Here is a 144,179-nt window from a genome sequence, read left to right as displayed (position 1 = left end):
TGAAGGAGAAGAAGCAGTAACATCCAAGCCCACTTTCCCATGAGACTGTTCACAGCACATTTCCTGTTTACACACCTAACCTCCTATGCTACCCAGACACTCTTGGACTCTAGAGGACCTTTTGTTTGTCCACAAAGCAGAGTTATGACGGACCAGAGTGCACGGACATGACTCAACCACGTTTCTCCCACAAGCCACTCCTAGCCAATGTATAGCCATACACAGCCTGAGCTAATCAGGCGTTTCTTGATTTGAAGATCAGTTTATTGACCACTGATGCCTCATTCATATTCACCACCCATTCGGTTACAGTGGCAAGAAAGTAAGGCAAAGAGCTTCTGATGAGAGGAATTAGGCTCATGTTAACAATCCCTCTCTAGCGTAATCAATCCTCTTAAAATCTGAAGGTCAGGGTAGGTAAATCCTCCAGGGCCAAGTGGTTCTCTTCTGGTCCCTTGTTCTCAGGGCTGTAGCGTGGACTTGGGTTCAAGTCAGCATTTAGGAACCATCTATGCTCTTTAAATGTTGGAACTGAACTGTTTACAGGATAAAATGTGCATATAACATACCTTTTTATTGTATTTCTAAGTGAGTTGTACAGGGTCTTCAGGTGGCCACATAGTCTGGAGCATGGGGGCTGTACTCATTTAATGCACCTATTTATGCTCAGCAAATACGCAGTAGGCTCACAGTTTAAACGCACGACTACTACTGCTGCCATTCAGTCACATGACTTTGTTTTGCCTTTTACATAGTTACTCCATGGACGGTTTCTTCAATCTTTAAGAGGTATTATACTGTATTTACCAGCTGCAGCTGTCTGTTTCCATCACTGTTTCAGTACTGCTTATTGGTAAAGACCACTATCTGTTATTGCTAACGATTAACGATTTATTCCTGTACACATTTTAGCTTGTTCAAGAGAGAAAATAATGTACTACTGATGTGTGTGCAAGAATAGGCTCTTTAGAGATTTCCATGCTTTTAAAACTGACCAACTGTCTGTGAATGCTTAGAGCATTTTTGGATATATTTTTTATTATCATTTATTTATTTATTTGTCCGGCATGTATTGCATGTTTAACTAGTTACTGCTATTTTATGAGCAAATCAAAAGATATATTAACAAAACATTATCTATCTTATACTACAACAATCATAGTTTAGGAACAACATGTATTTGATGGTCTTGCCTGTTACAACAGTTCTCCACAATGTTCTTTGTGCAACAGCTCTAAAAGTGAAATCCTGCATTACAGGTGCAGTTTTCATTTCCCCTGTTGTATCTTTGTCGTGTTGTCACTGCACATTGCCAAGGCTTTGGGGAATGGTGAGAAAAGCATGAGCTTACCTCTTTCTTAAAGCCATCCAAGGCTGTCTTTGGCTCAGCCTAATACATGGCCTGGTTTCAGGGATGGAACACTGAGCCAATGGCTCGAGCTCTGGTGGGGTGGGGTGGAATTGCAACTGACCCCAGGAGAGATGGAGCCAAAAGGCTACGTTTCATCTGCTTAAAGGGATCAGTCCACTCCAATCAAACTGGCTGGGTCATTAGCCTGAAGGGAGACACACTTGACAAACGTGCACACACGAGGTGCTACTTAGAGCCCGAAGAGTGTGGGATCCTGTTGATGTGATGGGAAATAAAATGTAGTTTAAAATAAATCTCTTTTTTTAATTTATTTTAGACACTGTAGTCATTTCCTGGGCATACTGAACATAAACATGACGATTCCATAAACATGTCGTATTAATGGGGACCATTAACTTGAGAGCAGATAAAACAACAATTACAATATCATATAAAAGGGATTTAGTTACACACAAGGACATTCAACTTAACAACTTCTCATTATACACAGAATGCACATCATTGACGTGAAGTATAAGCACAATTTATGCCACGTGTAATTCGGGAAACGAGACGGCCGTTACATGCGAAACTGCAGACAGGTTAACCAGCTACACCCAATGTTAAGCAAGAGAGGGATGGTCGTTAGTAGAAAATAACCTTAGTAAAAATAAGTTCAGTGTACTACCTGAAAATGATTTTTTATTTGTGTTCCTTATGTGAGGCGATTTTAATGTATATCATCCTCATACAATCCCATTATGCCTAGAATCCCTGCATGATTTTATAGCTCTACAACAAGAGAGTAACGCACACCACCAATAAATGCACTCCAAAGTAGCAGCTTGCCTACCCACTGGAGATTTGTGCCTGTTTTTTGTTTGGTTTTGTTTAGTTTATTACAGTGTCGACTACAATACTGTGCAAAAGCCAGAAACCCCACTCGTCATTTATATGTATTTAACCCCTTTAAAATACCAGGCTTATTACATACTAAGGCTAATTATCCAGTAACTACAGGATCTTCAGTGTAAACTGGTTGAGCTATTCTTGGGTTAGAGAAATGTATAATAAAACTAGGGCTCACCAGTGGGCCCTAGCCATTTAAGGGGTTCATTTCTAGTCAAAACATCCATTAAGTATTTATTAAATATAAGATTAAATATAAGATAATCAGCTTGCAGAGAGGATAAGGAAAGTCAAAGGGAAATCAATTAAAAAGAAGGACTTCCCAAAACTGGAGTTCAAAAACTGTTTAAGATATAAGGAAATGGGACTCCTAACCACCATGCAAGACCTGGTAGACCAACAAAACTGTCACCATCAGACGAACAGTAGAGTTTTCGTCTCAGTCAAGCTCTACTCTTGCTTTAGATCTGAAAGAAATCCACAGGTGTTTCTGTCCATCTTTTCACTGAGAGAAGACAACTCAAGCTATAAGTCTGAAAGGATGTGCAGAGCCCAGAGCTCAACACCACTGAATGTGTACGTAATTACTTAGACAGTGGAAAGCAGAAAATGCAACCAACTTCTAAGACTGAACTTTGCAGGCATGGAAAAATATCCCTGCAGATGTCTTTGAAAAACTGAAAGCATAATTTTCTGTTAAACAGACTAAAAAGAGAATAAAAATTTTGACTGGAAGTTAAATTAATGAAAGGATGGGCTCTAACTTTTGCACAGTACTGTGTGTTGGATTATAGTCTATATCATTCACCTTTTTAAACAGGTCCTCCTCACCTGAACACATCTGGTGTAAGGTGTAGTTGTAAAAAAGTAAAAAACATTTTTAGAAATAGAATTTTTTTTTTCTGAAACAAGTTGGAACAGCTTTTCTGTGCTTTGAATTGCCATGTGCTTCATATCCAATCTGTAGTCCTCATTATTATTAGCATGTAAACATCGAGAAAAGTAATATTAAATTAAGTTTATCAATTTGATCCAAATTACTTATCCTGTGTTCAGCTGCCTTCTGTAACCTGATCTGAAGGTAAAAATGTTTAAGTAAGCTCTCAATCTGTAAACACGCATTAGAATTTCAGTACAAACTGAAAGACACAAGGAGACAAGCACTTGGTGGAATGTGCTTATGATGACATTTGCAGACTCAAAAAAAAAAACCAAAAAAAAACACATATTTACAACTATATACAAACACTAAACAGAATATATAATGGACATTCCAAGGCAATTTACCTTTAGGCACTAAAAGGTGTACATCAATACAAATGATCATAAAGTCACATCTGATCCACCTCAGATTTACGCTAAGACTAGAGCTCAGCCATATAATTTCACCTTTGATACATGCTCTGATAACTCCTACAATTGAACTTGGAATGGAAGCGGGATGAGATTGGGATGCTGCACAGGGCTGATTATGTTCTGCATAAAGAGGTTTCTTGGCTTCGCTTGAGGAGAAATCATACGATCGGGCTTATGAGTGCAGTATTTTGTTGAGACAGACTCTATGAACATAGTCAATGGACTGAATGCCAGTGTCAAGGCAGTTTTCATGTTTTTTATATTACACAAATATCTTTTCATAGACGAAATAGAACTATTCATCACTGAGATTCTGCATTTTTGAGAACCGCATGCTTCTCTGCAAAAACAAATCTGCAAAAATATGAAAATATATCATATCCATACTTAGATAATGCATTTTGCTGAGGATTTTCATTTGTCAGGAAGGCTGAAATTTTTACCAAGAGTTCGTGTTCTAGCTGTACGTTGATTGTGAATGTAGTAAAAACTTTGTTGCATTCCTCATTGCAATAAAATCTTTTTTGACTACAATACAGATTTAACAATCTAACTATATAATGACGCTATAGAATAGAATATTAGTAGAATATTTTTTTCCACAAACTTTACAAATGTTGAGGGATCATGCTGGTTATTTAGATCAAGACTGCTGTTTTTCTCAAAGTGCAGCTAGTCTTCATGTTGAGAGCAGTTTTGAACATCAAGATGGGTGACTTATAAGTTACTTTTAAGTTCTACAGAAATAATTATGTATGCTTCCATTTTCAAGACTATGCAAATATATGCGTCTGTGAAGTGTTTATGTGTGTATAATTAAAATGACGGTTATGTGCCTGACTGAACTTAACTGAAACAAACTCAATTTTCAACAAACTCACTGTACTGTGCTTGTTCTAAGCACAAGCAGTTATACCTACACTATTATCAGATATAAACTGTTACTGAAATACAGAGATCATTACGTGTTGATCAGTACTAGTGGCTTCATATTCAGGCAACAAAGTACATGGTGCTGTGTAGAGGATGTTAATGCACTCCGCCACTGATCTGTCCTATATATGTCCATAGAAACCTATGGGGCAATTCAAATGGTGGTTCAAGAGATAGATCTGTATGGCTTTGGCCGAGAACTTGGAGTACTGTGGTAGACAGATAGACAGACAGGTAGACTTGGATAGTTTGGGTGTAGTGTGTGTGTGTGTGTTTCTGCTGTTCTGAGGTCTGTGTCCTTTAGATGTCCATGTCCACAGGTCTCATATCTCCTGTCTTGTGCTCCCGCACCCACAGCTCTCTGTCTTTGGCTGGGTCCACACTCTGGAGGAGCTGGTCCACTGGCTCCAGTGTCTACAACACACCATTTAGACTTTGGTACAGTGGAAAACTGTATTAACCACATCAACTACCTAAAATAGAGATATTCAACTCTAGAGCTTGAATCCCATTTCCAGTCCTGGTTTCTGTAATCACTGGTCCCATTTCCTACATTTGTTCTTGAGAACTCGTTTAAGAACCACTGCATTACAATTAAATGAGCTGTTACTGCACCTTTAAGTCTGAACACCTCCAGTGAAATTATACATATGTTAACCCATTCTGTACAGGGAACAAACGTAAGTATGACATTTTTCTGCTAATTGTAGTGCACAATATATTTGCAGAGTTTAACACGTTGAAAATAATTAAAATGTTTGACATACTGGGAAAAAATAATACGTAAGTTTGAAATATGCTATAACTTTGCACAGCCCATTTTTCCCCAATATGTTAAACATATTAAATTCAGCAAATAAACTGTAATTGTGCATTAAAATATGCAGAAGTGTGGTCTCTGTAGATGATGTGTTAACTTATTTGACCAGGGATGCCCAAACCTTTGCATATGACTATACGTACATGTAAATGACCTCTGTTCTGGTGCCTTGCCTTGTATTCTGCCTCATTCAATATTCATATTTAAAGTGTATAGACTGGGGAGTAAGCGACATGTTTTAAAACTTTACCAACATTAACACATCAAACTCTAATTTCAAAAAAGTGAAGAAAATGTGTTTTTTGTGATGTTAGCCCATTAAATTGCATCACAGAATCATGTTTCTCAACTGCAACCCTGAGGACTCACTGAGGCTTCGCACTTGGCTGATGAGCTGGATCAGTTATATCAACGATTCAATGAACCACCTGCCATTACAAAACCCAGGGTCAGTAATAGGATTCTAGCTGAAGTTGAATAGCCCTGTTAGCCTCTAAAAGCATGTACAGATTAGCAATATTTTCAGGTCCGATCCAAATTTTCATTCTTAAGTCAAGATTCGATGACATTTTTGCTATGTGTTAAAATGCATTGGCAAACAGTATTAAGTAATACAAAAGCCTTAACTGCCTCACATAAAGCCTTACATTGTTTGTCTCCATTTTAAACTCCCCAAAATTGACATACCAACATGATACAAAAGCACAATTAATATATGTGTGAGTCTGACACTAAGCATTAACTATAACTAAGTTTTGATTATAATTAATATGCTGGTTGTATGAGTAGACTATGAGGAATTGTGAATTCTGTGACCCTCCAATGGATCCTTAGAATTCTACGGGTTAAAACATTTTTCCTGATCTGGCAATTGACTTGACCATGTGCTGGAAAGAGTGCTCATTCAGCCTGTCGTCTTGTTTTGAGAGAGCATGCCAATGCGTAATTGCAGCAGGCTTCTGCGCTAGTGTTTGTTACGGCACACAGCTCTTGGAGTTGGCTGCCAGCCGCTGGTTAAATCTGCAGCTTTCACTCGTACACACCCACAGCCCTGTGGCAGGTGTTCACTCTCCCCCTGCTCAGCCGCCCTAGTGACCAGGCACAGTCAAAATGCTAAGCAGCAGGATTTGCTAACGCATTTAGCCCAAGGTAAAAGATTTAGTGCTTGTAGTTTCAGTAACAGGATCAGTCACAGGATCGTGACTAATGCCTTGCTCGATTGGTGGGCTGCTTGGTTTTGCACAGGCTAAGAAATGCTGGATCTGCCAGTAGGTCAGGACCTGATACTGGAAGCTTCAGGCATCAGCAGGATGATGGAACTCTAGGGAGAGTTACTTATGATTAGTTATGCAGTCTCTGTGTCACAATTATACATGCAAACTGTTAGGAGACGTGTCCAAACGGAGTGGCTGCCAGAGAGAGAGGTAATTAAATGTAACATCTGTTATAGTAGTGATCTTGCATCATACAGATGAAGGCTGCCCAACTTGGTGGTAGTGTGGATAACACTGGGAAAAAAATCTTCTTGCAAATCTTTTTCCAATATTACATGAGAGCCTGTAACTATGAGGTGTAATTTCTGGACTGATATGATAACCAATAATTATGTCAATGTTTTCTATCACTTTATGTACATATTTTAGATTATTTAGCAGACAAAGAATCAAACCTTGGAGTCCCATATTTGAGGCTGTGTCATTATCCACTACTCTATCTATTCGTGTAAGTTTAAGAGATCACTAGTGTGTATATGTGTATTGGTGCGTGCACAAGCTAAAAATAGGACACTAAATGATTGTTTGTAATAATCATCTGTAATTCCAGTATCAGATCAGCAAATAACACACACCGTGCACCATTACCATAAAGAACAGCATATGGCTAAATGCTGCAAACGATAAGTGCCATTACTCAAGACTTCAATGACCTAAATCAGGATTTTACTGGAAGTCACTTAAACCCATTCTGTATAAGACCACTGCATTATTACCTTAAGCTGAATGCTGATCATCATTATCAGCTATTAATGAATGTGCTGCGGGAGATCTTTCATGTGTTTGGGGTTCTCTAAAGCTCTCTAAAAAGAGATACCATATTTGAGTATATAATTTCTCACACCTCCGTGACTTTGTTGAAGGAAGCTGAGTAGCAGATTGTGACGAAGAAGTTAAAGACTCGACAACTTAACGTGGAGGCTGGTGTGCGCTGTGCAGGAGGATGATGGACAAAAGGTATATCCTTCCTGCTGCTTCGCTACTAAGCTTTTTAGTTTTTTAGGGCATTTTCACACTTAAGTTTGGGTCCATTTGCCGTGAAAGTTTGGACAAATTGTGCACACACAGGCAACATATGACTGTATGAAAACAAACCTGTGATAATGAGCGCCCCCCCCCCTCCTCCAAACAAGCCAAAACATTTTAAAAATGTGTACAAAAGTCTCTTTCATTCTAAGGGTTCTTACTACTATCAGTGTTAAACTGAGAGTTGAATGTGTGAATTTGTGATTTATATAATGTAATGTATATAACTTGGGATTATATATGTTGTATATGATGTTTATGTTGTGATGTTATGTATTATGTCATGTCTTTTTAATTATGCTGCAAGCAAATTGTCCTAGGAAGGGACAGTACTACTACTACTACTCACACTTTGGTTGAACATGTCTGTCTCACGGCGCAGAGTAGTGTACTGACGGAGGTGCTGCTGAATCATCTCCACCCTCTCCACCTCAAGCCTCTCCAACTCCTGCAGAGAACAAGAAGAAATGGCTGATATGCAGATAACTGGGAATTAACTGTAAGACTCTTAAACCTATAATTAGACTCTTAAACTTCTTAAAAAATAAAGGAACCGAATGCCATAAAAAGGGGTTCTTTCAATGCCATAGAACAGGGTTGTTCAACCCTGGTCCTGGAGATCTACCATCCTGGAGATTTTAGGTCCAACACACCTAGCTCTAATGTTCAGACACCTCTGAAGACCTTCATTAAATAGATCGGGTGCGTTAGATTAGGGTTGGAGCTAAACTCAGCAGGATGGTAGATCTCTAGGAACAGGATTGAGCACCACTGCCATAGAACTATTTTTAGTTCCCTAAAGAAACTTTTAATGTATTATTCTTTAATGAACTTTTGTAAATAAGATGTATGAGGATAAAGAAGCTTTCTGTATAAAATCTGTATAAAAACTGACCATGACTCTAAAAAATGAAGGTTACTACATGGTTCCCAAACAGTTCTTTAAAAAGCTCATGTGATGTAAAGATTTTTTTAAGATTAAAGATTTTTCTGTCCTAATTAAAGATTTTTTTAGGCTTATACAGGATTATTGATACAATTAGAAATTTAAGACATCTCTGTAAATATGAAAGGGGATAAAGATTTGAAAAAAAACATGTGACGACGACTAAAACTGTGTAGCAGTGTCAGAATATTTTTATTACCAAACTTGTCGTAACCATCTCCTCAAACCACTTGGACTGGGCCTGATTGTAGAGGTCCACACAGCGCATAAGGTCATCACCTATTGCAGGCAAAAGCAGAGGCAAGAGCAGATGTTTCAGATATCTATAGCAGGAAGAACACAAACCTGTGCAGTGGAGGTGGATTACAGAACTGGAGATGAGAAATGCTAGTATAACACCTACAGTGCACAAAGTCACAGGTACAGAGCTTCTTTAACCAGTAGGGGGCAGTCCCAGCCCATAAATCAGTTTTGTCAGAGCATTCCACATTTTCAAAGTAAAAAAAAACATTTTTTAGTGTGGAAGCCTGGCAGCACGGCTCTCGCTGAGCGGAATTATCAGCAAGGATTTATATTTGGCTTTACAAGTAATGCAAAATGAAAAGCGATATGACGCAAAAGACAAAATATTGAACCCTAGAAATAAAGTGACATCTCAATCTATATGGAAATGAGGCCGTGGTTTTAATGACATTTTCCTCAGTAATTGGGGCAAAAGTGATAAGTGACAGAGGGTAGGCAACACATAACTATATCTGATGTTTCCCACTGATTTAAAGCGAATTGTGTGTAGGTGTGACTCGTGAGAGAGGCAGAGAGAGAGAGAGAGAGCAGGAAAACAAAAAAAGGTGGATGGAACCTCAGCGCAATGAAATATGCAACCTAGTGTGTTGTTCTGAAGGAGAGCTGGTATTCAACAAGATTTGGTATGTATTATTTTAACAGTACTCTAGTTAAAACCACCTGTATTACATATAGCTATAGCTAAATAACACTGGGCAATATTTCTATTGTTTGTTATTCAAAGCGTAAACAGGATAGAGTGCTCAGTTATTGGTAGTAACAAACACTCATAATACCACTTGGTAGATACAGTTAAATGCAAGTGAACTACAGTTACTGCAGACATATTGCACTATGCATTAAGGCTGTAACGATTTCAATGCAGTAAAGCAAATAAATAAAACATTAACATTCAAAATACTATCTTGAAAATTAAAACCAATAGGCCACTCAGTCTCTTCTGAGGGTCTCTTGTTTGCCATGTTTTATGGAAACCACTGCCAGTGACTAAAACCAGGCACCTGGGTGCATCCCATGTCTTTCTGTTTTGTTTACTGCTCGGATCACTAATTTGCAAAAGGACATGCTACTTAGCAATCTTATGTTTTGAAACCAATGTGTATTTATCTGAGCCACACTAATTCAGTGTTCAGTGTGATGCTTGCTCTACCATTTAAGAATCATCTTTGTGCAAAGATGCTTTTGGGAAACTTAGCCCTGTGTAGTATTTAATTAGAGCTTTTAAACAAGTGGTGTCATAGTAAACTCATTAATAACATGTTAAATGATTAATACCACAATTTTTTTTAATGACACTAACACATTTTCCCTGTCTGACCCTTTGTAGCCATCCGTATTTCTACCCTAAAGCCCAGCTGCTTGTATGCTGTATGTTGCTATGATAGAATCTGCGACTGTAGCCCTGTCCCTCAGATAGAGCTTTTAAATAGCTCCATTGATGCACTGCTTCTTAAACAATAATAAAAAAAACTTTCTTTATGTCAACTTTGAGCAAATAATAAAATAAAGGTTGTTCTCTGTATTTTTCCTGACTTTTACTTGAAATTCCCTCCACAGACTATGTGGCTGTGCAAGAACCTGATTCACACATTTGGTGTGCTGCATAAGGCATGTCACCCTATGAGGCAGAGAACCAAGCACCAGCATGGTACTCTTCAATGCCTGTACGTCAGTCCGGCTAGTGGACTCTATGTCCTCTGCCTGGACGCGGACTCTGGGAAAATACTCTCCCACAATGCGTCACGCAGTTTAGAGCTTTGTGAACCGCATCCTGTGGGTTGTTGAGTTCCTCTCACGTTAAGGATGAGTGAGTGGCCAGTGCAGGACAAATCCAGCATTGATACCACTCGCACGGTGAGGCCAGAAGCTTAGCGTGCTGGACTGTCTTTAATAGCCCACTGGGGCTATTATCCCACCATAAAAACACAGATCACCACACTGGACCTCCAATTTCCATTGCTGTCTAGATCCAACGGGAACTGGCTCCTTTTTTAAGCGCGGGATCCTGGGGCTCGGCCAAGGCACTTTCTGCCCCCACGCAGGGGCTTTCGCTCGGCCTGCCCGTCACGCCTCTCACCCCTTCTCCAAACAGCGGCTGAAACTCTTCCCCAACCTAACTGCATAACAATGGCAGGCAATTTGTGCTCCACGCTAGAGCAGCCTGCGGAAAAAGCTGCTTATGCAATGCTAAAGAAGGAGCATAGGGTGATGCTGGGCTTATTTCAGAGGCAAAGCTGTCCTGATAGAGCGTGGATGATAGTATGAGAGGAGGAGAGGGAAGTGAGGGTAGAATGAAGTCTCCAGCACAATAAATGCAAAACTGAAAAAAACGTAGACATTAATTGCAACTGCATTCAGTGCTGTGCAATATATTGCCTATACTGATTTATACTGATAGACAACATTCACAGACAACACACAAAGTGTTACATTATTCTGTTCCATTAAATAGTGGCATCTCTGTTGAAAAGCAGTTTGATTTTAGTTTTTTAACTTCTATTTAGTGCACTTTGCACATGGCATGCAGGACCCACGATACATGTCATTTGCTGGCTGCTTTAGATTTGAAAGAAAAGTTCAAAATACATAAAAACTACATTTCTTTGTGGAAATGTGGTTTCTCTTCGGTTAATGTTTACAATACTGCATAATTCCTTTTGGTGTTATTTTTAAGAGATAAGAGAACAAAACAGTCCAATCATAACATACTGTTTCTGGTTTGTTAGATGTTTACTCATACTCAGGATGCATGGGTTTATTACTTTATTATTGCAAATCACTTTTCACTCGTACATTATTATTGCAAACTTTTTTTTTCTCTCTAATTTAGTCATTGCCAGTTTGGAGACCGCAGAGGTCTCTCCATTACACAATGCTACTGTGGTAGCTTTACAAGCAAAGGCAAAATGTTCTTTACTTTTATTGCAAGTGAATGTAAAAAGACTCATTTCCTTCAAGTCATATGAGCAGCACCACATCTTCTTTGAACTGCCACTAATGCAACAATACTGGACAGCTTGACATACTTGAAGGAGCTAACATCTGCTAACAGATGCCTGTGTTGGCTAGCATCGTGCTAAGTGATAAGAGGAGAGTGAGAGTCATGCTTCCCACCCAGAGTGAGACCAATTGTGCTTTCTTGGACTCCCAGTCTCGGACACATGTGGCACCACTAGGGATGAACTCTTGATGACAGGGCAACCGCTTAGTTATAGTGATATACAGTGGCAAAAAAAGTACGTGGACCCTTTGGAATGACCTGCATTTATGTAAAAAATGTCTTAAAATATGTTCTTCAACTAAGTTACAATAAAGAACAAACACAATTTGTTTAAAGTAATAACACAAAAATAATGTGCTGTTGTTGTCCATATTGAATACATCACTCAAACAGCCACAGTGTAGGGTGGAAACAAAGCAGGCTAATGACTTCGACAAAAACTAACTGGAGTCAGAAGTTGGCAAACCTGGAATCCAATTAAAGAAATGAGATTGGAGGTGTGGGTTAGAAGTACTTTGACTACTGATAACTACTCATGTTTGATCTTTACTAGAAGCATATGCTGATGTGAAACTTGCCTCGCAAAAAAAGAGATCTCAGAAGACCTACGATCAATAACTTTTGGTTTGCATAAAGCTAGAAACGGTTACCAAGTAATCCCAAATAGTATAGGTATTCATCAGTTAGTGTTGTTTCTACTCTCCCTAGAAGTGGGTGCCCAGCAAAGATCACTCCAAAGGCACAACAGAGAATGCTCGGTGATGTAAAAAAAGAACCCCAGGGTAAGAGTTAAAGGCTTGAAGGAATTGGTTAACATTTCTGTTTTATGAGTCTGCTCTCCAAAAAAAATCTGCTGCACGCCTGAACTTTGATGAAGCTACTGGGAAAATGTTTTGTGGACTGATGAAAGTTCAGGAAGAACACACAGCACTACATATGGTGTAAAAAGAGCACTGCCTACCACCATGAAAACAACATCTCAACAGTGAAGTATGGTGGAGGGTACATCATGATTTGGGGCTGCTTTGCTGCCTCTGGGCCTGGACCAATTGCCATCAACAAGTGATAATCAAATGAATTCCCATTTTTATCACAGTATATTACAAGATTATATCAGGATGGCTGTCCACCAGCTGAAGCTCAGTAGAAGCTGGGTGATGCAGCAGCACAATGACCCTAAACACTGAAGTAAATCTACTACAGAACAGCTTCAAAAAATAAAATCTGCCTCTTGGAGTGGCTCAGTCAGAGCCCAAACCTTAGCCCATTAGAGATGCTGTGGAATGACCTAAAGAGAGCCGTTCACTAACTTTTTCTCACTAACTCAACTACTAACTCAATGACTGAACTTTATACAAAGGAAATTGTGTAGCATATTTAAATTAAGCTCACAATGAGCTTAACTCAAGAAGCTCTAAGTGTTTTGTGGTTGTCGAAGAACGAACTTGGCTGAACAGTGAAGTGGAGGACAGCATGCTGGAGTCCTTATTACACTGCAGTCTGCTGGACTGTTTCTGACAGCTGGTGCAGGAGTACTAGACCAGCCTGAGATTTTAATGATCACAGAAGGAAGGTCCTAGCAGACACGGCCACTCATCAGTGCTGGTTCAATACTGGTTGAAAGTGAGAAGAACTGACAGAAATTCACAACACCTTAATGCTTGAGGATGCCTGCAGCTCACTGTATGAATGCAAACACAGCATCTCATTTGTGTTTTTCCAGAAAGCTCATAAATAAATTCTTAAACCTTAGGAGTGGCCAACAGAAACAAAAACAGCAAGCTGGGTTATGAGCTATTGCTTAATGATTATGATCACATTGAAAGCGACATTGCTTGCTTGGGGACAGAAGAATGTGCGAGAGCACTAAGGCCCCTGACCTGCTTGTGTGGATTTCCGCCGGGCCTTCTTGATGTCCTCCTCTGTCTTGTTGCTCAGCTTGATCTCCAGCTGCTGCGTCTTCACCTCCAAGTCCTTCTGTCTGTCCGCAAGAGCCTTACGGGCCTACAGACACACAACCAACAAGCCGAAGACAACAAGGCATTAATATAAAACCTACAACTACCCTCATATAAGCTTTGTTTACAGTAAAATGCAAACGTTTGGGCGCCCTGGTCAAATGACGTTTTCTTAATGTTCTAAGTGAAAATAAGTGAACACATCCTCTACATTGAACATATTTCTGCACATTTGAATTTACAATTATTGTTTATATGTTGGGAGAAAAAAAAATATTAAATATGGCATTTGCAAAAGTTAAAACTTTTGCATACAGCAGTAGTCTATCATTATTACTAAGGATTTTCACCCAGCATCTCATTTTTCCATAACTGTCCAAAGTTACCTAGATTTGTTTTTGAATGAAAGCCTAAAAGGATTATCCTTAAATGCCTAGGACTTGCTAGCAGATCCTAGCTTCCATTCCTTAATCTTTCAACTTAGAGTTACAGTTTACAACTGATTGTGCATTGTTTTCCATGTAGTCAATAAATAATAAGCCTTAGGATTTATTAGGCCTTGGAATTTAAGAGGCTAAAAGAAATTTTTCAACAGAACTATCCAATAGGAGGTGGTCAGTCATCCCGCTTGTTTAATTCCCTGCAAAGAGTAAAAGATGAATTTGGTTGGTTTTGCTGTCTGAGCTGAACACTGCTGAATATTAATGCAACACGTGAGGTGGCACTCTGATGAGTTCAGGAGAGCACTTTACCAAACCATCTGCTGAGGATGAGTGAGTCTGGGCACAGATACAGTACGACAAGGTAGCTGTGATGCATACAGCACAATCTGTTAAGCTAACAGTTGCTCATTTCAATTTGCGAAAAGGTACTAATATAAATAAAGGAAAATGTGTACCCAAAACATGACTTTCCATCACTGTACAAGTTCATCAAAAGCTGCAAAATGTAAATTTATGCTGTAACAGATTGTAATTTTAATTTTAACCCCTTAAATGTGCTGTCAGTATCAGATAAATGGTTGTCATAATTTTATAGCTTATATTTATATTCTTTATACAGCATTATATGACTGTCAGTTTTTACCTGTAATGCCCTTATACAAAAGATTAGGTTCCTGAGCATTTTATGGTTTGTTATGTTTATGGTCTTTTGTGCTACAGATACAGATTGCAATTAAACATTTGTGTGCTCACATTTAATATGCATCTAGTTTTATTGTGTTTTGATGGAAAGCTAGTTTAAATTACATTACCCTTCTATTTGACTGGAAAGAAGACAGTTACAACTCTCATATGACACCCACCTTTTGAATGTAGCTTATGAAATTAGAAAGTTATGAAGAATATGACGAAGTGCGTTTTGGAACCACTGGTGGTCCCAAGCAGTTATCTCAGGTGCCTAATGAGTATTGCACATTTGGGTGAATCTGGGTGAGCATATATCCACAAACAGTGGACAATTGTGGAGATTAAAAAAAAAAAGATACATCTGGAGTCATACCTTCTCTACGGCCGCATAGCGACTGACCAGTTGTTTTCTCAGGTCGGCGATGTGGTGGTCATATTTCTTCATGTCCTTCTTAAAGTTGTCTCCTCTGAATGTGAGCAGTGGCTTCTCCACCTCACTCTGGAGCTGCAAGGCAGAGATGTGGCGGTCAGTGCATACAGATGGATTCCACACATTACTCTGCCCACCGGCCCAGCGCCTCAGCAGCTTTCAGCTACTGCCCACTCAACTGTCCCTCAGTGCTGTTAGCCACAGACCTGACAGATTGTGAGGATGTGTGTTTTGGTGTGTGTAGGTGTACATGTCAGTGGATCTGCTGAATCCATGCATGTTTATGAATATGTGTGTAAATACGTGCACTGAATCCAAGCAGTACCTTCAGTGTTCGGCATTCCAGGGTTTTTTTGTGTGTTCTTTCTCAATTTGTAAGTGCCTGCAAGAGCAGTGCTACAGACGTAATGATTTGAGGTGTGTACTGTTGTCTAGGGCTGCTAGGCTGTGCTTTATTTTTGGGGGTATGTGTTTGGACTACAGTTTCCGCCTCAGCAATAATTATGATGTGGCCTGATAAAGCACATTTTTTTTCCTTGGGTTTCCAGAGAAAAGAAAGTGCTCTGAAACAGGTCCATTTTTTCATTTTCTTCAGGTAAAATAAAAAAAAAAACATGGACCAGTACCACACCAGTGAATTAATCTCTATTTCCCTAAAAGAAAAAATATGGTCAAAAATCTAATTTACACAATGTTCCCCTTAGCCCAAATGTAGTCAATAAGCCAAGACATGCCTGTTGTCCAAACTTTGCTACTTTGGGTTTTTATTGGAGTTACTTGAGTTATTGTTCCACTGTTGCTCTTAGCAGTTGCAGTTAAACAATGCTGAAATCTCTAGACAAGTGTATGACACGTAGGACTAGGACAATAAGCAATTTGGAAAAATCAGTGAATCAGGACAAATTTACTGATAAATGTCGATATTTTCATTATTTAAGATCGCTGGTATTCTACAGCTCCATTCAGAATATCTAGGGCAATTTCCATTTGTGCCAGAGTGGGGTGCCCAAGCCTTAAAGCCTTCTCACACAAAAAACTAGGTAGAACCACAAAAAAATCAACTTCAAAACAAAAGGCAAGTTCTGAAAATGTACACATTAACACTAATGCCATTTTTCATATCATTGTTGCTTGTGGTTTGTTCGCTCCTTCGAAGGCTCAGAGCTTCGAGCTGAAGCACAGCCTAGAACTCTATCACATACACAGCGCCGGCTTTTGAGTTTTAGCTTTTAATTGTTGTTGAGTTTATTTTAGCAGAATTGGTTGGGTCACGCTGCACTGACTGAATGAAAATGATAACTTTGTTGCTACTTGATGAATCCACTTTTTTTTCTTCATCTGCTTTTTTATACATAAAAAACATTGTTGACAACTAAACTTTAACCTCTTATTGACCAGAGTATATTTTAGTTTTTCCATCTGAATTTACATGACCAAATCGTAAGGCAAATAAACGTAAATTTTTATTTTTATATTTTTTTTAAAAGCTCCCCTCAAATTAACAGAAAATGTGTTTTATCACAGACGTATTATTTTATAAAAATAATTTTTACAGAGCAGATCACTGAAGAGATACCATCTGTTAGCCCAGATTTGTGGAAAAATTGGTCGACTTTCAGTAGACAAAAAAAATTGTGACTTCAGCTTCTTCTATTACAAGGGTTTAAAATTACATAACCCATCTATTTGCATTTTGGAACTAAGTGCATTTTGGAATCACTGGTGGTCTCAAGGAGTTAAAAAGGTTAACTAATATTATGAATGAAAAATGTCGCTTCCGATAGCATCTCTCTGTTTATTTTCTCACAGGAGTGAAGCAAAACCAGAACTGGAGTTTCAGATAACAAATCGGAGCGCAAAACTCTCACAAAATGGAGAGAAAAAACAGTAAATTCTGTTTACATTGAATGCCTTGTATCAATATCTATCAATAAATTGATAAGGTGTCCCAGCCCTAGTGAGAATTTAGGCATACAGTTGGCAGGATGCTAATTTAGGGAGGTATAAGCTTCCATTACTTGGTATCTACATTAGCCTCAAAGCCCCAGTGCACGAAACTAAATTAAATTAACAATAGAATTGATCTTCGGACACCAAACAGGACCTGGCTGATCAACCACATTTGGAGTGAGTGGAAAATTTTGTAAATCTTTTGCAAAACTACTCCTCTAACCCATACAATTCTGGGATATTTACTGAATATCATACAGTGCATAACTAAAAAAGTGTGTTATGCTATGTTTCAGTGTCTGCTACCTTTGAGGAGAATTTAAGATGAACCTCTGCTTCATCAGCAAGACTCTTCTTCAACTGAGCCCAAGCCTCTCCAAGAGTCCTAAACCGTATCAGAACAGCACCACGGTCAAATAAAGCCATAGTACATCCAGATCTCTGTACAGTAATCTTCTACAGAGTGTGCTACTGGCTACGGATACTAGGGGTGTAACATTACACATATTTTAAGTATCATTTTTAATTCTGAGGTCAAGATTCAAGCCTCATTTATAAAACATTTATATGCACACATCTGATCATAAAATGATTTTAAAGTGATTTTAAAAAATGCAATATAAATTGCAATTATTTACTGAGTTTAACATCTTGGAAAAAAAATAGCATAAAATAGAAAAAGTGCTGTACCTTCTGCACAGGCCACATTTTATGTTTTTTTCCCCCAATATGTTAAATTCAACAGATAAAGTAACTATGCATTAAAATGTGCATCTTAAGCATGAATTTAGAAATGAAATTCATGTATGTTTTATAAATAAGGCCTGTGATTATTCACAGCAGTTTACAGGAAAGGTGGTAAATGAGAGACTCTCAGAAGAGACCAGGGGGAGTGTCTATGATACAGCTGTAAATGTGGACACACTGTTTTACACTCATTCATGTTTTCAGACTTTAGTTCTTTATTAAAATCATTCCATCCTTAAGGCATTTATATCTCTACACAGCGCCTCTCTGCAGAGCATGTTAGAGGCTACGGATACGCACGTCTGCAACTCTTTGGCTCTACATACCCTTCCTCTTGCGCTGCCAGTGGGATCTGGGAGAGCTTGGAGAGGTTCTTGGCGTACTCTTCTTCAATCTTTATTCTAGTGCATAGAGGGGAGAGAATGCAGGGAAGAAAAAGGTCAGACTCGGCAGCGTGATGTCACAGAGAATTTCCTGCTTGTAGACAAAAAAAAAAGGTATCCAAAAGCGGAAAAGCCTTAAAGGGTTAAGGATTATTCTAAGCTATATAATAGTATAAAAGTAGGATTAAGTGTTGCGTTTATGCAGTCAAAGATGAATTAATTACACTGGGAAGCTGCAGCGAGTGAGAGCCTGTTTTTTTTGAGGTATATTTGTTTTTATGAGGTTATGTTGCACTTTTATTTCCTTTTAGTATTTTATGTCTTGTTTGGCAGTTGGAGTTTGGAGGTTGGATGAGATATCAGTACTGTGTACTCTCATAGCTTCATTCACAGCTTTATGATAATAAGGAAGGATTCTTTGAGCTGTATGTCACATAACAGTGCAGATATGTATACAGACATATATTTTGTTACACCCACAGTGGCTGTTGCTTTATATTTATTTGGATTATCTGTTTACCACTGTATTCTGTATTGTCAATTTATCTAATGTACCATTTCCAACATGACAAATAAGCCAGTAAAGTGGTTATGATTTACATCCGATGACAAACAGAAGGCAATACAAGATTGCTAAGTAGGGCTGTACATCTCTGACCCCACAACAATTCGATTCAATCATGACTCTTGAGGAAATCTGACTGGATGAACTACTTACACAGTAATGGAATATACACAATAAAAGTAATACACCAAGCTGTTACCCAATTTTCCCCTAATTTAGTCTTTGACAATTTCTACCTACCTATCTAGGGTTTCTTCTATCAAATGACATCTACCAATCTAGGAGCATGAGTGCCAACATATCCTTCCTCTGAAACTCACGAAACCAGCCACCACTTGCATTTTTATGCCCCTATTGCTGCTGATACTGATAAAATTCATGTCACAAATATTTCTAAGTAAACCACTGTATCACGGTATAATATTTAAGTCAGCATTAGTAAAGTTCATGGGTCCATGCTTCCTCAACAATGGTGCTCTACGCTTACAAAAAACATCTTACAAACCTGACATAGCCGTTTTATTATCTTAAGATTGCAACAAAGGGAACCTTACATAGTGTATGTCTACCAGTGTGGAAACAAGGACACCTCCATTTTATGGAGCAGAATATTGTAATGCATTAAATGCTTGTTATTTTTCAGTACACCAGTGCAGATACATACATACATATTTGATAGCAAGTCAGCAGTCCTACTTTAATACTTCTACTTTATTTGTGAAGAAAGTATCCTGCTTAGACTGGCCTTACATGGGGAAAGTTTCATGACAGTAGTGGCATGTGGCATTTTGTACTCCTGTTGCTGGGTACCATAAACATTCCCATGAATAGCATGCACTTAAAAAAAAGGCACAGACAGGGGTTCCACATTTCCTGCGACAATACAGGATGAGAGTAAGCAGTAGGCAGAGTTGTGTAACAGGCAACCCCTGTTCTGAGGTGAGCAAAGAGCGGCTGACTCATTCCCCAACAGAGCGAGAGCTCGGAGAAAGAAAACCACGCAAGTGAGGTGGGTTCAAACATTAACACTGAAACTGACTGCTTCATTTGACTAAGTGGTCAGCTGCAGCAGAGACACCTTTTAGCTTGTCTTGAATCACTGACATGCCTGTGGTCGCCTGCTTTCACTTATCAAATCAAATCAAATCAAATTTATTTGTATAGCGCTTTTTACAACTGATGTTGTCACAAAGCAGCTTCACAGAAATCCGTTTAGAACAAAGTTTCAACATGAAATGTAAATCCTCCAGGTGAGCAAGCCAGGGGCGACAGTGGCAAGGAAAAACTCCCTCAGTTGAGGAAGAAACCTTGGGAGGAACCAAGGCTCACATGGGGGGACCCATCCTCCTCTGGTCAAACTACGTACAAAATTATTATTCTACTAATATTAATAGTAATAGTAGTAATAGTTAGGAGACTTCAGTGTAGAGTGGGCAGCCAGTCCAAGGCAGGTGGCGGTGACTGGGTTGTGGGTAACTGGTCTGAAGCGGGTAGCCGGAGAGCTCTACAAACAATCATCCAGCAGTGTCCGGCCGGACAGGTGAGCAGTCGTTTTCTCGGAAGAAAAGTAGGGAAATGGAGTTAGTTTAGTTCTGTATGGGTGTATGTATAGTAGTATGTAAAACATTTCCAGAGTGTGGCTAATGACTCCGGCAGATCTGACTATAACAGCTTAACTAAAAGGAGAGAACCAAAAGGGCACACAGACACGGGAGCACCCTGAAACAATCTGGCATTCCTCCGCTCCACCGTCCACAAACCTCAGTGATCGCGTGTGAGCGGCGGGACGACAGCACCAGTCTCAGTTTACTATAATTCCCTGCGTCCATGGACCCCTGGATCTGCTGCCTTTATCCAAGGGGAAACATTAGCTACCAAAAGCTAAACTAAACAAATGAGTTTTCAGCCTAGATTTGAATATTGCGACTGAGTCTGAGTCCCGAACATTTTCTGGAAGATCATTCCAGAGTTTGGGGGCTTTATAAGAAAAGGCTCTTCCCCCAGATGAAACCTTCTGAATTCTGGGAACTATTAAAAAGCCAGCACTCTGTGATCTGAGTAATCGTGGTGGCTCGTAATGGGAAATAAGGTCTTGCAGGTACTCAGGAGCGAGCCCATGTAGGGCTTTATACGTCAATAAAAGAATTTTGTAATCTATACGGAATTTAACAGGCAGCCAATGGAGTGATGATAGAACTGGACTGATATGATCAAATTTTCTAGTTTTAGTGAGAACCCTGGCTGCAGCATTTTGAACTAGTTGAAGTTTACTTAAATTCCTGCTGGTGCATCCTGATAATAGTACGTTACAATAGTCTAGCCTTGAGGTAATAAAGGCATGTACTAATGTTTCTGCATCGTGCAGCGATAAGGCATTTCTTATTCTGGCGATATTGCGAAGATGCCCAGGTAACAATAAAAAGTGTGTGCCCACTAATGTCTTTGTTGAAGCTGTTGTGAGGTTGGACAAGCTTCACAAAGAGCTTCCCATTGATTCTAGTAAGAAACTGAGGCACACAAAATTTTGGTCAAGACTTTTTTAGAGAGCATTATTCATTTCAAATGTTATTTAATGAAAAAACAGGTCACACTGTTATAGATCAGGTGTAGTCGTGTGAGCTGACCTTGGCATAGTGTCAAATTCATCCGGCCTAGGTTCTATGTGCTAAAACAGCATAATCCAGCTCGGTCGTGAATCATTTTACACTCAAAACTAAATGTCATGTAGCGGCTCTAAACTTATTCTCTAAAGTTATTAGGTTAAATGGGATTTTTGCCAGTGTTCTGTATAGCGTGTCTGATCTTGCAATAGAATGCATTTGTGACCAGAGCCTGGCTAGATCAACTGACAGAGAAGGTTGTGTCAAAACTATTGGTCGCTCATAACCTGTGGGTGTTTCTGAACTCGAGCGGACTGTTGGTTGCCATAGTTTCACTGACGCCAAGCACAAATCAGGAATATTCCTGCTAAAAATAAAAATTCTGGAGAGAAATCGCTTGTCTATAAATTCATTCCCTGTGTATATCTTTCTGTGCAGTGAGTGTGTGAAGAAAACTGTGTCGCCATCTATTTGTAGCAGAAGCACAGCCACTATTCCACCATCTCTAGTAGGAACAAATATCTAGAAACCGGAAATGGGACACACCGTTTCACCGCGCTGAAGATTAAGCGTGTACGACATAGCTCCCATTAGTAATTGCCACATTGCTTCGCTCCTAATTTGCATGAAGTTAAACTTGGCTCAACTTTGTCATGTCGTCAGTGTTCGTGCTGCCTCCTGTTGCCGGAAATTGCCAGCTCTCAGTGAAAATGAATGAATTCTGACCGCTTTGTAGAGTGGTGTTGCTGCAGGTGTGAACACAGAGTAAGCCATCCATAGTTAGAAATCAGCCCTGTTCTCTGGTTTAGTTCTTCTCTCAGGCAGCCAAATATGGACTGTTATAGATTTTATCTGAAGACATTCAGATGCCTATGGCGTTGGGTGAGCACCTGCTCAAAAAGATGTGGTGACACGTTATGGACAAAGTACTCTGCCTGGATGACAGCTATTGTGTGATATGGCACATCTAAGCCCAGTCTGAGCTGGATTAGTTTTACATGTGCTGAAAACCGTGCTCTGTCATTTACATGATTATTGACTATGCCCTTAGTTTTACTCAAACAAGTCTGTATTCTTTTAAAAGAATAACAGACATAGCAATGTGCGGTGTTGTTATTGTTTTTGGTTGTGGTGTCTGTAACAAAACACTGATGTGTATATCCGGGCTATGGCTTTTCAATCTGTGCTAACACTAGGAATTTGAAGAAATTCAAATCATACAAGTCTTCCAGTCAAATTACAGTATAGAACCTGCCTTGGTAAAACAAATCCAGCTCCGGTAGTGCTCTAGATAGCAGGTAGAATTTGGCAATTGCTAAAAAATCCTGAAAAAAAACATGGAAAACTATTGTAACAATTTAACTGTATGATTGTATTTCATGAAAATTACTGTCAAGGGTCAAAACTAGGGATCTGGGTGGATTGTATCAGAGTGGAGGGGAGGGGGAGGGGCTTAACACTCAAACGTTTTTTTTCTGAGGTCACTTTTAAAGCTGCATATTTTGAGGCTTATTTTGATATTGATGTGTAATGTTACACCCCTCAAAATTATATGGTTTAAGTCAGTAACTAAAAAAAGGAGGAGAACATGAGAGAACGTAAGTGGTGTAGCAGTTTATGGTTATGGAAGTGTTCCTGCAGTGCGAGAGAACTGGCCCCACAGGGCTAAAACTGGCCTACCTTTCTCTGATGAACTCAGCCATCTCTTTCTGCATCTGCTTGCCCTTCAGCTGCTTCTGCAACAGAACCTCGAAGCCTGACACTGTGGTGGTCCCTTGAGGGTCCTTCTTATCAGCCTAAAGAGCACAGACAGAGAACGGTAAACAAACACACATACACACACACACACACACACACACACACACACACAAATAAATATCACCTGCACCATGGTTTAAACAACATGAGGATGTGAGTCTCTATGTGTGTGCGTGTTAGTCAGTGAGTGAGGGGATGGGCTTGCATGAATCAGAGGGGGCTGTGTGTGGGTGTGAGGCCGTGTGTGGATGTGCATGATTCATGTAGAAGAGGGAACGTGTAGCTCATCATATGAGTAATTTTGAGTGTGTGAGTGTGTGTGTGTGTGTGTGTGTGAGTGTGTGTGTGTGTGTGTGTGTGTAAGGGCGGCACAGTATATTTTTCGTTTAATATTATTGTGATGGCTTTTGTATTAATAATACTGCAAGTTGCAATGTGCAAATGAGCCCTAATGTGATCCCTTGCTACATTTTTTAATATATTCATATGTATTTTTCCCACCTATCCACTATTATTGAGGTTCATAAACCAAAAACAGTCAAAAATCATTTTTGTATTCCTTAGTATTAAACTGTCTAGTGACTGTGCATTTAGACTAATATAAATGACATCTGTTCTGACAGTTTGCCCTGTATTGTGCCTCATTCTGTGCTGCACCACTATGACATGTAATGTAGGTAATAAATGCATCAGTTTTCATGGCATCACAACAACAGTGAATTCAAAATGGTTTTGCACCTTAGTTTCCATACACAGACTGTAAGAACTGGCAAGTGAATTGAATCACTGCTTCATTTAATCATAGTGATAAAAAAAATCATTCACAGTGTTTTGATGTGAAATGGTGCATTATAGAGAAACATACTTTGATTTCACTACAGTGGTGGTGACAGAAAACACTCATTATCAACACTATTCATTATCCACCATAACCATTTGACCTACATGTTTTATATGTGATGTCTATTACAGTAAACAGTGATAAATCTAAACGTGGGTACTATTTTGACTTATAACATCCTGTTTGCCAAGATATGAGCCCTAATGAATGTGTGTGTGTGTGTGTGTGTGTGTGTATGCATGTGGAGGTGTAAACTGCATGAGAATGGTTGCCCACGTATAATACAATGCTTACGCATGAGGACATCCAAATATGTTTACCTTTGACTGTGAGCATCTCTTTGAGCATCTCTCTGAGCATCTGTGTCTTTGTGTGTGTTTTTGTGTGTGTGTGCGCGTCTGGGAGCATCTGAGCAGCTGCCTTGGTGACAGCCACTCACGTGCTTCATCACACACAGCAGAGGCGTCACATCGTCTTCACACACTTGGCTTGAGAGGAGCAACGCTCATCCAGCACAAAAACGCCATCAGCCTGTCAGCATAGTGGCTACACACACCTTCACAGCTTCTCCAAAACCTGACTGCAGCAGCCACACACAGTAGTGAATCCTTAACAACACACTGGCTGATTTAATATTTCAAGTTAAGCTAGTTTCTTTAGGAAACACAGAAGAAGAAAGCAGGCTGTAAGAGGAATCCTGATTAAGTAGTGACAGCATCTTCAGTCATTAATCAAAAAAGTGAAGAGCGACACATGGATAATTCTATGCTGTGTCATTAATTTGAATATTTCTACAAAGAAGCTTTGTTCACTTTCCTAGGTTCCCCATGGTGTATGAGACTTGAAAGCTTACATTTTTTTTTATCATTACATTACATTTTATCATTTTTTATCAAGTGGAGAAATAGTCCTCTGAAATGAAGACGTGCATCGTTCTGTAGGCAACGTCATGTCCATATTAGGAACTAAGGGTGTCTTCTCCAGGCGAAAAATATGTTGCGGATTCAAAAATCTCTGCTGTCGTCCACTGTAGTAAACAAAAAAGTCAAAAAAGATGGTGCTGTCCTGTGTACATTTTCCACCCCAACTGTCACTGGATCCCCTTCCAGAGGTTTAGCATTTGAAATATGAACAATGCTGCATTCATGCCACAAGCAAACTAACACTCCTGTGCATTAAAAGTAACTTTATTGTTAAACTTCAACACTATGATGTAACAACACTAGCCACTCAAACTCAGAGCCGTGTAGAGAGAGAGTCGCGTCATCTCCGTTCACTCCAATGGACCATTTTTTTCCAGGCGGATCATGGAGCCTCTCAATAGTTCCCGGAATTTAGCAGCAAATACTAGCAGCGCAGCCGAGTTGCAGCAGAATAGACCGGTTGTGGTGCACTTTTAAAGGGTAAGACATTTAAAGAATAAGTTTGTATATAATAAGCACATCTGAATCAAATTAACATGTATGTTAAAGTATGTCAGTGGATTATCCCTGATTAAATTAGTAGATTTAGGGAACATTAACAGATAACAGATTAGGCTAGGATACTGAGTAAAGTTTAACACATAAAGTTAACTATAAACAGCCTAGTAATTGTAAATTCCCTGCTCTCAATGTCATTTCATCCACTGTTGTTGAATTTTAGAAAAAGTCTTCTAAACGTGATTTTTTGCGGGGTGGGTGGGAGTTAAATATTAGTTAAATATAAGATTGGGGCACGAGCTTGTAGAGTGGTGGTGGAGGAGGTAAAATGAGGATATCGTTATCCATTTTGGATTTCGAGCTAATGTAAGTTATACAGTAAAAAGAAAGAGCTATTTTCATGATACGTCACTATTGATGTGGATTTAGAGCGCATATTGGAGACTTTTTAAAGAGTAAACAAATATAAGACTTATGGATTGAGTGTTTGCAGGCTTTGTGATCCTGTAGACTGTTATCTGTACATTATGTTGCAGTTTAGTTGATTTTGGATTAATGGCAAGAACCACGGGGGGATTCAACTCAGCCTAAAGACTCCCTACAATAAGGCAGCACCCCCACCCTGCACCCTGAGTCTCAGCTCCCTGGGTTTTGCAATTCTTTACCTGTTCCTTATTTTTAATAAACAAAACATTAAGCTTCCCAGTGGTGTGGCTTTTGTTTGTGAAACGTATGCAATGTCACGTTTTTGTTGTAATCTTTAGTGATGGTAAGTAATTTAGTAATTGAGCCAGCAGTTTTTTCTTCTGTCCGTGTCAGTGGAGAAACCAAACATTTTTACTCCTTTCTCCGAGCGATTGAAGCATCTCCATGCAGCAGAGCAAACCATGGTGGGGACTATATGCAAGGACAACATGGAGAAAAGGACACAGACAAACTGCCTGCCATGCTATTCATGGTTGAGTTCATTATAGCTTCATTTAATCAATCCATTGCAGTAAATATGTGCATAGTAAAAATATAAGATACATAAAACATGTTTATATGTGTACAAACAAATATAAATAGATGTTTTTATTATGTCCTGTCCTGTCTGGATGTGATGTGTTTTAATGTACCCTTTTTAATAGCAGATTTTTGCATACGCAACCCAAACAAATTCCTTTGGCTCCTTCTCCTGTCCTTTCAGAAAGTCACAGAGTTTACAGTAGTTATTAAGTCATTAAGATTATCCAGGCATTGGGATTACTGAAACAACCATTAATTAAAGATGTGTTAATGTTAGAAAATTAATCTGATCTCAATTTTGAAACACTCCTTCCCTTCCCCTCCCTGTATATCAATAAACATTAGGATATGACTGATCTTAACTACCTTACAAGTTTAAGAACATAATATCTATAATACTAAAAACTCAAAGCAATAAACAACGACAACACACTTTGAAACCATGTTGATGTAAACCCAACATGTCAACAAGACAAGTAACGACAGCTGTTTAATCCTCAAATAGTGGCGATTTTTACTTTAAAATATATCATATTGTTGAAACTACATACAAATGTTGGTTTTCTATATAAATATTGTGAATCAATGCATTTATTGACTGTACCAAAAGACGCAGTTCTGTCACTCTGTGTTTATGGGTTTAAATTGCCCGCAAAGAACTTCCTGGAACTATCTGAAGCGTGCGTAAATCCCATGACCATCAAGCATTTTGAACTTCCGTTGACGCGACTCTCTCTCTACATGGCTCTGCTCAAACTATTGGCAAAGCAATATAAGCATGATACTTAACAAAGCTTGCTGGTTTGTGTGGAGCATATCAGCAAGGTTGTCCTAAAATGTCACTCTGTGTTTCCTTTTGGATTTTTCCATGTGCATTTGCATCAAAACTGGTCTGCAGAGGAGAAGATTATAATCTGAACTTGTAAAGACAGCGGTGGGACTGGCGTCCAGCTTATACGTCCCAGACGTCTTCCTTTCACCCTTCTTTAATAAGTGCATGTTAGGTACGTTTCCTGAGTCTGCTATAATTTTTAAGTAATTAAAAAAACTGCTGCTCGTCTCACTCTGACTGGACTCATGTGATTCTCATTGTCATGGTAACGTCTACACTAAGTGGTACTCTACACATGCACATAAATTTGGACCAGATTACTTGTAGTGAGCATGTAAACGGAGATTTCCATCAGATTGTTGAGTAGAGTGAGCATATAAACACCTCAGTCTTGTATGTAGCAATAATTGGCTCCTTAATGGCCTTATAATTCAGAGGATCCAGTTACATTTGGGGGAAAAATGAAAACCAGCAAAACGTATTGGTTTAGAACACATTTGTGATACTGGCAACTTTTTGTACACTCCATTCATTTTTCTTACAGAGAAAAAAAACAGCTTAGACCTGGAGTTCCTAATATTGGCATGGCGCTGACTACAGAATGACAGCATGATTACAGAGGCCTATTATGTCGAAAGTGTGAATTTTAAACTTTCATTCACAATGTCACATTAGCGTTAATAAGTAGGAGTTATTTTAGTCTGATCTGAATTTGGCAAAATGTTACTGTACAGTCTTGTTTATATTTTTGTTAATGTGTCATTTTGTGACACTAATCAAATGTAAAAATGTAAGTGCAGACTTGAATATCAAAATTACATAGTTGATTACTATGTAATTAATCTAGGTGTAATTGTTATATAATTATGTAAAAACCCAAAATTCATTATGCAAATTCAAGGTATAAGGCAACATCAGCAACTTCATAAGGGCTTTGGCTCAAAGCCCAACTGAAATCGTACACCTAGGACAGCTTTTTCTCATTCAGTCCTTGGTAAAGGCTATGATGTGTAATGCATGGATGCATTGAGTATGGATAAAGGTAAGATGGATGAAGCTTCTTTCTCTTGCCCCTTTCACCTTCCATACATTATTTTCCCTTACACGTTATCTTTCTGTCACAACCTCCCCACATCTCTCACCCAGAAATAGTCGCAGTAGCTCCACTCATTGGGTTTGAGGAGTTGCTGCTCAGGCGTGGAATGGGGCAGTGGGAAAGTGACGAAGTTGATCTGCAGAGAGAGGAGAGAAGAAAGACAAAAGTTAAAGGCAAGGACAATAAAAAAAAAAACGAGTACTAGGCATACGTACATGAGATGCAAACTGTGCACAAGCCCTCCTTCTAAATGCACTTCGCAAGGTGCAGGGTTTAAAGAGCACAGTGATACGCTGGAGCCGCCAGCATGCTCAGGCATTCAGTGCTGAAGAGACAGTGGTGTTAATAAGTGGTATAATAATGTGGTGTAAATAAAAAGTTCTTTCGTGTTCTCTACAGGGGTGTAATTCTTCTCTTGTTCAAAAACAGTTGGAAAGCAGAATATGAGCGTATTTTGTGGCCACATCAAGGTACATTTTGCACTACATCCTCTCATATTTGTACATCTGGCCTAGAGTTTTAATAGTGTTATTCTGTGAGTAAATATTCTTTCAGCATGTGTTCAAAGCCTGGCCTCAATTTATGACTGCTGTCATTGTTACAGAAAGTCGCCCAGCAGCACACTTCTAAGACATTACTGCTAATTTACAGCAGGTTCTAAGACAGAAAATTTCATGCAAAACTGGCAATGCCAACTGCCCAAATTTTGATAAAATTGAACAGGATATGTAATCAGGTGCACACCCAAAACATCCACCCATTTTCCACATTGTTCACCACCCCCCCGTAATGCAAGTGTTGGACTCCAGTCCTTGCGGGTCACAGCACTGCAGAGTTTAACAATCTGTCTCACTGAACACACCTGATTTAACTCATCAGCAAATTAGTAAGGCCTTCAGGTACTGAATTCAAGTGTTAGATAAAAAAAAACAGCAATCTGTGCAGACACGTGGCCAGGAAAGACTCCAGTTTGACACCACTGCTGTAATCCATATGCATGAGGAAGTGAAATGCATTTTATGTGTGTATACATAGTGCATATAAGCTCATACAGTTTTGTGCATAATACGCAGGCAGAATCCATCCTATTTGCGTCTGAAACCGCTGAAAAAGACCCAGAGAGTCATAGTGCTTAAGAGAAAGGAACTGCTACATGATCTAAAACTCTAATCACAAGACTCACTGAATCCTATTTGCACTGAGCCTTTTATAGTTAATTATATTGGTGGCCCTGTTGATGCCATTCTAGTGACGATAAACAGGAGCAGTAAGTCTGAGACTACAGTTGAAGACAGATTTAGTTCAAGTGAGTGTGTGATATATGGAGTTGAACAAGACAGAACTGGCTTGTATACAGCTCGAAGGATGCAATGTGCAAAGGTCAGAGATTAGAGTGAGCCGGGAGGCGTGGACTGGTCATCTGGGCAGTGACCTAACAGTGCCAGAGAAAGCAAAGAAAGAGAAGACAAAGAAAAAGGGAGGAGGAGAAAGAGTGAGAGAATGACTTGGTCATACCTCAACCTAGCGTGGGAGGTATACTGCTGTAACAGTGAATGCAATATGATGATGTTTCATGGTATGGATTTTGCCATACTGTGGATATCGCAATAAGCTCAAAAACAGCCACAAACAGCCCCGCCTCCAAGACAAACTAAACAAGAGCATGAACAGCTTTAATAATTCTTAAAAACTCAACAAGAGAACACTTTTTCAGCCTGAAGCCGCCACTGCAGCACTAAGTGCCACTTGCAGTCACGCTCCTCGCAGCGCAGTAGTGTGTGTGTGTGCATGCAGCAAGTCTATGTGCAGCATGACACTAGAAAGATGTGGTGTAAAAGCAAAAGTGTTATGACAACATCTGCTTTGCATGTGCCATACATTTACAGATAGTTTGAAATTAATTTTTCCCCTCTTTTGCTGGACAATCAGATACAATCTTAACTGTTAAGAAAGACAAAGAAGGAAGAAGCTCAAAAAAACCAGCCGGAGTAGAGCAGCAAACTTAGCAAACCTGGCTGAAAGGCCTTTATTAGCTACAGTGAATATGCATGTTAGCATTTACACAAAGAACGTTTTTTTTTTTGTTGCAAACTGTCATGGTGTTTTTATAAGGTTAAGAAGAAACCTTGTATTATTTATTTAAAGGGCTGATACAAATTGCTATAATAATAGTTACTATTTTTTGTTGTTATTATGGTTTTAATTCTTTACTTGCTTGGACAATGTAACACCATACCATCATCTTCCAAATATCAGAAGATATTGTGATATAAAGTTGAGCACAAAGGTGCAAACAGTTTTATGCTTTAAGAACAAGTCTTGTATCTGACGTAGACTTCTTCTTAGGACCTTTCTCAAGAACAAATTTAAGAAAAAAAACTTCGGTGAAACTTTTTGGTAAGATATTGGTGAATGAGGCCCACTGTTATCAGCCATTCTAATGCCTCAACCTGTCTGTACTTTTGTCCATTTCGATGGAACAAAAAGGACTCCGGACACCAAACGTTTTGACTGATTGTTCACCTTTTTATGGCAAAATTGACAAAATTTGATCTTTCGCAAAATAATTCATTTAAAATAGTCAAGAATTCTTTTCTAATAATGATCTTGCATTCTGTTGTACAAGGCTACAGAAATAGCCAAGACAGGCTCAAACCACGCCATGCTATTGCTGCTCATTGCTGAGCAAGGAGACAATATGATCAAATGTACACACGGACAAAGCATGCACTCTGTTTGAGTACACACTCTTGGGTCCACAGCGTCTCCAATTAGCCTGTAAGGGCTGCAATTATGTAATGTTCACCATCTGCACTGCCTCCCTGCAACTGCCAAACAGGATGTTCCTTCTACCCAACACACACACATAGCGCTGTAAACAAATGGACCTCAATTCCCAACGAAAAAAGATATTTTGCAAAGATTTGTTAATGATTAAGACATGCTGTTGGCTTTGATTTGCAACCATTAATTAGCATGTTAATGCAATTCCCTGTATATTAATGACCCATGGCAAAGATCTGAATGGATTTTTGCAGAGGGACAAGTGCAAAACGTGGAGGCCGAGTGAGTCATCATTTCAGATTAAGAGTGCATGGCCAAATACGGAAGACTGCATCGCAAAGCAGCGACAGTTACTGTAAATGGGCCAGTGATAGTTACCGTTTGTAAGGAAATCCCTCATGGATTTCCTTTAATCATTAACCCATTAAACTGCACGTACCCGCATGTGGACCCAATCTCCAATTCCTCACTCCTTTAAGTACATAACTAATATTAGTTTTGTGGTAGTTATTAGTCTTAAAGGGCCCATATCATGAAAAATAAAAGAAATAAAAAGATGCAAGATGAGATAAAAGAGGACCCGGTATGTGAATACGTAAATACAATAAGTTTCAAAATGTACTAATCTCTTTGCAGTTTATACAGTCCATATATGGTAATGCACATTTTTTTTTAATATTTTAAATGAATTGTTCTTGTGATGTCACAAACATCAAAACATTTACTTACATCCACCTATACAGCCTACAGCAGTTTAGCCCCGCCCATACATATTGAAGTTATAAGGAGTGTTTTAGCCCAGACTGCTTTTTGAACAGCCAATCAGAACAGAGATCATTTACATACCAGTCTTAAAGAGGCACTCTGGCCAAATTTAGAAATTAAACCATTGCTACATCTTTTGTAGACATGTCTATTTGCCCCCTACAGTTGTGCCACAATAGTCCTAAGAAAGAGATTTTCCAGTTTAAAGACTAAGAACACCCCCTTATGATGATGTATCTCGAAGGTGGGAAGAACTTTTGACAAACCACAAGTACTTTGGAGTGAATGCATGAGGATAAGCTGTTTGAATTTTTTTCTCCTGCTAGCAGGTTAACGCAGAGGGGCCACTGTAAAGCCAAATATCACATCTGCATTTATTAGCCTGTATATCAGCACATTTCTTTATCGCTGTGGGAGGGATTCCCAAGGATTGTCTGACATATTTGGATAATGCATGTTGGGTATTTTTGTGAGAAAAGATCAATGGATGAAAATGCAAAAAGGTTACAAAGTTGTGAATTCTGCTACGTACATGAGTCTGAGGTACACAATGATGCACTGCAGAAAACCACATAACATTATAAATAACATATTAAATGCTAGCTTTAGGCCAGAATGCCCCATAAAGTTACAGTAAAAAAAAACAGCCTGTTTAATTGTCAGGTTGGAAAATGCTCATGTCATAATGTATAATGAGTATTTGTGGTACACAAAACCATACAAACGTCTTAAATGGACCACAGGAAAAAAAAATACAACAAAAACAAGATATGAGCCCTTTAAATTTATAACTGAATATTAAGTCTCTTGTTCAGGGAGTTGAAGCATTCCTAGTCAATATTTTATTGTCCTCTAGTCTATGCTTTTCTCAGTCTGCATACAAAAGCTCAGGCACCCCAAGTGAAATGATGTTTGTTTTTTATTTTTATTTTATTTTCACTTTAAAAAAATCAACAAAACATCATTTGACCAGGGATATTTAACGTATTGCATACGACGGTATCCACAATATTACGGTCAGTGACATTAGTACTATAACTTCTGCTCTCTGGACATTGGCCGTGACATGATCCTACACAGACCAGACTCTCATTTGCTTGCACAGTAACAGAACATGAGACAGATGTGCACACATACACACCCTACACACACGCTTGCAGCGCTGACCTCAGACTCTTGCACACTCGTCGCACTCTAATCGAAAGGCACATGGCTTGATTTACTCGCTCGTGTCCAGTCCCTTCGCTCATTTTCTGCCTGGGAGATCATGCTGATTATCATGGCCACTGGATTTTCCATTACAGCGCCTCTCCATCTATCATTCCTGTTGTTTAACTCAGCCTCTAATCCTGCCCAAAATGAGCTCATTTATCAGGGTCTGTCCCACCGCACTCCTGCACCTCTACACTGTCCCAGTCCGCCTTCAGCACTCCCCTGTCCACCACTGGGCAAGGAACCCCCTCTCTCAACTCTGGAACACAGTTCTTTGGGGAAAGCAAGGTCATATCTGTCTCTACCAGCTCTAGCATCGGCTCCCCGTGCCTGGATCCTGACTATGGCTGCATGATGTGGAAATAAAATAAGATGACTTGAAAAAAAAAATACCTTGGAAATGAGGAGTTTGCTTGGCTGTGTAATTAAAAATATAATGAATTTACATTGCATTTTCGAAGTAGTACGTAAACGTTATATGTACTTAAAAACATAACATTAACTCGCTAGTCCATACAGTCTATATGGAAACTACGTTGCAAAAACAGCCTGTTTTAAAATGACTGTTTTTGTGACGTCACAAAATTGACAGATATCCACCTATTCAGATTACTGCCGGTTTACTGCCACCCATTCACCTTGAACTCACAAAGTGTGTTTCCAATCAGACCATTTTCTGAATGAGGCATAATACAGTGCATGCAATCAGAACAGAGCTCATTTACATATATCTATTTTAAACATACAGTCACAAAAACAGTCATCAATCACGACACATACATAATACAATAATATTATGAGTGGACCGCAGAAAATCACTCTGCAGATCCAATATGTGTTTCTCCTGCAGTTCCTGCAGTTCACTGTAAACTTACCTTTAAGCAAATAGCATAAATTATAAAATCAGTTCTGTGAAAAATGCACAATAAAAAGAAATTTATTCCATTTACCAAAGTAATGAAATACATATAGCTACTTACAGCACAACATCAGTCACAATGTGTGTGCACTATAAACGAACATTCAGCATTCCCTGAACAGCTTTCTTCTATACAGGCTTACAAAATTTAAATCTAATTTCAGTTGTCCTATTATGGCAGCCCTTAGCGATGTATTTATCACATTAATATATTTACTTTGACATTAACTATTTGGAATGGACAGACTGATCTCAGGTCAGTCAGCCTGGTAGACGAGTGCTGTTTGTAATGCAGGTTGTTCTGACTTACCAGAGCTGAAAGCAGTACTTTGAAATTATTTTTATACAGCCATAAAATCTTCTTGTATAAAGCACGAGTGTCTATACATTTATGGACTATAAATTAAACACTCCACATCCCAAGTGTAATATTTATTATGAATTATGAATGGAAATTATAGAGAAAAAATGAATGCAGGCCTGTGGCAGGATGAATTACGCAAGCAGGTAGAAAAAATTAACCCACTGAACGACTACCAAAATAGCCTGATCTACTGTTATAATTCATGTGGCAGATAAGGATGTAACAATGCAATATTAAAAAACAGAACACAAAAACGACATATCAAAATGTAAAACTGCATTGCTGATAGGCCACTCCGTCTCTTCTGATGGGTCTCTTGGAAACCACTGTCAGTGATCGAAACTAGATATCTGGTGCATACTATCAGAGTAAAGGGAGTGGGGTTTAGGCTATGCACTCAAATGATGGGGCTTCTTTTTGCTTTTAAATTCTAGGATAGTCTGTGTAGTATATAATTAGAACTACCTGTAGAACCATTACATTTTAACACATAAAATAGCGCAAATCAAACCAGTACTCAGTACCTCAGTACTGAAATCATGCTGAATCTCAGAATGTGTTTTGTTACAACTCTAGTGATCTCCAGTTTGTCTTCAAGAATCAAAATGTCTGCACCGCAATAGCGACTTGCTCCATCATAATCTATTAACCAAAATATAAAGTGATGAACAGACCAAAATGAATAATGTAGCCGTCACTACATCTGATGCAGTAGTGTCTAGAGTGAGGTTATCAGTTTAAAGAACTCTCTTCTGATGATGAAATATTGAAGGTAGGCTGAACTTTTGAGACCTACAACCACTTTGGGGTGGATTTTAGGGGGCTGTTTGGATTTTTTTCATTAGTTGTTGAAGGCAGAAGTTAGTCAGATATTATTACTATTGTTACTGCTTGTATAACCATGATAACAGTCTTTAAATCATCACTACAATGGAAAGAATGGATGATTTAAACAACAAATGAAGAGGACTAAAAGCTATAAGCTAAAGTTAGCAAGGTAGCTATGTGGCCTTACCTCAGTTTGGCTCCTTTTCTCTGGTAAAATCTTGTCTCTGTCAGCCATTTTGTGCTGAATAAAGATAGAATCACTGCTTTCTATATGATTTTGTTTGCTGACCAAGGTAAGAGTTACACTAATGCCTGTTTGGTTGTATTTATTAGCCTACAGATTAGTCGCTAGGCTAGCAGTCAGGATTGGCTGACTGGGATTCCAGAGGGATTCTCAATGCAATGCAATTGTACTATACTATAATTTTAGGCTGGCATGCCCCCTGTAAAGTATTTTTACAACATGTAAAAATATGGAGGAAGATCTGTGGTTTTGGCCAGATGCATTTAAACCTGAACACAGGAACTCATAGCTGTTTGACAGACTCTTTAGACATTACTGACTGAAAGATTTAAACAGACAGGAAATCTGCATCATTCTGAGAAGGTTACCATGCAGGATAAAATAGGAGCACAAAGCTAAGAGCACAGAATATTCCAACTGAGGGGGTATTATCAGAACGTTTGACTGAGGTGGGCAGGAGACCAACTGTTGATGAGCCATCACTCAACCGCGGCTGGGGCACATCAGTCACGAAGGGCTGCACTCACAATAGGGGTTCAGACACAAACAACAACACTGACAACACTGCAGACACACAGTGAGCGGACAGAGGTATGTGAAGAATGGACAACGTTCTATGTTTGAGTAAGCAGATTGGTTGTGTGCGGTGCGGGTCTGGCGCGAGCTCATGAACCCACTGGCCTTTTCTTTAGGTGCACTGACTGTGCGCGTTTGGAGCCGTTTTTCGCTGAACAGCAAATACCACTGACATAATGATAGCATGTAGCATGCTCTGGGGACACAAAACCGCAGAGCAAGCCGGCGAACAAACCTGGAGCCCCTATTCAGCCAGCGTTTCTCTCAGTACAGCACACGCAGGCAGGCAAACATATACTCAGACGCAAATGTACACATCCACACTCCATCGAACACTGCAGATCTCAGCCATTGCTCAGGCTGTAGACCGCTCGGCCTCTGTTGCTAAGCGACAAATTGCTTTCGCTGTGCAGGCAGACACTTCTTTCCCTTCTCACAAAAAAGCACAGCAGTTCTCCCTCACGTTCTACGGCATCACCATTTCTCTTCGCGCTCAGCTGCCTTAAACGTCAGCCGTTAGCTATTACACACAGTGCCCATCAAAATAAAATCCTGATACTGTCTGCAAGCTGTCTCGTACCTTGAGTGTTTCCCAGACTAATGTGAATATGCTATATCTGCGGTGTGCAGTTGATTAAATTTACCTGTTGCTTCAGCAGCATTGACTTCTATTGTAAATGCATTTTAAGTCAAAGCATTTTAAGTTCTTTTACTAAGTAAACATGTTGAAATTATTGTACGTGCGAATCTATGTCGCACTGCCGATGCAGAAGATAAAGATTAGGTTATAAGGTTAGAAAAATGCTGGAGTACACCTTTAACCTCTGTTCAACATGTTTGCAACTGAGCAACAATTGGATTGAAGGGAATTAAGCCTAATACAGTCTAAATCTCTTGGGCTGTTTAAAATGCCTTTAGTTTTTACATTCACAGATCACACATGCCACTAAGTCTGCCTCACCGGGCCATGCAAGGTGAGGAGAAGGGGACAGGCCTGGCTTCAGCCCTTGGGGCCAGTCCCTCTCTAACCAGCCCTTTGCCACTGTACTGATCGAGAGCGGTTTTGATTCGGAGGTTGTCAAGGAGAATGGCTTGCCGAGCCAAGCTAAAAATACCTCACAATGTTTGGCAATGGAGGCACGCAATGCACGTAATCAGGACCACTACAGAATAAGACACTTTTTGATAAGATGTCTTTACTTTTTAATGCAAAACATTGCCACTTTTTAATCCCTTAGCATTCCAGGTTTATGTCATACTAAGTCTTATTTTTCACTAACTCCAGGGACTTGCAAACTATTGAAGCTATTCTTAGGTTACAGAAGTATATAAAAAAAACTTTGGGCCTGTCGGCGAGGACCCTTTGGGACCCTTTGGGACCCTTAACGGCTCATGGCTTGTCATTAAGCGGTTAATGTAAAACACTACCTCCCTTCAAACTTTAGACCTCTTTAGTGACATTTACTGATATTTGCAGTCATGTTATTGTAGCATTTACTTTTATGCTTATAATACGTTATTTAGATTATGGAAAAAACATGCTTATTCGCTCACTAACACTAACACACTGACATAATTGACTACTTGGGTCTCAAAAATTAATATCAAATGACACCAAATTTTATGACATTTGATAATATCAAAGCAGTTAGATCAATAATAACTCGATATAGAATATCAATGTCAATGTTCAATTTCTATGCAATTTCTGTGCGTGGAACACTGCTTTCCAAGACTGTGCTCTGCAGGATTTTCTTCAGAGCAGATATGAAGCGGTGTTTCACTACCCCTTCATCATCTGTCAACACCTGCATATTCAAAGAAGCCAGAAAGTAACACTGAACTGTATGTGTTTCTCTGTTGGAAAAAAAAACTGAATGACTCTCTCTCTCTGTCTCTCCCCATCTATATTTCTCTCACCATCCTTCTTTGTGTGTGCGTTTCATTTCAACAGCCATTAATCACTTCTATTGCCTTTGTCACCATGGAAACTGGACTAGCCAAGTCTTCCCCAGTTTCCCTGGGCTGCTGCTCCCTCTCCCAGGGGGCGGATATACGGCTTTGATGGACAGCTCGACTGCCCTATGAGCTTTACAGAATTCCCCTCTTCCAAAACTATACCCCCGAAGTCCTGTCCGGCCCTTCTACCAAACGGCATCCCTCATAACCCCTCCTTTCTATTTCGCTCTCCTTTTCGCAGTCTTGCTCTCTTTCTCTCTTAGTCAGTATCACAGCATAGGTTACATAATAGCAGCCTGAATTATAGCCTACACATAAGCATTCAGAAGAATGTAATTACAGTGCTGAAGAGATCCACACGAGCGTTAATTAGTCATCTGTGCCTTTTTATGAAGACGTCTCCCCACTATAGATAATCAGAGCAACGCAGGTGCTGTAACCCACACAAAAAAACGTTACTTTAAATATGTGCATTCATTTTACATTAATAGAATATGTTACACAATGATAACTCAATGGTATCTTTCAGTTTGCTAACTTTTTGTGGTAACTGTGCTGATGTTAAGGATGCTGTGATCCAGCATTTCCTCTTCCGATATCCGAACTCAGGGTATCGGTCCATACAGCGCACAGATCTGATACCAGGGCTTAGTTAAGGCACTTAAGCGGATAAATCTGATGGTTGTAAGCGTGTTGAAAGAGCATTCAAAGTAATCTCAGTCAAAACTTGGTAAGGTCTTCTGAGGATGTAAGTGAATCTTATACCTACTATTTTCATCATATCTTCATTAGTATAACGTTGAATTTGCATTTGAACCATATGTTCTTTTTCGACCCGACACCTTTTAAATTACTATTACTGGCTTTACAGACTGAGTCGCATCAGCACACACATGCCATATTTTAGCATTTTTTTCCTCCTTTTTTTCCTTTCCTGCTACTTCTTTGAACTTAAATGAAAAAAATTTGCATAGTGCAGCTTTAAAGTAAAGATATTTTATTCCAAAGGATTTGTAGCATTTCCATTGGTCCATTCATCACAAAAATTTCACACAGTATGAAACACGCTGCTGTTGAAAGATTTAAAAAAGGGAGATATATGTAGTTTTTGTGCAGCGATGATATTTTATTCATTTGGAAATGCATTTGAATCAAATAAACTCAATGCATGATTATTTTTTAATTGTGAAAAGCAGGCAGTTTCGCCTCAAATTCAGAGGAAAACGGCAGCTGGAGATGAAAGAGCACTGTGAGAGAAACAGGAAAGGGCTGTGCAGAGAAGGCCCAATGTAAATATATGTGTATGATGAAGGCAGTTGGATGACCTGCGGCACCTGAGGGGGCAGCATTATTCGACCTTCTGCAGAGCGCTTTATTAAGTGTATGCGTGGATGCGGGCACATTACCTCACAGCCTACGCCAGAGCCGCAGCCACACATCACACACGATCTGCCTCACGGCTGCTTTCGCAGCACGCTCGACTGCAACACGGCTACTATATGAGCCCCTATTGTGTGTTTTTGGTATATCTCACTTTGCAGATCCAACAGAACTGCTAACATCAAAGTAAGAATTAAATATATACAAAAAGCTATGCTGAAAACCAGAAGTGTCATGGCAGTGAGCCATGTGTGTGCATGTGTCAGAAGAAATGAAGCTCCCACTGTCAGCATCAGCCATGTCAGATAACAGAGCTTTTCAGAAGCTGCCCAGCTTGTGTTGCCATTCAGAACACTCTGCGCTCACCAACGCTGTCACAGCGTCTAGCGGTAGCTTTGTTCTGCATCAGAGTCTGGAATAGCAAGTGCTCTCAAGAGAAGCAACCTGTACATAAAAGAAGTAAAAACAGCCATACGCTAAGACTATTTAGAAATCAACTGATTCAATGTCATTACTTAACAGAACCAGCTAAATATATGAAAAACCCACATTTATATATACAGCTGCAGAAACAGTAGTGATGTAATGGCCAGCACTATTGTTGCTGTGTCTTCACACTTTTTACAGCAGTTTCGCATGGACATGCACACACTCCCACTCTTAAGCACAGTGGTACAGAAGAGTGAACAGATGTTTCCCATCTGCTGGAGACTTCAGGGAGGCTGATTTAAAACCCCACTGACCATCATGAAAACTGTAACAACCTGACACTTAGCCTTTTCATTGACTCAGTGATTGAAGATAATCAATCAAGTTATGAAGCTGTAGATACAGCCAAAGAACGGCAATAAATCTACTTGATATGCACACGTATCTCAGGATGGGCTACTCGGTTTACAAATACTGACGTGCATGTGTGAGTGCATGGGTACTCACAGTGGTTTTAGTCTCCTTGATTTCCCTCTCCTTGTTCTGTCTCCTGGCCGGGGAGAGCGAGCCGGGGCTCTGTGGGGACAGACAAGACGCATCGTCAAAACTGCCCTCTGTGTCGAAGCTTTCCTCTGTCTCCATGTCTCAGTTCCTCCCTTCTTTCTCTCCTTCCTTCTTTCCTTCCTTCCCTCTCTCTGCCTCTTTCACTCTCTCTCAGTCTCTGTTCTCCTGCCACACTGCTCAACTCCCGCGCGCAGTCTGCCTGCCTACCTCCGTTGCCGTGGCGAGCAGCGCATGGAGGGGGTGGGTGGTTAGAGGGGGGCGTGTCAGCGAGAGGGGTGGGTGGTGATGTTGTGCATCGAGGAGAGCAAGAGAGAGAGTTAGAGAGAGAAACACTGAGTGAGTGAATGAGTGTGTGGAGGAGTGACACAAACCTACAGAAACTGGAAAAAGGAGACAGAGAGAGAGAGAGAGAGAGAGAGAGAGAGAGAGAGAGAGAGAGAGGCAGAGGGCAATCTGATAGAAAACAAAGGGTCTGATAAGATGATAACAGCAAGAGGCATATTACAGAGAAAGAGGGAAAGTGAATGAGTGAGTGGAACACAAAGAGAAAGAGAGAAATTGGGATAAAAGGAAGAAAGAGATAAGAGTGTGGGACTGAGTCAGAGTGAGGGAGAGTGAGAGAAAGAGAAAGAGAGGGAGAAAGAGAGACTAAGTAAGTGAATGAGCAAGTGGAGGCACAGTTAAGAATACTTAATACAAATAGACATTGGAAGAATGAGAGAAATTAAGTAAGTGAATGAGTGAGAAAAACAGTGAGAGGAAGAGAGATGTAAAGAGAAAGAGAGTGAAAGAGAGAAAGAGGAGACAGGTGACTAAGTGAATGAGTGAGTGAAAGTACAATTAATAACGCTGAGGACAAACACACTGGGAAGGAAAGAGAGGAAAGTAGAACAAGACAGGGAGAAGAGAGAAAAATTGAGTAAGCGAACAAGTTAGTAAGAGAGTGAGAGAGTGAGAGAGATTTTAATAGAACACTGAAGGTCTGACAGGATGAATATACAGCGAATCGCTGCTGTCAGAAAACAAAACCTCATATCTCCAAAATGGTAACAGGAGAAGGAAAAAACATACTTGACTTTTAATGGAAGTCAATGGAAGCAGACATTTTCCTAATTTTGGGCTCTATCTTTTGGTCCATTTATCATCAAATTTACACACAATGTAAAGAGCACTTTCAAATTATGTCAAAAACTGAAAAACGACAGCTATAGTACAGCTATACAGAGAAAATGGGGAGAAACAGAAACAGAAGCATTGACTCTGTTAGAAAGCATAAGTAAGAGTGCAAAGAGAAAAAAAAAACAGATTTTATTTACACAAACTGCACCACACCCCCTCCCCGCTGCATGTGTGTGTGCGTGTGTTTGAGGGAGAGGGGAGGAGGGAAGAAATAGCCGTGTGATAAGCGTTCAGAGGCTAATTAGGATTGGAGACAAGATACGCCATCACACAAGAGTGAACCACATGATCAGCAAGGAAAAGGCAGTGAGAGAGATTCACCTGCTTGTGAAGCTGTACGATGGTTCAAGGAATCTGTATTCATAGCACGCATCTGTCTGTGCTCCTGTGTTCCAGTGTGTTACGTGAAGGGGTAGAACTGAGTGAGGGCAGGTGCTATATTTACACATGAACTGAGCAGCAGACCCCTGTTCTCAAGCGCGTGGATGTGTGCGGGTGTGTGTTCATGTTTTTCTCAGTGTTCGAGCTTCCATCTATGACGCATATCTCCGAGCAAAACAAACCCAGCTCCCCACCCCCTCCTAATGACCATGTGTAGTAGATGCACAGCTTATGGCAAAAACAACACAACCACTCCTGCACAAGATCAAAATCACAGCATGTACACATGGAACAACAGCAAATGCCAGTACAACCACAAACACCTTTTTTCTCTCACCTTTCTCCAGAACATGGCGGCGCTGGCCCAGCACCTACTGGTCTGTCCTGTCCCGTCCTGCCCTATAGTATCAGGCTGTCCCCTGTTGTTACTAGGTCTGTGCCCCAGCCCTCCGTCCTCCGCTCCTGTCCCGTGCCTCTCGCCCCACTACAATCCACCCTTCCCCAGCCTGGCCCTGGCTCAGCCCCTGACCATGCTCCAGCGTCTGCAAGTGGGCTGCCCATATGGCCTGCTCTCCTTCTGGCCGCGCCTGTCTGCTTGCTGGCATGGCTGCGCCTCCGTCCAACCACTCGGCAGGTCACATGGCCTGCCATGGATTTTACTTGGCCCAGCTTCAGCTACTGCTTTACCTGTTACCGTCACCAGACACACGCAAGTGGCTCCAGAGCCAGCAGCTCAGACTACAGCTTTAAGCCTTTAAACCACACTTCAGTTCATATTTGCATATTACTTTCATAATAGTTACACCAAATTATTCATAGCAGTCGCTAAATATTCACTGAAGTCTTAAGACCATTAATAGAACAATAAATCTTACTTAGGCCTTAATATTTTAACCACCTTGAATGTAGCCCAATAATATCCTGCCTGAATCTGACTCAACCTACCTCCCAGTGCTAGTTTTAAATCCAAACTTGACTCAATTCTGTCCAAACCCGACTACAGCTGGACAAAATTCTGTCCAAACCCGACTGTAGCCTGACAATATTCTGTCCAAACCTGACAGCAGCCTGACAATATTCTGTCCAAACCCGACTGTAGCCTGACAGAATTCTGTCCAAACCTGACTACAGCCAGACAGAATTCTGTCCAAACCCGATTGTAGCCCGGCAAAATTCTGTCTAAACCTGACTAAAGCCCGACAAAATTCTGTCCAAACCCAACAAAATTCTGTCCAAACCCAACTGTAGCCTGACAGAATTCTGACCAAACCCGACTACAGCCTGACAGAATTCTGGCCAAAGCAGACAACAGCCTGACAGAATTACGTCCAAACTCGATTGTAGCCCGACAAAATTCTGTCCAAACCCGACTACAGCCCGACAAAATTCTGTCCAAACCCAACTACAGTCTGACAGAATTCTGGCCAAACCCGACTACAGCCTGATAAAATTCTGTCTGAGGCTGACCCAAACCCAACCACCTGCAACTAGAGACCAAAAAAAAATGATAGCACCTTTAAAATGACCTTGTAGTAAAAATAACAGCTATCCTCCTATCATAGACTCATTTAAAAGCCAAATCATCAGCTATCCTAAATTACATTTAAATTACACTTTAACTAAAGCTGGGGTAAAGCAGGTCAACATCATTAAAGGTAGGAGACTTTAAGAAACCTGAGGTGAAATCTAAACCTGACTTAAGCCCAACAATTATTTGTTGAATGATGCCTGAAATTGACCAATCCCAACTTGAATAGCCAGGTCCATTCGGGTTCAGACAATTTTTTCAAACTATAGCCCAGACGTACCGTCTGAGACTGGCGAGTATAGAGAAGTCAATACTAAGTGATCTGACATTTGATGTGTGCCCAGTAGGGACCAAAATAAAGATGCGGATGACACTACAGGAGTACAAATGGGTAAAAGCTTGCCATGAAGTGCCAAATCGATGCAAATGCTAAAATTCATTCACACAATGGATGTGATCCAATTGTCATTTCTCAATAGCATGACATAGCTGTACCGTGCTGAATAACAGATAAGACAACCCAGTAGGAGATTAAGGTACACATGTGTTCTACAGGCTTTAAGCAGCAGCAGCGGACAGACTTACACATCAATCCTCTTAAAGCTCTCGGATGTGACCTGCCTCAGCAAGACAGTACCTGGCCGTTCATGCCGGCTTTCCGCTGTGCCACGTCTGCCTTCTCCAGCTGCTGGACAGGAGCTCTGAGAGGCTGGCATCCTTTCACTGAAAGTACAAGAGAGGACAAGAACTTACACCAACCCGCTGCTTCACGTTGCAATGCCCTCATCATCCATGCAATGTGAAAGGGCTTTAGACTTGATCCGCTGAACTGTAAACAGAATGGGTGAACTGAGTAATTTATTTATGATTATATGTGAATTAATTTTATATGGATTCCATAATGATTGAGGTTCGCAAAAAAAAAATCACACAAGTCCAAAGTTTTTATTGTATCAGAGTTACTACTGTAACAGATTTGAGTCTGCATGTTTGCCGTTGTAAATATGTATGACACCAAATATGTAAGGCAAGATAAGTTTGTATGCCCAACAATAACATTCAAATTATGATAAAATATCTCCTTTTCTAAGTACAAACATAAACGTGACATTGATTGAAAGTTTAGAATCCACATTTTTGAAAGAACTTCTCTGCTTGTTCCGACAAGTGAGAAATAATTAAGATAAAATTATATATGCTTTTGTTAGAACCTGTGATAATTGCAGTTTGGAAGAGCAGGAATTTCTATGGGTAGGTAGGTAGACAGGTTGGTAGGTGGGGAGGTGAGTAGGTGGGTTGGTAAGTAGCCAGGGAGGTAAGTGAACAGGTGGGTAGTTATGTAGGTAGGAAGAACATAGAGATAGGTAGGTAAGTAGGTGGGTGAGTGCCTAGGTGGGTAGGTAGGTGTATAGGAAGACAGGTAGGTAGCTGACTAGGTGGGTAGGTAGGCCGGTGAGTAAGTGGGTGGGTTGGTGGGTAGGTAGACAGGTGGGTAGGAAGATATGTAGACAGGTAGGTAGGAACGTAGGTGTGTAGGCAGACGGATGTGACAGTAGACAGGTGGGTGGGTACCCAGGTAGGTAGATAGGTGGGTAGGTACGGACTGATAGGTAGCTACGTAGGTAAGTACTGAGCAGGTAGGTGAGTAGGCAGGTGCAATAAGCTTAAAGAAAAGGGGTATACTGAAGCACCAAAATGTAGATTTTCTTTCATTTGCATGTTTCAACTAGACTTGTGGAATGCCAAAACTGTGGAAGGCAAAATTCATTCAAAGATAAACACACACATCACTTTAAAGTCAGGAGTGTGCACCATTATTTGTCAAAAAACAAACATTAATTGTTATGTATTAACACAAACACTTAGGGTGCTTTCACACCTACTGTGTTTCGTCCGGACCTTCAGACTTTTCAGTTTGGTCCAAACCAAAGTAGCAGGTGTGAAAGGTGCCTCAAACCACGGTTCGCACCAAAGGACCAAAATTTGGTCTGATCAAAAGAGGTGGTCTTGGTCCGGATTAAAATTAACCATGTTTCAAAACTTTTTTGGATGGTTCGGACTTCCGGACCAATTACAGGAATTTGAGGCTACCATCACCCATTAAACAAGGGAAGAGGAAAAAGTCAAACACAAACGTTAAAAGTCAACTTGAAACAATACATAGAAAATGCCAAAACCACAGATGATGGTTCTTCAAGGGTTCTTTAGTAAAGAAAATGGTTCTATATAGAGCCATGAACACATTCTTCAGAATGTGCTGTAGATGGATCTATGTAGAACCTTTTTGAAAAGGCTTTGGACTATACTTATTCACATTATGAACAAGAAATGTCATTGTTTAGGAGTAACAGCTTAACAAATGCGTTCACATTAGAGCTGGGCGATATGGCCAAAAATGTTATCACGATAAACAAAATTTCTATTGTTCGATATCGATACATATCGCGATAAATGTCAAATCATTATTTCTTTCAAGTTTGAAGGCTGATTTTTGCTCCTGGGTGGTTAATTGCTGTTTTAAACTATTCTTTATGGTCGCAACACGACAAACACTCGCCAAACAGTGGAACTTTTCACAAATCTGTCATGGGAGAGTGGGAGAGAGTGTCTGGTGAGCTGTTTTTACCAGCTGGAAAAACATGGCTATTTTGTAATGTTCATAATTTAAGAAAGAAAACAGATCATTTTTAGCTGGTGTCGAGCGCTCGGCTACCCCGCTACAAATGACGTCACAGTATTCAGACACCAGCTAGCGACGACTGGATATTCAATTGTAGTAGTTTAAGGGGTGAACCGCAAAATATCAACACCAGACAAACAGAGTCCTCCTTTTAGGTACGTTTAAACTGAAAGCGGTGCTTTTGTGTCGTGTTTGATCTACAGTATCATTAATTCGCCGTGTCGTACAGTGATGAAGCGCTGCTTTAAGTTAGCCAGCTGCTAAAAACAGCTAGCCTGGAAAGCTAGCGCTCTCCCGCTTTCCAATGCCTCACAGCTTCCTCAGTTTACTTTTGTTTACATCAGGGCCGTAACTGCATGAACCCACTTCTTTCTTTCACTTTCGTTGCTTGGGAATGCACTCATACTTAAATATGACTATCCGAGCGCTGTAACAGCGCTGTAGTTGTGAGGATTGTGATTTAACGCTGCTAAAGCTGGTTAGGATGTACAGAAAGAGGTGAGTTCACTGTAGGACAGTACAGTTACACCACTGACCTCGTCACTCACACTCGGTCACAGGAGAACAGATCGCCGGTCGCTCCACTCAAACAGGGAATGTATAACTCCGCGTTTCAGCCGTTGCTAAAGACTCCTCTTACTCGTGGCCCCCTCCCTCTCTAATCATGTAGAAAAACTCGGAAGTGCGCCGTCTCCTGGCGACAGCAGAGTAGTGTCGCTTTCCTTGCAGTAGAAAACGCCACCAAGGCTTTCGCTGATCGTGGAAGTGTGAGAATGGTGTATTATATCGAACATTTATCGAACATGTCGTATCGCTCTATCGAAAAGTTATATCGCGATAATTATCGTTATCGTTTTATCGCCCAGCCCTAGTTCACATTCACATGATGAATGTGCAAACAAATCGCAAAACCAACAGCAGTCTGACAGATACTGTACAGCAAAATGACAAATGTAGGAGATAATGTAAGTACTGAGTGGCTAAGGTTCAGGCAAGGCCCGCTCAGGCCTGAGCCAGCCCACGCAGTCTGAAACTCAAATGCTGCCTGTGTGCGGTGGGCTGGCGGCTCTGGCTAAGAGCCGGGAGCCATTCCTGTCGCCCCCTCAGGGCTGTCCATTAATTCAGGACATCATCATCCATATCCAGTTCTGGCTCCTGGCTATGCTACATTCAAAAGTTTAAAATGACTGTTTTCAATAATAAAATGATAGATAATGAATAATAATAAATAATATACTGCAATTAACTATTTACAGCAGCTCTCTGATAACTTATCTGCCTGAAATTTGATTACCATGTCTCTAATATGAGGTATTCTGGATGTTAATTCTATTAGAACTTCACTCTTGATGTTATACAGCTTCCTCAATCATTATGAAATCATCTACAGCTCTGTTCACTGAAACTTTCTGTATTTTTACACCTTCCTACAAATTAGGTGGAATCTGTGAAGTTCTAGAGTAGTAAAATTATTTTATAAATGTATCTGCAACATTTTTTTTTACTTTAGTGAAAACATTGATTCCAAACTTTAGACCTGTGATTACACAAAATGCTTGTGTAATTTTCAGGAAGCTGTAAAAAATGAGAAAATGTCAGATGTGTCCATAATAATGAACAGAGCTATAGATGATCCCAAAAATAACTGAGAATGAAGATACATATAGAAAAGATGATTTCTGACAGCATTATGTGGCTATCATAGTAATATAATAGTAATAGATAAAATGCAGCACTTTCTAAGGAAAAACATGAGTACCCTGTGATCTCCTATAATGCATGATACAGCGACATGACACAAAAGTAAACAGAATTACACAAAATGTTTATTAAGCACTTAACCAACATTAAAATGCAATTTTGCAACACCCTGTGTACTCTGTTCTGTTGTTCTGTGGTGAGCAGAGCTGTTACAATGCTAACCAGCAAGAAAACTTAACTATAAATAAATAAACTTAGTAACTATAGCATACTATTTTCATTTAATAACTTATTGTTATTCCCAAAATGTAAATTTTAAAATACCTATGGTGCCTAGTTTGTAATACTTAGTAGTTTATGTAAGTTATTACTGAATAAAATAATAACAATATATACTAGTGATCCCAAACTTTTGAATGGTAGTGTATATCTGCTCCCCTCTCCTCCACAAGCTTGCAGAGGCTTCCTCTTTCTCCCCACTGCTATCCCTGAGCCTCTGATTCACCATCCATCCTCTCGCTGCAGTGTCAGTCCAATGAGTGTGGGGATAGTACACGTGAGCCATTGGCAGCGACTCCTCGGGCTGCATGGAGAAAGCGCTTAACGGACACCAGATAACAAACCCTGCCTTCGGCAGAGGAATAGCAATGAGACAGGGAGGTGCGGGCGCAGGAGGAGAAGGAATCAGAACACATTTCTTTACATTATAACACAAGCTCTAGTGCCTGCACATCAGGGTGGATCTTCCAAATGTGGCCTCAACTGCTGTTGTGGCCTTCTTCCTCTTAGATGGTTTGCCAAGATTCAAATGTACACTGGCATCCCCTAAATATAGGCAGTCAGCCAAGACACGTTTAGATCTGAAAATTGCTTCTTTAGTTTTGCATCGGAGCTATAATGCTGATGTTGCTAATATGAAGCCTACAGCAACCAGGTAGTATTTTGCAAACTGCATGTTTAGATCATCACACAATTGCCTCAAACCAGACAGGTTGTTTGATAATCTGAAATACGCTGAGTAAATGCTAGTGTGTTTTTTGACCCTTTATGGCATATAAAAATAGATTAAAATCAAGATTAGTATAAGGTAGCTGTTATTATTGCTTTAGCTAGGTGACATATTTTTGTCCATTTTTATAGATAACAATGTCATACAGTTTCGGAAACTACTTGAGCAAATCTATTTGAGATTACGTAACAACTGGACACGGTTTAAGACAAGTGTGATGATTTAGGCATGCAGTTTGCACAATGCTAACTGGTAGCTAGAAACTTCCATTACTCTAGCTTCTAGCTACAATAACTTCCATGCACAACAATAGAAATAAACTTCAGACACCAATTACGTCTTGGATGACTGGCTATACTTGGGGTAGGGGAGCACTGTTTACATTTATTTTCCAACCAATCCATCACTTTAAATCATCACCCTAAGGACCATTCTACCATAAATAAATAAATACATGCATACATACATACATACATATAAACCCAAGGCTTTTTAATTAACCAATATAGTAACAAGCTAAATATATACAAAATCATCTTTTATAGGGTACTTTCAACTGGGAGGTGGCTGCCCCAAACCCTAACTTCTAAAATTCTTGTGAAAACTTGTGAAAATAATCTTTTAAAGTGAAGTTGAAATATTTAGATTTATCTTGAGTTTAATTTTTAAAAAAAAATGCTGTCCCATATTTTTATATCACTACTGAAACACAAAGAGCTTTCGCTCTTAGGCAGAGCCTTATTTTAGCCACGCCCCTGCATTTTACAGGAGGAGGGAAGACTGCATCCCTGTCCCTCCCAGCCACATGGTGAACAGTTAGATCCCGTTTTGAAATAAATGTGTCCCAAAATCTGAAAATAAGTGTGCAACATCAGTGTGTGACTGTCTTGCATTTTAATAAAAAAATTATGATTTTGATATTATGATTTATGTGTGTACAGCTGTTCAAAGCTGCATTTGCTAGTCGTGTAGTGGCTAGTGTTTCTGAGTTATGCTCAGAATTAACAAACAGTCACTTCAAAACATTTGGCAAAGTTTCTAAGGTGCTATTACTGTACTTTTATAGACAAAAAAGGACTGTACAACCATTTATTTTAATAAAATAAACATAATTACGGTACAGAGTCCAACAAAGCAAAAGGATAAGTGTAAAGTTCAAATCAGTTAAAAGTCCAAACTGTGTTTTCAACCAATTTGGTAGAATGATCCATGTAAGATGACCTGATAGGTGACTGCCCTAATTCACGCCTTCTGCTCCTCTTCATTTAATGTCCTAATAATATCAGAGATAAGTATTTACGTATTTCATCTTAGATGAGTATTTCATCTGAGTTTGTCCTGCTCTATAATTATAATATAGACAGTTTTCATTTCGTCTTTGTTGGTGAGGATTCATCCTCAAGGTTTTTATGTTTATATGTTTTTGTATTTAAATGGAGTGCTCAGTCAGTTAGATAACAGATAACAGGTTGTGCAGAATCTGTAGATATGTAATACTTCTACAAAACACAAAGCAGAAAGGCCTTAATGTAGGTCTGAAAGGGTTAAGATGCAAGCCACATAAAGATCGCTGGACCCTACTATATGCCTCCCTTGGGAAAGACATATAGGCTTTTCCACAGCTGTGGCAGTGTTCAGAGAGTGTGAGCAGCCATCATTAGGACAACCAGGCCTGACGTCCACTGTGGCATGACATGACATCTCAAGCCCAGAGATGTGTGGGGGAAAAACAGGCCTGACTAGAACAGGACTGAGTGGAGAACCATGGGGCTAATGCAGTTTTAGAAGCATGGGGTTACCTGAGATCTTGTGTGTCCGAACAGGCTTTGGGGCAGCAGCTGGTGTACATGGTCGTTCCCACGTTGTCTCTGAAATACATATAGAGTAGAAGACATTTTATGATAAATCAGATTCAAATCTACAGCGGTTCAATAGCAGGGACCTTCTCACTGCACTGTCACAAGAGTTTGTAAAGGATACAGTTCCCTTTCCTCAGGACATATTTGATCAACATGAATCCATTTGCATGTGACATTCATCCTCCCACTGCAGTTAAAAGCCTCATCTGAATGCTTCAAAGATTTGAATGGATCCTCCAAACCTTCTAATTTTTGTCATTTCTAGAGAACTTTATCACTACCAACTCTTTACCAGTTTCTCAATGTTCTAAACAGAACATCAAGAATAGGTTAGCAAAGGTTTTGTTCCGACAGCAGCGATATGCCTTTTTGGAAAGCGACGCTGTGTAGCAAATGTCTTTTTAAAGGTTACTCAACTGGGTTTTAAAGGTTACCTAATGTATTTACCACAGTTTAATTTTATCTGCTGTTAGTGAGTCTATAACAAATAACAGTTTGCTAAATTTGCTCCAAAACACAGATCAAGGACATCAATCAGATAAAGATGTGCTGTTTGACTCACATTCTGTGAAATTCAGATTATTACATTTTTTCTGCCAAATATTGCTATGGTATATATTAGACTGTGAACTGTTGGTATATGTAGTTTTAATGACATTGACCCAGAAGTAGGCATAAAAAGATTGCTTTCAATAATTGTTGCTACAAAAGGTCTCTGAGGGTCTCTTTTTACCATCACAGAGGTTTATTACTGCAGCAACCTTTAAACGACTAGAGGACACAGGCAGCTCACCTCACCTCACCCCTGCAACTTAAAAATATTAGGCTTGCTTTGCTTTCCATGTAGTTACTAAATAACAAGCCTTACGATAGAATTTTAAAAGATTTTAAGAGTGAACTGACTCAAGCCTTGTACTAAACCCACCTTATTTTCATACAGCACTTCTTATCTATCAGGCACTCATATCTAACATCCTGTATATGTGCAACACAATTAGGGTTACACAATCAAGACAACTACGGGTGTTAATCTCTCACCTCACAATCTTTCAATTCGATTCCTTACAGATCTGAAAGAAATTTAGGCTGAAGACAGTGGGGGGTTAAGGAAGCTTATTTGAATATATGGACATCCAAACTCATCACAGTATTTGTTTACTTATTCAGGCATTCAAAAAAACAATCAAATAAGTGAATGTTAAAGTTCTCATATTTTTGGTGTTAAATGTGAAGATTCATGATTATTTCAAGATACATGATTAATTCCATGATTTTTTAGGCTGTGGAAATGACCGCAAGGAAAAAGAGTGATGCTTTGCATCAATGACACTGTGTGTCCTGGTTTATTCGTAGCAGTTTCTATTTATATATATTTTCTTTTTGGAATTTGTTAAGATGGGACAAAACGAGTAGAGAAAATATATATGAGTGGCCATCAATATACTTGGTGGGGGGGAAGTGTAGTCGAAGTTTGGGAGACACCGAAAGAAATTTGAAGCTTTCTCTACTGCCATAAATACATACACAGCCAGTCACTGTCTTTACTAACACACTCCCTGCAACAGAGAATAACCAACCAAGGGCAATTGTTCTTTGTCCCAGCTGGGTCTGAAATTGTTTTTGCCACTTTTTTTGTTTTTTTTGCTTGGATGCCACTAACAGTGTTTCCAGAAAAAGGTTTCTCTCTTCTTGCACTTGCAAAGTGTATCGTTCTTTCCTGGCAGCATGTGAAGGGTCAATTTCCCCAAACAGAAAAAAAAGACTTGTGTAAGCGTTATTTGGTAATCAGCCTCGGCTAGCAGTCTCAGCGATACAGAGTGACTATTTTGGCAGCCATCCCCATAAATGTTATTTTAGAATTAGATGTCTGGAAGGTACATGCCAGTGTTACTCTAAGTAAGCTGAGGAAAAAATCATGGCTTGGCTGTAGCTGTCAGCTGGCCAGACAGTAGTAGAACTCTTATTTTCATGAAAGTGTCATTGGCAATAAGAGATCACATTTACTATAAAAATCAAATCTCCATTTACCGGCTACTTTATCAGTCTGGTAAGCCACATGTATCTGATTTCTCATTCAGGAGGAAAATGGCAATTATTCATTTTGAAAGGCAAGAGAAGGCAGCTATATAAACCAAAAACAACACAGGCTGCCTACTAGGAGCTGCCAATAATGACTGATGTGCAATCTATAAGTGAGAAATATCAGAAAAAGAAAAAAAGCAAAGAAAAAGAAATCATACCGAAACTGTTTACAAAGCAAAAGTGGCTGCACGTGGCCAAGCCATGCACAAAAATAGCCCACGGACAGTTCGGCCAGTATTCACTGGAGACCCATGGTGCCGAGCCAATGCCAGAAATGTGGCGGGTGTGCCAGCTCGGAGCGGGAGCACAATCCAGAACATGTTCTCACAAAAGAGATATTAGATCAGCAGTGCTGATTCTGGAGCTGTTTTGCTCTTCAAAGCACAACAATCTAAATTAGCTTTGCAAAAGAGAATTCTGATCCAGGATCAGCAGTTAAGGATGGGCAGACTGACACTTGATACAAGTAAAGTTCACTGTAAAAAAATTATACAACTTTTTAAACACAAAAAGGTTAGTAGCCTGGTTGAGTTCACTGAACTTCAAATAATAGTTAACAAAAATATAAAACAGATCAGACTCAAAATCAGGTCACTTACTTTTTTTAAGTTGAAAAGTTGCATCATTTTTAAAGTCTGGATATTCAGTTCTCTATTTAGAATTCATTTTAATAATTGGTGGGAACCAATTATTAAAATGAAAGTGTTTTTGTTCTGTCTGGCAGACGCTTCAAATATTATCCGTTTTAAGGGTTATTCTGAGAACATGTATTCAAGCACTTGTTCAAAAGTATCAAAGGGTATTCGAAACCTGTAAAATGCTGTTTGGGCCAGCCTTACAGCCTTTGTGAAGTTAAAACATTGAATCACACTCCTGAGTGGCACAACCGTCTAAGCAAGGCCATACACAGTGCTGTGAAAAAGTATTTGCTTTTTCCCAATTTCTTCTATTTTTGCATATTTGTCACACTTAAATGTTTCAGATCATCAAACTACTCTTAATATTAGACAAAGATAACCCAAGTAAACACAAAATGTTCTTTTTAAATTAAGATTTCATTTATTAATTAAATCTTGTTCAACCTTACTCGGCTCTATATGAAAAATTTGCCCCCTTAGCTAGTAAATTAACCAGTTAACCAAATTTAATTGATTATTGGGTTCAATTTCACTAGCCACACCCAGGCCTGATTACGAAACAAAGTCATTGAAATCTACCAGTCTGGAAAGGGTTACAAAGCCATTGTTAATTCTCTGTGACTTGAGTGAACCACTGTGAGAGCCATTATCCACCAACGAAAAAACAAAGTATCAGTGGTGAACCTTCCCAGGAGTGGCAGGCCTACCAACATTTTACCTAAAGTGCGTCGACAACTCATCCAGGAGGCCTTAACTGCTTCAGGTAAGGTCAATGTACATGATTCCACAATAAGAAAGACACAGGGCAAAATGGCATCCATGGGAGAGTTGCAAGGCGCAGACCACTGCTGACCAAAAAAAAACAAAAAGGCTCATCTCGCATTTGGCAAAAAAATCTGACATCTTGATGGCTCCCAAGACTTTTGGGGTAATATTCTGATAAGTCAAAAGAGGATCTTTTTGAAAGATATTGGTCTTGCTACATCTGGTGTATGTTACACTGCATTTCACCATAAGAACATCATACCAACACATGGTGGTCCGGGGCTGCTTTGCTTCTGCAGGACCTGGACAACTTGTCATAACTGGTGGAACCATGAATTCTGCTCTCCATCCGAAAAATCCTGAAGGAGAATGTCTGCCCGTCAGTTTGTGACCTAAAGCTCAAGTACCATTAGCTTATGCAGTAGGACAATGATCTGAAGCACACAAGCAAGTCCACCTCTGAATCGCTCAAAAGAAACAAAATGAAGGTTTTGGAATGGCCAAATCAAAGCCTGACTTGAATCCCATTGAGATGCTGCGGCAGAACCTTAAACAGGCAGTTCATGCTTGAAAACCCTCCAATGTAGCCGAATTAAAACAATTCTGCAAAGAAGAGTGGGCCATAATTCCTCCACAGCGATGTAGAAGACTTATCACAAGTTGTCGCAAATATTTGACAGCAGCTGTTACTGTCAAGGGTGGCAAGACCAGTTGTTATGTTTAGGGGGCATTTACTTTATCACATGGGTGATATAGGTTTTGAAAAAATCTTTATCTTCGGTAAATGGAATGAATCATTTAAGCTGCATTTTGGATAAACATAAATAAAAAACACATGTTTTTACAGTGAAATCAAATGTGTACTTGATGCCAAAAAAGTGGGGGAAAAATGGAGCACAAAATAGTCAATAGGAACTACTTTTTTTTTCGGTCTCTCCCTTTGCTTCTGTTGATGGCAGAAAAAAGGCCAATCATTCTTTTGAGTTATTTTGTACATTATTATAAATACAGTAGAATGAATCCTAAAACTATTAATAGTAATAAGCCTGCAATTTGTTTTTAGGGCTGATGATCAATTGCCATATAAAAAATTTGTGATTAATTTAGTTGTTTTTCTTTGTTCATTGTATGCCACTATTAAAGTACATGCCTAAACCGGCCAAATTGACAGATTAGCTGTTCATACTTAGTATCTCCTAAATGACGACAGACGGCCACCCTCTAAAGGTGTTACAGCACCAGTCAGAAGTTAGGGCTTTTGCAATTTTCTTAAAACCCACGATGTGTCTCATTAAACGTGTTTTCTGCTTTAATTTATTTACAACCATTTACCTCAACCCAGCTCGTGAATATGCACCCGATAATATTCTGCTTGTTGCAATCATTGTGGAAGCTAACAATTGTGGAAAATAATTGCAGTTAGCTTAAATAATTGCAGTCATGTGATTATGTAATAACTGTGACAGGCCTATTTGTTTTGATGCCTGATTTCAGAATTTCCTGTAGAAATCACAAATTCCCCCTCTTTATGTGCATAAAAGTACACAAAAGTATCAGTGCCAGTATCAGGATACAAGTCTTGATATTACCTGGTAATGGTTCGAAACAAAAATCAGTTATTGCCCATCCCTATCAGCAACTGTGCTGTAAATAAACAGCCTCTCTCTCTTTCATTTGCTCTCTCTCTCTCTCTGGCCTCCATCCCAAACACTGTAAACACAGGCTGCCCCATGGGAGCGCTGCCTGGGCTGCACTCCCTAACTACTGATAATGATCACTATTAAACAGGCCTGCCTCCAACATGCACTTCTATTAGCTTTCGCAGGAAAACAAATGCTTGTTGCAGTTTTATGCAGGCCAGGCAGAGTGCTGCAGTTCATCAGAAAAATGAGAAAATGAAAAGGTGATAAAAGTCAGCGCATGTGTTGTATAGAGAGGATGGCTAATATGTGTGTGTAAATCAGATTAATCCATTCCAGATCAGCTCCCTCTTCAGATGATTGGTTTGTGAAGATGATGGAGAATGCTAATGATGCTTCCCAGCCTGTGGCTCTTCACCAGGCCGAGATGGCTTCTATGGTTACACAACAAAATACAAGAAAAAGATTGCACTCTTATCAAAAATTTGCATTCTTTATCAGGCGCTGTACGCCTGCTGAGAGCAGCTTTGGGCCATATTCATAAGAAATAAGGCTGATAAGAGATAAGCTACTTGCGTTGGTGGTGAGGAGAATCAATGAAAAAGTACACTCGTTTTTAAAAGGTCAGAAGAGTCAATGAAGCTTAATCTTCATGGCTGCTGGAAGCAGTAGTACCTCAATGCATGTCCATTCTTGCAAGCTTCTGCACTGAGGTCAGAGCATTTACTACATTTTAAGTTGTTAGCATGCTGAGCTTTATAATTTATGTTCAATATCAATTTACATTTATTACGTTTTTTTCTTTTCTTGGAGGTTCACACCACAGCCAGTTTAAGGGGAGTCTGGCCACTTCCTATTTCTCCTATTATATCCAAAACATGACTGCAACGAGCTAGAGGGCGTGCATGAGCAAGTCCTCAATGAATAGGAGTGAAAGGAGCTAAACCGCTGAAAATGAAATATATTGGAGCATTCACTGCTGTTAAAGAGGCACAGTTTACTGCACAAATTGTTGTGCTTTTTAAAGGCTGAAGCTGTAAGCCACGCCATACAAAGACAGTTTTCGTCTAACAATTCGCTCTAAACCTAGCTAGGCCTTCTTGGCCATTAGTGATAAACTGACTAGGACTTCCTATTCTAAGAGAACACTGCCTTCAGAATAAGAGTCCTTGCAGGAATAACCAAGTAAATAAATGCCTAAGAATTAACCCTCTAAAATGAACCTGCTTAACTTCATGAACATGCTACAACATGTTGCTAACCATTTATGCAGGACCTTACTTTTATATTGGTAAGTAGAAGGATGTATTCCATTTATAAAAAAATCGAAGACAAGTTACCTGTATATGTTTTTCTACAGCAAGTAGGTTTTGGGCAGCAGGATTTTAGGATTACTGCCACTGAGTGCTGATTGGTTGGTGAGCACATGGGCTCATAGGCTAAGTAAATTGGTTTGCACTCACTGACATCATGAATGTGCTTGAGACACTGGGTACACTCCAGTATTCACCTTGTGCATGTGCCAGAGTGGGTGTAGCTTCGACTCAGTAGGCAAAGTTGTGTCATATGATAACAAACAAACATAAAGTGTGAAGAGCAGGCCTACCTTTACTGCTAGTGTTGACATAGTATTTGCGTCCCTCGGCTGACATGTAGCACTTCCAGCCCACAGGGAGAGGAACATTATCTGCCTCCTCTTCGACAGTAGAATACTCCTGACACATACAACACAAAACAGTGAAGAAACAGGCTGTCATAAAAACTGCATTTATTCTAAAAAGCTTCTGCCATAGCTGTGATTTCAGGAACACCTTTAATGTTTAGACTACTGGGACAAGTACATGTAAAATCTGTCAGCTATTTAATTATAAAAGATGATGATTAATGCATTCCAGTTTGTGACATGCTAAATGCATTTCTTTCCACAAACAGCGTTAGTAACCGAATGACTCTTCTAATGAATCATATTACCATGAGATGTGAGCACAGTGACCGATATCAGATGTCCTGGCAGAATGTTCAGAACAAGGTCTGACAAATCACGTGTTTCACTAACACAATATCTACTCATCACAATAAATAACAGCAATCACATTATTGCTCAAATCACGATTAGGAGTTAAAAACATATTACACAGCACAAGATCTATATTTACACTGTGAATATCATATCTGGAAGAAACCACAATGTATTGTGTACAAGGACTACACTCGTAAAAATAAAGGCTTTTAAATAGTTCTTGGCTCGGACGTACAATTCCGAAAGGTCAATCACCTTCACCAAAAGATTCTTTAAGGAAACAAAAGTGGCACTGCTCCAAAGAACCCTTTATGGCATGTTTATTTTTAAAATTGTATGCACCCCAAGCTCTCAGTGTGAGATCAAGAAACCTGGATTCAAACATGCAGCTAGCATTAAGTTCCTTGTAACGTATCATGAAAAGTAAATATATGTAGCTAGTGCCACAGAAATGCGTTACTCCTCTTAAATTGATGGAGCAGGGTACACAGCATGACCACACCAATAATTCAGCAATTTAATTGTATATGACCTGTCAAAAACAAAACTAACGGCTTCTTGCTCCTTATCTACGGCGTCCAGCAGTGTCTCAGACCGAGACAGAAGACAAACAGAGAGAGAAAGGGGTAGCAGGGTAGGCTGTGGAGGGAGGAACAACAAAAAGACCAGAGAAACAGAAAGCAAAACAGATGGACTGCAGAGATGGGCAAAAGGTGAAATGAGAAATAAAGGTAGAGCTGAAATCAGCTAGAAGGAGAGTCAGCTAGCAAGCTGCAACGTCTGCAGACACAGATCAAGCTGAACTGCTGTCTTCAAGCATTGGCCATCCATAGAAGCTCAGCAGGAGAATGGGACAAAAGAACAGAAGGGATGAAGTGCACAAGAGGCTATTAACCCCTCAAACTGCAGACTTATTATTCAACTTGCTAATCTTAAGGCAAAACACTACATGTGATCCACTTTTTTAAAATAATATATAAGAAAGAATCTTTGTCATCGTTGATTACTAACATTCTTACAAGTATTTTTGTATTTTACATTTGTCCAAAAATTACATTCAGATATGCAAATGAAATGTTATCTGATCAAATATGCATTAATTTGCATTCAAGTCTTGCCTCTGAATGTTAGAATTAAACCCTTTATTTCATTATAAAAGAAAACGCCAGAGAAAGGATTTTACAGAACACATAGCTGGAATCTCACTGTTTTATTGTTCAATCTAGAAATCACTACGCACCGTTATTGTACAGTGTTTTTAGATCATTTTGTAGAATGCTGTAGCATAAATCCAGCTATTAGCAATACATTAGGAATTTATTCAGTAATATCCTTCAGAATGTGATTAGGAATGAACAAGTACATTTTTATGAATGCAGGTATTCTAGAAGGTGATATTTCTGGATCTGAATGTAAAGAAAAGCTGATTTTAAGAAAAACTATTTTAAGAATCAGCTTCACAACTGCATTGCCAAGTGAGATGACAGAAAATATGCACCATTTGTGTAAATGTTGACATTAGCACAAAGGAAATAGACATATTTGCAGTGTTGTAGTGAAGACCATTAGAGCAGAGTCCGAGTCAATACCAAAACCTAGACACACTGGGGCCGTTTCAAGACGAAGACTTTGTAGTAGTTGAGTCCAAGTCAAGCCCAAGACCAGAAATGGTGAGAAAAAGATCCGTTTCCAGTTACCTTAGACAGAGTCACTGCCATCAGCTAGTCTTGAGTTCACCTTACCCCAAGACCAAGTCCAGGTTTAGCCATCATTAAAATGGGTAACTTTTGGAAAATATAGTTAAACACATGTTGACATTAATCGAATAAACATGCTGAAATAAAATATCTCTGTTGAGTTTTAACATTATGTTTACAGTTTAAGAGGACATGATATAGATGTAATTTATCCAAAAATCTGAAAATGCTTTAACTAAAATCATCATTTTGGCCTGTAGTGTCTTGCCTTAAGACATTCAGCAAGCACTATAATTTAGCTGGAAACTGCTATAATCCCCTTAAAATCCCAGGGTTACTACATACTAAGGCTTGTTATTCAGTATCTACAGGGAATTCAGTGCAAACTGGTTGAACTTTTCTTAGGTTATCAAAGTGTGTAATAAAACTTTGGGCCCATCGGTGGGCCCTAGCCATTGTAAGCTTTGAACTAATGCATAAGTTATGCAGAACTTAACTGTGGATGCACATCCAGTTCCTTAGCAAACATCAGTGACACATTCCAGAGTCATTATAAAGGAGGAGACAGGTCATTAGTTGGACAATGAATGGGAAAGTTCATAATGCTCAACATGGTGTCTGTTTACAGGGAAGGTCCCAAAGAGACAATCAGATTACTGTTAAAGTTGCAAGCAGGAAAGCCCCCCTCGCTGTCGAGATCTGTGCAAGCTAAGCCACCAGAAAAACGGTGATGAAACGGTTGTTCGGCCTTTAGTTTTGAGCTGATTTTGCTTCAGTATGAAAGGGTTAAGGGGTTAAAGGAATGCGAAAAAGCAGACTGTGCATTCTACAGCATCGGGCTGCCACAACCACTGCGGTGTGGGCGGACCACCTCTTTTGAAGTGTGACATAAAAGAGATTCTGCACTCCTTCACTCCCCTCCTTCTCTCTCTCTCCTTCTGCCCATCCCTCACACTCTCCCTTGATTCTGTTTCTCTGTTTCAAGGTTTAGTCAAGGACCGTGTGCATGCTGTGAGGGGGGGCACAATGGCGAGCTCTTGTACACACGAGGGGGCCATTCTGAACTGTACTGCTCTTTCATTCAGCCGCTTCAGCAGAAAGACAGCAGGTCATTTAGGTGCACCGCTGGTATGAGCGTCTTTCTTGTCAGCTTGCTCAAAGCAGCAAAGACAGAATTCTTCTGTTAGAACTATGCTGCCTTTTTCATACCTTCATGATTTAAAGGAATACTTCAATCAAAAAAATCTAATTTACACAATTTCCTCTACCTCAAATATAGTCCACCAGTCTAAAGTTGGTGTCCAAAGTTGCTTCTTTAGGTTTGCACCAGGGTTCTGTTGGTTAACTAAAACTATTATTAAAACAAAAGCTAGTGAAAAAATCTTAACTCTAATAAACATTAAAAAACGGAAAAAACAAAAGCAAAAAACTAGAGGAAAAAACACTTCTTTGTTTTTTTAGTGTCTTTGAGAGCTTAGAAGTGGAACTCCTATGTTTGGCCTTCTTTAAAGACAGCTGGAGCCAAGCCTAGCTCAGTAATAGAAGCTTGCACCGATCAGGCCTAACATTATGACCACCTCCTTGTTTCTACACTTATTGTCCATTTTATCAGCTCCACTTACTATATAGGTGCACTTTGTAGGTCTACAATTACAAACTGTAGTCCATTTGTTTCTCTGCATTCTTCATTAGCCCCTTTTACCCTATTCTTCAGTGGTCAGGACCCCCATGGACCCTCACAGAGCAGGTACTATTTGGGTGGTGGATCATTCTCAGCACTGCAGTAACACTGACGTGGTGGTGGTGTGTTAGTGTGTGTTGTGCTGGTATGAGTGGATAAGACACAGCAGTGCTGCTGGAGTTTTTAAACACTTCGTCCACTCACAGTCCACTCTATTAGACACTCCTACCTTGTCAGTCCACCTTGTAGATGTAAAGTCAGAGATGATAGCTCATCTGCTGCTGCACAGTTTGTGTTGGTCATCCTGTAGTCCTTCATCAGTGGTCACAGGACGCTGCCCACAGGATGCTGTTGGCTGGATATTTTTTGTTGGTGGACTATTCTCAGTCCAGCAGTGACACTGTGGTGTTTAAAAACTCCAGCAGCACTGCTGTGCCTGATCCACTCAACATAGCACCTCCACCAATGCATGGAATATTTTAGTTAGTTCATGAAACCTAACGCAAACAGCAATATTTCATGTAGAAATATTTGCTTTATAAGTAGCCTAGTAGCTAATGCTAAGTTAGTAGAGAACTTTCATTTTCCACACTAGACTTAATATTACTTACAGCCTAAACACTGAAATTTGAAGCTTCTAAGACATGTATGTAACTGATTCTTTACTTTGTATGTTGCAGCTCTCAGTGAATCCCTAAATACTTGACTTAAAGCCTAATATTACTGAAGTAGTGTTAGCCTATAGCTGCCTGTCAAGCTAATTGCAAAACCTGCATGCAGTAAGTGACTGCATATGTGCATTTGTGCATTCTTTGCAAGGTCACTTAGTGTTTTTGCCCATTTCTTTTTTCAACACAAGCCCTAAACTGGCTCAGACTACACTCAATGAGATCACAAACACCCTGGAAAACAAAAATTGTTTTGAGCTAAGAATCAAGGGAAAGTTTAAAGTTCAGGAAGGTGCATACAAATGAACAAAATTAAGGCACATAGTTAAAAATAACCATAGCAGCCATCTTGAAGAAGGAATCTTGCCCATGTATTTGTCTATTTTTGGAGAAAACAGTACGACAAGGTCAGAAACATTGTTAGCTACATAAACCATGTAGCTCTAGTGCAAAGAAGCTAACTTTAGACAGCAAAGACCAGTCGCAGCTGGTCAACTACATTCTGGGGTCAGGGCCAAACTGTGTAAACTAGATTTTTCACCAAATCATTTATTTAAAGGGATTCAGTGTAAGGACAGTAATGGCCTGAATGTTCCAGCACTGAAGCCATTTCCTCAATAGAAAAAGACTGACTGTTCTTTTTGTCCCTAATCAGCGCCCTCGATTCTGAAACATCTCTGATCTTTTATCTCGGATTGGCTTAATGTGTGAAATCAGTTAATCTGCATGGGTCTGAAACTGCCAGCTCCACAGCTACTAACCTCCAGCCTCTAAAACATATCCAGCTAGCTATATTCATGAGCCTGGAATAAGGAATCACTTATTTTCCTCCAACAGTATCACAGCTCAATTATGAATTACACTTTATTTTTTTAACTTTGTTAGAAACTATGTGATTGCACTGATTCTAATGGAAAGAAAGTGACCCGAGACTCCATAAGATTGGACAGAAAGCTAGAATTTTGCAAGAAGACAAGAGAAGAAAGAAGGGTAGAATGCAAGAAATTTTTACTGGGTGGAAGATAAATACATCCGATCCCAGGCCCCTGAGTTCACATTGTCTCTGCTGCAGAGATGGGGGATTAACCGGAGCTGCAGCCAAGTTCTCACATTGTGAATCCTTGGATTTTCCCAGTCAAATCCTGTCTGAGGTTGAGCTCTGGAATGCTGGATGTTAGATACATGTTCCTACCCACAGTGATCTGGGATCAGCCATGCATTTTCTCTCATAATGCTTAGTATATGATCCCTGAAGGAGAAGGAAGTCCCACATCAGTACGAAAGAACAGTTTTCCCTAGAACCTAAAGAAAAGATCTGAAGAAAAGGACTCTCTTTAGAAGCTTTGTGGTAGCACTTGAGCTGACTGCATTTAAATGTTTACTTTGGGTGAACCAGAGGTCTCCACAGATGTTAATAAATAATAACAGTAAATTTAGTTTTTTGCATTTCAGATATTTGATATAGAGTGACAGAGCCTAAGTACAATGTAGACTTTTCTAACAAAGTGGATCATCACTATGAAAAACTCCCTTTTGTCTTGGCTTACCAGCCTTCAAACATTACAGATTACTTTCTACTCAAGGGCCATGTGGCCTGACCTCCTAGCTTGCGATCCAGAGACTGAATGAGTAACCAATTTTATATTGCAAGAGCTGCAATTTTAATTATTAAACAAGTTTTAGGCACAGATGAGTTTTAATTTTCATATATTTGAATAGTCATGAAAGTGTAGTCGCATAGTAATATTAAGAAGCTGAGTGGTGTCACTGTCTCTGGTCACTGTCTCCTAAGACATCTGACATGTGGAAGTCTATAGGCTTGAGGTTCCTATCCTTTTTATAAGTGGGGAAATTAACTTAATAACGCAGAGCTTGTGAACTGTCAGCCTGGCACACTACATTTGGTGTTCAAGCCTCAAGCCCAAAAAAATGGATGCGCTGGTCTTCTTGGGGAAAAAAGTTCTGGAGCTTATTTTATATAAAATAATCACATTTAAATCACAACACTTATCAGAAACAAAATTTAAAAATTCAATATCTTCCCCAGACCGCTGAGTCTTAGTGTTTGTCAATATATCCTCAATACTTGTATATAGTGAAAAACACATTTATATTTCCCTTAATCATCATTTTATTGCATTTTATTTTATTTATCCATTTTTCCCCCAATTTCGTCATGGTCAATTCCCACCTACTAGTTAGGTCTGCCTCTATCACAAGCTGCTACCAAGATGGGAGAGCTATGCCTTAATGCTGTGATCAATACCATCCATCAAAACTACAACCCAAAACTATCTGTACCCCTGCAGCTGCAGTTAAGGACCTTATCAATTATGTAATGTATCTATGAAATGTGAACAAATGTAGTTAGCTCCAAAAAATGATTCATTCTCCCTATATAATGTAGCATATGGCCTGACCAGAGTAATAATTTAGCATTCTAATATTATATTACCCATCAAAAATGATATCTGTGAAAAAACACCTCCAACACTTGCCACTGTTCTAAGCATAGAAGACTCATGGTTCACTAAAGTAGCCTGAAAGTTTGAGCTCAAGCATGACCCTTTCTGTACTCTTCAGAGGAGTGTGGGACCATATGGAAGGAATGATTAAATAGGCAAAATTCAGTACACTCAAATGAGTTAAAAAAGAGAAAAAGGACAAGAGAAAAATGTAGGGGCAATATTTTTTACAAGCTAATAAACATGGCTATAAACAAACCAGATTTCATTGGACATGTGTTTTTCCCTGTTTTTGAGGTAAGGAGGGGAGTTATAAGAGGCAACAGAACAGGGTCTGGAGCTGAGCCATGAAAGCAGAAACACTGCCAGCAAAACAATACTCAGATCTGATATAGTGCATGGTAATGAAATCTAAGGAGTTTTGGCTTGCTAGGCAGGACTGAACTCACTACCTGTGTACACATAAAAACTATCAGTGTGATCTCAGTTTCAGAACAGTGTCAGTCTAGTAAGGAATTTTAGTAGGAAATAGTAGGGAAAATGTATGATTTTATTGTTTGGCTCATGCAGAACATCAACTAATCATAAACTTAGATCTGGACCAACATGTACCAAGCACCTCAAAGCAAGAGTGTGTGTAGATTAACTACTCTCCACTAGGCATGGGTAATATGACAATATGAATTAAATGTCCAGTCATAACAGCCATCAAGTACAAGTTCCTGATTTTTTGGAGATATTTCTGAGGAAATTATTTAAGGTAATCTCCTTGCAAAAGGGTGGTTAAAGACAAATAAAAGTAAGTAAAAAAACTTTTTCCAAAACTGATTAAAAATGAATAGTAGTCAAAAAGGGACTCCTAACAACCATGAAAGACCTGGGAGACCACCAAAACTGTCACCATCGTATAAACCGTGCTTAAGGCTTTCATCTTTGAAGGATAGGAGAAAAAATCATGGAAAAAGTGGTACTGTGTATCCCTACACATGATTCTGTCAACCCTAATCTCCAACCAGAAGGCTATAGAAGAAGCATGTAGCAGGTTGTGGACCAATGGTTAAGCAGGGACAAAGAGGCATATCTAGCTACACTGGGCTTACATGACCAATTCTTAGTGACTAAAATACTATAATACTACAAACACTACAAATCAACTTGGAGGACATTATAAAGTCACTTAAAGTTATTGTCAAACTAGAGATACAAAGCTCTTACCATGTGCTCCAGTTCTTCAGATGAGCTTTTACGACAGAAACGTCAGAAGGGAGAATTCAGGATGGCAAGCATGAGAGTTCTGTGAGCATCTAGCATCTAGCTCTAGAGAAAAAACACTGTACAGAAACTCCCCTCAGCACAAAATGACACAAATCCCAGGGTCAAAATCCAAGGATGTGGAAAGAATGAACAGACATGAACCATAACCCCTCTTTTTTCCCACAATTTCCCAAAGCAAAAAAAAAAAAAAGTATAGATGACGTTTCCAGACTTGAGAACTTTCTAAAAGGCTTTGTCTGGGAGTTCCAAATGCAAGCGGGTTAAGAGGCTGTTCATGAACTGACAGGGCTTTTAGAGACGATGGGCAGCACAATGCCTGACACTGTGCAGATGGAGAAAATGGAGAAATGACACTCTTTCTCAGTCAACAAGGCCAGTTTTGTGCTGCCTAACTCAAACAGACCTTGGGCAGTGCTCCTCCCTGCTCTGGATCTCCCCCTGTCTCCACATGTAACAGCAGTGTCTCAGACAGAGACAACTGCTCAACTATTCTCACTACTTCCCAGAACAGAGAGCTAAGAAAGAGTGATGAGCAAGAGAACAAAGTACTGTCTTGAGAATGCAGAGTAAATGAGGCGGCATGAAGCTTCCACAGCAGAAAGCTCCCTCTGCACACAGTCCATCTCCTGGCAAGAGCTATGACACAGCCTTGGATATATATAAAAAGACTTATCTTTTTATTTTAAAGCAGTACAGCAAAAACTCTAAATTTTCCCTTACCCCAAATGTACTTGATCAGCCAAGACATATTTGATGTCCGAAGTTTGTTTCTTGTAAGTTTGCTTCTTCAGTGTAGCTACCGTCATGGAACCTTGTAGTCCGCCAAAACCTATTTTGCAAACTGCAGGTCTCAAACTTCATCAAGTTGTCAAGTAATATCAAAGACTTGCTTTCTGAGATTACTGACCCTATATGACATATTCCTATCCATGTAAATGGACAAAAGTACAGACAAAAGCTTAAAAATGTTATTTAGCTTCGTGATTGTCCATATAACAGTAGGGTTGTGGTAATTTTGAACAATCAGGACAAATATTTTGTCGTTATTTGAAACCATGGGTACAGTTACATATTCAGTATATTTAGGACTGTGTCTGTTAGCAACAGCGGGGATGACACACAGGTCCTTTCCATACAGAGTTTGAGTTTTACAGAAAAAAAAATTGCACATCAAATTTTGAAAATGTACACATTAACACAAATGCCATCTTACACTGCTCACGGCTGCTTGTTTAGTTTGTTAGCTCCTTTGACCTTATTTAGCAGAATGAGCTGTTAACCAGTGTCTGCGTCTATGAGTCACACTGGCTTCTTCTTCCCTCATTCTGAGTGTTTTAAAAAAAGCACACTGAACTTGATGTGAAGGTTTCAGTGCATTGAATCCGTAAAACCTACAACGACCGAATATTAAACTGTAATTAACTATGACAATTATTGTTTTTTGAAGGTGTTTCCTGTGTGTGCTAGCATGCCACTGTGACATTCACTCATGCCTTTTTGCCAAACAGGGCGACTCACTGCTCTACGTGTGTATGAAAATAAAACCAGGACTGGAGTATCCGGGAATGGATCGGAGTGCACTATAGACTACATATTAATTTCGTGGTCATTACTGATAATTACTGATAAATCAGTAAGTGGTCCCAGTCTTACACAGAGGTGAGCAATATGGTAAAAATATTTCACAATACTTGAAGACATTCTCACAATACATGATATGTGTGACGATATTTAGTTTTACTGAGGTCTGATAAGTTGGCACAGACAGAAAAGAGCCTATCAAAAAAAAGACTACAATGAAAAAAAGCAGTTGTTTAGTTTTCTTTAAATACTGACAATATCCATGATATGCTCAGAAAAGCACATTGTGACATAATTTATCATGATAATAACAAAATACTATCATGTTGCCTACTCCTACATGTAAGCTTCCATTACTTGTTAACCCTAGCCTTGTAGCCCCAATGCAAAACTAAAGAAGACAACTTAAGACAGCAAACATATTTTGTTTGACGGACTACATTTGGGTAAGAAGGTAACTGTGTAAATCTGAGGATGTTCTTCCAGGATGTGTTTCCACATACACTATATGGCCAAAAGTATGTGGATACGTGACCATCACAGCTATATGAGCTTGCTGGACATGGATTCCAAAACCATGAGCATTATTATGGACCTAGCCCCCACTCTGCAGCTGTAACGACCCCTGCTTGTCTGGAAAGGCTTTGCGCAAGATTTTGGAGTGTGTCTGGGGAAATTTGTGGCAATTTAGTCAAAAGAGAGTTTGTGGGGTCAGACACAGTTGCTGGACGAGAAAGCCTGGCTCGCAATCAACAATCAAATTCATCCCAGAGGTGTTCAGTGGGGTTGAGGTCACGGCTCTGTGCAGGCCACTGGAACTCCTCCACACCAAACTTGTCAAACCATGCCTTTATGGAGTTCTCTCTGTGCACTGGGCACAGTCATGCTGGAACAGAAAAGGGCCTTCCTCAAAGTGTTCCCACAAAGTTGGAAGCAAAGAATTGTCAAAAAAAATGACTTTGTATGCTGTAGCATTAAAATTAGTCTTCGTTGGAACTAAGGTGCTGAGCCCAAACCCAGAAAACCTCCCCTTATCATTATCCCTCCTCCACCAAAGCTTTACTGTTGGCACAATGCATACAGGTAGGTGGTGTTTTTATGACATCTGCAAATCTGGATTCGCCCGTCAGACTGCTAAATAGTGAAGTGTGATTTATCATCCCAGAGAATACGTTTCCATTGCTCTAGACTCCAGTAGCAGACTGCTTTACACCACCTCAGCCAAGGCTTGGCATTGCAACCAATTTCCTGAAGTTCCGGACACACAGTTCTTGTGTTGATGCTGCTTCCCAATGTAGTCTGGCACTCTGTAGTGAATGATGAAAGGATGAGAGGATTTTTGCGCTTCCACACTCGGCTGTCCCATTCTGTGAGTTTGGACGGTCTACTGATTTGTGGCTGAGCTGTTGTTGCTCTTAGACACTTCAATTTTACAATGATAGCACTTACAGTTGGCTGGGGCAGATCTAGCAGGGTGGAAATGGCTATGTGCTTGATTTTATACACCTGTTATCAAAGGGTGTCGCTGCAACAACAATAACTAGGAAGGGGTGTCCACATACTTTTGGTCATATAGTGTATAAAGCAAATGAGCTGCTAACATATTGCAATCAATGCGTTTATTCACCAACAATGTTTCTGTTACACTGTTCAAAAATCTTTTTATATCCTTCTTGAATACATTTCATAGACATCTGACTGAAAAAAGTACACCCACATGAATTAATGAATTGAATTCACTCCTGCAGTGTAACATAAAACAGCAATTTGACAGAAATGCATCTTGACATTTTCCATGATTGTGCTGGGTAATTTGTTAAATAGGTCAGCCTACGCTGTCGCGCAGTGTGTGCTGTCAAATTAAACAGCCTAGTAAATAAATTAAGCACTAGTCTTCTTTTGAGCAGACAATATCATTATGTCATAGTTCCTGCATGCGTCTATATATGACACAGCAATGCAGTTATTTTACTATTAGCCACATGTACTGAGATTGCCGTAAAACTTTTTACTCCCTGTAGGCCTCTACTAGTCTTTTAAAAAAAAAAAAAAACACTGTCAAAGAAACACTGCCAGACATCTACTGCGACATCTCCCACCAGAGCAACACCTACAAGAGCAACAGTAAATGGGCATCACAACGTTATTATAGGACACAGAGTTCTCTGCAAACCCTGCAAAAACACGTCTAAATTGCGCGCGTTTCCAGGGTAAATGATAAGTCCTCCCTTAAGACAAGCACAGAGACGCAGTGCTCCCAGCAGCAGATGTGCTTCATCAGGATAAAGTTGTTTGTGCTGCACATCACTTCCATCAGTACTGATCCAGGGAGATTTTAGTACCTAATTAACTAAAGATTTGAGTGATTATATCTACTACTTAAAAAGTGGTACGCATTATGTGTGCATACTTAAAAAAGCAACATGCATACTTCAAAAATTAGTAGCATACCATTTAAAAAAGGATAATGTATACTTAAAACGTAGCAGGCATACTGTGTGCACACTTAAAAAGTAATATGTCTACTGTGTAGATTTTAGGTCTGCATTTAAAACTTAGAATGCATACTGAACAATGTGTATGTATACTGTGTGCATGCTTAAATTAGTATGCATAACTGAAAAAGTATTATAGATACTTAAAAAAATAGCATGCATACTTGAAAAGAGTAGTGTGCATGCCTTAAAAAAACACCACACATACAAAAGTAGTTTGCATATTGTGTGCATAGCATACTTATAAAATTAGTATGCATACTGTGTGCTAATTTCAAGACATACATGCTTAAAAGCAATGTGTGTTGTTGCAGGCAAGTCAAGATAGGCCACACATAAAAGGTGTCTCCCTCAAACTTTGTGCCTCCAAGCAGCCAGATCATTTACACTGGGCAAAAAAGCTAGTCTTATAAGCTTTATTTTTGTATTTGCTCAGTAAAATGACTCATACCCAAGCAAACTAACTTAGCTTCTAAAAGAAAAAAATACACCCCTCCAATCCTTTATGGCTTCCAGCCTAGTAGACTGCTTGATGAACAACTGTACAGTACACAATAATAGCTAGGTATAATATTACAACAGTCAACAATTTTTTGTAGGTGTACATATAGTATGCATACTCCTTTTTCAGTACACATACAAATTTTTATGTATGCATACTACTTTTATGTAAAGTACACACTTAAAACTACTTAAGTAGTATGCACATATAAAAATTGGTATGTGTACTGAAAAAGGAGAATGCATACTATACACACACCTACAAAAATGTTGTACATATACTAGAAGAATTGGTACTGATACTTAAAAAAGGGATGCTTTCTTAATTAAGCACTATGCATAATATGCATATCTAAAAAAGTGTGTTTGTACATACGTGTAAATATGAATACTTAAATAAGTAGTATACAAACAGTGAGTCTAATTAAAAAAGTACCTTAAATACTAACAAATACTGATTGTACTGTGCGCGTACTTAAAAATTAAAATTAGTATGCATTCTGTGTGCATACTTAAAAAGGTATTCATAAAGGGCTGCCAGAACCACGGTGGTGAGCACTTTTCAAAGTCCTGTGGCAACACCCCACTACTTTTTGAGTTTAGGACGTGAGCATAAAAACCTCTGCTTGCCCTAAACTGCATGACCAGCATGAACAGACAGAGTAATATTGAGCGCCAGAGCCAATCAGAATCTCCATTTCAGCTGGGAGACATTTTCAGACCTTTTGTGGATGATGCGGACCTGTCCGGTTTTGACATGAGACCAAACAACTGAACCGCGCTAACTCACGGGGGAATTCAACACGTTTTTTCCAGTGAACATTTTAGCTATACTGTCTGCACAACCTGCTGCTTTAACATTTCACTCTTTACAGGCAATCATATTGTTCCTGTACTGCGAGCTGCTGTAAATAACAAAGGACGAGCAATAAAATAATAATATGCATTTGATTATGGATTGTGGAGCAAATTATCGGCCAAGCATCAGCGACCTGATCAGTTAAATTTAAATTAGTATTCACAAAGATGATAAGCGTCCTATTTTCTGTTTTTCTGTTTTCATGGCGAATGTGAGAGTAACAGAGCACTTGCATCCCTGCAAAACTTCTGATCAATAAACAAACACCCACATGGGTAATTCAGTCCACTTTAGCCATTACAGTCCACCATCCAAACCAAAGGAAAGAGATAAAATATCACAAAAAAACAAAACATACTGTGGTGCGTCTTCAGAAAATAAATTGGGTATGAAAACAGCCTGATGTTCTTGAGAGATGATTACTAACAAACACTGCTATCTGAGGCTGCAGCTACTGAAGCAGCATCAAAACAAACACTGACACACTGTTCATGATCAGGTTCAGAGGTGGGTGGAGGAGCCTAAATCAATACCCAAGTAAAGGTATTGATACTGGTATTAAATAATTGAGTAAAAGTAAAAGCAATTTTCCCAAAAAATTGAGCAGAAATACAAAAGTAGCAGGTCAATAATCTACTTAAGCATTGCGTACTGCAGTGGAAGTTCTTACTACATCCAGCATTTATCAGCACAGGAACTGAAAATTATGCAGCTCTGTTCTTTTCTTCTGGGGATTTTTTTGGTCTAAAATACAGACGCTCCAAAGTCAGAGATGTACCCAGATGTATCAATATACACTGAAATTAAACACAAATAATGGATCTAAATTCAAATCCAAACATGAATGGCTAAAATGTAACTGAGCAAATAGAGTCCTTTACTCACTTTAGTAAAAGTAAAAGTAATATGATTTGAAAATACTCAGGAGAGTAAAAACCAATATTTTACTGAAGTACACGTACTTGGGTAAATGTTACTAGTTACTACCCAGCTCTGAATAGGTTTATAAAGACACATTAGCATGAAATGAAAGGCAATTTTAGTCAGTGGCTAACTGCATTTCTTCACTGAGCCAGACGTTTTTATTTTTGTTTTTGTTTTTTTAAACCATATGTTTTGCCCCACCACTTTTGGAGGTGTGGTGCCACCCCTGTACTGATACTCAAAAACTAGTATGTGTATTGTGAAAAAAGCAGCTTACTTAAAAATACTTAAAATAGCACAATGCATACTTAAACAAGTAGTATGCATATTGTGTGCCAGCTTAAAAAATAATAATCAGACTGTATGAAAACTAAAAAATTAGCATGAGTACTGTTTGCATATTTAAAATGTAGTATGCATAGATACTTTAAAATCGATGTGGATACTTTAAAACGTATGTGTGCGAACATCAGCACAGTTTGCAGCTGTTTTTAGAATAACCAAAAAAAAAAAAAACCTGACAAGTCAGATAAACCAGAGTGAATGAGGATATTCTGCAAACACCTAATGTCTCTATGTGGTTGTTCACTTCTTACTTTAACCCCTTTTCTTATTATTTTGTTTTTGGTAGCTTATATCTACTGTCTAATTTCATAAACAACAAGACCTCTAGAGAATGGTGGAAATGTAAGTTTACCTATATTAACGCCATGTCGTGCCCCAGTTGGCGGGAAACATCCTCTTGGCCATCGCCACAGCTTGCAGATGCTCCATAATCTCCTCAGTTTCCTACTCGGTCAGAGTCCACTGAAAGCAAATTAAGCTTAAACTTGCTGTAATGCCGTGTTTTTCACATCCCATACATCCATATACTCACTGTTTCTGTCTTTTTTCTTTAAGAGTCTGTGTTTCGTGACGAGGGCCGAAGGAAGAAATGGCGTGAAAGACTCGGGTGTTTTAAGACTTGCTGCTACAGGTTTGGGAGGACATAAAAGTTTATTTTCACGGCTGTTAATGACCACCTTGCCCGCAGTGTGTCATTTTGACCACAGTCTGCACTTCGTTCTCCGCCACTTGGCTGTGACAGAACCTGAGATTCTGACTGAACGCGAGTTAAGTACATTTTGATGCTCCTGAAAGGAATAAAATATACTAAATCCATTGTCATCCAAATAGATAAGGCGCTAAATCAATTTCAAATATATCACAAAGACTTACATCAAAATTATTTTTTTTAAAAAGAAAATCTTTCGTTGTCTATTTGACCTCTACAGTACGATGTAAACAAGTGGTCAGAAATAAGGCGCCCTCTAGCGTCTGTGGGGGAATTACACGTCATGCGCGAGGGCTGCGAGAAAACTCACTCAAGGATTTCATTGTAGATCGGTGTAAATTTAAAAGTAAGCCCATGTTCTCTCTATTATTCTCTATTATTTAATCAATAAATCATGGATTTATCCCTATGGAAAAGCGCTGTAGCAGCACTATTATACACACAGGATGCCATAACAATCTGACAGAAAAACTGAGACGGTTATTATAGTCTACTATAGGATACTGCAGAACTATTATTGATTACTGTAAGACAGTACTGTAAGAATTAGGGATGCACCAGTTTTTCATGTATGTATCTGCTGATGCTGATGGCGATACATAAACTTTTAAAAAATGTAGACATTAGGACCACTTGGGTTATCATTACAGAGAGATATAACATTTATTACTATAGGGGTAAAATTAATAAAACATTTATGAACATTTGGCTCTTCCAGCATACAACAAATACGTAATCAAATACTGTGTATCCTAACAGGGATATTATATGGAGTGAAAATATTATGTATTATTACACAAGCAAGCAGAGTTGGTCAACACAGTTTTCACTCTCCGCTGTCTATTTCAGACACACCATACATTAGGATTACCCAACTAGCAGAAAAGAAAAGCTGAATATCTTACCAAAAAAATAAGGCACTGGAATTAGTGTATGCATGACATGCATGGTTAGCTTTTAATTTAAACCAAACCTCAAATATAAACATACAGTGAATCAATTTTGAATCAATTGAAGTATGCATCATGTACTAAAGAACAATAATTACAAAATTCCTTTTTCTTTTATATTTGCATATATTAAAACATCACAATTCATTATAAAGTCTTTTTTCTATTTAAAACAAAATATATCTTGAAATAAAAGTTAATTATTTTCAAATAAAAATATATATATTTATGACAAAGTTTTTTTTTTCATTTTGGGTTAGACTCTTTTTATCAAATAGCCTAAAGCTTGGAGGTTTTTAAACAAATTTATTATAATCAGTGGTATACTGTATTACAGTAGCGCACTTTAGTTGGGTTAGTATTCTGTTTACTATGTGTGCTGCATATAATACAAAATAGTGTATGTTTATGGGAGCCCTACACTTGGGCAAAAATACACATGTGCCAACCAACAATTCCCTAAATCACTGAGCCAGCCAAACCCACCCACATGAGGACATTACTCTGTATTTGCTTCATGTAAGCTAGCTAGTGTTGTCATATGTCATATTTTAAAATATAGCTGACCACCATTTCTATTGAACTAAAATTAATAAAAAAAATAATTTTCAGTATCTCCTTTTAAAACACCTCTATAATGTATTTTTTCAGGGGAGACAAACACAAGCAACCCCACGTTAACAGATTGTAACGTTAGGAGCTCTTGACTAAAAATGGATGCATGTTGGCCAAGGGGGCAGTCATGTTTATTACATTTTTCTGAGAGCTCCTCTGCTGACCCAAAGGTTAACAATGTGCCTACCAACCACATCCTGCTCCATTACACTGCACACGTACACTGAAATGTAATAGTTTCTTACTGTATTATTTCAGCTTCTTAAAGGGAAACTCCACCATTTTTTCAAAATCTCTATATAATTAAATGGTTAACATGGAAACAAAGTCATTCAGAGTGGTTTGATGTGCAAAGCTCTGTTATAGAGAAGCTTGCCAAATCAGAACTGTTCACAGTGGTGGTGACATAGTTTTAAAAGCTTTGCAATAGTTTTGAGAAGTTTTTGGCCTAAATTGTATTTTTGAAAAACATTCATGGTGAAGAGTTATATGCAGTATGTTGTAAGGCAAAATTTTCCCAAAAGAATACATACTTTTTCATATTTACCACTATTGAACCATTATGAACATATCGTTGTTGTCCAAAGAAAAATAAGTATCTTCAAAATAGTAACTTTACAGGAGAGAGCAAAAACACTCTTAACTTTTACTGTACGTTAATGTAAAGAGGTTTTATTCCATTTTAGAGCATATCTATTGGTCCATTCATCCATGAAAGGACAGCTGGTGTGTTGAAATGGTGTAGAAAACTAAAAATCAACAAAAATAAAGAAAAAATGTTTTTTTTGGACAGCAACGATATACAAACTCAGATAACACCTTTTGGTACACAGGTGGTTTTTGAATAGTAAATAAAGTGGCTATAGTTTTGTTGCAGACATGGCAACCTCCTATCCCTTCCACCAAGGTTCTCTATAACGTACCATTTCACAACAACTGAATTGTGGAGAAATTTTGAGAAATCGGTAGAACTTCCCTTCTGAAGCAATCGTATATATATATACACACACACACACACAGTATAGTGAAATAATATACTACTATGAAAATAAGTGAATTAATATCCTGCCATGAGATGTCTTAACTAGGCAGAAACAGAGACCTTGTGTATGCGTTTCCTTTTGGCAAAGCCATGCGTAACAGTGAGAAGTAAGCCCCCCTTGTTATGAGCTCACCTTGCTGTGACATTGTTTCGTGCTGCAAACTGGAGAACTGTTTTAATTAACACGATTGTAATTGAAGGTGAGAACAGCCGTGCCAGTGATTGTTGCTCTTTTGTGCTGAGCACGTATCTAAATTAGACATGGCAAAATGACGAGGGCATGATCCCAGACGGCAGTCCTGGCACCAGACTCATCGGGCCTTGGTTCATCCGAGTCATTTCAGTGCGGCACGGATTCAACAGCTGCATGTGAGCGGGGTCTTTTGATGGCTTGGGAGCATTTCCGCACCTTCTGATCCTCATCATAACTTAAAACAAATGAAAACAAACCTTGGTCGATCCCTCTTTCGGAGTCGTTCGTGTCTGGATAATCTGCCACATTCACAAAAATAGTATGTGCATAAAGCACAGCAATTAAATCTGTTGCTGATATAGGCCTACTGTAGTCATAGACCTAATAAAGCACCTGATAAGTGAGACAAATATATGAAAAGAATAACCTTAGAAAATCTGTTATGAAACTAAGCACATATGGAGAATGTTCCCTACACATTTACTCTCCTCTGTTTCTGCAAACAGTATGTCAACATTTTGACTTAGTATCTCAAAATAATCACTTATTTTCTTCCAAATATTGACTTAGTATCTCTATATAATATCATTTCTTAACATATTGACATACATATGTCAAGATTTTGACTTATTTTCTCAAAATAGTAACTCATTGTGTTAAAGTAATCTCGAAATATTGACTTACTCTCTCGAAATAGTGATATATTATCATGAAATAATTTTTTACTTTCTCAAAATATAATATCTCATTATTTTGACATAATGTGTTGGAACTTTGTCTTAATAAATGAGTCCTGAGAAAATAAGTCATTATTTTGAAATACTAATTCAGGGATGTCCAATCTTTTCCGCAAAGGGCCGGTGTGGCTGCAGTTTTTCATTCTAAACAAGCTGGAGGACACCTGATTCTACCAGTTTAATCAGTTGGTCTCAGTCCTGCAGCCACACTGGCCCTTTGCAGATACGATAAGGTGCCACTGAAGTCAAAACTTTGACAAAATAAATAATTACTTTGAGAAAAAAAGTAAATATTTCAAGAAAACAAGTCATTATTTCAAGATCATTAGTCAAAATGTTGACATACTGCTGCCAGAAACAGAGAAAGTATGGGTGATTTTGCTGCTCTACTTGGCTGGAATGGGTTTCCATAGAAACTAGTCCCTGAACAGGAGTTAAATTTACAATGTGCATGAAATGAGAGAATGTGATCACACCGAAAAAGTACTTTTGGCAATAATTTTGTTGATGTAGCATATTCCTGTACAATAAATGAAAACAAAGTCAGTGCATTACTATTTCAGTGTATAGTATGCATACATGAAGTTTCAGTCCTTTAAACTCATTTATTACTCTATTTTTTGCACCAGTGTGCTATATAGATGCAGCTAAGCTGCAGTAGAACCTTTACATTATGTAGACATACTATAAACCTTAAAAAACTGTCTTTACATTCACACAGATCATTTAAAAAATGTTTCTTTACAGAAATACCCAATGATCTTTATACCAGGGACCAACTGTTTTTGTAAGAGGAAATATTATGCACAATTGACACATTTTATCACTGTATGTGTTTATCTTTCATTATTGTTCAATTAAAAAACATTCTTTAATTGTAACATAATGTAGGAAGTTTTATTACAAGTTATTTTGTGCCATTTGTGTTGGTCTATTCTTCATAAAACTACACACAATGTAAAAGACAGCTGGCATTTTCAATGGTGTAAAAATAATAAAGGAAAACAATGCAGTTATGAGATTTAGATCTGACAGTTATAATATACTTTATTGCTCCTACTCTTTGAGGCTGTTTGAGAGTTTGAAAAGTAACCCATCAGCAGTGTCACAATGCTAGTTGGTGTTTACACCCTGTTCACCACAGAACATCTCCTTTGTGCGTGACATTGCACTGTGGAGACATTGATATTGATGTGGATTAGGCTATTTTATAGTGTGCTGAGCTAAATATAACTGCTCCTTGTGCATCTTGGAAGTTGTCTGTGAACAGGTTGGTGCTGCCCAAACAACACATGTCCATGTATAGGATTGAGGGTGCTTACCAAGGACAATGGCTCTGTATAAAAGGAGTAACAGAGGGAGCCTATGATCCATCCTGGAAACCAGATAGGTAAGTCTGTCATCTCTTTTCTTATATGAAGAGGTTTAATTCTAGCTAGAAAGACTTTAATTGAATTTGTCAGTATACTGCTGTGGTAATTCCATACGAAAATGTGTTTAATTAGTGCACTGTATTGTAGAAATGCACAGATGTGGACTTCTGCTATTATGCCTTCTGTCCTCTGAAAAGATCTCATTTTAGTCAGAAAAAGAGTGACCTCCAATAATTTCAGTATAGTATTATATTTGCAATTCTGCAACTATAGTGGAAGGGGATCTCCACTGATTTAAAAAATATATATTATTCAATCATGAGACATTCAGAGTGTTTTGTTGTGAATTTCAGAGAAATTCATCAACTTCAATATCCTTACAGTGGAAGTGATGGGAACTAGGGGTTCACCATGTCTACAGTGCAAATATAGCCATTTTATTTATCATCCAAAACAACCAGTGAAGCTACACGTGTTCTGAATTTTTTAATGTAATGTTGATTGTGGAAAAATCAAAATAAATTAGTTTTATGTACTACCTATGTCTTAGAACACCCTGCATGTACCTCTGTGCCATGAATGGATTTAAAAAAAACATGTTTCAGGCCAAAACCTTTTAAGGCATCAGGCAACGTTTTTGTAACTATTTCATATTTTTTCATATTTCTTCATATTTCATAGTTTTCTGTGAGCTTTTAGAGCCATTAAATGCTTCAGACGTCTTGTTCCTATCACCACCACTGTGAACAAGTCAGGTTTCAAAACAAAGCGTTCAGAAAAGCGTGCTTTGTTTACATCTTAATAAATTAATTATGCAGCATTTCTGAAAAACAATTGGAATTCCCCTTTAAATGTTGCATTGATGTTTTGTATAGCTAAATAATATGGACTTGTGCTATAATGCGTCCTCATCTGTTCTGCTTCTAAAAAGATTCTATACGATACTACTGAGCTACTGTTTATCTTCATGTGTCAACTTGTGTGATTTTGCTTTCTATCAAAAAGGTGATCTCTACAAACGTCTTCTAAAAGGCTAAAGGTAAGTCTTGCAGTACACAAAGTCCATGGCAGTACAACCAAATCCCACTTCTTTGATATTTCAGTTCTTTCCACTCTTGTCGCTGATCCGCAGCTCTGGTAAAGAGGCTTAGGATGAGCACTGATGCTGAGATGGCTATCTTCGGGGAGGCCGCCCCGTACTTGCGCAAAACCGAGAAGGAGAGGGTTGAGGAGCAGAGCCGACCCTTTGACAGCAAAACAGCCTGTTACGCATACGATGACAAGGAGCTGTACGTGAAGGGGACCCTTCAGAGCAAAGAGGGCGGCAAAGCCGTGGTCGACACTGAGGATGGCAGGGTACATCTGCAGCACATCATCTGTGAAAAATATTAGAAAGACAGCATACAACTTTAGCTCTGCATTACATAATATTTTTGTTAAAAATGAAAGAAGCATCATAAATACACTAATACAGTAGACACAAATATTGTTTGACATCATCTTGTAAAGCTCAAATGATTCATTTACAAGTCAGTAGTACTACTTTTAAAACATAACATGGTTTTGTTGGTACTTAGCATTTGTATTATGCAAATTAAGTTATATGTCATCTTGCTGATTTTCCAGAAAGTTTTATAACTTACACTCAAATAAATAAACATAATAGAGGGGTATAAGTGTCAAAAAGTGCAAAATGAATTTCCATGGCACTCTTCTATGTTCAACAAGTCACTTCAATGTTTTGCGGCATCAAGGAAGCTCAAACCAGTAAATTTCATATAGGTGTTATTAATACCAACATCTGATCAGTCACAAGATTTAGTCTGAGCTTAGTAATGACATTCTCCCACATAACATATTAACATATAGGAAAAAAACAAATAGGACATGCCATGAATTTTGCACAGGCCACATTATATGTTGGGTTTTTTTCCCAGTATGTTCAATTCAGCAAATAAACAGCATGTGTGTATATATATATATATATATATATATATATATATATATATATATATATATATTTATTCATATATATGTACAAATTTTAGTGCACAATTTCTGTGTATTTGCTGAGTTTATTTATTTACTTGCTTGCTTATTTATTTATTTATTTATTTATTTATTTATATGCCAGACTGTGACTGTCAAGGAGGACCAAGTCTTCCCAATGAATCCTCCAAAGTTTGATAAGATTGAGGACATGGCCATGATGACTCACCTCAATGAACCGTGTGTGCTGTTTAACCTCAAAGAGCGCTACGCAGCATGGATGATCTATGTGAGTCCTCACTATACAGTGATGCATGCTTTGTTTGAGTAATGCCATAGTCCTCATGAAGATTTTACATGTGTACTCTCATGTAATATCTCATTAAGCTGCTTTAACTGTGACAACGTTTAAAAAGGTGCTGTTGAAGATATTCTAGGTGTTTCTAATTTTGTTTGACAGACCTACTCTGGACTTTTCTGTGTGACTGTGAACCCCTATAAGTGGCTTCCAGTCTACAACCCAGAGGTGGTGACTGCGTACAGGGGAAAGAAGCGGATGGAGGTTCCTCCTCATATTTTTGCCCTGTCTGATAATGCCTATCAGTTTATGCTTACTGGTATGACAAATCAGGTGATATTTCTCCAAACTGTTTTTGAAATAGATGTCTGTCAAAACGACTATGTTGTTATGTATGCATGTTATATTGTGGTGTTTTATTTTATGTCTGGCAGATAGGGAGAACCAGTCTATTCTCATCACGTAAGAATGTTTTCATTTATTCGTGACTCCTTGAACTGTAGACCTATTATTTGGTAACTATGAATTACTTAACTACTATGACACCAATATGTAAGTTATGTAGTTAAGTGTGAAGTGTGAGTCCACATACAGGCTGTTAGGATTAAAAATACCTAGGCATTATTATTATCATTATTATTATTATTATAGAGATAAAAAAAAGATATTATGTTTTATATGTCAACAGTCTGCTACTAATTGAATGGGATTTGTCTTTCCCAGTGGAGAATCCGGTGCAGGGAAGACTGTCAACACTAAACGCGTCATTCAATACTTTGCGACAATCGCAGTGTCTGCAGACAAGAAGAAAGAGTCCATCAGCAAAATGAAGGTGAGCACTGGACAAGTTGGTGCTGTTATTGCTTTGACTTGTGGTCTTTTTTACTGAGATAAATGTTGTCTTTCAGGGCACCCTGGAAGATCAAATCATCCAGGCCAATCCTCTCCTGGAGGCTTTTGGGAATGCCAAGACTGTGAGGAACGATAACTCCTCTCGCTTTGTGAGTCGAGACAAAAATTTGCAAGCTTTCAAATGTGTAGTACATCTTAAAATAGACTTCTAATGCAGCAGCACATGTTTTTCTCCAGGGTAAATTTATCAGGATCCACTTTGGAACAACCGGGAAACTGGCATCAGCAGATATTGAAACTTGTGAGTGTCTTGTTTTTTTAATCCCTGCATTTTAAACTGTGCATTGTACTAATAGTGAGTTGGCAGTTTATTACAGTACTGTGCAAAAGAGACCACCTTTCATTTATTTAATTTTTAAATAAAATTAATGGCCATTAAGTACAAATTATTCATTTTTCACAATTCACTTGCATAAGGAGGGGAACGTCAAAGTAAAAAAAAAAAAGCTAAATCAAAAACAAAAAACAGAAGTTTCCAAAACGAGTTCAAAAAGTTTTTAAAAGATACAGATTAGATAAACAGTAGAAAGAGGAGAAAATCAAGCTCCATTCTTCCTTCAGAGACGAAAAAAACCCTCAGGTGTTTCTGTCTATCCTTCCACTCAACACTATGAGCCTGAAAAGACTTGTAGCGGTCAAAAAGCCACTACTGAGAAAAGGAAATAGGCAAAAAGAAGAACATTTGCAAATTAAACAAAGAAGCTGCTGGTGTTCTCAAAACAATGGACTGACCATGGTGTAATAAAGGCAAAGTGGACAATACTTTTTAAATTACATAAAATACATGAAATTTTAATGTTATATTTATTTGTTGTCTGTTCTTTGCAATTTTCTATTGAATATGTTTTCTGCATTTTTCTGTGACTTTGATGGCCATTTTGACTGGAAATTAAATAAATTTAGTATGTAAAATTTGTTAGTTTACAGTGGGCAGGGACCACCACAGGACCACCACCACCACCTGATATTCTTTTGGTACTGGACCAGGTCAGCGGTGGTCATTGATGGATGGGCTGGAGGCTAGCTAACAAATTGTACAGCAACATATGGGCTATAATCAGTAACTGTAGTGCACTTTATATGGAATGTAAATCTGATGAAATTGTCAATGAGTCTAGGTACACAGTAGGGTTATATAATCTGACAACTCACATTAGTGCTATGTGCCATAACTTGGTTTTCATTTTCTTTTTTCTGTTTATTTTGAAATACAGACCTGCTTGAAAAGTCCAGGGTGACATTTCAGTTGGCTGCTGAAAGAAGTTACCATATATTCTATCAACTGACTTGCAACAAGAAACCAGAGCTCATAGGTAGTAGTCTCATAAACATACACACAAATGCATACACCCACTCAGATAGACATAATTACCTTTACATGTGTCCTTTTCTTATCTTTCAGATATGCTCCTTATTACCACCAATCCATACGACTTTGCCTTCATCAGCCAAGGAGAGATTAGCGTGAGGAGCATAGACGATGCAGAGGAGCTGGTGGCTACTGATGTCAGTCAAGATAAGTGGACTGAATAATTAGATGGTGCTCATTTAAACATGTACATTGATCCACATTCTTTGTTTTTAAGGAAGCCATTGACATCCTTGGCTTTACTTCCGAAGAGAAAGTTGGTATCTACAAGATGACTGGAGCGGTGATGCATTATGGGAACATGAAGTTTAAGCAGAAGCAGCGTGAGGAGCAGGCTGAACCTGACGGCACTGAGGGTACATACCACATCCATACATTCAACCTTCTTACATGTGTACAACACTAAGCAAAAGTCAGAGACCACCTTCCATTTATTTAATTTCTTGTCAAAAAGGCCATTAGCTGCAAGTTATTCATTTTTCCAATATTTCTGAGGAGATATAAGATAAGCCATTTTCATAAGGAAAGAGAAAGCCAAAGGAAGATAAGTCAAAACAGTTTTAAAAAGAAGTTCAAAAAGTTATTGAAGATACAGAGAAAATGGGACTCCAAACAACTGTGCAAGACCCGGTAGACCACCAAAACTGTACCTCAATCTTTCATCTCTGAGAGAGAGAGGAGAAAATCAAGCTTCACTCTTGTTTCAGATCTTAAAGAAATCTGCAGGTGTTTCTGTCCATCCTGCCACTGTGAGAAGACAACTCAACGCTATTAGTCTGAAAGGATGTGTAGCTGTTGTGTTCGTTTTGTATTACTGAGTAACAGAAAGAGACAAAATTAGAAGAAAACTTGCAAATTAAACAAAGAAGCTGCTGGTGTTCTCTGAAGAATGGACCGGTGTCTAGATTTCAACATCATTGAATGGGTGGGATTATCTGGATTGTGAGAAGCAGGAAATGCTACAACCTTCTAAGACTTTGGAGGTCTGGAAAATGCAGATTTCCTTGAAAAGAAAGTCTCCCAAACAGAATGGAAGGTGTAATAAAGGCAAAGGATGGACACACTAAATACTGAAAACAAAAAGATATTATATTCAGTTGTTGAGTCTTCTGTGACAAATGAAGGGTAGTCGCCGATATTTGCGCAGTATTGTATATTATAAACACTGGTGTAATATATATATATGCTGATATGATGCGAATTTATATGATATACAGAGGCAGATAAAGCTGCTTACCTGATGGGCCTGAACTCAGCTGATCTTCTGAAGAACCTCTGTTACCCCAGAGTTAAAGTGGGGAATGAATTTGTGACGAAGGGCCAGAATGTGCAACAAGTAAAACACAAATCTTATGTACTTCAGCCAGTGTTTCTCAGTAATATCGGACCAACTGGCCAGTGCTGTTGCACCAACTAATGCCAGTGCTGTTGTATCATTTCAGGTGTATAACTCAATTGGTGCCCTTGCCAAGTCTGTCTATGAGAAGATGTTCTTGTGGATGGTCATGCGCATAAACCAGCAACTGGACACCAAACAACAGAGACAACATTTTATTGGGGTCCTTGATATTGCAGGGTTTGAGATTTTTGATGTAAGTTTCTGATGCCTTATATTTGCATCATAAAAGTTTTATTAATGAAAAGTATTACATACTTGTTACTATGCCCAACAATTTTCCAGTCTGTGGTCCGTCATTGTAACTTTTTTTTACATGTCTCTGATCATAATCTAGTTCAACACACTGGAACAGCTATGCATCAACTTCACCAATGAGAAACTGCAACAGTTTTTCAACCACCACATGTTTGTGCTGGAGCAAGAGGAGTACAAGAAAGAGGGAATCGAATGGGAGTTCATAGACTTTGGAATGGACCTGGCTGCCTGCATTGAGCTAATTGAGAAGGTAAACTATAACACTACATTACTTATAAGTAATTTTCAATAACCATTGCAGTTCCTGACCAGCTGCTTTTGTCCAACAGCCAATGGGCATCTTCTCTATACTTGAGGAGGAGTGTATGTTTCCCAAGTCTACCGATACTTCCTTCAAGAACAAGCTCTATGATCAACATCTGGGCAAGAACAATTGCTTCTTAAAGCCCAAGCCTGTGAAAGGCAAGCCTGAAGCACACTTCTCCTTGGTGCACTATGCTGGCACTGTGGACTACAATATCGCTGGCTGGCTGGAGAAGAACAAAGACCCTCTTAACGAGTCTGTTGTACAGCTGTACCAGAAGTCATCCGTGAAACTGTTGGCGCTGCTGTATGCAAGTTATGCTGGAGCGGGCGGTAAATGTGCACTTCACTCTCCAAATAATCCAAGCTGCTGACTGTGAAGCTATTTGCACGCAGGAAACGTCCAAGAATAGTTTTTCCTCAGAGGTCCTTCTGAGTGCATAGTGTAAACATTACATTAGACCACACTCCTATAATTTTGATGACCCCACAAATTCTATGCACCACATGTAGGGCCAGCTTTTGAAACACATACTACACTAAACTACAATGATGAATGGTATTCTCCATTGAAATTCATTGTTGTTTGTCATGTTATGTAATATTCTGTAACTTTATGTGAAGGCTACCTACACAGGTATTCATAACACATGGCATTTATTGAGCAATACTTGAATATTTATAAATAGCTTTTGCCAGTAAATGCAAGATGACAAGATATTTTACAACATTGTATTAAAACAAGGTTCTTAATTAAAGTGATGCACATTTAACATTTTCCATTTATTCCATTTATAACACAGTTTTAAAACATTATTTCCAACCAATGGACTTCATACAGCAAAGGCCTAGTTTAAGAACACCGCTTATCAATTCTATATATATATTCTATTTAAGTACAGTTTCTATTAAAAAGACCTGTGTGGCTGCAGTCATGAACAGCTAACTCTGTTTGTTATGTCAGTCCCTCAGGTCTCCTTGATAGAAATTTTTCACTTAAGTTTTGATACTTTGATGTACATTTAAAAGCAAATAAGTAGAAATACAAAGAGGGAACATTTATTCAAGTACTATTTTACCAAGGGTATTTATACTTTTACTCAAATATAGAATTTTATATATAATCTATGAAAATTATCACCTAAGTTTGAGGGCATCAAATCTTATGATAAAAGAAGGTAATGAAGTGGTATTATATGGGATGTCTGTCTGTCACTTCAGTTTCAGGTCCCATATGTCAGTACAATATGTACTTTATAAAACATGTTATATTATCTTGTGATTACTGGCATAAGTTATTTATAAATATTCAAGATAAGATTAGACTTCATTGTCACTGTAGTTATACAATGAAACTTAGTTTGGTACAAAATAAAATACAAACAGCAATAAAAGCATACGGGTATAAACAGGTATTTCACAGTAGATATTGCACAAATTTTAATAATAATATTTACAGTCCTGGATGTAAAGTATTCAGTGTGTTAGCAGCTGGGGTTGGCGGTGGGGAGGGGGAATATGACAGGCTGGTCTGTTTGCTGCCTGCAGTCTTCAACAGCTATGAGTGTGTTTGGGGGGGTGTAATGGAGGCTACAGCCCTGGGGAAGAAGCTGTTCCTCAGTCTGTTAGCGCATGTCCTGATGGTCCTGTATCTTTTGCCCGATGGGAGGGGACAAACAGTGTGTGACCTGGTTGGGCTGAGTCCTTGATAATGTTGCTAGCCCTCTTACGTAGGTGGCTAGCATAAACTGTGCCCAGATTTGGGAGCTTGGTTCCTACAATCCTCTGTGCAGTCTTAACTGTCTGGGCCAAAGTTTCTCCGGTTCTCTGCAGTACAGCAGGTGTAACACCCTGTGATGCAGTAGCAGAGAATGCTCTCTATTGTGCTTCTGAGAGCTGAGAGGGGAGTTTGGCTTTTTTAAAAGCTTTCTCAAGCAGAAGAGCCTCTGCTGAGCTTTCTTCAGCAGGTGGGAGGTGTTAAGGGTCCACATCACACCCCTTTGTGATGTGGAGTCAAGTATTGCTTTATATGTTATAAACAATGTTTATTCATGTGTTATTAAGTCCTCATGTAGATAGCTTTTGAATAAGGTGTTACCTAATAATCTGTAGTGCGGCCTTGCATCACTCTGCCTCATCAGTTTGACAGAATTAACAATTTTGTATACTTTTGGTTTTTGTCCATCAGTGTTCTCTCATTACAATACCCAGAATGCATTATGCAAATATGTCATAGATCCACATCCATAAATACAGATGTGGTATTCAGCTTCCTACCAGTATTGTTAACTATCTGGCTATTTTTAAGTATCTGCACCAAAGAGCTTTTCGAAAGTTCTACTTTCAAGATACATCATCAAAAAGGGATATTCCTAATCTCTAAACTGGAAAATCTTGCTCTATAGACGGTCCATACTGTTGTACATCCACCATAAAATGTAGAAATGAATCTTTGTTGCTGTGTTTCTCTGACCTATTGTTGTTATAGACCCAAGTGGCAGTGGTAAGAAAGGAGGCAAAAAGAAAGGAGCATCTTTCCAGACTGTCTCTGCTCTTTTCAGGGTTTGTGTGGCATTGATATCTTCATTCACAGCTCATAAATATTTATCCTTCTGCAACAGAACGTCATGAATGATTTATCATTCTCTATTCACAGGAAAACTTGAACAAGCTGATGTCTAATCTTAGAACCACGCATCCTCATTTTGTGAGGTGTTTGATTCCAAATGAAACCAAAACCCCAGGTACAGAGTGAAGTGTTATAAAACCATCAGAACTTTGAGAAACAACAGGCAGGCTCGGATTAAGTTTGCCCTTATTTCCTAACCTTTAATGTTTTTGGAAACAGGTGTGATGGAAAACCATCTGGTTATCCACCAGCTTCGCTGTAACGGTGTTCTGGAGGGTATCAGAATCTGTAGGAAGGGCTTTCCCAGCAGAATCCTGTATGGAGACTTTAAACAGAGGTAAATGAATCAATTCATCTCTGATTTCTGATGGGATGTAGTGAATGAACGAGGGTCATCAGCATCAATGTCGGTTCTGGGTTCCAGGTACAGGATCCTGAATGCCAGTGCTGTCCCCGAGGGCCAGTTCATGGACAATAAGAAGGCTGCGGAGAAACTGCTAGGCTCTATTGACATAGATCACACTCAATACAAATTTGGACACACCAAGGTATTGCATCTACTTGTAATATGTATTCAGTTTTACATCTATATTATGAATGCATCGAATCTTAAGGAATGATGCTTATGTCAACAAGTTAAACTAATAGATACACTATAATAATTATTAGGGATTTCCAGTGATTTGAAATGAAATCAAATGGATAATGAAATGATTAACATGAAATTGCTAATGAAATGATAAAAAAGATTTTAGAGTAATTTAATATTAAATCCTCTGTTCTAGAGGAATGCACAAAGTCAGAATTTAACACAGTGGTGGTGATAGAAACCAGATGTCTGAAATGTTTAATGCTTCAAAAGGCTACCTTACAGAAAGTTATTATGTAAAATGATTATAAATTAGGGCCCTATTGCTGGAGACATGTTTTATGATAGTATTGACATAAACTTTGGCCACAAACCTATTTTTAAAACACATTCATTACCTTTATGAACATTACATATGAAGACCAGTGAACCTACATGTAGGTTATTGTGGAGAGTAAATAAAATGGCTTTGTAGATATTGTAACACCCAGTTTCTGTCAACTCCATTGTAAAAAAAAGTCAGTCAATAAGTTTGACTGTCAGTTACAGTGCTCTATTTTACATCAATGCAGTCAGAATGACTTCAGCTTCTATCAACAGCTGAGTTAGGCAAATATTTTGAAGAATCTATTGAATTTCTCCTTAAATACTGTAAGCAGAAGTAACACACAAAAAATCTTAATATTGGTCTAGTTTATACTTAAATAAGATTCATGAGAGAATGTATGTTGGAACAAATGCTTAAAGTTATCTGTTATAACTATTGGATGGCTTTGTTTTGATTAGGCACACCCGCATGAAAATTCTAGGCCAATGGCAATATTTCTCTGTCTGCATCTGCAGATAGCAATTCAGATACCGATGTTTTGGATGTATTGCTTTTTAAATGCATTACTGCCTCAAGCGTTAACTGAGCTATGATTTCTTTCCCTGCAGGTGTTCTTTAAAGCAGGTCTCCTGGGGGTGCTGGAGGAGATGAGAGATGAGCGCCTGGCTCAAGTTGTCACCAGCACTCAGGCAGTATGTCGTGGATACCTTGTAAGGATAGAGTACCAAAAGATGATTGCCCGAAGGTATCACTTTACAGTCACTTCTGTAAAACACATAAAGAGAATATAACATCTCTTTTTACCAGTAGCGATTTTCAGATTTTCAGAGGTGAATAGTACTCGTGGGAATTTAACTTATCGTATTCATTTTTGTGAAAGGGAGTCTATCTTTGCCATCCAGTACAACATTCGCGCCTTTATGAATGTGAAGCATTGGCCTTGGATGAAGCTGTATTTTAAGATCAAGCCTCTACTGAAGAGTGCTGAGTCGGAGAAAGAGATGGCCCAGATGAAAGTGGACTTTGCCAAATGTAAGGAGGACCTGGCTAAATCAGAGAGCAGGAGAAAAGAGCTGGAGGAGAAGATTGTTTCCATTGTACAAGAAAAGAATGACCTACTCCTTCAAGTTCAGGCGGTAAGTTTATTTAAGGGCAAACAAAAGCAACACTGAAAAAGAGGAAGGCGTTGAATTTATTTTATTGAAATGCATGCATAATTTCAACATGAATAAAATATTTTACATTACACTTTGTCTTTCAGTTGACCTACTTTTGGCAATAACATGTCGATGTAATATATTTTCATTCATGTGGAAATGACGAGTACATTTGAATCTAATGCATGCAAACGAATTACTTTTAATGCATTACTTTTTTCAATACACTTAAATGCGAATTCCACTGATTTTTCAAAATTTCTGAATAATTCAGTTGTTGCTAAACAAAGTCATTCAGATTGTTTTGATGTGAAATGTTTCACTGTAGAGAAACATAATGATACACAGGTGCTGATAGGAACCAGTCTATAACACTAAGTCTAGAACATAAATGTAGCCATTTTATTTACTATCCAAAACAACCAGTAAACCTCCATGTCTTCTGAGTCTTTAATGTTGATTGTTAATGGTACAATAATGGTAAATCTGAAAACATGGAGACTGTTTTGCCTTTAATTACCTGCATGTACCTCTCCACCATTGTGTTTTAAATACATTTTACACTAAAACATTCTCTCAAAACTATCATAAAACAATGTATTAAGCATAAGGCAGCGTATCTGTAATAATCTAATGTTTTAACTTGCCGTGATTAAATGTTTTGGGCGTCTGGTTCCTGTGACTTAGTAAGCTTCTCTAGAACAGAGCACTTCACAACAAACCACTCTGAATGATTTACATCCTTTGTTGTAAACATCTATTTACATCTTAACCATTTAATTATTCAGGAATTATATATATATATATATATATATATATATATATATATAAAATGTGTAGCTCATAGCGCTCAAATAGATATTTAGATATTTCTGCAAAAAGGAATGTCAACTGGCTGTCCTATATGATCTTAAAGGAAGCAGATAATCTGATGGATGCAGAGGAGAGATGTGAGGGACTGATCAAAAGTAAGATCCAGCTGGAAGCAAAGCTGAAGGAGACTGCTGAAAGGCTGGAGGATGAAGAGGAGATTAATGCTGAGCTCACAGCCAAGAAGAGGAAACTGGAGGATGAATGTTCTGAGCTGAAAAAAGACATGGACGACCTTGAGCTCACTTTGGCCAAAGTAGAGAAAGAGAAACATGCCATGGAGAACAAAGTGCGTTCCTTCTGTTTCAATCAACTAAAGATGTTAATACTTTCACTCATATTTTCCAGCTTCTTATTTTTTAATTGTGTAACATTTTTCCTTTCACATTTCAGGTGAAAAACCTTACTGAAGAAATAGTCTCTCAGGATGAGAACATTTCTAAGCTGAATAAAGAAAAGAAAGCTCTGCAAGAGGCACATCAGCAACTGTTGGATGACCTTCAAGGAGAAGAGGACAAAGTTAACGTTCTCACCAAAGCCAAGGCAAAGCTGGAGCAACAAGTTGATGAAGTGAGTAGATCTTTTAGATTTTTTTAAAATTAACATCATTAATTCGATGGTTTTAATTCACTCATTAACTCATCTGTTAATCCTAGCTGGAGGGATCTCTGGAGCAGGAGAAAAAGGTTAGGATGGATCTTGAGAGAGCCAAAAGGAGGCTTGAGGGTGACCTGAAACTGTCCCAGGAGTGCATAATGGACCTGGAGAATGAGAAGCAGAAGCTGGATGAAAAACTGAAGAAGTAATGGTCTAGCAAATATCCATCTTGGATATCACATTCTCAAAGTCATATTTCACTGTCTAAACCTTTCTTCTACCTTATGAATAGAAAAGATTTTGAAGTGACTCAACTGCAGAGTAAAATTGAAGATGAACAGTCTGTTGGTGCTCAGCTGCAGAAGAAAATTAAAGAACTTCAGGTAACACATGAATGAAGGTAGCCCATGAATTTATCTATCACAGCCCGCTAAATGTTTTGAAGTGCAGTCATCACATTTTTTCCATTCCTAAGGCTCGAATAGAAGAGCTTGAAGAGGAGATTGAGGCTGAACGCACTGCCAGAGCCAGGGTGGAGAAGCAGAGAGCTGATCTCTCCAGGGAACTTGAGGAGATCAGTGAGAGGCTGGAAGAAGCTGGTGGAGCCACAGCAGTTCAAGTCGAGATGAACAAGAAGCGTGAAGCCGAGTTCCAGAAGCTGCGCCGTGATCTCGAAGAGTCCACTCTGCAGAACGAGGCCACTTCAGCTGCACTGCGTAAGAAACATGCAGACAGTGTGGCAGAACTCGGAGAGCAAACTGACAACCTCCAGCGAATCAAGCAAAAGCTTGAAAAGGAGAAGAGTGAGCTGAAACTTGAAGTGGATGATCTGTCCAGCAATATGGAGACCATTGCTAAATCAAAGGTATTGTATCATGAGACAGTGTCTGTGTTATTTTACAGTACAAGCATTTAGGAACATCATAAAAGACTGAAATGTTTCTAAAGGTCAATCTTGAAAAGATGTGCCGCTCTCTGGAGGACCAGCTAAGTGAAGTCAAAACCAAAGAGGAGGAGCACCAGAGACTCATTACTGATCTCACCACCCAGAAGGCTCGACTTCAGACAGAAAATGGTAACACCAAACAATTTTTCTTGAATAAATTAGAATAAACAAGAAGAGAAATTCCCAATTATCCCTCGGGACCCTTTGAACATCTCAAATTCAAAATTCTGGGGGTCCCTGAAAAAAAATTTGGCATTCAAAGAGATGTCATTATTACTGTGTTTAATTTAAACCTGCTCTACCCATGAAATGGCAAGCTTCTGACACACTGGTCTGCCTTAGGACAGCACTGTACTAAATTGGTTCACCTAGTAGTTCTTAAGCAACTGCAAGGCACAGGTACCTCTGACAAGTTTTCAGAGCTTTAACATGCTGTAGTACTGCACGAGACACTATCAGATACCCGAGTGAAATTTTACCCATTTTCTAAACCAAAGACAACAGGAGAGGTATGAGATTAAACAGTGTGGAAAACCACATGATCATTTAAACCTGTCTCAATCCAAGATATGTAGCTAAGATAGCAAGCTAACTTTTTTGCTGATTTTGAAACCAAGCTGTCAGGCTCAAAGGTTTGTCAGATGTAACTGAAAAGGCCTGGGCTGTTTTACTCTGCGAAGCCATTTTGCTGCCATTGCATCTAGAATCAGCACCACCATGGCGAGTGAGTTGGTGGTTTAAATAAATATTTTTTGCATGTTATATATTGTAGAATAGCCTAACCAGTGACTGTTGCCAGCTCCTGTCAGTATTCAAATCAATTTGAAATTACACTGTTGCGAACACCTATCATTGCTCATATCAAGGTGAAATGTCACGCCAGCTTGAGGAGAAGGACTCTCTGTTGTCTCAGTTATCCAAAGGCAAACAGGCCTACATCCAACAAATTGAGGAGCTAAAAAGGCAGAACGAGGAAGAAATGAAGGTACAACATAAAAAAAAATCAAACTTGAAATCTGAGAAAGTGTTGTGTGCCTGTATGTTAATCCAGTCATCAATTACAGGCTAAGAATGCCCTGGCCCATGCTCTGCAGTCAGCTCGTCATGACTGTGACTTGCTGAGGGAGCAGTTTGAGGAAGAGCAAGAGACCAAGGCTGAACTGCAGCGTGGAATGTCCAAGGCCAACAGCGAGGTAGCTCAATGGAGAACCAAATACGAGACTGATGCCATCCAGCGCACTGAGGAACTTGAGGAGGCCAAGTAAGGCTCAGCATAACCTTGTACCCGAGGGCCATGCATATACTACAGCTGTTAACATAAAATGTGTATGCCAATCTTCTCAGAAAGAAGTTGGCCCAGCGACTTCAGGATGCAGAAGAAGCTGTTGAGGCAATTAACTCAAAGTGCTCCTCACTGGAGAAAACAAAGCATAGACTGCAGGGTGAGGTGGAAGACCTGATGACAGATGTGGAAAGGGCTAACTCAGCTGCTTCTGCACTGGATAAAAAACAGAGGAACTTTGATAAGGTACCAAAAACCTGCTGGTCCAGGTTTCAATCATTAAACACATAGTTTGGCAAAAAATCAAATGTTCACAATTTTCTACACATTTAAGATGTAGGCAAACAGCCAAAACATGTTTAGTGTCCAAATTTTGCTTCTTTAGTTTAGCTAACAAACACTAATTAATAAAATCATATCATAAAAATCATAAAATAATAAAAAATTGACTAAGTCAATAAAATCTACATGGTTTAGGACACAGTATAACTTATATAAAAATAAAAAATATAAAAAACTGTAAAAAAAACTATAAAATGACCAAAATCTCACCATTTAGCTGAGCACTAAGGGCACCTATTATATTCAACAGGTGTTGGCATGCATGCAGACACCTAGTTGCTACAGATTTTGTTTGAGCATGGTTTCTGTTTATAATTAACTTTTAATCTTTAATTTTCAAAGGTATATGTTCATATATAGAAACGTAATCTAGTGTTCACAAACATCAAGCAGAGTCAAATTCTGCAGGAAGTATGCATTTGGCACAACAGCTGCCAAGTCTTTGCAACCTTAATGGTAAGCTGGATGCAGTTTGAGTGTATTGGGAGAAATTTTGGGATACATTTACAGAAATGATTTGGGTGACTATTGACTTGCCTAACAGTTCCAGTATTAAACTAAAAAAGCAAATTGAAAAAAAAAAGAACAAACATGTCTTGGCCAATCAGCTACATCTGCAATAGATAGACAACTGTATAAATCAGATTATTCACTGAACTATTCCTCTAATGTGGGCATGAATACCTGCATATCTACGCTAAAACATCTTTTTCATTTCCATTTCTTCTTCTTTTGTAGATCCTGGCAGAATGGAAACAAAAATATGAAGAGAGCCAGGCAGAGCTTGAGGCAGCAATGAAAGAAGTTCGTTCACTGGGAACAGAAAATTTCAAAATGAAGAATGCTTATGAAGAATCTTTGGAGCAGTTGGAGACACTGAAACGTGAAAATAAAAACCTGCAACGTATGCTCTATTTCTTTATCCAGACTCTTGATAAAACTGTTAGTAACGTTTATAAGTGTACGTGTTTGAAATATAGTGTAAAAGAAGAAGTAATGATGAATTTGTCTCTCACTTATTTAGAGGAAATCATGGACCTCTCTGAGCATCTCGGGGAGACTGGAAAAACCATCCATGAACTTGAAAAGTCAAAGAAGCAAGCAGAGCAAGAAAAATCAGAAATCCAGACCGCTTTAGAGGAGGCTGAGGTTTTTTCCACTGTTATATAGCTTCCACACAATTTGAATATAACCAAAGTCAACTGTAAGGGGCAATGTTTTCTTTTATTGCCAGGCCTCCCTGGAGCATGAGGAATCTAAGATCCTTCGTGTTCACCTGGAGCTGAATCAGGTGAAGAGTGAGATTGAGAGAAAGCTGGCCGAGAAGGATGAGGAGATCGAGCAGCTGAAGAGGAACAGCCAGAGAATCATAGACTCCATGCAGAGCACTTTGGACTCCGAAGTCAGGAGCAGGAATGATGCCCTGAGGGCCAAGAAGAAAATGGAGGGAGATCTTAATGAGATGGAGATTCAGCTGAGCCATGCCAACCGCCAGGCTGCTGAGGCCCAGAAACAGCTAAGAAACATTCAAGCTCAATTAAAGGTTGGAAGATTTCAAATTTCTACTCATACAAACAATATTTTCCTGCAACAGCTAACTTCAACTATTTACTTTAAAGGATGCCCAATTGCATCTGGATGATGCATTGAGACAGAACGATGACATGAAGGAGCAGGTGACTATGGCTGAGCGCAGGAGTGCCCTGATGCAGGCAGAAATAGAGGAGATCAGGGCGGCTCTAGAACAAACAGAGAGAAGCCGCAAAGTGGCCGAACAAGAGCTGGTCGATGCTACTGAGCGTGTCCAGCTTTTGCATTCACAGGTACTTTTGTTTGGAAAGCAACTTGAATTGCACTTGTTAACTTAGGCCCAATCCCATTTCTTATTTGTACTCTAGCCCTTGTTTTTGAGTGTCACTTTGCCCATTGGAACTGAGTTATAAAGCGTAGTGGTTGAAATCTTCCTTACGAAATGGGACCTTCAAATAAAAAAGGACATTACTTCATTAACAGGCAGTGCTCTGTAGGCGACCCTGCCAGCCTGCAGTGATAGCAGAGGATGGTAAAGTTCAGCAACCTCGCTGCTGGTCTTTAGTTACATTTAAGGCATCATATGCCTTCAAAGGGGGGGGCCATTTTTTTTTATCACCCACCACAAGTCTTCAGTGATATGAAGCTGAAGTCATTCACCAGCTTCTTGTTTAAATGTTCCCGTTTCACCTGAAATGGAGCAGCTGTTGTGACACAACTGCTGCTCCATTTAAGGTGGAATGGGTAATTTAGCTAGCTAGCTACCGGGACATCAGCATACTACTAGCGATTTTTATGCTTGTTATGAAGAAAAGGACCATATTACATTGAAACGACATTAAACTAAGATAATACAATGGTTATCGTAAATTTTTAATGGAGAAAATTCTCACATTTGTGGGTTTCTTTGGTCGTGTGTGCAGCCATCTTGCTGTTTTTTTTTTTTTCTCATAACACTCTGTTTGAACTGTGTCTGAAAAATCTCTGTTTGGAGGGCCATGTAGCCCTAACACTTCACCCTACCCTTCTATCTCAACAAAAATCGAGACACCCTACCCCTAGACACGAACGAGCAAAACGGAGGGGTAGGGCTAAGTGGTAGGGGAAATGAGATTGGGCCTTACTCTTGTAATAATGTAGTGTCCTCTTTTTCACTTTAACTGTTCTACCTTTGCTCTTTCAGAACACCAGTTTGATAAACAGCAGGAAAAAACTGGAGAGTGACTTGACTCAGATGCAGAGCGAGATGGAGGACAGTCTTCAGGAGGCCAGGAATGCTGAAGAGAAAGCCAAAAAGGCCATCACTGATGTAAAACATTCATTCTAACTGAACCTCAAATGAGGTAGCTTTAATCAAGCAGAAACTAAGGTTTGGGTCTTTTTTCAATATTTCTTTAATTTTATGGGAAGGCTGCCATGATGGCAGAGGAACTAAAGAAGGAGCAGGACACCAGCGCCCATCTGGAAAGAATGAAGAAGAACCTGGAGGCCACAGTCAAAGACTTGCAGCAACGTCTAGATGAAGCTGAAAACTTGGCCATGAAGGGTGGAAAGAAGCAACTCCAGAAACTGGAAGCAAGGGTACTACATATATAGTGGCATTTCTGAACTTTCGGGTATGCAACCCCCTTTTGGGCTGCCACTTCTTGGTGGTGGAGTCATCTGAAGCTACCTGACAGGCTGCCTACAGTAGTAGCTAGCTAGCTATATGTCAGAGGGCAGGACGCACAGACGAGCACAGGCACAGCACAAAATGTGCCTTGATGCAGCCACTGTGTGCGCCCACAATGCACTAGAATTTAACATTTGATTTACTAAGTGCAGCTTGTCAAACTCGAACTCCTCGATCGTGACTGCTGCCATTGTTATAGGAAGTCTCTGAGCAACATGTCTTTTGAGACACTAGGCATGATATGCATGAGGAACAGAAGCACATTTTACAGTGTACACAGCCCATAAACGGTGCACTTATGTTTGTGCAGCAGTTACATATGTAACAGGCAGGCAAAATGCATCTGATATGAGCCTGAAACTGTTATTTAGCCCTTTTTTCTATTAACATAACATGGTATCCTCGTGTTAATAATTGAAGTCTGAATTCTTATGTTTGAATGGTTTTTGTTTGTTTACCAGTTCAGCCTGTACTGGTGCAATGAAGTTACTAATTAGTACTTACAAGCTCAGCAGTCTTACTACCGACAGTCATAAATACACATGACTTTCAACATCCTGACAGACATACAGGCCAAAGGATTCATCCATTAAATCTCTGCAACTAAACTTTGAACAGTTTTCCTAGCTTTATGTTTTTTAGAAAGCAATTACTTGGTTTGCTTGCTTTGCTGCAGTTTCACCTCTGTGGCATAAACGTTTTAAGAAAAAGATGTATTATGTAAAGCCTGACTTGTTTATTATTTCCAGGTAAGAGAACTGGAGAATGAACTGGAACAAGAGCAAAAGCACAGTTCTGAAGCTGTGAAAGGTGTGCGCAAGTTTGAGCGCAGGATCAAGGAGCTCTCCTATCAGGTACCTCCACACCTTATAAGGAAACCTTACCTCAAGCACAGTGTTCATTTGGGCTGTGCGAAATTATTAAAATACCTAAAATTACAGTATAAGTTTATAACAATATGATGTATAAAACCAGTTGGTACATACATGGTTAACATATCATCTAATAATGTCATATGAATAATTTCTAAGGTGAGACTGCTAAAAAGCATTAAAACTACATCACAGTATTAATCTACAGGGCAATTAAAAAAAAAAAAGTAGTTTTCCTTCTATTTATAGTTCCTTTTTTATCCCTGCACAGTCTGAGGAAGACAAAAAGAACATAATCAGGCTGCAGGATTTGGTGGATAAGCTACAGCTGAAGGTCAAAGCCTACAAGAGACAAGCTGAGGAAGCTGTGAGTTAGACACTTTCTCAAACAAGCAACTCTCAGGCACATGTTGTTATCTTTAATATTGCTGAACTAGAAATAAATGTTGTCTTGATTTCTTTGTCAGGAGGAACAGGCTAACACTCATTTGACCAAGTTTAGAAAAGTACAGCATGAGCTGGAGGAGGCTCAGGAGAGAGCTGACATTGCTGAGTCTCAGGTCAACAAGATGAGAGCAAAGAGCCGGGACATGGGAGCAAAGGTAAGAGCATAATGCTAGATTTCTGTTAAGACTAGAACACAGATACATATATGAACAGAGGTACATAATTTAAAAGCTATCCCTGTATTTACTAGCTTATTGACAGTTGCAGATTACGATCATAATTGTATCTTGTAAAGGCTTCGAATTGAGGAAGGGCTGGGATGTCCCAGAGAAAGAACTGGAGTCCTGTGTTTGAAATTTCTGCCCTCGTGACAAACTGGAAAAAAAGTTTGTATTGTGTTCAGCCCTAGATTCCTACCCTTGAATAAACCTAAAATTTGCTACCAAAGCTAGCTACCAAACTAGGTTATTTTAGTTAACAGGCTAGCTAGCTAGTTAGCTCACCAGTCAACATTAGTTTGTAACTAGGATTTCTGTCAGCCGGTATTTGGTTAGAAAAAAACTCTTTATGACTGGCAATTTAAAATCCGGGCAGGACACACCCAAAACACATAAAATCCTATGACAATAATGAAGAGACTCCTTTAACGGTCACTGCTGCCCAAAGGCTGAATCAATGAAACAAGCTGTCACATAGTGTAAAAATAATTTGTATAATAATAACTTATATATTTATATTATATTAATTTTATATAAAGATATGATTTTAAATAACTCCTTCCTAGTAATACCTAGTAAAACTCCAGCATTAGACCTCATGAAAAAATATTTATCAATATGTAGGTCAGAACTTCCACCGGGAGACTCCAGACCTCTACCACAATTCGAATCCAGAGTCACAAGTTCTAACTGACACCAAACTGAGGTTCCACAAACGTGGAATGCCTTTTTAATCTTTTATTTTACATCTAGGGAAAGGAGAGTGGGGAATAAGATGCAGGAAAATTTCAAGAAGAAAGCTGACCTGCTTTTCTGCAACATAAGGAACTTTCTTTTAAACAAATATAGCATGGTAGTAGCACAGTGGCACAATTTTTGTTGTTCAGTAAGTGAAATGCATGTTCACTGGAGTGAATGTAGTCAGGAGCCTGATCTGTCCACTCAAGAACACACCTTTCACTCTCATTAACTTATAATGAATAAAAAAGTTTGGAATTACTTTAAAATAACGTTGAACAATAATTTTGATAAGTTTGAACATACCTGGTGAAATGACTTCTTTTATTGATTCTCTAAGTGAAAATAACATATAATAACAGTATACTGTTTATCATTTAATAACATCTTGATGTTCTCCCCAAAAAACTTGAAATATTGGATAAAACATCTTAAAGGTGTAGTTTGTAATATTTAGTGGCATCTAACAGTGAGGTTGCAGATTGTAACAGTACCCTTCCCTCACCCCTCCCTTTCCAAGCGTGTAGTTGAACATACGGTGGCTGTTGGGTTTTCTGCCATCACCTGTCCAGATTTTGTTTTGTTTCTTCATGTTTTTGCTTCTTTAATGATGAGGATTCACCCTCCCTTTTTCTTGTGATATATAATAAGTATGATCCTTCATTTGTCAAAATTCGGGTTCTCAAACCTCTCGCGTAAAAATGTGAAAGAGCCAGTGTTTGGTTTGTCCGTTCTGGGCTACTGTAGAAATATGACAGTGCAACATATTGGAAGAGGACGTGCTCCTACATAGATTTGAAGCGCTTATTCTAAGCTAATAAAAACACAGCAATTCGTGGTTACGGGTGATTACACACTAATGAAAACATGGTTTTGTATACTATATTCCATTTCTGCTAATAGAGCCCCCTAAATCTTACACACTGCTCCTTTAAAATATCTTCTGTGTCTAGTTTATAGTATTTCAGTCTGCATTTGTCAAGTTATTAATGCATATATAATAATAAGAAAAGTTATTCCAAATTTATGGACAGTAGTGTGTGTAACTGATATTTGTTATGCACGCATATTACCCATAATATATAATTCTATGTATGCCTACATTAATTTCTGTTATTCTTACACTGAGCAAAAAAAAACAGTAAGACTATGGAGAGATTAATTAAATGTTCAACAAATGTCTTCACTGTTACATGCTTGCAATGCTTTTCTTGAATCTGCATACAATCTGTGTCCACTGAATAAATGTTTTAAGGAAAATAAACAAATATAATGCCAGTAATTTGGTGCGTATCTGATATGTAGAATGTTTTGAGCTGTGTTGCCTGCTTATTTGATCTGCATATCATCGAGAGGGGTGAAATAATTCAGCTCTTATTTAATTAGCATTTGATACATGGTGTAATCATAAAACAGATATGAGGATAGAGAGAGTACTACTAAAGACATAATTAGATTTCTTCTGTTTGATTGTCTTCATATATCTGTATAAATATTACATTACATATAAAGAAAAGGCAATCAGTGAACACAAACATACTTGTGAACATGTTGTCATATTTATTGTCATTTAGATCTTTGTCCACAATGGTTAATTTCCTTGCCTGTGCCCATGATATTTTTACAACAGGATAAACCATGAAAAATGAGAACAGATGAGCACCGAGGTGAAAAATTATGATAATTGCAATACTCGAAGTAATAATGATAATAATGAGCTGTTTGGTAGTTTCATTCATGTGAGAAATATGATTTAATTAAATGTAGATTTGTCTAATTTGTCTAAATTCCTTTGAGTGCAATAATAAATTTAACTTTGACATAACTGTCAAGCTTTTCTTTCCGAATACAGTTTATAGCATATCTCTCTGTGCACTAATAATGAACACTAATATTATAATAAATGAATGTTTAAAAATGAACACACTGACTAAGAGTGGAACATAATCATAATATGAATTATTACTCTGTAAAACTGCCATAGTATGAAATGCCTTTACGTAATGAAACAGTTATTAAATAAATCTAGTGCAGATTACCATGTCATTAAATATTGAGAGGTTTGTGGAATATTACAAAATTAGGATCTTTCACAGTCATTTCACAAGTATCCTTGTACACAAACATACCTGTATCAATGCAGAACAGTGCAAAAGAGGCCACCTTTCATTTGTTTAATTTCCAGTCAAAACAGTGATTAAGTATAAGTCATGCATTTTAGTGTTAAGAAAAGAACAGAAAATGCACATATTTTCCTTTGACTTCTTCCCTCTTTCTGCAAGTAGATTATTTTATATCTCCCAGAAATGTCTCAGAAATAACTTAACCTTAATGGCCTTTTGATTGTAAATTAAATCCTGAAGCGTGGTCTCTTTTGCACAGTACTGCAGAGACAACACAAATGGCATTTTGTATGTAGTGCCTGTTGTTTTCTTCAAGCAACAATTTCTGAATAGGGCTTCAAACTGTTGGGGTTTCAACACACTGACTACACATGGGGAAATTAGTCAACTGGATAATAAACCATAATTACACACACTCTGCATTCACTGTTGTGTCTTTTGGATCTCAGAGAGGAGAACACGTCATGATCCTTTCCTATTCCGCTTGACCGTCTTGGCCCTGTTTAAATTGACAGTAACCAAAACAATTACCTCAGTCTTTGATAATCACCATCTTGAAATATCCTGCTTGCTGCACTGATACTGTTTTACATAAGAGGACTGAAGCTAAACATTTGCATCTTTATTCTCTGTGCTTTGTCTGACAGTTATAGGATATACATATTATACTTTTATTTTACCTTAATATTCAGGCAAAAAAATAACTATTTTATATTCATGTATGCCCGTATACCATATAAAACATGAAATATTCCTTATTTAGGGTAATAAAAATGATGTTAGTGATTTACAGATTTCAGCACTTTTCTAAATTGGGCATACTCACTTTGTGGAAAAAGGGAAAGTCAATTCCCAGGCTCATTATCTCCTAAGGCTTATTATTCAATTATTACCTAGAAAGCAATGCAAACTAGAAGAATTATTCTTAAGTTATAGGAGTGAGGAAGAGAAGCCTTTCCCACAGATGCTCAATTGGATTGAGATCTGTGGAATCTGGAGGACAGAGAACGCCATGAACTCTTCATCATGTTCCTTAAACCATTCCAGGAAAATGTGTGCAGTGTGGCAGGGTGCATTATCCTGCTGAAAAAGGTTTCCCAGCAGAACATTGCAAAGAGCATCACGCTCCCTCCACCAGCTTGTCTTCTTTCCACAGTGCATCCCAGTACAATCAGTTCCCCAGGTAAATGGCACACACATATCTGGCCGTCCTCATGATGTAAATGAAAATGGGACTCGTCAGACCAGGCAACCTTCTTCCATTTCTGTAAGGTCCAGTTCGTTCCACTTTTGATGGTGGACAGGGTTTACCATGGGCATCCAATGCTTACATGACCATTGTAAGCTAATTCGATGGAAGCCAGGGGTTAGGGTGGGCACTCTGACTGCATACACAGCAGGGTGCGATGCACCGTATGTTGTAACACATTCCTTCCATGTGCCACTTGTGCCACCATAGCCTTTCAGACTTCGAAGTCATTTCTCCCGCATCCAACAGTAGACTAGAACCGACTGTTTGTTTAACATCTAATATATCCCAGACCTTGACATGTGCGGTTATTATGAGATAATCAGCATCATTTGCTTCATCTGTGAGTGGCTGTATGTTTTAGCTCACAGGTGTAAACTGATGCAGAAATTATTAAATGGGTAGAGATAGGTGGGTCGTGTGTAAAACAAATGTTTACTGTCAATATTTGGTTTCTCTTGTGTAGTAAAATGTATTTAAATTCCAGCCATGGTCTATGCATCTTGTCTCAGCCCCCTTAAATCACAACACTGATTAGAATAGTCAGAAATGATTGCCTTCTGAAAAAGGTGTGACACTAACCTTTGCACTCATGTCCCGACTTCTGGCTCTCAGCTTGTTAACCTGGGATTCAGCAATGTCTGCCCTTTCTTCAGCCTGTTCCAGCTCATGCTGCACCTTCCTACAGCGGGTCAGGTATACGTTGGCTTGTTCTTCCTGTAAATAATATAGATATGCAGTTGGTTAACCAGGTGATGACTGTATATTGATAGTAAAAACTGAATTTCACTTACAGCTTCTTCTGCCTGTCTCTTGTAGGCTTTCATTTTAATCTGCAGCTTGTCTACCAGATCCTGAAGCCTGTTCACATTTTTCTTTTCTTCTTCAGCCTATAAATTTAACATACAGTAAGATTTTCATTTTTGATCACTAAAATGCTGTAATCAAAATATCTACAGTTGAATCATTTTGGCCAGAATGTACTGTAAGAGGTTTTCTTTGATACAAACCTGGTAGCTGAGCTCTTTTACCCTCCTCTCATATTTCCGAACTGCTTTGACAGCATCAGCTCCATGCCTTTGTTCAGCCTCCAGTTCATTCTCCAGTTCTCGAACCTAGACGATAGGTAACAGTATTTTCAAAAAATGGTTTTGAGATGTTTTCATGATTTACAAACGCACATTTCCAAAAACTTCACTTACTTTTGTTTCCAGTTTCTGGAGTTGCTTCTTTCCACCCTTCATGGCTAAGCTTTCAGCTTCATCCAGACGTTGCTGTAGATCCTTAATTGTGGCTTCCAGGTTCTTCTTCATTCTCTCCAGATGAGCACAGGTATCCTGCTCCTTCTTTAGCTCCTCTGCCATCATGGCAGCCTTAGAACAAAAGACAGTACTGAATAATGTAACATGAATCTACCATGAACTGAATAATTTGAGAGCAACAAAACAACAACTCACATCAGTGATGGCCTTCTTAGCCTTTTCCTCAGCATTTCTTGACTCTTGAAGAAAATCCTCAATTTCACTTTGAAGTTGGGAAACATCAGCTTCAAGCTTTTTCTTGGTATTTAGAAGGCTGGTGTTCTGTGAAAGACATGAAGTGTAAACGAGGAAGTACTGTCACAAACCCTCACATGAAGATGTGACTTGCACAATATTTTATAATAACTTCCCTGTCCTTATATACTTACAACCTTCTCCTCATCTGACAGGTAAAGGGCTCAATAGTCTTTAATAAGCTACAATCTTTTAGTTTTGTCTAATATTTCATTTGGACTGTTCGTATTTTTTCTGCAAAGAACACTTGTCAGGCATCTGCATAATAATTGAACTGAATAAAGCATTTTTAGCATACACTGCTAATGTTTGTAAGCCAAAAGAATTAACAGTTTTTATCTGATATTGAGTCACAGTGCACCATAAAACTGTAGCTTGCTCAATGGCATATAGAGCACTGAAGTTGTGTTGTCATTCTGTAGTCGGTATGGTACAATACAGTTTGCTATTGTTTCTGAATGTCACTGGATTCTGTGAATTGCAAGGTGATTAAAGAGTCAAAATACAAAAATTGCAACTTGCCAACGCTTCTGTGCATTGAACTTGACAGCTTAACACAACAACTTCACCAAAATAGCTGGAAGCTTTGTCAAATGTGGTAGTTAATTAGCTTTGGCAGTAGTAGCCTACAGAAGCTGACGCTGGTATATAATAGTGTTAAACTTAACAGTTGCTGCTTAACAGCTTGCATGTTGCATTATTTGTATTTCGACTGATAAACGACCTCATACTTCAGAGTGTATTAGGTTTAGGACATTTGTTTACCACAGGGAGCAATAGCGACCATTGTCAAAAATGACATAATAAAGAAAACCAGGTTAGACCCGGAGATCCAAATATAGGAATGACACTGACTACAGAATGACGTACAGAATGACACACGTGGTGTTTTACCTAACTAGGATAACTGTTTTCTAGCTATCCTTAGGTTTTAGCCTCAAAGCTCTCAAGAACACCATACATAAAGGCATTACATTGTCATGCTGAAAGGCTTGGGTTCTGGAATTTAATTTAATGTAAAGATTGAAATTGTTTATTTGAAATAGTACCTGAACATTTCTTAATAAAATGATTTTTAATGAAAATCAGTGTAACAAATGTAACACAATGACAATATGACACACCTGAGAATGCAGGAGTCCTACTCGTTCACTGGCATCCACCAGTTCCTGCTCAGCTACTTTGTGGCTTCTCTCAGTCTGTTCGAGAGCTGCCCTTAGTTCTTCAATCTCAGCCTGCATTAGGGTAGTTCTGCGCTCTGCCAGGGCAACCTGTTCCTTCATGTCCTCCTGCCCTCTTACAGCATCGTCCAGATGCAGTTGGGTATCCTGTATACATATGGACTAGTTAAAACCAAAGAAAGTACCATGACGTCTCCACATCCTCCTGGTTATTCATACTGTAAATTGCTATGAAATAAAAACGGTCACCTTAAGCTGCCCTTGAACGTTCCTCAGTTGTTTCTGGGCCTCAGCTGCCTGGCGATTGGCATGGCTCAGCTGGATCTCCATCTCATTAAGATCTCCCTCCATCTTCTTCTTGAACCTTAGGGCATCATTCCTGCTCCTGACCTCGGAGTCCAAAGTGCTCTGCATGGAGTCTATGATCCTCTGACTGTTCCTCTTCAGCTGCTCGATCTCCTCATCCTTCTCAGCCAGCTTTCTGTCAACCTCACTTTTCACCTGATTCAGCTCCAGGTGAACACGAAGGATCTTGGATTCTTCATGTTCCAGGGAGGCCTGAGAGCAGATCGTGACACCATTCAAAGAATCTTATCTACACCATGGGTATATAATTTTACAGCAGTGGATATCTCCTTACCTCAGCTTCCTCCAGTGCTCCTTGCATCTCAGATTTCTGAGTCTCCATTTGCTTCCTGGCTTTCTCCAGCTCATGGATGCTCTTACCACTCTCTCCTAACTGATCAGTGAGGTCTGAGATCTCCTCTGCATTCAAAATATAAAATTAATTAAAATCAGATTTTTGTTGTTGTCATGCAGCATAGCATTTTGTTACTTACGCTGCAAGTTGTTATTCTCTCGCTTGAGGGTTTCAAGATGATCCAAGGTTTCCTCATAGGAGTTTTTCATTTTGAAAAGCTCATTGCTTAATGCTCGCAACTCTTTCTGAGCTGCCTCCAACTCTGCCTGAGACTCTTCATACTTTTGCTTCCACTCAACCAGTATCTAAGGCCAAACACATTTCTCTTTTATCACTGCCATATTACCATTACATATTATGATTGTTTTTATAGTAACATTAATTCATTTTTCACCTTGTCAAAGTTTCTCTGCTTCTTGTCCAAGTTTGCTGCCAGTGTGTTTGACTTTGTAACGTCCACCATGAGGTCTTCTATCTCACTCTGCAGTCTCTGCTTGGTTTTCTCTAAGGAAGCACACTTTGCATTTGCGGTTTCAATTTGCTCCTCCGCCTCTTGGAGACGCTGAGCGAGCTTTTTCCTGCGCGCAGTACAGTGCATTTAATTAAGAATGTCATTTACATACAGTGAAACTACAGACAGGTGACAAAATAAAGGAAAAACCTGAACAAATGAGTGGAGAAATAATCAGTGTAGATGCTTCCAGACAGGTCTACTGCATGATACAGTTTAGCAATTAACATCGTACTATGCTTTGTGGAATGTATTAATTGACCTCAATTTTGGATCAAGATGGCAAAGAGGAAAAGATCTAAGTGACTCTGAAAGAGGGTTCATTATTGGGACATGAAGCCTAGGAGGCCAAGACGCTTCAGTCACAAAGACTGATCAACTGGCTAATGTTTCAATAGGTACAGTGACACTGCTTGTACAAATTGTACTGCTTGCAAAAATTATTTCTACAGATATGTAGAAATAAGTGATATGGTCATTATATGACCATATTCTCCGCAAGGGGACGAGGGCATATGTGGAGTACACCAAGAGACCAGCGCAGGCCTGAATGTTCAAATCCTACACTAAGGGGGTCTGGTGATGTTATGCTGTCGGGGCATGGTTGGGTCCACTAGAGAACTAAAGTTATCCTGACTGAGCAGCTTTGTCCAAAGACGAAACAATTCTATCTTGATGGGAATAGTCTCTTCCAGGATGACAATACCCCCATCTACAGGGCATGAGGGGTCACTGTATGGTTTGATGAAGACGAAAACAATGCAAATCCTATGTAGTGGCCCTTGAAGTGACCAGATCTAAACTAATTTGAACATATATGGGATATTCTAGTTAGACATGTAAGATGTTGCTCTCCACCACTCTGCATGAGAGAATATCTTTTGGAAGAGTGGTGCTTCATCCCTCCAGTACTGTTCCAGAGACTTGTAGAATCTATACCAAGTTGCAGTTAAGTGGTTATGATGGATTGTGGTGGCCCAACACCTTGTTTTTTTTCTGTTAATTTGTCACCTGTCTGTGGATCTAGATTTCCAGAATCAGTTAAAATACTCACTTGGCCTCCTCAAGTTCCTCAGTGCGCTGGATGGCATCAGTCTCATATTTGGTTCTCCATTGAGCTAACTCACTGTTTGCCTTGGACATTCCACGCTGCAGCTCTGCTTTGGCCTCCAGTTCCTCTTCAAACTGCTCCCTCAGGAGGTCACAGTCATGACGTGCTGACTGCAAAGCATGGGCCAGGGCATTCTTCGCCTACAGTGACAAAAAATGTTTGTTACCTTGCTTCACATGTACAGACAAAGAATGTGACACAATTACAATGTTATTGACCTTTGTCTCTTCTTCAAGTTGTCTCTTCAACTCATCAAGCTGCTGAGTGAAACCTTGTTTTCCCCTTGTAAGCTGTGAAATAAGGCTTTCCTTTTCTTCAGCTTGACGAGAAAACTCTCCTGCGGAAATAAAAATGTTCTTTATTTACAACTCCATTTCCAAAAACGGAACGCTGTGCAGAATGGAAATAAAAACAGAATGCAATGATATGCAAATGATGTAAACCATATATTTAAATGAAAATACTACAAAGATAACATATCAAATGTTGAAAATGAGAAATTTTATTGTTTTTTAAAAAAATATATGCCCATTTTGAATTTGATGCTGACAACACATTCCACGGGGGCCATTTACCACTGTGTTTCATCATCTGTTCTTTTAACAACTCTGTAAGCATTTGAGAACTAAGGAGACCAAGTGCTATAGTTTTTAAAGTGAAATGTTTTCCCATTCCTGTTTGATATAGGATTTCAGCTGCTCAAAAGTTCAGCGTCTCCTTTGTCGTATTTTTAATTTCTGGCTTTTGAACTGTGCACTAATAACAAGCTGAGTGGTCTTTAACCCGGAGGACACAGTGTCCATGATTTCCAAAAAGAATTTAAAATTTTGATTCGTCGGACCACAGGACACTTTTCACTTCCCCTCAGTCTATTTAAATGAGCTCAGGCACAGAGAAGGTGGCAGCATTTTTGGATCCTGTTTATATATGATTTTTTCCTTCCATAGTAGAGTTTTAACTTGCATTTGTAGACGCAGCGACAAACTGTTTTCACAGAGGTGTTTCTGAGCCCATGCAGTGATTTCCACTACAGAATCATGTCTGTTTTTAATGCAGTGCCGCCTGAGGGCCCAAAGATCATGGCCAGCATATACTGGTTTTCAGCCTTGCCCCTTGTGTGCAGAGATTTCTCTAGATTCTCAGAATCTTTTAATGACATTATTTTTTATACGCAATCATGTCACTGACCTGTTACCAATTAACCACCAGGTGTTTTTTTAGCATTACATAACTTTACCAGCCTTTTGTTGCCCCTGTCCCAACTTTTGGTATGTGTTGTTGGCATCAAATTCAAAATGGGCATACATTTTTCAAAATACAATAAAATTTCTCAGTTTCAACATTTGATATGTTGTCTTTGTTCTGTTTTCAATGAAATATAGAGTATAAATGATTTGATCATTGCATTTTGTTTTTATTTACGTTTTTGCACAGCAACCCAATTTATTTGGAAATGGGGTTGTATTTAAATAAATGTTAATCTATCAGAGTAAACAGAGCATAGATGTTATAATATTATATTGTCTGGTTTACCGTTTTCACTCTGAAGCCGAGCTTTCTGTGCACAGAGATCATGGATCTGCCTTGTATGCTCTTCATTCTTGGTTTTCACCTCAGTAAGCTGGTCTTCAAGACTGCGACACATCTTTTCCAGGTTAACCTGTCATTGTCACAAAAATGTCAGCTTCTAATTAGTAATTAGGACTTCAAGTAGTTTCATTTTCATTGCTAATATGAGTACAAAGGTAAATCTATTTTGAAACCTTGGCTTTTGCCAAGGCTTCCATGTTGCTCGCCAAATCGTCAATCTCCATTTTGTATTCATTCTTCTCTTTCTCAAGCTTTTGCTTTACTCGTTGGAGATTATCGATCTGTTCACCAAGCTCAGCCACACTGTCAGCCTGTTTCTTGCGCAGAGCTGCAGTCGTTGCTTCATGCTGCAGGGTGGACTCTTCAAGATCACGACGGAGCTTCTGGAACTCTATTTCTCGTTTCTTGTTCATCTCAATCTGAGCTGCTGTGGCTCCACCAGCTTCTTCCAGCCTCTCACTGATCTCCTCGAGTTCCCTGGAGAGATCAGCTCTCTGCTTCTCCACCTTAGCTCTGACAGCACGCTCAGCCTCAATCTCTTCTTCTAACTCCTCAGTACGCGCCTTGCACAATGAAGAACAAATGACTGAGTTTAAGCAAAGCATGTTTTGATCAAATGAAAACGAAATACTGAATAAACTGTGTAACTGATATTACATGGAGTTCTTTTATCTTCTTTTGAAGTTGGGAGCCCATAGCTTGCTCATCTTCAATTTTGCTCAAGAGATGACTTATCTCAAAGTCTTTCCTGTAAAAAAAGGAAACATGGTTTACAACTGAATTGTGAACACAAACATTGTTAAATGCTAGTTTCCAACAGACTTACTTCTTGAGTTTCTCCTCCAGCTGTTGTTTGTCATTCTCTAGGTCCATTATGGATTCCTGGGTCAACTTCAAATCACCTTCAAGTTTTCTCCTGACCCTCTCAAGGTCCATGCGCATCTTCTTCTCTTGCTCCAATGATCCTTCAAGCTGTTTTCCAGACCAAAGTATGAAGTTTGAAAAGAGATCAATCAAATTCACAATCAACTCCACTGTTATACTAGTTGTACTCACATCATCTACTTGTTGTTCAAGTTTAGTTTTAGCTTTTGTCAGGCTATTGACTTTGTCCTCTTCCGCCTGAAGGTCATCAAGCATTTGCTGGTGTGCTTCTTGGAGGGCTTTCTTCTCCTTGGTCAACTTTGCAATATTCTCATCTTGACTAGATATCTCCTCTGTGAGGTTTTTGACCTGTAGAGATCAGCAGTTGTTATAAGAAAAGAGTCTACTTGGTTTGTTCTAACTCAGCTCGTCCATCTTACAACTATTTCCAGACCTTGTTCTCAGTTGCATGTTTTTCCTTCTCCACTTTGGCCAAGGTAAGCTCAAGGTCATCAATATCCTTCTTCAGCTCAGAACATTCATCCTCCAGTTTCCTCTTTTTGGATGTGAGCTCAGCATTAATCTCCTCTTCATCCTCCAGCCTTTCAGCAGTCTCCTTCAGCTTGGCTTCTAGTTGGATCTTACTTTTGATCAATCCCTCACATCTCTCCTCCGCATCTGCAAGATGCTCACTTTCCTGAAAAGATGCAAGAAATTAGTAAGCCTTTTGTCAATTACTCTGGTTTTCTTCATTTTCCACTTACAACACATTTGCACAGTGTCCATATTGTGCTTATTTAGGTTCAATAGTCACCCAAAGTCAATAGTCACCCAAATCTTTTCCATAAATGAATCTCCAAAACTTCTCTAATCCACTCAAACCACATCCAGATCTGTGCACAGATGGATGCCACCTTGTTGATGCCTTTAAAAACACATTATGATTTACTGTGAACTATAAAAATGAGTGAAACTTTTCTGTGTAGCTGAACTAGAATTTGATTTTTTTCTAAGCTGAATTAGATATTTTGCCAAACCATTCTTTTAATATGCATAATTTGAGAAACAGGTTAAAAACAAAAAAAAGTCTGGTATGTAGGGGATGATGGAACTTACGGCATGAATTTGTAAAACAAGATCATTTTTCTCCTGAAGCAGGGAAACCATTTTCTCCTCCAGCTCTTTTCTTTTTGCTTCTGCTTTGGCCAGCTCCTCCTTGCACTTCATAAAATCTTCCTTCATGGTAGCCATCTCTTTCTCCGTTTCAGCACTCTTGAGCAGAGGCTTCATCTTAAAAAACAGTTTCATCCATGGCCAGTGTTTCACATTCATGAACGAACGAATGTTATATTGGATGGTATAAATAGCATCCCTAAAAAAGATGTAAACCACACGCAAATGAGCTGACAAGTATAAACAATTTAGGCTAGGTGTTAACTGGTGCATTGGAGTTATTGTACATACTTCTGAGCATACATCTTTGCAAATTCCACTCTCATGAGGTATCCACGACAAAGGGCCTGAGTGCAGGTCACTAGAGAAGCCAGCTTTTCATCTCTCATCTCCTCTAGCATCCCCAGCAAGCCCGCTTTGAAAAATACCTTTAGGCAGATATCATAGACAATTTATGATGATAGGTATCTCGGATATCAGTACAATTAATGATAAACTGTATTATTATTCAATTAATTTCCTACTTGATATAACAGCATCAGTTTTGAGCAGAGATGTTTACAAGTCAAGTCTTAAGTCTATGGAGTCTTTAGTAAAGAATTTTATTTTTGTCTTGTTATTAGCTGCAATGATTGCATTGTACAAAAGAAAATCTCTGCTAAAAACCTGTCAGGAACAACACGATTCAAAATAATGAGCCCTTTATTATAGAAATCCTTTCAAACCGAAGGACAAAACTGAAGTGCTACACACAGTAAATGTGGTGTTTAAAGAAAAGAGGCGAAACAACTTGTAACAGGTGGTTGATCTGCAGTTTAAATAGGAAATACACCGATCAGGCATAACATTATGACCACCTCCTTGTTTCTACGCTTATTGTCCATTTTATCAGCTCCACTTACTATATAGGTGCACTTAGTAGTTCTGCAATTACAGACTGCAGTCCATCTGTTTCTCTGCATACTTTGTTAGACCCCTTTTATCCTGTTCTTCAGTGGTTAGGATCCCCATGGACCCTCACAGAGCAGGTACTATTTGGGTGGTGGATCATTCTCAGCACTGCAGTAATACTGATGTGGTGGTGGTGTGTTAGTGTGTGTTGCGCTGGTCTGAGTGGATCAGACAGCAGCGCTGCTGGAGTTTTTAAACACCTCAGTGTCACTGCTGGACTGAGAATAGTCCACCAACAAAAAAAAATATCCAGCCAACAGCGTTCTGTGGGCAGCGCCCTGTGACCACTGATGAAGGACTAGAGGATGACCAACACAAACTGTGCAGCAGCAGATGAGCTATCGTCTCTGACTTTACATCTACAAGGTGGACTGACAAGGTAAGAGTGTCTAATAAAGTGGACAGTTAGTGGACACAGTGTTTAAAAGCACTTGTACCAGCACAACACACACTAACGCACCACCACCACGTACAGTCTGTAATTGTAGAACTACAAAGTGCACCTATATAGTAAGTGGAGCTGATAAAATGGACAATGAGTGTAGAAACAAGGAGGTGGTCATAATGTTATGCCTGATCGCTGTAAATATCATTTGAGAAATATCACTAAAGTTCAGCCTTTTCTCTCTCAGAGTGATGCAGAGAAACTTGTTCATGCATTCGTTGCAGCAGAGTTGATCACTGTAATGATCTTCTTACTGGACTTCCTGAGAAAACAGTACATCCTTTACAACTCATACAAAACGCATCAGCATCCTAACAAAAACAACACAGAGAGATCAGATCAGTCCTGTTTAAAAGAGCTGCACTGGCTGGTACTACAATTACTACAGAACTACATAATGTTATGCCTGATCAGTGTATGCTTGCTAGCGCAATAGCTAATTCAGCTTTTAGTAAGTTTTAAAGTAAGCTGATCTTAAACTTCTTAAGCCAAATTAGCTATTGCACTAACTAGATTAGATAAATTCCTACCTTTGTATGGCCAAACTTGTACTGAGTGTGATCAATATCAATCGATCCCAAGAGCTTCTCAGAAGCCTTCTTGCTATCGATGAACTGTTTTTCTGGAATAGCACTAGCATTCAGGACCCTGTACCTGTAATATACAAGATCACGCAATGTAGACTACAGATCAGGCCCTAATAACAGATTCAGCACCGTTCAGATAGTAGCGGAATTACCTCTGCTTGAAGTCAGCATAAAGGATTCTGCTGGGAAAGCCTTTCCTGCAGATCCTTATACCCTCCAGCACACCATTACAGCGTAGCTGGTGGATGACCAGATGGTTTTCCATTATACCTAGTTGGGTGTTAAATTAAATTTTGATTACAATCTTGTAAATAATAATGTGCAGCAACCTTTGGCTTAAAAATGCGCATGTGTTTATTTTATACTGTGTGTACCTGGAGTCTTCACCTCATTTGGAATAAGGCATCGCACAAAGTGAGGATGTGTGCTCCTCAAGTTGGTCATCAGCTTGCCAAGATTCTCCTACAGGTAAATAGCTCAATGAAAGATCAATCATTTTTAGAAAATAAAATCTGAAAGGAAATTCTGGTACCGATCATACGTACCCTGAATAAGGCTGAGACCGTCTGGAAAGAACCTCCCTTCTTCTTTCCTCCTTTTTTTCCTCCTCCACCACTGCTTGCATCTTTACCACACAAAACACATGCAGCAATGATATCTGACTGATCTATTCAGTGCAATCAAATTTCACTATAATTTAAGTATGTATCACTATAGATTTACCTGTTTCTGCGGATGAAAAGGAGGCATATAGGAGAGCCAGCAGCTTGACTGAAGACTTTTGGTATAGCTGAACAACAGACTCATTCAATGGGTCTTTGTTCTTGTCCAGCCAGCCAGCGATATTGTAATCCACAGTGCCAGCATAGTGCACCAAGGAAAAGTGCGCCTCTGCCTTGCCTTTGGTAGGTTTGGGCTTCTGAAAGGCATTGTTTTTCCCCAGGTGTTGATCATAGAGCTTGTTCTTGAAGGATGTGTCTGTGGCCTTGGGGAACATACACTCCTCCTCAAGGATGGAGAAGATGCCCATTGGCTATAAAACAACACATCTGTTAGAAAAGCATCAAAAAGACACTTCATGATTTTAAGTAAAAGTTGACTTACCTTCTCAATAAGCTCAATGCAGGCAGCCAGGTCCATTCCAAAATCTATAAACTCCCATTCAATTCCCTCTTTTTTGTACTCCTCTTGTTCCAGCACAAACATGTGGTGATTAAAAAACTGTTGCAGTTTCTCATTGGTGAAGTTGATGCACAACTGCTCCAGGCTGTTGAACTATAAGCACAATCAAGCTATGAACAACAGAGTCATCATATACGAACCCAATTCCACAAAAGTTGGAACACTAGGTAAAATGCAAATAAAAATTTAAAGCAGTGATTTGTAAATCTTTTACAAGTATGTAAACTAAATAGCAGAAAGTAAAGGCATTTAATATTTTACATTATTAACTTCATTTACTTTTGTAAATATACACTAATTCCGAATGTGATGCCTGCAAAACATTCCAAAAATGGTTGAGCCAGGGGAAATGCAACAATGAGACAGGGGGCAATGTGGAATTATCACACTGCTCTGTTTTGGAACTTTGCAAATGTAAACAGGTGAATAGGTAAGATGCTAGCATGAATTGTCATACAGGGCTATTCAAGAAAGGCTCAGTCACTTTTTTGTGAAAAACTGCATGAACGAATGGTTCAACAGTTTTAGAATGTTTCTTGATGCACAATTGCAAGATTCATAGAATTTGGAGAAATCTGTGCATAAGGTCAAGGACAAAAACCAATATTAAATGCCTGTGACCTTTGATCCCTCAGATGGCACTGCATTAAAAGCTGACCTTTCTGTAATTATATAACCACATGGGCTTGGGAATACAAAGTGATGATGCAAAGTGGAAATGTGTGTGTCCAGCTTTCAGATTGTTTTTGGAAAGGATGGACATTGTGTTCTCTGGGCCAAAGAGAGGAAGGACTATCCTGATATTTACTAGCACAAAGTTCAAAAGCCAGCATCTGTCATGAGATGGGAGTGTGTTAGTGAAAATGACATGGCTAACTCGCACATCTGTGAAGACACGATTAATGCTGAGAGGTACATACGCAATTTGGAGCAACATATGCTGGCATGTAGATTTATTCCAGTAAGAAAATGCTAAGCCACATTCTGCAACACTGTGGCTTCATAGTAAGAGAGTGCAGGTGGTAGACTGGCCATCTTGTCTTGTTTTACTGTTTTCAGTTAAATATAGGTCAGAAAGCATCCAAATACTACGCGGTTAGGTGCCTTATAATATAAACCTTTAAAACAAGCGAAGCTTTTTTTACTTACATCAAAGATCTCAAAACCAGCAATATCAAGCACTCCAATGAAGAAAGCCCGAGGTTGCTTGGTGTCCAGCATCTGATTAATTCTAATGACCATCCACAAGAACATCTTCTCATAGACAGATTTAGCCAATGCCCCAACTGAATTGACAACCTGAAGAAGTTTTAATGAGAGTAAAGTTCTATTTGATTTCACAGAAGTTATACAGTTAGCTGAAAAAGATAACAGGTAAGTTACCTGTTGAACAGTCTGTCCTTTGGTGACATATTCATTGCCAACTTTCACTCTGGGGTAGCAAAGAGCTTTCAGCAACTCAGCAGAGTTCAGGCCCATCAGGTAAGCGATTTTATCAGCCACTACAGCGAGAGCAAAACTACACGTATGAAACATCTACAGTACTGTGCAAAAGTCGGAAACCACCTTTCAAGTATTTAGTTTCCAGTAAAACCAGCCATTAAGTACAAGTCACAATTTTTTCAAAAGTTATTTCTGAGGAAATTAGGTGTAAGATCTAATAGATGTTAGATATAAATCTACTTGCACAAGGAAAACTCAATGCTGTGGGTCTAAAAGTATGTGTAACTGTCAAAAATCTGTACAGAGATGCTTCTTTGTAATTTTCTGTTAAGTATATGTTTACTGCTTTTTCCTTACTTGTATTTAATGGCCATTGTGGCTGGAAATTAAACAAATTAAGGGTGGACTCATGGACTAGTTTAATTAGAGACACCATTTTCATAACAGCAATGCACACACATGTGCAAATACTAAATCATCTACACAATGCAACAAAAATGTATACAGAAAAGCCACAAGACTGAATCTGTCTGATTACCCTCTGTGCCATCAGGTTCAGCCTGCTCTTCACGCTGCTTCTGCTTAAACTTCATGTTTCCATAATGCATTACTGCTCCAGTCAGCTTGTAGATGCTCATCTTTTCTTCAGGAGTGAAGCCCAGGATGTCTATAGCTGTCTAATAAATACAATGTGGAGTGTCAAGCATACTATAATGGCATTTGTAGGAATACTGGCAAAAGATAACTTCAGACTGAGCAATCCTCACATCTGTGGCTTCCAGCTCCTCCTTGTCATTAATGCTAGCCACTGTGATCTGGCCCTGGCTAATTGAGGGGAAATCATACGGGTTGGTTGTAATAAGAAGCATATCTGAGAAAGAAGATGAAAGAAAGAAAAAGGTAAGACAAAATATATGGGGTGAATCGATGATTGGTTGTATTTTGCATGAAAGCCTTGCCAATTAGCTCTTGCTTGTGTCCAGTCAGGATCTGATAAAATATGTGGTAGCTCCTCTCATCAGCTAGCTGGAAGGTCACCCTTGACTTCTCCAGCAAATCTGAAGAAAATCAACCAAAAATATGACCACTGCAATGCCTGTGCAAGATATAACTGATTCTACTTTAGTTATGTGAGAAGGACATACATGTTTCAATGTCAGCTGAAGCCAGTTTTCCAGAGGTTCCAAAATGAATTCGAATGAATTTACCCTGTTGAAGACCAAACAGGAGGTAAGACATGCCACTTTTACCACATTAGTGCACTCTGCCCATAAGAAACAGGAGGAAATATAAAAAACCACACTCACAAAGCGAGAGGAGTTGTCGTTCCTAACAGTTTTGGCATTGCCAAAGGCCTCCAGGAGAGGGTTTGCTGAAATGATTTGATCTTCCAGCGTTCCCTATGAAAGTTGATTTTGAATATTAAGAAGGCCATCAAAGTGCTCTCTGACTTATGCTGTGATCTGTTTGAAGTCTCTTATACCTGCACCTTTCCTGGTGTTGCCTCTTTCTTTTTGTCTCCAGACACTGCGATTGTCGCAAAGTACTGGATGACACGCTTGGTGTTCACAGTCTTGCCTGCACCAGATTCTCCACTGCAGTAAGACATAATGTTAAAATGCACAGCTAGTCATTCATAACTATGTTTAGGGATTAATGAAGTAGTATGAAATAAGTGGTAACACCTAGGGACTTTATAACACGTGCACTGATGAACATATTCTAAAAGCACTTGAGTATTAATGAACAGTATAAGTTCTTGAGTATTTATGAACAGCTTATGTCAGTATTTTTTTAAGATATTTAATGAATTAAATAACATTGTATTGACAGAAGTGTCTGTAAACTTAACTGACAAACATTTGTTCCATTTGCAATGAAGGCATCATATAACTAATATATGGCATCACAACTACATCTCTGCCTGTCCACTGGTTTAGTTTAAGGGCTCTTACTTATATCATTTTGCCAGTACCAGCATAAGCTATTCAAAAACATTACTTTTTTAAATGCGTTATTTAATGTTTATCCATGTAATGAAGTCTCTATGTAGATAGCCTTCATACGAAGGGTTACCAAACAAACTGACTTACGTGATCAGGATGGACTGGTTTTCCCGGTCTACAAGTGAAGCATTAGACAGATTAGCTTTGTAGAAGTGTGAAAAGTATTTATTCTTTTTAAGCTTTTTGAGACTTATGAAGAGCTACAATATTCATCTGTTCATCTAGTGCAACCATCAATCAAATAAAATTCAAGATCAATAAAAAATTCTGTATTTAAACTAATAAATAGTAGCGGCATTGTTATAAGTTTAACTCACCAGTCAGCATATTTTGATACGCATTATCAGATACAGAGAAAATATGCGGTGGGGCTTCCATGCGCTTTTTGCCTCTGTAGGCAGATACCACCTCAGCACTGTAGACTGGGAGCCACTTATAGGGATTCACAGTCACACAGAACAGGCCAGAGTAGGTCTGCAAAGACAGTATTCATGTGACATTAATATGCTTACTGTGAGAGCCACACTTACACAATTTGTCCAAAAGTATTGAGACAGCACTTCTAGTACTTCTTAGTGAATTCAGCTCCGGTAAGGTGCACCTATTGCTGACACAGGTGTTCAGTTGCGCAGCCTTTTCAATCTCCATAAAAAAAGGCATTCCTTACAGAATGGGACGCTCTGGAGCAGCTACACATGAGCCGAAGGATGACATGCCTGATAGAGGGGTATAAAGTCCTGCAGTACTGGGCTTTGGAACATCTTCTGGAGTAACGGAGCACCACCAAATACCTTTAGGTTGGTGTGGCGCTTCTGATCAAGAACTAATCATTCAGCATCAGTACCTGGTCTCACTAATGCTCTTGTGACTGAATGCAATTGAATCTTCACAGCAATTGTCCAACATCTACTGGAGGATGTTATGGCAGCAAAGAGACAAACTCTATTAATACCAGTGATTATAGAAGAAACACTGGATGAGCAGGTGTCTACAAACTTTTGGACATAGTGTTTATGCAGCAGCCTGGTCATTTTTCTCAGCTATACTTACATAGATCATCCATGCTGCGTAGCGCTCTTTGAGGTTAAACAGCACAGAGGGCTCATTAAGGTGGGTCATCATGGCCATGTCCTCTATCTTATCATACTTGGGTGGGTTCATAGGGTGACAGTCCTCATCTTTAACGGTTACTGTCTGCAAGTGTCATATATTAAATCACAGTGAATCTTCATAAAAGAATACACCAGCATTTTCAATCTTGATTTAGTATCAGCCCAGTGACCTACAAGTGTATTTCAAGCTAACCGATTTTCTGTTATTTTATAGTACAAGGAGGGAAACCTGTTCATTTTTTTTATTTCCAGTCAAAATGACCAGTAAGTTATTCATTTTTTAGCTTCAGAAAAAAGCAAGAAAGATATATTTAAAAGAAAATTACACAAAAGCATCCAACAATAAGTATAATATCAAATCAGTATTTCATTTGTCTAAACTTTATTTTTTTGTGTACTCTGCTGTCACTTTAACTCTTCCATCTTTCCACATCTGAGATGTGGTGATTGTATAGATTGAGTATAAATTTCTAATTGAAATGAAATGACTTGCATCATAAGAATCAGAAAATGCAACCAATTTCTAAGACTGAACTTTTGAGATGTTTTCAAGAAGCAAATAATTTCTTTGAAAAACTGAAAGCAAGTCTCCTGAATCGAATGGAAGCTGTAATAAAAGAAAAAGTGTGGACACACTAAATACTAACAATATATATATTATTTTTAGTTGTTGGGGCTTCTGTGTAATTTTCTATTTAATATATGTTCTCCCTTGCATACTGTTTTATACTATGTTTTACATACTATGTTATTATTTCTCATTACTGTAAAACTGTATGTTGTGTTGCATTGTTTGCCTTTGCTTTGCACTGCATGAAAAGATTTATTTTATTGAAAAACTCTCTCATTAAAGAGAAGCTCACCTCTCCAGCCTCTGTCTTCACAGTGGTTTTGCCACCGTCTTTGCTCTGGATGACTGCTTTGATGTACAGTTCTTTGGGATCTGGGACGAAGCAGGCAGTTTTAGCATCAAACGGGCGATTCTGGGCCTCTATCCTCTCCTTTTCCGGCTTGCGAAGATAGGGAGCAGCCGGCCCATACTGGGCCATCTCTGCATCAGTGCTCATGATGGCTGCAAACTGAAAGAGAAAACATTCATGTAGTAAGAAGATAATAATTAAATCAAAGGACAAAGAAGAAATTAAATTAAATGATGTAATTGGATCACCTGCTCTCCCCTTCTTTGACAGTTGTTATAAGATTAAGTTCTGCAAATAACAACAATTCTTTACTCTTCATACCATGTTTTATATTCATTCATTCATCATTCAGAAAAGTACATAACAATCTAGAAAGCCATAACCTATCCCTGTTTATATACAGATAACAGAGTGAAGAAAGCAATGAAACAGATGACTGGAAACACATACCACTGGTCTGCACACAACTGGACATGTCCATGGAAGAAGAGGCAACTGGTGCTCCTTTTATTAAGATCAATGTGCCAGATCAGCGAAACACACTCTCTATATTTGGGCATGTAATTCTATTCAAATATCATTCAAGTCACATTATCAATTTCTTCTGGGCTCTTAAGTATAGCATCAGGCCCTCAAGGGGTAATCAGATGGGTCACCACGAACAGGTGACCATGCTCACACATCAGGAGTTATTTTTACATGCCTTCAGTTCTAAAAACCACAGGGTTAGCCTTTGTGACCGTCAGTCTCAGATCACACAAATGAAAAATGTATACAATGCCATGGAACTGCAATATGTAGTATATATGATTATGAAAAGCATTTGAAATGATGATCCTCAAGGACATTTGGATAGATTACATCGAGGAATTCTTTAACTCCCAGGTCCTTTCTGCTGTATATCATTTTATTTTATTATTTATGCATAGTATTTCAAATATTGTATAGTATTTTAATATTTTTAAAGTATTATTATTATTACTATTATTATTATTATTATAAATAAATAAGTCAAAGTTTATTTATATAGCGTTTTTTACAACAGGTGTTGTCACAAAGCAGCTTTACAGAAAAAAAAAATCCGGCTACGAGCCCCCATGACCAAGCCAATGGCGACAGTGGCAAGGAAAACCTCCCTAAGACCAAGAGGAAGAAACTTTGAGAGGAGCCAAGAATCAAAAGGGGAACCCATCCTCCTCTGGTCGACACCGGACAGCAAACAGCATTAGTATAAAATATTAGAATACAAAATGGAGAAAAGCAGGTGGAGCAATGGTTAATTAAATAAATAAATAAATAACACACATATATATATATATATATATATATATATATATATATATGTGTGTGTGTGTGTGTGTGTGTGTGTGTATACGCTTAAAATGATGATGCTTTAAAGGTTTTTAAGTAAAGAAAATGTATGCTTAAATGGTTCTCTGCACTGTGAAAGGGTTCTTCAGATTGACGGAATATGTGCTGTAGATGGTTTCTTGGCTTTCTAAAAAGGTTCTTACATAACACCAAAAAGGGTTTTCCTATTGTAACAAGCTTGACATCGTAACAACAGAGGAACAAAACAACACTTTATTGTGCTATGTGGAAACCTTCACAAAAAGGTTCTCTATAGAACCATCTACAGCACATTCTCCATCAATCTAAAGAAACTTTTCATGATGCAAAGAACCATTTAATCATGCAATGGTTCTTTGAGTGTTCATGGTTCTATATAGCACCATTTTCTTTACTAAAGAATATATATATATATATATATATATATATATATATATATATATATATATATATATATATATATATATATGTGTGTGTGTCTGTGTGTATATAATCATTTATACAGATTTCATATTAAATTTTTAACATCAACCATTAAACATGTTCCATATAGTTAACATTTAATGTTAGTGTTATAATATTAGTATTTCACATAATCATTTATAAGAATGATTTTGATCTTCATTTAACATAACCCTATTGTGTCTTACAACAGCTGTTAGAAGTAATTGTCTGTGTTCTAGCACACAATACGGACCTTTGTTGCAGTCAGATCACATGACTAAATGACTAAATCCCTTTCCGACTATGTGAAGTTCAGCTGGTGCTTTCTATGACCATTCACTAATCAAAGTTGCCCCCCGGGCCCAAATATACCCTCACAAAGCTCAGCCTGACGTAAAGTTGAATTGTTCAGTCGCGCTAATCTGTAAGAATGCTTGTCTAACATCCTGCTGAAGATCCCCAGTGGAGGACACTAACTGTAGGACGAGCTCCACACCTGTGCATAGTATGGTGTATGCTAAACATAGAAGCCCTTATATAAAATGTGTAAGGTATATTGCTGTATGTTGAGCTGCTACATTTCCGTTCTTTAATGCTTGGAAAATAGTAATACACTGACTGCTGTCAGCTACTAGCTAATACTAACAGGCGGCAGAAAATACAAACCTCAGTACAGAAAAATGTATATGAAATGCTAATAAAACACAAAATAGTGATTAGTTAATTTGGTATAGTCCAAAAACATGGCATTGTCAAGTTGAAATAAGCATGGATGTCTCTGAAAAAGACATCCATCCAGAAGGCTCCAAAATATGCATAGCTTTAATGTTGCCTTCACAGATGTGAAGGTTACCCATGCAATGGGCACTGAAGAGCCCCATACCACGACAGATGCTACGTGGTAACAATCTGGTTGTTCATTTTCTACTTTGGCCCAAAGAACACAACCACTGTGCATCAGTCCATTTCAGAACAAGCCCGGAGAAGTTGGTGGTGTTTCTGGACGTTGTTCACACATGGCTTCCGCTACATATATTACAGGCTTAACTTGCATTTGTGGATGCGAATGGAGTTTACTGGCAGCGATTTGCAAAAGGTTCCCAAGCCCATGTAGTTTCCTGATGCATTTATTGGCATAGTGGCAAGCCTTGCTCATTAAAGACTGGGCCTTTCCTGGATGCTCCTTTTATACTAAAGCATGACTGCGTGACCTGTTTAAGATGTTTTTTGAAAATCGTAAATTACCCCTGTCACAACTTTTTCATGACATGTTGCAGGCATCAATTTCAAAACATATATTTACATCGTTACATGGTTACATGGATTTGATACAACAACAACAATATTTTTTCCATGTGGAAATGATGAACACATTTGAGTCAAGTAAATTCAATATACATTTTTTCTGATACAGCATAAATGGGAAAACACATTTATACATTTTGAACTATAAATGTTTCATATTTCAGGAGGAGACCATTGTGGCCTATAACTATTTAAATAATCTTAGTTAAGTTGCAACCCCTGAATTCTCATCCTCTGATCTATGTTTACAAGCTGTGACCTCAGCAATGCCATCAAAGGGATAATATAACAGATGGCTACTATAAAGGGAAATGGATAGAACAAATGAAAAATAGAGCAACAGAAATAATATTAGCCAAGGTATAAAAATACAGGGTGATTTTTTGTCTTCAGCAGTTACAAGTACAATGTGTCTAAAAACAGAATTTAAAACAACACCTGATTAATGTGAGATCAATACGATTACATTTCTCATATAAACATCCTGAAAGCAACAACAGCCATCTAAGAAACTGTGAAAGATGATGTGTAACTGGAACAGATAAAAATAACACTGTGTACAATGGGATATTGAGGCCAAATAAGACTTTCTATTTTAGTGAAGATCTAGTTTAATTCAGCACAGAGGTTTAAGGGCGTTTTTAGGGCTTCACCAAATTTATTTCGGCAACAACTGTGTTTGTGAAATCCATCAGTGAAGTATGTAGAAGAGTAGCTCAGTGCTGATACCTGGGAGAGAGAACAATGATGATGAACAGTGTGATGCTGTGTTGTTGTGCAAAAATAACAGTTTCTTGAGTATCTCAAGTACTGCTCTACAGCTGTGACTAAGAATCCCTGTCCATGTGGCACAGGCTTTGTGGATCAATGTGTCCTAGAATAAAACTTAGATTCTCATTGTTCCATCTTGTCTAAGAGTGCATTAGATGTCATAAACTATATGACAACTGAGACTGACTTCATGACGAAAACCACTTGTTAGTGAGGCTAATTGGAAAAAAAATGCTTCAGTTCGCACAGAGAGGTTCGACTCTCATCGCCAATACAAAATCTCGACCAAAAATTAATGCAACTTTGGGTGGAAATAAATGTTGCGACGTTCCTTCCCTGATAGCAGGAGAATAGTGATGGCAAAGCTGGAGGTCCACTGGCTTTTTGCTCAGTGTTTTCTGGGTGGCCCACTAGTGTTTAAGCAGAGTATTAGACAAAATTCCACTTAACATCGCTCATTTTCCACTCACAGTCCAATTTACTGATTTTTCCTTACTTACATTCTTTAGTTATACTTTGTAAATTAGTGTAGTAAATAATGTTAATCTAGCTCAGTGACAACAACATTTTCTATAACAACATTTTATATCAGGCCTAGTCATTATTTTTCTCAGTTGTTTGTAATATTTGTTCATTTTCTAAAATAAAAGTCTATGCATTTAAAATCTGTTTAAGGAGATTAAACACTAGGTAGAGCTTGTATGCAGAACAATAAACTGGGTGGTCCGAGGGTGGACCAGCAGTGCCAAACAGTTAGCGGGGTGCCGACCTTATCAAGCCAGTGGACCAATATATGCTCGCTGTCTGGGTTAAGGTTGTTGAAACAATGACACGGCGAATGCGCACTTTAATCAAAGCTAAAGGTGGTCTAACAAAATAAGAGTGTGTGAACCACAATAGTCTGAGGTGTGCAGAGAATGCTACAGCTTCAAGGAAAGTCCATATTATGCTGCACTTTTGATGTGCTCAATGGACTGTAGCATCAGATAGTATAGTCTTCTATGTTTTTGCACCAAGTCAGTATCCTGTATTCCATAATGATGACTGAGAAAAAAATGGCATGGTCTTACACAACATGATCATTACTGACATTTTCAAAATGTTTTGAAAGTGCATAGTGCTATGTAATTGGAACAGCATGGTTTGTAAAAGGCAGCATGTCATTTTAATGAAAGTGTTTTTTTACGTTTGCAACTTTTTTTTATATTTATTTATTTATTTATTCTTTTGTAGTTTGGGTTTTTCTCATCCATTTTTAGACACTTAATACTTGTTTTAGGTAGTTTTTTTAAACTGCCTATTTGCTTGAACTAGACACAAGGCATCTTTTCTTTTTGTGTAAATGTTGGCCGAGGGACTGTTGCTGGGGGTCAGAACGCACACTATGTTGCAGTGCATGCTGGGGACTGTAGTGCATGTCAATTGATGTTTAGCTTACCTTAGAGCTGTCTGAAAGCTAAAAATCGTACCTTATGATGACTTGCACTGTATTTACTGTCAATTAGTTCAATTTACTGACACATTTATGACTTGTATTAAGTTAATCAGAATTGGGATTTGCAGCTGACTGAAGTAAGGGAGCCCTCTGCTGACTACTCGGTGTCACTGAACACTAAGGAGCTGCATTAACTGGGTGTAAGACAGAAGTATGTTTCTGCATGCATACTACAACTGCATACTCAACAAACACATTAACAAATATTGTTTATTAACTGTTAATCGCGCAGACCTTTTTTATAATCACTGATACAACCTTTGGTTAAAGGGGAACTTCACCAATATTTCAAAAATTCTGCATAACTTAGTGGTTGAAGTCATTCAGGTGGTTTGATATGAAGTAGTTACAGACAGATTTCTTCACAGTGGTGATGATAGGAAGCAGGTGTCACAATGTCTACAACACATATATAGCCATTTTATTCACTATCCAAAACCACCAGTGAACCTACATGTGTCTTCTGAGTTTTTATATGTCATGTTGATGATGGTGAAATAGTGGAAAATCTGGAAAAAATACATTTTCTTCGGGAACTGTTTTCCCTTACAACATCCTGCATGTACCCTTCCACCATGAATGGATTAAAATGAATAGATTACCAAGACATCTTAATCAATTATGTAAAAATTTTTAAAAATTAGTGGAGTTCCCCATTAACGTTGCCTCACTGTCCTTTGATAGATGGCAGTGACTGCTCTCAACTTCTAGTCACATGAATGAAGTTATCAAAGCTAAAATGGAGAAACCACAAACAAGTTCTTTACACCAAAAACAAGCCTACTGCCTAAAACACAGTGTGCTACACTTTTAAAAAAAGATGGTTCTTAAAGGGTTCTTTAGTAAAGACAATAGTTCTATTTAAAATTATGAGTTTTATATAGAGCCATTTCATGCTTAAATGGTTATTTGCATAGTAAAATGGTTCTTCAGATTGATGAAGAATGTTTTGTATATGTTCTATATAGAACCTTTATGAGAATGGTCCTATACAGCAGCAAACAGAGTTCTTCTATTGTCACGATGTCAAGTTTGTAACAGTAGAAGAACCCTTTTTGGTGCTATATACAGCACATTCTCTGTTAACCTAAAGAAATATTTTACCATGCAAAGAACCATTTAAGCATGAAATGGCTCTATATGAAACTCGTTGTTTGGGCACCCCATTTAAATTATGTTTTGTTGATTTTCTAACTGAAAAAAAGTTCACACATCCACTACAGAGAACACAGTTCTGCACATTTCAACACACAATTACAATTTCTGAATTCAACATATTAAAAAAGAAATAAAACATAAAATGTGGCCTGTGCAAAAGTTATGGCACATTTTATATTTGATGCTTTTTCAATATTTTAAACTCAGCAAATAAATAGAAATTGACACTAAAATTTGTAGAAAAATGCACTTCTCCCTGTAGAGAATGTGTTTACATATTTTCACTTAGAAAATCAGCAAAAGTGTTCAAACGTTGCATTTGCCCATATAACTCTGTGGTAGTTTCATGTACAGTTACACCAGCTTTAAAACAGATACACAGCTATGTTTTTGTATTGTAAAAACCCAATAATAAGATGAGGTACTTTAAAAGATGGATACTTTAAAAGTTTATAAAACTGTAGCACACAAAAACATACAAGAAGAAGATTTTGTACACAATGCATTGCGTTCCTAAAGTATGAAACAGTGACAATGAGTTGGCTTTAGATAAATTCCTTTAGTAAATTCAACAACCAAGACAATATTAAAACATGAATGATGATATATTTTCATTGAGCATTGCAGATAAATGTATAAAATAATTCTAATATACGAAGAGAGATTTTAAATGTGTCCGCTATGGTGAACAAAGCTGTAGATTCTAAAGATTCTAAAATGACTGAGAAATTGAATGCAATCAAGAATGAACTTATAATAAAATTAATATTCAGAAGGTCTCATACTTCATAAGTAGTTAAATATTGAGGCAAATAACTTAAGAAAACAACTGTAATTATATAATTAATACAAATTACCATAATTATTCATTATTTAATAACTTCTTGCAGTTCCAAAAATACTTGAAATATTGAATATATTATCTAATATTAACCAGTGTTCAGTTTAATAATAGAATAATAATAGTTTTAAATAAGATGTTCTTGTATATAAAATAAAAAAAAAAACATGAAAAGTGATTCCAAGCATTCACACTGTAGTGTAAGTGCTTTAGAGGTAATATCATAATGTACGAATTCTTAAAAAATGTTACTTTATAAGAGAAGCCCATGCTTACTGAATAACACTATGATACAGAATTTTGCTACTCTCCTTTTCCACCAATCTCTCGACTCTTCGCTCTTAGCTTGTTGACCTGAGACTCTGCTATATCAGCTCTCTCCTCTGCCTCCTCCAGCTCATGCTGAAGTTTCCTGAACTTAGCCATGTGGACACTTGTTTGCTCCTCCTGTTTGTGGGATTTATGAGATACAACAACATTAATATATGACAGATAACAATTTTCAGTAGTGATAATGAAAGCAAACTATAATGAAAAGAGGAATTATAATCTCATATTTCACTTACCGCCTCTTCACACTGTCGTTTGTAAGTCTTTACTTTAAGTTGCAGCTTGTTCACTAAATCTTGCAGCCTGGTTACATTCTTCTTGTCCTCCTCAGACTGCAATTTAGTAGGTGACGGTTTTTCCTCAGTCAAACCTCCAAAACTAATGTCACAAACTAAAAATACTAATGCAGCATTCCTTAAAGTCAACATGAATTAGGGTATACCATGACGTGTGTGAGAGGATATTACTGATTAAAATTATTCATTTTTTATTCAGTTACAACTGTAAACTACTCAGTAGCTACATATAAAACTAATGTGTAAGTTCACGTAAGTGTAGATATGTGGTTTTGAGATTGACACCTTAAAGGGTGGGCTCACATATGGATCTTTGCAGTTTAACAGCGTAACATCAGTATCACCGATTGCTCTCTTACCTGGTATGTAAGCTCCTTGATTTTCCTTTCATATTTCCTTACTCCTTTCATGGTTTCTACACCACGTTTCTGCTCTGCCTCCAGCTCATTCTCCAGTTCTCTGACCTGTATCATATGTATCACATCCAAATTAATTAAAATTCGTTTATTTATGTATTTATTGGCAAATGAATACTGATTCATCAACATTTCTACATAATTCAGTTGTTGAGATGTCAAAGTCTTTCAGAGTGGTTTGATGTAAAAGGTGTCATTTTAAAGAAACTTGCAAACTCAGATTTATTTAAAATGGTGGTTATAGGAACCAGGGACTGTAATGTCTACATCACAAATAAACCATTTTATTTACTACCCAAAATGACCAGTGAACCTTCATGTCTTTTGAGTATTTATATTTATTGGTAAACACAAGTAATAATAAAGTTTACTTTGAGTACTCTGGGTACATTTTCCTTATAAATCCATGCATATACCTCTCCACGATGAAGAGATTTTAGGCCATATTAGGCCAAAACTGTATCTCAAAACTGTCATAAAAATGTGTCAGGTATCAGGCAGTGTAAATCTGTAACCATTTTAATAGTTTTCCTTAAATGCTTCAGATGTCTGGCTCTTATTGCCACTACTGTAAACCATTCTGGCTCTATACATTTTTCTAGAACGTGAACATTTCACTTTGAACCACTCAGATGACTCGGTTTAAATCTTAATGATTTAAATATGCAGGAATTTTGATCTGTGGAATTCCCCTTTCCTTAATCTTCATAAAGACAAATCATGTATTTGAAGACAAAACATGCACTGTGGCTCTTACTCTTGTCTCTAATTTTTGAAGCTCTTTCTTTCCGCCTTTCATAGCAATTTGTTCAGCTTCATCCAGACGTTGCTGTAGGTCTTTGACTGTGGCCTCCAGGTTCTTCTTCATCCTTTCCAGATGAGCGCTGGTGTCCTGCTCCTTCTTTAGCTCCTCTGCCATCATGGCAGCCTATAAACCAACAGACACTGTCATCAGTACAGTTGTAGAACAGAAATATCCAAGCCTTTTATGAAGTTTCCAAAAAAATCTATCTACTGACTTACATCTGTTATAGCCTTCTTGGCTTTCTCGTCTGCATTCCTTGCCACCTGAATGGTGTCTTCAACCTCGGTCTGCAGGTTTGTGATGTCTGACTCCAACTTTTTCTTTGTGCTGATGAGACTTGTTGTCTTTAGGAAAAATCATTACACGCTCAGTGAACAGAGTATATAGAGCAAGCATTGCTGGTTAATCGGAACATCTGGGGACCAAACTACAGCATGAAATATCTGTCTGAACTTGACAGGACTCAACTATCCAAAGTGGATTTGGTCGTATTCAGACAAGTCTTGACTTGATAGTTGATATTATCAAATATCGGAATGATCTAATGAAGTGTCAATATATAGCAAGTTATTGATGGATCCCTGACTCCCACAGATTTTGGCTTGCATTTCCCTTTGCTTTGTTTTTTTTCCTCCCTGCTTTATTTTTAATGTAGTACTCTGGAGTCATTCATGTTGTAAGCAGCAAGGATCACTGCAGGTAATTTTGGACAGCTGATCATTAAAATATTCTTTTTGTATTTTGGTTGTTGATAATCTGATCACAGCTGTCATTATCACTATCACACTAGAAATGTAAAGTTTTTGTGGGTCTCTGGTTGGTGGTGGTTGAGCTTCGGTCAGGTTCGGACAGAATTTTATCGGCCTACAGTCAGGTTTCGACAGAATTTTGTCAGGATACAGTTTGGATTGGATAGAATTTTGTTGGACTACACTAGGGACTGGTCAGAATTATCTTGGGCTGCAGTCACGACAGGACAGAATTTTATTGGGCTGCAGCTGGATTGGATAGAAATTTGTTGGGCTATAGTCAGGATTGGACAGAATTTTGTTGGGCTACTGTCGATATTGAACAGAAATTTGTTGGGCGGGCAGTCAGGTATGGTCAAAATTCTGTCAAATGGGCTCCTGTCAAGATCGGACAGAAATTTCATGGGTTATAGTCGTGTTTGGACGTAATTTCATAGGGCCTGGACAGAATTTTGTTGGGCTACAGTTGGATTTAAACTGATTTTTTTCAGGCTTCAGTCAGGTTTTCAAGCATGGCACTGTGGGTTGGGTGTGCTTGGATCAAAAAAATCACACTTGATTAAAGTTCTAGTTCGGACACCTACCTGAGCGTGAAGAAGCTGCGTCCGCTCGCTCATGTCCACCAGCTCCAGCTCTGCCATCTTCCTGCCTCTCTCTGACTGCTCCAGTGCTGCTCTCATCTCCTCAATCTCAGCTGTCAGCAAAGTGTTCCTGCGTTCAGTCATGGCCAGCTGCTCTCTCAGGTCCTCTTGCCCATGGAGGGCATTATCAAGATGCACCTGAGTGTCCTGGAACAGCCAGAGAAAGAAGACACTTGCAGTGTAGAAGTATGTTAACAGTTACTGAGGAGTGGAAATTAACAGCGTGTACCTTTAGCTGAGTCTGCACATTGCGAAGCTGCTTGCTGGCCTCAGCTGCTTGGCGATTGGCATGACCCAGCTGGATCTCCATCTCATTCAGGTCTCCATCCATCTTTTTCTTCAGACGCATGGCTTCATTCCTGCTGCGGGTCTCTGAGTCAAGGGCACTCTGGAGTATGTCCACTGTCCTCTGGTGGTTCCTCTTCAATTGGTCGATCTCTTCATCTTTCTCAGCCACTTTTCTGTCTACTTCTGACTTCACCTGGTTTAGCTCCAGCTGAATGTGAAGGATCTTTGCCTCCTCATGCTCAAGAGAGGACTAGAGAACAAGAAATTATGAGTAATTGTCTCTGTTGTCTTCATTTCGCTGAATGAAAAAGCAGTTTCTTCGAGCAGACCAGAAAAGAACTGTACCTCTGCCTCCTCTAGAGCAGTCTGAACATCCATTTTGTCCTGCTCAGCTTGTTTTACTGCTTTTTCAAGCTCATGGATAGTCTTTGCAGATTGCCCAAGCTGTTCAGAAAGATCTGTGATTTCCTCTGAAAGAAAGTTTAAAAGGCCATTACTTATGAATTATACACCTACTCAGGCTTACAGAATAACAAATGCAGACAGGATCTCTTCACAGCATAGCTGGTACATACGCTGCAGGTTCTTGTTCTCTCTTTTCATGTTCTCCAGGTGATCCAAAGCTTCTTCATATGAGTTTTTGAGTTTGAAAAGCTCAGTGCTCAGAGACCTGGATTCCCTTTGTGAGCCCTCAAGTTCTGATTGACTCTCCTCATATTTCTGTTTCCATTCTGCAAGAACCTGGTAGGCAAATGACATACTATTCAATCAGGTAACCTACACAAACTTACGACAGATCCATACCTTAGGGTCAAAATGCATACTTTATCAAAGTTCCTCTGCTTCTTGTCCAGAGTTGCATTAGCAGCATTAGCCCTCTCTATCTCCACCATGAGGTCTTCCACCTCTGCTTGGAGTCTCTGTTTGGTCTTCTCCAGAGACGCACATTTTGCATTCACTGCTTCTGTTTGCTCTTCAGAGTCCTGAAGGCGCTGAGCAAGTCTCTTCCTTTAAGATACACATTTAAAGCCATATTAAAGGAAAGAATGTACAGGTTTTTATTGTCTTAAAACATAACAGATTCTCAAAAGAGCTTGTACTTGGCCTCCTCAAGTTCCTCAGTGCGCTGGATGGCATCAGTCTCATATTTGGCTCTCCACTGAGCCACTTCAGTGTTGGCCTTGGACATTCCACGCTGCAGTTCAGCCTTGGTCTCTTGCTCTTCCTCAAACTGCTCCCTCAGCAAGTCACAGTCATGGCGAGCTGACTGCAGAGAATGGGCCAGGGCATTCTTGGCCTAAAGATTATGGTAAGTGAGTGCATAAGTGCAATGGCATAAGAATCGTTTAGCTGTTTTTCACAGAAGGAAATACTATCACCTTAACTTCCTCTTCCAGAAGTCTCTTCAGTTCTTCAATTTGTTGAGTACATACCATTTTTACTCTATTAAGTTGAGAAATAGTAATTTCTTTTTCTTCAAGATGACGAGTGAGCTCACCTATTCAAAGAGAATAGTGGCCATTAGCAACACATTAGCAGTACTGTGTAAAAAGTCAGAGACCACCATTTCATTTGTTTAATATCAAATCAAAACAGCCATGAAGTACAATTTATCAGTTTTTTTTGTGTTAAGAAAAAAGCAAAAAACATATTTAACAAAAAATGCACAGACGCCTCAACAACTAAATATAACATTGATATTTTAGTGTGTCAAGCCTATCCCTTTATTATAGTTTCCCTTCTTTTCAGAAGAGTTGCTTTCACTTTATCAAAGAAATCTACAGTGATATTTTCCACACTTCCAAAGTTCAGTCCTAGACACTGGTTGCATTTTCTGCTTCTCACAATCCTAGTAGCCCCAGGCACATTAAGAGATACTGAGGTGTGAGCTCTGTCCAGTTTCTTTCTTGGTTGTTAAGAGTCCTTTAATAATGTTTTGAACAGCAGCATTTTGCAGTTTTGGCAACTCCTGTTTTTTCCTTTATGTTCTTTTGACTTTCACCTTTCATCTATCTTATATTTAATGTCCCCAAAATATCTTCTTTAGCCATTTTAGATGCACATGAGAATGAAATTCGCAAGGCAGCTAAGGTGTGTTTGGGTAGCTGTTTGTTTAAATGTTAATGTCTCTTTGAAGGAGAACAAAATGTAACTCGTTGGTTTTTCAATAGTAAGAGCAGAACAGTTAAAGTGACAGTGGAGTGCACAAAACTAGATTGGACAAATGAAAAACTGACAGATTTAATACTACACTTGGTTTTAGGTGTTTCTGTACCATTTTCTGTTAAAAAATATGCTTCATGCTCTTTTCTGACACTGAAAAATGAATAATTTGTACTTAATAGGCATTTTAACTGGAAACTGATTAAATGGCTGGGTAGTCTCTTACTTTTGCACAGTACTGTATGTACCAGTTTTATGGTAGGCATCCAAATATATAATGTTAGAAATTATGTAAAATCAAACCATTTTCAGTTTGCAGCCGTGCATTGTGGGTAGTGTAGTCATTTAGTGCCCTTGTGGCCTCCTCTGCTTTTGTCTTGTATTCATGATTCTGGTCCTCAAGATTGTGGCACTGTTTCTCAAAGGAAGCCTGAATTATTAACAGGAGTAAGCATGATTATTAAGGTGGTCATAATCGAGAATTATTGTAATGGACTATGAAGAAGAATTTCTTACCTTCACTTTTAAAACACTCTCCATGTTGCTAGCCAAGTCATCGATCTCCATCTTTAGCTCACTTTTCTCTTTCTCTAGCTTCTGCTTCACTCTCTGTAGGTTGTCGATCTGCTCCCCAAGTTCAGCCACGCTGTCAGCTTGTTTCTTGCGGAGAGTGGCAGCGATGGACTCATGCTGCAGAGTGGACTCTTCGAGATCACGCCGCAGCTTCTGGAACTCGGCCTCCCGTTTCTTGTTCATCTCAATCTGAGCTGCAGTGGCTCCACCAGCTTCTTCCAGCCTCTCACTGATCTCCTCAAGTTCCCTGGTAAGGTCAGATCTTTGCTTCTCCACCTTAGCTCTGGCAGCACGCTCAGCCTCAACTTCCTCCTCAAGTTCTTCTATTCGAGCCTACATTTAGATATTTGGTGCATCATCAGAAAGTAATCCCAAAAAGACATGAAGGCAATTCCAATGTTTTTGTATCACCACATTCAAACATACCTGAAGTTCCTTTATCTTCTTTTGAAGCTGGGTGCTTAGTATTTGCTCATCCTCTATTTTACTTTGCAGATGGCTAAGTTCAAAGTCTTTCCTGCCAAATTGCATGTGATACAATAATTATGCATAAAGCAAAACACATTCTTAATGTATAGACAGTACAGAAAATGCATCAGAAAACTTATTTTTTTTAGATCTAAAGTACTGTGCAAAAGTCAGAGCACCCTTCATTTATTACATTTCCAATCAAAATGGCCATTAAATACAAGTACATTTATTTTTCAGCATCAGAAAAAATAGCAGAAAACTATTTAACAGGAAATTAAAGAGGCCTCAACAAATAAATATGTGATTTTTTTCAGAATGTACTACTTCCACCCTTTGCCTTTACTACAGCTTCTGATCTTTTCCGGAGACTTGCTTTCAGTTTTTTCAGATTCATAGTGTTCAGTTGTCTTCTCACAGTGGAAGGATGGACAGAAACACCTGTGGATTTTTCAGATCTGAAGCAAGAGTAGAGCCTGATTTTCTCCCCTCTCTCAAAGATGAAAGCTTTAAGCACTGTTTATCTAGTGTTATCAGTTTTGGTGGTCTACCAGGTCTTGTACGGTGCTTAGGAGGCAACTTTTCTCTATAACTTTTAATAATTTTGAACTCAGTTTTGAAAAGTCTTTTTTTTTTTTCCTTATCAACCTTTGATTTTTCTTTTCCTTATATCTTACTTATCTTATATCTTATATCTTACTATCTTATTTCTTCAGAAATATCCAAATAACTGAAATGAATTAATAACTTGTACTTAATAGTGATTTTGACTGGAAATTAAACAAATGAAGGGTGGTTGACTTTTACACTGTATTTCAAACGTCCTATCAGCAACAGATTGAGCACTAGCAGACTGCCATACTTCTTGAGCCGTTCCTCCATTTGCTGCCTCTCATTCTCCAGGTCCATTATATTTTCCAGAGAAAGCTTTAAGTCCCCCTCCAGTTTTCTTTTGGCTCTGTCCAGATCTGCCCTCAATTTCTTTTCCTGCTCCAAGGACCCCTCAAGCTGCAAAACATTTATGTCCTCAATTACTGCTTTTTGCTTTGAGAGATTATAATAAAAAAATAACACCATGCTGTTTTACTTGTCATATCTTTTACATCAACATTTGCTTTTCTAAGAGGCACTTACATCATCTACTTGTTGCTCTAACTTTAGTTTAGTCTTGGTTAGAGTGTTGACTTTGTCTTCTTCAGCTTGAAGATCATCTAGAGTTTGCTGATGAACCTCTTGGAGGGCTTTAGTTTCCTTGGAACACTTCAGAAGAGCTTCCTCCAGGGTGCTGACTTCCTCTGTTAAGTTCTTCACCTGGGTTTCAAGATATATTGTCTTGTAAGCAGCATACAAAGGAACAAAGACATGTAAGCTAAAGTATATGCTTGAGAAAAGCTCTCACCTTGTTTTCTGTGGCATGCTTCTCCTTCTCCACCTTTGCAATGGTGAGCTCCAGGTCATCAATGTCTTTTTTGAGCTCAGAGCACTCATCCTCCAGCTTCCTCTTCCTGGCTGTAATCTCTGCATTGATCTCCTCTTCCTCCTCTATCCTCTCAGAGAACTCCTTTACTTTGGCCTCCAAGTGGATCTTACTCTTTATCATACCTTCGTACCTCTCCTCTGCGTCAGACAGATTCTCACGTTCCTGTAGACGTGAGAAGACTTTGCTATGTATTTGGAATTTATTTGGAATTTCAAATTAGGAAATTTATTGGAAACCTTATTTTACCAAGATGTCAACATACTGCTTGTATCTGAAGATAGAGGTCATTCTTTTCTTGGACAAGAACGACCATTTTCTCCTCTAGCTCCTTCCTCCTGGCTTCTGATTTCTCAAATTCCTCCTTCATCCTAGCAAACTCCTCTTTCATTGTTTGCATCTCCTTCTCTGCCTCAGCACTACGCAGGAGTGGCTTCATCTTGAAGAAAAGCCTCATCCACGGCCAATTTTTGACATTCATGAATGAGCGGATGTTGTACTGTATTATGAAGATGGACTCCCTGCATGATAATACAGCATTAAGTTAAACTCTTCCAAGACAATCATAAATGATCTGCTCTACATGTCCACATAATACATCAGATATATCAACATTTTAGACAGTCCACAAGGCCTTCACTCAAGTGGGCGTATGTTCAAACCTCTTCTTTGTCATCTCCTTGAATTCAAGTCTGGCAACATAACCCCTGGAGACAGCTTGGATGCGGGTCATAAGCACTGCCAGCCGTTCATCTCTCATCTCCTCCAGAAGACCCAACAGACCAGCCTTAAAGAACACCTAAGGTAGATGAGAACACAACCTGAAGATGTCAGATGTCATAAACTAAGAAAATGAAAATGCTAATGATTCATGGAGTGGCTGTAGGTCAGTACATTATATGGTTACAGCTAATGTAATTACCTTAGTGTGTCCAAATTTATATTGTGTATGGTCCACATCGATGGATGACAGTAGTTTTTCTGATGCCTTTTTGCTATCAATGAACTGTCCTTCAGGAATCGCACTTGCGTTTAGGATCCTGTACCTTTTGTAAAGACAGACCACAGAACTCTTCATGCACTTAATGCATGAGTGGGTTTTCAGCATTGATCAGATAAAAGAATGAAAAAATATACACCTCTGTTTAAAGTCTCCATACAGGATTCTGCTGGGAAAGCCCTTTCTGCAGATTCTGATTCCCTCTAGTACACCATTACAGCGTAGCTGGTGGAGAACAAGGTGATGATCCATAGCCCCTGAAAAAAACAAAATCTATACATTTTTATATATTTATATGTACACAACCAGTCAAAAGCTTGGACACGTGATTGTATGTTTTTCAGTTCCCTAACGCCATTTTAATCTAAAGACCTATGTTTACAGGTTTTATAATCAGTTTCCCAGACAGAGAATAATCCTAGTCCTTGACCACACAGCATTCTGAGTGGAGAGTCTTACCTGTCCAGGACTAGGCTTAATCCCTGTCTGGGTAACTGAACTATGAAGTAGTTTCTAAGACAAATAAAAATAATTAGATTTATGCCTATAACCACTCTTATCAAGAGAGACAGTGTAATCACGTTTCACAGGAAAGCAAACAGAGAGTCTCTGTTACTATTCTAAAATAAATAAAAATAAATAATAAAAATAAATTAAAAAAATGAATAAATAAATAAAATAAGATGGAGAAAATAATGAAAACATTTTTAAAAAGCTTTTGATTTAATTTGGTAATGTAGTATCTGCCAATGTGTCATCCAAATGACATTTAAGATGTTTTTGAGCAATTTCCTTTTACCTGGTGTCTTGGTCTCATTTGGAATGATGCAACGCACAAAATGAGGATGCGTAGACCTGAGGTTAGCCATTAGCTTGTTGAGATTTTCCTGGGGGAAACATAATTAGTAATCATTCAAATGTTATAATCACAGGATTCATCATCCCTTCAGTTATAGAAATTTTCTTTACTCTGAAAAGTGCAGAAACGGTTTGGAAAGAGGATCCTTTCTTCTTTCCTCCCTTTCTGATTCCACTGGTTTCAGCTAAAGAGAGAAAATATACCAATATGAGAACTATGGGTCAATATCGATATCTGATATTTTACATGTACATATCTGCCCATGCGGATTCCAGTGCTGAAACATAAATATTAATAAAATGTGGAAATTGAGACTACATCTAACCGGATTAGCATTACATAGAAATATAATGTTTATTTCTGTTGGGTTACAAATCCAGGAAAAATGAATAAAATGCAGAAGTTCAGCTTTGCCTAAATGCTATGGTCTTCTGGAACACAATAAATATAATTTTAAATTTCACTTTAAAATACCAGTTGAACCTAAACATCTGTCCAATGCCAATCATCGTGCATCCCCTACTCAGAACTACTGTAGACTTACCGTCAGCTGATGCATAGGTGGCAAAAAGGTTGCACAACAGCTTTACTGCAGCTTTCTGATATAGCTGAACCACCGTGTCATTAAGTGGGTCTTTGTTCTTCTCCAGCCATCCAGTGATATTGTAATCCACTGTACCAGCATAGTGAACTAAGGAGAAGTGTGCTTCAGTCCTGCCTTTAGTAGGCTTGGGCTTCTGGAAAATACTGTTCTTGCCCAGGTGTTGGTCATAAAGCTTATTCTTGAAGGAACTGTCTGTTGCCTTAGGAAACATACATTCTTCTTCAAGTATTGAGAAGATGCCCATTGGCTGTAGTACAGAAAAACAATGCATTAGTTATAAAACAAACATAGCAGACAGTATGGTGCAAAAAAGGTTTTATGACATGCCTTCTCAATTAGCTCAATGCAGGCAGCCAGGTCCATTCCAAAGTCTATGAACTCCCATTCGATTCCCTCTTTCTTGTACTCCTCTTGCTCCAGCACAAACATATGGTGGTTGAAAAACTGTTGCAGTTTCTCATTGGTGAAGTTGATGCACAACTGCTCCAGGCTGTTCATCTGAGATTAAAAAATATATATAAAGAGAGAGAGTTAGAGAGCTAGAGTTTTAGGTTCCAACACACTCAAGCTTACCCAGCAGAAGTAAGTCAATTCTCACCTCAAATATCTCAAACCCAGCTATGTCTAACACTCCGATAAAGTGTTGCCTGGGTAATTTGGTGTCCAGCTGTTGATTTATTCTTATTACCATCCATAGGAACAGCTTCTCATATACAGCTTTTGACAGGGCGCCCATTGAATTATTCACCTACAAAGCACAAAACTCTTTATCACATTTACAATGTCTTTCTTATGAGGCTGGACTGTGGAAATGCAGTTACCTGTTGAACAGTCTGTCCTTTGGTGACATACTCATTTCCAACCTTCACTCTGGGGTAGCAAAGAGCTTTCAGCAAGTCAGCAGAGTTCAGGCCCATGAGGTAAGCGACTTTGTCAGCCACTGTTAAAATAATTATGTGCATAAAGCAGGTTCTTTCACTGGACTATGCAAAACTACAGTGTCAGAATAAGAACCCTGAAATACAGTACAGTGTAAAAAAATCAGAGACTATCCTTCTTTTATTTAATTTTTACTCAAAGTAGCCATTAAGTAACAGATATTAATTTTTCATGAGATATTTCTGAGGAGATTAGATATAGCAATGTCAAATAATTAAAAGATATAGACAAAATGGGATGCCTAAAAAACGCACAAGACCTGGTAGACCACTAAAACTGTCATCATCAGATAAACAGTACTTAAAGCTTTCATCTTTGAGAGAGAGGAGAAAATAAAGCTCCACTCTTGTTAGAAGACAACTCAACACTATGAGTCTGAAAGGAGGTGCAGCTGTCAAGAAGCTGTTACTGAGAAAAGGAAACAGTCTAAAAAGAAGAAAACTTGCATATCAAACAAAGAAACAGCTGGTATTCTCAGAACAGCTGACTGGTCACCCCAGAGTCCAGGCCTCCACATTACTGAATGTGTCTGAGAAGCAGAAAATGCAACCAATTTCGAAGACTGAAAAACTGAAAGCAAACCTCCTAATAAGAATGGAAGATGTAATAAAGGGATATGGTGGACACACTAAATGCTGAAAATGTTTTTTTTTTTTTCCTGAAATTGAAAAATTTATTTGATGGCAATTTTGACTAGACATTAAATAAATGAAGAGTGTACAGTACTGCATCTACACGTTCAAATTTATTAAGAAATGGTTTTACCCTCAGTGCCGTCAGGCTCGGCCTGCTCCTCACGCTGCTTCTGCTTAAACCTCATATTCCCATGATGCATCACTGCTCCGGTCAGCTTGTAGATGCCAACTTTCTCCTCAAAGTTGAAGCCAAGGATGTCAATGGCACTCTGTCTTATCAAAAGGAGTCAAATAATAATCAGCATTGCATGTATGTGACCTTTACGACTGTGTTGTTTTGAATGACTAATGGTCAGTGTGATCTCACATCTGTTGCCATGAGCTCTTCTGTGTCATTAATGCTCTGCACTGTGATCTCCCCCTGACTGATGAAAGGGTAGTCATATGGATTGGTGGTGATCAGCAACATCTCTGGGAACAACAAATAATACAGCCTAGTGTAAGGTAACAATTATTCACAATCTTAAATGAGCAATTTAGGCACTGACCAATTAGATCTGGCTTCCTATTGGACAGAATCTGATAAAAGATGTGGTAGCTCCTCTCTGCAGGGAGCTGAAACGTCACCCTGGACTTCTCCAGAAGGTCTGAGGAGGAGAGACTCGAAGGTTAAAGGAGAATTCTATGGATTCTTCTAAATGCATAAATGATTAAGGTGATAGATGATGGTGGTGATAGGAACCAGACATCTGAAGCATTCAATGCCTCTGAAGGCTCCCTCACAGAACGTTATTACATTAAATGCTGAGACACTGTTTTATGATGCTTTTGAGAAGGTTTTGCCATAAACATTTTTTAATCTAGTTGTGGTGCAGGGTATTGTAAGGCAAAATAACACCCAAAGAAACTTACTGTTTTCAGATTTAACACTAGTTTACCAACATCAATATCACACATATGAAACACAGAAAACATGCAGGTTCTCTGATCATTTTGGATAGTAAATGAAATGGTATATTTGTGTTGTAGACATTGTGACCTCTGGTTTTTATCACCACCACTGAAAAGAAATACAAGACAGCAAGTTTCTCTACAATGCAACATTTCACTCATATCACTCAGAATGACTTTATGTGCAACTAATTTTTATGCATGAATTAAAATAAACAGAAGCACTTTTAAAAAGCGCACACTAGCATTCTGCATATAAGGTTTCAAGGTGTCAAGCAAACTCACATGTTTCAATATCAGCTGAGGCCAGCTTCCCCTTTGTTCCAAAGTGGATTCTAATGAATTTACCCTACAATTGGTGAAAAGGAAAACATTTTTACTGCTCTTTCATAATATCAATATAACGTTTAACATGTATATAGATTTTGTAAAACACAAAATATATCGTATATCATAAACCTTTATTTAATTTCCAGTCAAAATGGCCAATAAGTAAAAGTTCTTAATTTGCCAGGACATATGAAGAGATTAGATATAAGATGTTACTAAAGAATGGAAATAGACAAAAACGAAATTTGCAAATCAAGTAAAGAAACTGCTGGTATTCTCAGAAAAATGGACTGACCTCAACATCACTGAATGTGTTATCCCTGAAAAATGAATAACTTCCTTTTTGGCTGGAAATTTAATAAATGTAAGGTGGTCTCTGACTTTTAAACAGTACTGTATACATTTTAATAATATGTTATCATAGATCATAGAGCTTTTGGATGTCTAGACATGCCTTAGCATTCCTAGCAAATCAACTCACAAAGCGGGAGGAATTATCATTCCTCACAGTCTTGGCATTCCCAAAAGCCTCCAGTAGAGGGTTGGCCTGGATGATTTGATCTTCCAGGGTGCCCTGAATATGCAAAGCAATTAAAAACAAGGACAGTGTTTGACTGTGGGTTTATCACCAGCTTTGGCAGAGCAAATACAGAGCTTCACCTGCATTTTTCCAGACGCCTGCTCTTTTTTCTTGTCTCCAACAGATGCGATTGTCGCAAAGTATTGGATGACACGCTTAGTGTTCACAGTCTTCCCAGCACCAGATTCTCCGCTATTAAATATTGAAGAACAGCAGTGTGTTTCTGAAAACCTCCAGTCTAAACAAATCTCAGTGTTCAAAACTGTCATGCAAATATGCATTCTCTCATACATACGTGATGAGGATAGACTGGTTTTCTCGGTCTACAAGAGAGCCACGAGGAAAAAACATTAATCTAAATACTGTCATCAGCCACAAAAGGTTGCGATCAATGTATTCTACTAACTGTTACCTGTAAGCATGTACTGATACGCATTGTCCGAGATGGAGAAAATATGAGGAGGCACCTCCTGACGTTTCTTCCCACGGTATCCATTTATCACCTCTGGGTTGTAGACCGGGAGCCACTTGTAGGGGTTTACAGTCACACAGAACAGCCCAGAGTAGGTCTGCAAAGAGCAAACATTTGAAATATCTTTCAAAAATCATTATTAAATATCTATATGTTTCAAAATGATGAATGCTCTATTCTGTCTAAAAAAGAACAATAGAAAGTGCTGAATCTAAAACTGTAAAAGCTGAATTTTGTTAGGACACTACTATCTTTGCATTAAATGTAGTATTATGAGTCACTGTGCAGTCATACGTAGATCATCCAGGCTTCATAGCGCTCTTTCAGGTTGAACAGCACAGCTGGTTCATGGAGGTGGGTCAGCATGGCCATGTCCTCAATCTTATCAAACTTCGGAGGATTCATGGGACGAACATCATCCGGCTTGACCGTGACGATCTGTCACAAATACATATAACCACTGAGGAATACATCTGATGCTGGTTTGCTCAGATGACATTAAACAGCTGAACTGAATTTGCATGGCTCCATTATGTACATCACGATTGTATATGAAATTCCTATTGCTTCTATTTAAACCCTTAAACCCTAAGCCTAAACTCTAACAACAAGCCTTAAAATTAATAACTGACTAATTAATCTAGGGTTTTTGTAAGGCTTTGGCAATAAGGAAAAAATATCATAAGACTACACTTAAGACATTTTCGTGATGTGTATCACAATATTTTGACACAGAGACACAATGAGCTTCGTTTAAAAACTGCCATTAAAAACTATAATTACAATGGACCTCATTCACCAACCTTTCTTATATGTAAGAAATTTCTTCTTCAAACCCACTTTTCACAACGATTCTGATTCATCAGTGTTTTCTTATTTGAAATTTGTTCTTAAGTAAGAAGAGAATCTACACACACTCAAGAGCACAAAGGTGCGAACAGTTCTGCTGTTTAAGAATACGTCATGAATCTGATGTAGACTTTTTCTCAAGATCTTTCAAGAACAAATTTAAGAAAAAAAAACTTAGATATTGGTGAATGAGAATTTATTCAGTCTTTCACACATTGCAATGCAGTAAATTAAACAGGACTGATTAATGTTATGCTGTCTATGTAATGAACCATGCTGTTGGTCAGGCGATGTTTGCAATTAACTCAAAAAGAACATTGTTTATCACAGCATCAAATTTTATCATGATAACAACAATACAATATTGTCATATTGCCCAGCTCGATGTTCGTGGGGTTAGATGCTACTCTGTATACTACCAGTATAAAAATGTAAACACTGCTAGCTATATCAGTTGTAAACATGCCTAGTCGCATCCTTCACTGATGCTGTCTCACGTGTGAGATTTTTCTAGGTTAAGACTCAGAAAACCCCCTTCTGATGAAGTGTCCTGAACGTGGAAAGAACTTTTGAAAAACTACAGCTGATTTAGGGTGGATTTTGGGAGCGGGGTGGTTTTATTATTATGTTGTTTTCCGTTAGCTGCAGAAGGAAGGCAGACAGATAGGTTAACTAACTTAGCTAGCTAGTTAGCTAGCTGTCTATCTAGATGCCTTACCTCAGTTCGCCCTTTTATCTCTGACTGGAAGGGTAAAAAAGTGTCTATTTTGTGTTGAATAAAGATAAAATCATTGTTTATTCTACTATTTTGTTCGACAACTGAAGTAAGAGTAACACTAATGCTAGCCTGGTTGTATTTATTAGCTTATAGATCATTAGCTAGGCTAGCAGTCAGTATTGGTTAACATCACAGGTTGTATTTGTACAATGCATGCTGGGTATTGTAGTGAGGGAATATTTATGAACATAAGCAGGAATATTATATAATAAAATAATGAATTCTGTCAAACCAGTGAGGCTGAGAGGAAAATGCTGTGATATGGAATATTGCATAACAAAAATATGAAAAATAACATATTAAAATCTACATTTAGGCCTCTTAAATGCAAAAAATATAGATTGGCTTGAAATCCAGACTAAGGGAATATTTTTTTTTTCCGCTGTAGGAAGGTGAGAAAACTTAATGAAACAAACCAAGGAGCCTATGAGTGTTTTCAGTTGCAGTAAAGCAGAAGACAGTCTGAACAAAACACCTTCACTCACCTTCCCATCTTCTGTCTCCACTGTCACTTTAGTTGCATCTTGGCTTTTGATTTTGCCCCTCACATACTCAGCTTTAGGGTCAGCCACAAAGCAGGATGTTTTGGCATCAAAAGGTTTGTTCTGGGCCGCAATCCTCTCCCGTTCTGACTTGCGCAGGTATGGGGCAGCGACCCCAAATATCTCCATCTCAGCATCACTCATTTTCTAATGCTGGAATATGAGGAGAAATCTTTTTGCATTTACTACTATACAGTGACCAGTTGCAATGCGACATTATGGCAGTGATATGACAGAGAATATTTGAATCAGATTCAAATACAACAATAATGTACATTTGAAAAACATTAGTAATACAATGTAAAATGTACAGGTGAAAATCTGAAGACAGATGATTCTTACCTTGGTGCTGCACGCCAGTCAAACCAAC

At 38.6% G+C, this 144,179-nt stretch overlaps 6 protein-coding genes across 10 annotated transcripts in view; 2 read left to right on the top strand and 4 right to left on the bottom strand.

Moving 5' to 3' along the window:
* The window catches only part of rcvrna (recoverin a), a 1,676-nt gene extending 1,241 nt beyond the window's left edge, over positions 1 to 435 (top strand). The window contains exon 3 of the mRNA XM_036589888.1: positions 1 to 435. This exon is cut by the window's left edge and continues 99 nt beyond it. Coding sequence (XP_036445781.1) covers positions 1 to 20 — 20 coding nt within the window. The 3' untranslated portion in view covers positions 21 to 435.
* A 1,230-nt stretch (positions 436 to 1,665) lies between these two features.
* gas7a (growth arrest-specific 7a) lies at positions 1,666 to 40,852 on the bottom strand. The gene is made up of 10 exons (XM_036589824.1): positions 40,606 to 40,852; positions 28,685 to 28,774; positions 23,363 to 23,478; positions 18,461 to 18,535; positions 17,694 to 17,772; positions 15,381 to 15,512; positions 13,800 to 13,923; positions 8,815 to 8,894; positions 8,019 to 8,117; positions 1,666 to 4,963 (listed from the first exon to the last, which is right to left on the bottom strand). Exons 1-10 carry the CDS (start codon positions 40,738 to 40,740, stop codon positions 4,850 to 4,852), a joined length of 1,044 nt encoding a protein of 347 aa, XP_036445717.1. The 5' UTR covers positions 40,741 to 40,852; the 3' UTR covers positions 1,666 to 4,849.
* LOC118821280 (growth arrest-specific protein 7-like) lies at positions 40,610 to 66,072 on the bottom strand. Its single transcript, XM_036589826.1, has 5 exons — positions 65,871 to 66,072; positions 57,731 to 57,839; positions 50,940 to 51,008; positions 44,336 to 44,473; positions 40,610 to 40,674 (listed from the first exon to the last, which is right to left on the bottom strand). The coding sequence occupies exons 1-4, from the start codon at positions 65,871 to 65,873 to the stop codon at positions 44,373 to 44,375; spliced, it is 282 nt and encodes a 93-aa protein (XP_036445719.1). The 5' UTR covers positions 65,874 to 66,072; the 3' UTR covers positions 40,610 to 40,674; positions 44,336 to 44,372.
* A 12,895-nt stretch (positions 66,073 to 78,967) lies between these two features.
* Positions 78,968 to 99,032, top strand: LOC118821211 (myosin-4-like). Its single transcript, XM_036589717.1, has 39 exons — positions 78,968 to 79,610; positions 80,389 to 80,532; positions 80,704 to 80,860; positions 80,976 to 81,003; positions 81,265 to 81,373; positions 81,450 to 81,542; positions 81,631 to 81,694; positions 82,668 to 82,766; positions 82,856 to 82,959; positions 83,040 to 83,178; positions 84,040 to 84,158; positions 84,265 to 84,414; positions 84,556 to 84,726; positions 84,806 to 85,112; positions 87,268 to 87,341; positions 87,436 to 87,523; positions 87,628 to 87,745; positions 87,833 to 87,956; positions 88,934 to 89,070; positions 89,206 to 89,461; positions 90,399 to 90,641; positions 90,746 to 90,922; positions 91,009 to 91,154; positions 91,242 to 91,332; positions 91,425 to 91,814; positions 91,898 to 92,024; positions 92,762 to 92,880; positions 92,960 to 93,156; positions 93,240 to 93,423; positions 94,258 to 94,423; positions 94,544 to 94,668; positions 94,754 to 95,062; positions 95,139 to 95,342; positions 96,233 to 96,358; positions 96,460 to 96,630; positions 97,471 to 97,575; positions 97,865 to 97,960; positions 98,061 to 98,195; positions 99,012 to 99,032. Exons 1-39 carry the CDS (start codon positions 79,407 to 79,409, stop codon positions 99,030 to 99,032), a joined length of 5,817 nt encoding a protein of 1,938 aa, XP_036445610.1. The 5' UTR covers positions 78,968 to 79,406.
* Positions 99,033 to 101,254: 2,222 nt separating this feature from the next.
* Positions 101,255 to 119,847, bottom strand: LOC118821687 (myosin heavy chain, fast skeletal muscle-like; the record flags this gene model as incomplete). The annotated part of the gene is made up of 39 exons (XM_036590414.1): positions 119,644 to 119,847; positions 118,719 to 118,862; positions 117,986 to 118,142; positions 117,756 to 117,783; positions 117,146 to 117,257; positions 116,970 to 117,062; positions 116,808 to 116,871; positions 116,622 to 116,720; positions 116,430 to 116,533; positions 116,201 to 116,339; positions 115,603 to 115,721; positions 115,369 to 115,518; positions 114,142 to 114,312; positions 113,761 to 114,070; positions 113,583 to 113,662; positions 113,412 to 113,499; positions 113,190 to 113,307; positions 112,981 to 113,104; positions 111,346 to 111,482; positions 110,998 to 111,253; positions 110,336 to 110,578; positions 110,074 to 110,250; positions 109,844 to 109,989; positions 109,675 to 109,765; positions 109,191 to 109,580; positions 108,961 to 109,087; positions 107,646 to 107,764; positions 107,371 to 107,567; positions 106,200 to 106,383; positions 105,945 to 106,110; positions 105,746 to 105,870; positions 105,355 to 105,663; positions 105,049 to 105,252; positions 103,826 to 103,951; positions 103,571 to 103,741; positions 103,379 to 103,483; positions 103,163 to 103,258; positions 102,959 to 103,085; positions 101,255 to 101,271 (listed from the first exon to the last, which is right to left on the bottom strand). Coding segments are annotated over exons 1-39 (5,817 nt in total), but the record flags the coding sequence as incomplete, so codon positions are not given.
* Positions 119,848 to 127,108: 7,261 nt separating this feature from the next.
* On the bottom strand, positions 127,109 to 143,953 carry LOC118821686 (myosin-1-like). Of its 5 annotated transcripts, none has more exons than XM_036590409.1 (38): positions 143,753 to 143,953; positions 141,935 to 142,078; positions 141,581 to 141,737; positions 141,464 to 141,491; positions 141,249 to 141,360; positions 141,070 to 141,162; positions 140,544 to 140,607; positions 139,856 to 139,954; positions 139,675 to 139,778; positions 139,438 to 139,576; positions 138,555 to 138,673; positions 138,332 to 138,481; positions 138,061 to 138,231; positions 137,653 to 137,980; positions 137,240 to 137,313; positions 137,070 to 137,157; positions 136,410 to 136,527; positions 136,193 to 136,316; positions 135,933 to 136,069; positions 135,536 to 135,791; positions 135,193 to 135,435; positions 134,928 to 135,104; positions 134,656 to 134,801; positions 133,752 to 133,842; positions 133,269 to 133,658; positions 133,056 to 133,182; positions 131,969 to 132,087; positions 131,690 to 131,886; positions 131,414 to 131,597; positions 131,165 to 131,330; positions 130,935 to 131,059; positions 130,531 to 130,839; positions 130,245 to 130,448; positions 129,130 to 129,255; positions 128,864 to 129,034; positions 128,050 to 128,154; positions 127,631 to 127,726; positions 127,109 to 127,511 (listed from the first exon to the last, which is right to left on the bottom strand). In XM_036590409.1, the coding sequence occupies exons 1-38, from the start codon at positions 143,951 to 143,953 to the stop codon at positions 127,368 to 127,370; spliced, it is 5,826 nt and encodes a 1,941-aa protein (XP_036446302.1). In that variant the 3' UTR covers positions 127,109 to 127,367. The 5 variants fall into 5 exon arrangements, with proteins under 5 accessions (XP_036446302.1, XP_036446304.1, XP_036446305.1 ...); XM_036590411.1 differs by having other exon boundaries at positions 137,240 to 137,303; positions 137,670 to 137,980; XM_036590412.1 differs by having other exon boundaries at positions 137,240 to 137,294; positions 137,670 to 137,980.
* Between the last annotated feature and the right edge of the window lie 226 nt (positions 143,954 to 144,179).

Source organism: Colossoma macropomum, unplaced genomic scaffold (genome assembly GCF_904425465.1).
Source record: "Colossoma macropomum unplaced genomic scaffold, Colossoma_macropomum, whole genome shotgun sequence".
NCBI lineage: Eukaryota > Metazoa > Chordata > Actinopteri > Characiformes > Serrasalmidae > Colossoma > Colossoma macropomum.
This window is presented reverse-complemented; position numbering and strand designations above follow the sequence as displayed.

Excerpts from the sequence above, each read along its gene's own strand:
- gas7a (XM_036589824.1), bottom strand. The coding sequence starts at position 40,740 with ATGGAGACAGAGGAAAGCTTCGACACAGAGGGCAGTTTTGACGATGCG. Across the intron at positions 23,479-28,684 it reads GCTACTGCGACTATTTCTGG|GCTGATAAGAAGGACCCTCA; the intron begins GTGAGAGATGTG and ends TGTGCTCTTTAG. Across the intron at positions 13,924-15,380 it reads GCTATGCGGCCGTAGAGAAG|GCCCGTAAGGCTCTTGCGGA; the intron begins GTATGACTCCAG and ends GTGTGTCTGTAG.
- LOC118821280 (XM_036589826.1), bottom strand. Across the intron at positions 51,009-57,730 it reads TGTCAACACTAGCAGTAAAG|AGACAACGTGGGAACGACCA; the intron begins GTAGGCCTGCTC and ends TATGTATTTCAG. Across the intron at positions 44,474-50,939 it reads TCGGACACACAAGATCTCAG|TGAAAGGATGCCAGCCTCTC; the intron begins GTAACCCCATGC and ends TTGTACTTTCAG.
- LOC118821686 (XM_036590409.1), bottom strand. The coding sequence starts at position 143,953 with ATGAGTGATGCTGAGATGGAGATATTTGGGGTCGCTGCCCCATACCTG. Across the intron at positions 139,955-140,543 it reads CTCAGCTGATATTGAAACAT|ACCTTCTGGAGAAGTCCAGG; the intron begins GTGAGTTTGCTT and ends TCTCCTCCTCAG. Across the intron at positions 127,512-127,630 it reads AACGACAGTGTGAAGAGGCG|GAGGAGCAAACAAGTGTCCA; the intron begins GTAAGTGAAATA and ends TCCCACAAACAG.
- LOC118821211 (XM_036589717.1), top strand. The coding sequence starts at position 79,407 with ATGAGCACTGATGCTGAGATGGCTATCTTCGGGGAGGCCGCCCCGTAC. Across the intron at positions 80,533-80,703 it reads ACGCAGCATGGATGATCTAT|ACCTACTCTGGACTTTTCTG; the intron begins GTGAGTCCTCAC and ends TTTGTTTGACAG. Across the intron at positions 96,359-96,459 it reads CCAAAAAGGCCATCACTGAT|GCTGCCATGATGGCAGAGGA; the intron begins GTAAAACATTCA and ends TTTTATGGGAAG.